This window comes from Pelobates fuscus, chromosome 5 (genome assembly GCF_036172605.1).
Source record: "Pelobates fuscus isolate aPelFus1 chromosome 5, aPelFus1.pri, whole genome shotgun sequence".
NCBI classification, from domain to species: Eukaryota; Metazoa; Chordata; class Amphibia; order Anura; family Pelobatidae; genus Pelobates; species Pelobates fuscus.
The window spans coordinates 42,066,266-42,210,444 of NC_086321.1; positions in this window are offsets into that span (position 1 = coordinate 42,066,266).

Sequence of the window (144,179 nt, forward strand, 5' to 3'; positions counted from 1 at the left end):
TTTGTATTTGTATATATTGGATCAGGGGGCCCAGGCATTAAGATTGTCTGGGGGTCCTTATGGAACTTCGGTTTCTCTATTTGTGGCCCTGGCGTTATCTGTATTTTTTTTTTTTCTCCAATAAAGGGCTTTATAATATTTTAATTGCATAGAGCTTAAATACAAATTGTTTCTATTTCTGGTTTGTTATTGTGCTTTGTCTGTGGAAACATTGCCCGCCTCTCTTTGGCTGGTCTCCTCTTTTTGGGTGTACTTTTTGTTTTAACTTTGAACCCTGAACCGTGAAATAAATACCACTGAAATCCGATGAAGCTTCTGAAGCCATGCCAAATGGTGAGCTTACCTTTTCTGGGCAAAACACTAGAAGAAAAATGTACCCTATCCTGCAACATTCACAGATTTATTCCAGAGAGTTAAGACATTTAACATTGTTGATACCAACAACTGATAGATGTTTGCAATTACAAAATTAATGATTGCTGCCAGGTGTTAAACTCGAATTAAAATTTTTAAAGCCAGTTTCAACATTTTAAATATCTAAGTGAAGATGTAACTCCTTAAACTATCTTCATTTCATCACATTTACAAAAAATGGTTCAACGTCCTGACTAATTTATTGAAATTGTATTTATTGTTGGTGGGGGGATCATGGTGTCTTGAAACACAATCATTTATTTTTTTCTTGATCTGTTAACAAAACGTACCTTACTAAAGGAACACTATAGTGCCATGTAAACAAAGTTGTTTCCTAGGCACTACAGCTCCCTGTAGTGCCCCTCTCCCCCCTGTGGTGCAGAAGTGTCACTTACCTTAGTCCAGCTCCGATGTCCCTCGGTGCTGGTTTGGAGTCTGCCTTTGCTCCTTTCCCGCCGACATAGTCCGGGGGAGACCTAATGAGCATGTGCGGCAATGGCCAAGTTCACATTAGAACAACCCCATAGAAAAGCATAATACTATGCTTTCCTATGGGGTTTTGGGTGATGCTGGATGTCCTCATGCATAATGCGAGGAAGTCCAGCACCAGATAGGCGACCAAAAGTCGCCTAACGACCCGGAAGTCCCTTAGGGGCTGTCTGGTAGACAGCCACTAGAGGTGGAGTTAACACATAAAGATAAATATTGTAGTTACTTAAAAACTGCAATAATTACATTTCAAGGGTTAAGGGACATAGGAATATACACCCAGACCACTTCAATGAACTGAAGTGGTCTGGGCGCCTATAGTGTCCCTTTAATTAAATTAATGTTACTATAGTCAATAAAAAAATATATAAAAATAAACGATGGGATCATGTGAGATCAACAGTGTTACTTGTATTGTGAATAAAAATCCAGACGTCAGCATTTAAACCCATATGAATAAAATCTTGAATATCTGACACTCTAAGAATGCATGGTAGTAACATTTTAATAAAGTACAGCAATAAATCTGATGAATGGGTTTATCTAGTGTAAAAACTGAATTCTGATGACCCTTCGTTCAAATGGAAATTGTGTCGACTGTAAACGATTTAATTAATGTGATTTATTACATTCTTAATACCTTCGATTTCTCTGACCAAGTGAAAACATCAGCCGTGTATTCTGGATTGTACCGAATGCCTAGCAATATGTAATTCTATATTGCGATGATACAAACTATTGGATTACACAGCTACATACCTTGATTTCATGTAAAGCAAGCAGCAAACCTACAAATAGTTTACCTCATGGGCTCAACCCATTACTGCAAACAGATTAAATCGGACTCTTTTATTTTGGATTATTTACACTTTCTTATGAGACAGTTTCTTCATTATTTTTGTGTTGTTTTTCCTTCTATTTTCTTTCTCTTTTAAGGATGTGTATTGCGTATTCATAATTTTTCCCATAGCTGATTACTAGACTTGAGCGCATTGAAAAAAATTGTTTTGACCACATCACTTCTGCTGAAAATTAAATTTTTTTGTTTGGGAGAAGGCTGAATTCTGGCCATATGGCAGTTCAGCTCAGCAGAATTTCATTAAGTAAAAAGATTTGGGAAAATGAATCAGATGAACCAAATGGTTAAAAAATGGGCCAATCAAAATAAATACTTTATATATATATTTATACATCATTTTCTTACCATTTGGCTCACAGATCACATGAGGAAAAGGAACCAATAGAGGGAGAAAGTGGAGGAGCCGTACAAACAATCTATATTTATATATTACATGTGTTTAAAATGTATAATTTATATATTTTTTTCTGCTCCTATCCAACTTTTTCCCATCAATCATCTATTTTTTTTGTGCACAGTTAGAATTCAGAATCAGGAATGAAAAAAAAAGTGCTTGTTCATTCATTGCGCGTTTTGTTTGTGATTCAACTGCATTTCAACCTGGGAATTCTACTGATCACCCAATCGGCCCAAATTTGGATGAATAGCAGTTTGTAACAGATGAATTTCCAGGTCTCCTAATTCCAGTAGATTTATTCTCAGAACAGCAAGTGAAAGAAAAGTAGACGTTGAATATATATGATGCCTGTGTCTAGCTAAGTTTAAAAAGTAGTGTTTAGAGGAACTATTCAAGGGAAGGAGAGGTATTGAAAAGGAATATTGAAACACTGGTTATATTTGTAGGAATTGGAGGGCTGTTCTAATGAGAGAATTTACTCAGAAAGATGATAAGCAATCCTAAGACTATATGGTTTAAAGGATTTCTTAAAGGACCGGAGGCGAGGGGAAAGTCTGATGGGAAGAAGCATAGGAATGGTATAGCCCTTGAGAAACCTGTACGTGAGAATTAGCTATGATGGGGACATGTATTTGCCCCTTTTATCCAGATACAGTTTTCCCACTACTATTGCCTCAACCTGTTTGTGGGGGCGAATCAGGTCCCATTACCGTGCACACTGTGGAATATTTATTTTTTGATATTTTGCAACTAAGTTTATCACTTTATTTTTATATAATCATGTATTATGTCAACTGCTTTGTTTTGGTTTCATTAGAAAAAGTTTGCACAGAGAAGAGATTGGGGGCACACCCGAGAGATACATTATGCAAGAAAGGTGCTGCCGCAGTGACCAAAATTCATACAGAAAAAAAATAGTTACGGCTCACTCAGACTTCTAAAAATACATAACTTAGAAGGCTAAGAATTTTCATTAGAAAATGTTGTCATAGAAGGGGAATAGTTTTTCATATTTTACATTAATATAATTTTTTTCCCTAAAATGAGAATTCGATGCAAAGACAATTTCCATTTTATTTAAAAAAGAATTTCCAGCTACAGTTCACTCTAATTATTAGACATTTTCATTCACATACCTGTTTATATTAGATCTAGAGGGGTCACAGACTGCACGGAAAAAACCTTACATGATGTATTTTAGGAAATTATTTCATGAGGTCTACTTCAGCGAAAATCTGAGTCAAAATATGGCTGTTTAAGAAGCAAGTGGTTCTGGGTATGGTTAAGTTATGCATACATTTCCTGTTATTTTAATGGACATAACATAGCAAATCTCTGTAATTCACAGGGACAACATCACCTGTACAGATTATTTCTGTCTTTGGTTTATAGTGTATATACAATTCTCAAAAAAATTTAACAAAATTGCTTACATTGCTACCTATAATCTACAGCCTAAAATATTTTCTCAGTAAAGGAAATCCAAAACTGAGCTCACATCAGTTCAATGCACGATGAGAATGTGAAGCAAAACATTATTGCACGAAAAGAAATATGCACAAATGTTTGGAAAGACTAGGGATTTGGAAGTAGATATAAGTTCTCTTTGAAACTCTGTTATATAAACCTTTCCTATGAGTGTAAATATGTTTGATTTGAAGAAATTAAATGGCGTAAGTTATGACTTTGGCATGGGTATTTAAAGCACTTGTATTCTTTGTTCTGCTTTGCTTCCAACTCTATAAATACTTAAGTATTTCATAGACTTTCCCTAGGATGTTTGCTTTCAAAACGACTCATTGTGATCTTTAGATCGGGGGTTATAATAGATTAAGTGCTTTTTTTCTTACAAGAGTCTCGTGTATTAAAAAAATGGGGAAAAAATAATTACAAATTATTTGTTTTGTTTTTTTTTGCATTTAACACTGCTAGTAGATTACTAATCAAATAAGAGTTTTTTTGTCAATTTTATAAATGCTTCAAAACAGTCACAAATTAGAACTTTTTTAGGACGATGGCTGTACAGACATTATAAAAAATACGGCAACCTGTTCTTTAAACGGGCTGTTTTGTGCATTTATATTTAATGTGCACATATTTATGCACTATTTATCAAACTAGTTTAATAATTTTCAGCATTTCAGTTTTGCACAGTTAAGGCACAAATAAAGAAAATGAGGTGTAATTGTCAGAAATGTTTCTTCTTTCTGTTATTTTAGCCTGTTTAGATTTATCTTAAAAAAAAAAAAAAACAAAGAAAGTTAAAACTTAAACTAACCGTTATACCAGCATGAAGACAGACTCTTCTATGACCCTCCGTTACTGAAGTCATCAGGATATCAAGATAGCTAACACTCTCCTTTAACTCAGTTTATTTAACAGTCAAGGAGCCTTCTTTCCAAATGTGACCTATTTACGGTGAATTAATTCATGAATTTACTAATATGTTGCGAAATGTAAAACATATAGAAGTGAAGATACAGAACAAGCTCATGGCCATTAACAAATTGACAAATTGAGGACTATTGTTATAGTGATCATATCAAATTGTCTATGGGTTCCAAATTCCTTTCCTGAAATGTGCAGCATGTTCTACAATGTTAGTTACATGCAAGAACTAACATTTCTGGTTTAATGAAATCTCATTCGCTCTCAGATTGTTGGGGCGTCTAGAATTAAGTTTTGCCTATAAATATTCTTTTGGGAGACATGACAAAGCAAATCTGCATGAAACAACCTTGTCAGGGTCATTCACCAAAGTAAGAATTCAAAGTGAATTTCAAATTTAAAGAAGGAGTAGCAGAATGGAAATCATAGGCGATTTCGCGAAATTTTCCAGTTTGCCATTTTAACCTTAAATTTTAAATTCACGTTGAATTCCCCTTGAATTTTCACTTTAGTGAATAACTTTGTGTATCTAATTCAATTGCCTGAAAATGAAATTAATATTTATTTATAAATCTATAGTGTGTTAGGAAGACAGTGTGACCCCATCACACCAGATCAAATCAGTCTCTGGGTTAGTACAACCTGTCTCTAGTCTGGGTTTATTAGACAATTCGCAGTTCAGTATGTAACCCTTACAGCCGATCTCCTAATGTCACCGATGGTATGGCCATAAATGGAATCATTGCAATGCAGAATAAGAATACCCAACCATTGAACATGCAACTGATTGGCAAGAATGGGTCAAAAAAGAGGGATACAGGTAGGCCATCAGTAAAGAAAACCTTAAATTCACAGAAAAGGCTAACACCTGGCAGTTATAAACATTAACAAAATTATGCAAAAATAAAAAAAAGTTTTGATAACAATGCCTGCATAACAGTTCTGTAATTTGTTTTATGGTTTTTAGTCAAGTATTGGGCGACCAAAACTGGCACAACAGTGATGGAAGATAACAGGGAGCGCAAATCAATCTATTAAGGTGTGTTCCCACGTCCCAAAATTAGCTAAACATTATGGGTTTTGTCTTGGTGTCGTTCTTTGAACTTTATTTTACTTTGCACTTTCTTTTGGGATGTATATGGTGACCACATATTTTACGTTGTACTTTTCAGTTTTTTGCAATATGTAGGCTTCTCGTCCTTTGGAAACATTGATACGGTTTTGCACTTTTTAACATTTTTGTGCCTTTTCAATACCATTTGAAGTTCTTGCGAGCCTCATTGTCCTCTATGAAACGATGCAGAGCTGCTCCAGCAGAGTGACTGATGTTCCTTCATTGTTTGGACAGCATGTATGACCAATGGAATCTTACCCTGGTTCACAGTTGGCACAGCTAACATAACATACTGCACCTTTGTTCTTTTAACTTGCCAAGGTCACAAAAGTCCTTAGTGCCCTTTCTACAATAATTCAAATATTTTCTGTGTTTAAATGTAACTTATTACTATTATTATTGAAGGTAGCACCCATAATAATGGCACACATTGTTTGTGACCAGGTTAAAGTGACTGGAACTAAATTTGACTTGTCCTGCTTTTGTTGTTTTTTCTAACTCTATTAACTGAACAAAAAACACACAAAAAAAAAGACACAAAAAAGTGCTTTCCCAGATAAATACTTTGGAACAGTCTTTATTGTTGAAGGAAGCAGGCATTACTAAATATTTACTATTGTTACTTAAAGGAGTCTGATCATTAATGTGAAACTTCAGGTGGCATGGCAACCGAATAGCAAGATGTAGCAGAGATTGAATAAATTGTAGTTCAGCAGAGATGAAGATTTATTTTAACTATTTTGTGACAAGATTTTGCAAGCTGGTTCTCCAGTCATCCCAACTTTGTTGTCAGAATATGTTCCTTGTAAATATGATACATGTTTAATTACCTATGGTTTATTTGCTTATTTAAGCAAAATTGAGCAAAATTTTGCAATTTGATTATATATTCATCACTATTCTCTATTTAAATTTGAGATAAAATAGAGTCAATGCTGGTAAAAATCACATGTGCTGGGTTTGATATTTGAGTTGAAATTGCTGTAGAAACACCAGCAAAGTTCTGCAAAATGCTGTTTTCGAGCTTGCTTAAAAAAAAAACAAAAAAAAAACATGATTCCCACAATTGTGAAATGTTCCACAGAAAGTCATAGGAACCAATGACCCTAGTTCACATTTACTCATAAGGCAATGGGATTTGCACGTGTAATATTGGTATACTGCTGGTGAACATTCAAAACCCCCTCAAACTGTGCATAAAATTCAGTAAATATATCGAAATCTTAGAATAATAGAACTTCTCCTGGAACCCTAAACTGTACCTTTCTATCAACTGCCACAGGGTCTGAGATTCTAAAATGCAAATTACCAAAGTGCTTGCAGTCTACCTTTGGAGGGCTCATCGTGCACTAATCTGAAGGATGCCATCTCTGTGTGCAGAGGCTTCGAGTTCGGCACTTTTTTTGAAGGTTGGCTAATGAGACATCGTACCCAGCTATACTAGTCCAATAATACTGTGTCCAATTACCATATTATATCAGCATGCTCTCTCTATCTCACTAGGTGATGATTGATATCGCTGCAGAATATGGTTACTGATCCCAGATTTATCCTCAGATTACAGTAGATATAATAGGGTCTATGGAAAAAGCAGAATAGTTATATACACATTTTTTAGACTACTAAAGATAGCTCAGGAATCTGTGTCATAATGGTGGAACCCTATATAATACACAGGGCTTTCTCTTTCATCATAGAAGGTTACTATAACATTCCTGTGGACACACGCTTTTTAATGAACACCATTCTAGTTGTTCCTCATCTCTACCCTGATGGATTATAAAAATGAAGTGTGAGAGGTCTGCAGAAATGTAAACAGGGTCATTCATGAGAACTTAATCTGGACTTGTCAAACATTAATGGATAACTCAATGCACTGACCATTTCAGTGACTTGAAGTGGTCAGGGTGTTTGGGGTCTGCAGTGGTTCACTGAAATGAAATGCTGCACATCCATAGATTGAGTCTTTTGCTGCAGTGGTGTAGTCCAACTCCAGCAGAGCCTCATTAGACATCTCGAAACAAGAGTTTCCAGACTGGCCAATATCAATTTTCTGCATGTTGGACAACTATCTTCAGCCCACATAGCACATTTCTTCCCAATAGTGCACCCAAGTCCTCCTCTCAGCCCGTACTCCCTAACATTAATCCTCCTCCAGTGAGGAAAAGAGATGTCACCAGAGGTAGACTAGGCAGTCAGGAGACTCAGGGCTGAAATGGAGGTACAGGACAGGAAGGTAGGAGATACAGGACAGGAAGGTTTAATCTGTTCCTGTGTGTCCAACTCGTCTGGTTAGAAACACTTTATTGTGGCCAGCCTAAGACACACCTTTGCAATAATCAGCATCTTGATATGCCACACCTGTGAGGTGGATGGATTATTTCAGCAAAGGAGAAGTGCTTGCTAACCCAGATTTAGACAGATTTGTGAACAATATTTGAGAGAAATAGGCCTTTTGTGTACGTAGAAAAAGTCTTAGATCTTTGAGTTCAGCTCATGAAAAGTAGGGGCAAAAACACAAGTGTTGCGTTTATAATTTTGTTCAGTGCAAAAAAGCACTGTTTTCTTTTCATAATCAACCTATAAAATATTATTTTTCCAGGAACACAAATAATGTAATATCTTGATATGTATAATGTAATGCAGAGATCTTAATATCGCTTACAAATACATGTAGTGTTTACAGTGATTATAACGCTTTCATTTTTTACAGCTATCTCAGATTACACGGCTGACACACTTAACAAATGGACATAAGTGCTGCCATATACAAGTGCTAAATCAATGAATGACATTTTACTAGACCTCACAGGCATTATAGAAAGATGATAGCTATGACCATTATGTATGTTGCCGTAAATGAGAATTTGAACTAAAACCTAAATTATATTGTAGCAAAAGCAAATACGAATAACTGGAAATTTGAATAACAAAGTCACTTCTAAGATTAGCAATGTTTACGGAAGCAAAACATAATCGAGAAAAAAATGTATTCCTTTTGGAGGTGTCACCGTATCTCTTCTTTTACTCTGTGATTCATTTGTACCAGCTATTGCTGCAATGGTTAATGTTGAGTTTCTTGCATGTGTAATTAATCTGGTAACTGAACATCAGTCAGATATGCGTTATATATCCACAGCTTAAAATTTAAAGTCCTACACTACTAGCCAGGCTATGAAAGTTACTTGCCACTGCAAACCAGGAGGGTCCATGGCACACGGGTGTGAATTTCTACACTGCAGGGTTAAAAGTCATGGCAGAGCCTAGAGTTCCGTCAGCTTTACCTTATATGAAAGGTGCCATGTATTCAATATCTGGACACCTTATGTCTATGTAAGGCCTTGTCTAATACTTCCAGTGGATGTAATGTATGGAGTGGATGTACTGACTGTTGTTTTGTAGGAACAATATGAATTAATGGCAGTAAGTTGCTGGTTCTTGCAATATAGATGATAGACAAGTCTTCTGGGGATGTCTATAAAGCATTGGCTTTTTAGAACGTTCTTCAGGGACCATTGACTACCTGGTTTTAGGGCGAGTCCAGTGGTCCAGGATTTTGAGATTGCCCAAGGTCCCGTAGGGACTATCAATAAAACTGGTGGTGTTTGAGTACTGGTTTGAGATTACTGTTAACCACTTAATTACTTGACCAACTGTTATCAGAGGTGAGGTTTTATCATTATTTTACCAGTATTTTAAAGTAACTGGGCAATCGTTAAACTATGGTCTGTTCATGGGCCCTTGATGAATGATCTGAGAATAGCAGATATATAAGAATAATAGGTTTAAATTTCATATGTTGCTTGGATATATGGCTTTTGTGATGACCAAGGACACCTTGAAAAGCAGAATACGATTTATCCCGATATTTCCCATACCAATGTCACTTCTGATTATTATTTGTCTATATGATCATACATTTTTATGATTAGATTGTTTTGTAGTAAGTCTCTTTTTATAATCTCTAGACCAGGGGTAGGAAACTTTGGGCACTCCAGATATTGTGGAATACATCGTCCCTGATGCTTTGCTAGCATTATGGCTGTAAGAGCATTATAGAAGATGATGTCAACAAGATCTGGAGTGCCAAAGGATGCCTACCCCTGCTCTAGACTCTGATAAAGACTAGATAGCAGAATTTGTTTCCACAGAATTGTCAAATTTCAATAAAAGAATGATTTCATGATAGAACAGAATGTTCTGATGTCATTGACCCTTCCCTTGTCTTAAGCACGGGTTGTATAAGTTACATAAGTAGACTGATTAATATACCAACTCAAGGGTTAGTTGTAAGCCAGCTCCTGGCTTTCTAAAAATAATGGAACTGTGGAATTTGGAAAAACGTACCGATGTTTTCTTAAATCATATCATCCTGTGGGTCCATACAACATCCATGTTATTGGAAATAAATAAATAAAAAGTGTTTGACTCCATGATGTAAAGCAGCTTTCTGTTAAATCATAGAGCGAAGGTTTGATTTGCATCGTTCATGGAAAGCCTCTTAGATACAGAATGGAATCCAGTTCCAAAGATAGAAACAAAGCAGCTGTTTGAAGTCATTTGGGCAAAAATTAACAGTTGCTGCTTAAGGGGTAATTGTTATGGTACATTGTACTTAAAGGAATCCTATAGTGCCAGGAATACAAAGCTGTATTCCTGGCAGTATAGCTCCCTCTGCTTCCCCCCACCTTTGCACCCCTTCCCCAGTTGCAGTGAATTAAGGGTTAAAACCCTTTATTTACTTACCGGATGCCAGCGTCAATGTCCCTCGGCCCTGGGTCACGGCTTTGCCTCCTCCAATGTCACTCAATGTGGGGGAACTAATTAGGCCACCCTAAAGAAAAGTATTGAATCAAAGCTTTCCTAGGGGGAAATAGCTGGGGCTGGATGTCCTCATGTAGAGCATGAGGACGTCTAGCGTCAGTTATCGGACCAAAAGTCTGGTAATATTCCAGAAGCGTCTATAGTGGCTGTCTGGTAGGCAGCCTCTAGAGGCTGTCTTAGTGCTAAAATGGCAATGTTTAACATTGCAGCACTAAGTGCAACAGGGACACCGCACCCAGACCACTTCATTAAACTGAAGTGGTCTTGGTGTCTATTGCGTCCCTTTAACTGAATCCAGCTTCTCTCCTCAAACTATCTCTACATTGTGCTTGCAAAATCACAAGCCAATATCTAAATAAAAACATAAATAAAATAAAACATAATTGGCATAGACTCTATGCCAACGTCAGTTTGAGAGAGACCATGCCAACCACGGCAACGTCCAAATAGGTGCTGAGCCAGAAAGGAGATTGCAGCCCATGAAGGTAGGGGTGATGGTGGTGCAGGAACTGTTGAGCAGGGGGTGAGTATCCACGTTGAAGGTGAGTAAAGAGTTTTTTTCAAGCAATACACAGGACAAAAAACATAATTTGACATTGTATAAAAATGAATGATAAATTGAATTGTGTCTGCAGCGATCTACTTATCTACCTACCTAAATGTCTGTCTCTGTTTCAAGGTTATGTGCCTGTTTTTCAGGGGTTCAAGATCATCAACTCTTTATGTGATACCTCAGAGGAGAAACAGGAATCACTCTATGAGATAGACAAGGAACATATTAGGGCCGTGTCAGCATCAAATAAACATTAGTTAAGCAAAAGAAAAGACAAGAGGTTCCTCAGACGAATTTCATCTATGCGATCTATACGATTCAGACAAAGCATAAAAGGGCATTAAAATTGTCCAATCAGTGTACTGCAGAACACATACATAATATAAATATATTTTGCTGTGCCCTTTCATTCACCGATCAATTGAGAAAAAGTAACAAATAGTTGGAATAAAAACAAGGAGCAGTAAAAAAAAAATATTTTTATATATCGTATTTATTAAATATATCATTTATTTTGCAGCTCCTCCTTATTTTATTGGTCAATTCTCACTTGATCAATCACCTTTGTTTCCATCAACCATATCCCATATCTTTCTCTGGTGCCATAGACAGAACTCCAAAACATCAATAAAATAAAACGGCGCATTCATTGTCCATTTTGTTTATTTCATGATTTTGTCATAGAAATTCTTATGACTATAGTTGAGCGGACACCTGCATGTTCGGGTGGGGCAGCGGGTGGGGACCCTACATAACAACGAGGGGGGGGGAAACCTACTGTCCTCCCCCCGGCCCCCACTTCTGCGCGGTGGGTGGGGGTCCTAAATAACAATGAGGGGGGACCTACTGTCCTCCCCCCTACCCCCACTTCTGCGCGGTGGGTGGGAGTCCTAAATAACAATGAGGGGGGACCTACTGTCCTCCCCCCCTGCCCCCACCCCTGAGTGGCGGGTGGGGGTCCTAAATTTAGAATAAGGGGGGGGACCTATTGTCCTCCCCCCTGGTCCCCACCCCTGAGCGGTGGGTGGGGGCCCTAAATAAAAATGTAACTGCCCCCCGTCACCCCCCTCCACCCAAAAAAATAACCCCTACCTACCCCCCTCATCCTAAAAATAATGAGGGGGGACCATAAGCTAGATACCTGTAAAAAATAAAAAATAAACTTACCATTTGATGTCTTCTTTCTTCTAAAATCTTATTTTTTCAGCCCCAAAAAAGGCCAAATAAAAATTCATAATAACCAACGCACTTTTTAAAAAAAAAATCCAAAGAACTTTCCCACGATGTGCAAAATGACACAGAGCACTCTGATTGGTAGGATTTCAAGCTAACCAATCAGAGTGCTCTGTGTCATTTTGTACAGTTTGGGAAAGTTCTTCGGAATTTTCCCATGCTGTGTAATTTGACTCATAACTCTCTGATTGGTTACTTTCAATCCACCAATCAGAGTGTTGTTATGAGTCAAATTACACAGCGTGGGAAAAACCCAAAGAACTTTCCCACGCTGTGCAAAATGACACAGAGCACTCTGATTGGTGGATTTCAAGCTAACCAATCAGAGTGCTGTGACAGGTAGATGTAGAGACTTACCTGTCAGTCTCTTCATTTACCTGTCAGAGTACTCTGATTGGATGGCTTAAACCCACCAATCAGAGTGCTCTGAGCCTAATTGCAGGGTGGGGAAAGGCTTTATAAGCCTTCCCCGCCCTTCAGAGGTCAGTCTGCGCAGAGCCCTCCAGGTGAACATGGATTTTTTTGCGTCGGTTATTATGGATTTTTATTTGCCCTTTTTTTGGGCTGAAAAAATAAGATTTTAGAAGAAAGAAGATATCAAATGGTAAGTTTAATTTTTTTATTTTTTTTACAGGTATCTAGCTTATGGTCCCCCCTCATTATTTTTAGGATGAGGGGGGTAAGTAGGGGTTATTTTTTTGTTTTGGTAGATAGCTCACATGATAGCTTACATGCTGCACTGGCCAATCACAGCCATGCCATTAGGCTGTGATGGCTTCTAAGGGTACACGAGTCAAACGCTTGTTGATTGGCTGCTCTGCAGCTTTTCAAAACGCTTCATTAAATCGCCAAACACCGAACCCGAGCACACAGTGAAATGTCCGTGTTCGGGTCCAGGGTCCAAAAACCGTAATGTTAGGTACGAACCCGAACTTTACAGTCCGGGTTCACTCAACTCTACTTATGATTTATGACAAATCACGATGCGTCTGAAACCAAATGCAAAAACCTAGTGATTACTTTAGAACTTTTAAATTTCATACTTTAAAGCAATTCAAATACATGGGAGCAAAAAACAAGTGTCAAGAGAGTGCTGAGAACGGACAACAGCTCAATTAGCCTGCCCTTCGGTGGATCCCCGCTCAGTTCTCAAGCTGGTTTTAGCTCATCTTGTGCCATTACAGGACATGCATATCAGACTGATTCCACCCAAAAGGGCAGAACAGATCCAAAATACAGGCTGTCTCTCTTTGCATGAGAGATACAGCAACCCCAGAGGATCGTTTCAACCTTGTTAGGCTTCATCAGTGAGGTATGGCCAATATCCCTCTAGGCACCTTGAACAAAGGGGCCACGTCTGGATTACCCTTTAAGCTTAAGGAGAGCAAAAAACTATTGTCAAGAGAGAATTTAAATAAATGGGCTGACGGGGGGCGGAGCCAGCAGCGCAACGGAGCGGACGCATCTCTGTGAGCTCCGACTCCAAATAACTTTCACTGACTCTAAACGGGGAAAATTACCGGTAAAATACCCGTAAACCCGACCACGGAAGCAAGGTGGAACATGGGCAGAAAGTCCAAAAAGACAAAGGCCGACAAAAGCCCTCCCGGACGGGATATTGGCGAAATGCTGCGGAACACACAACAGGCCGCATGGCCCAAGATGGCGCTGGAGGAGGATATTGCATCTTACTCATCGGGCGACTTTGACTCGGACCTCATGGAGGCAGCGTCCAAGCCGCAACACGGGGTCCAAAACACCCGGAGACCCGGTCACAGTGAGCCAACTTAAGGAGATGCTGGCTGAGCTGAGAAAGGACCTTTCTGCCGACATGGCCGGCTATAAAGCGGCCATAGAAGGGGCAAAGACGAAAATCACCCAGCTGGAGACTAATGCGAGCAACCAGGACTCCAGATTGACAAAGGTGGAAAAGCAGATGGCTGACCTGGTGACACAGCAACAGGTTACAGCAGACCGCTTGGATGTCATGGAGGACCAAAGGAGGCGACACAACCTAAAAGTAAGGGGAGTACCCGACTCAATCAGCCTCACTGAGCTACCCCACTACATCAGGCGACTCTTGGGCGTTCTGCTCCCGCCGAAACAGGCAAAGTCCCTGTGGCTTGACGGAATGTTCCGACTGCCGAAGCCGACCCGAGCTCCAGCAAACGCTACAGCAGACCTCATCCTGCGTTTTCAGGGTATGTCGGACAAAGCAGCACTCCTGTCTGCACTGAGGGGAAAGACTCCCTTCTCGTTTGAGGGCAACAACCTGTCTTTCTTCCAGGACATTACCAAAAACACGCTTATCTGGCGGAAAACAATGCAGCCGTTACTGCTCCACCTCCGCGCAAGAGAACTGCCCTACCGATGGGGGAACCCGAGAGCGATATTGTTTACCTACAATGGGATATCACACAAAGCACAGAGCTACCAAGAACTGGCTGCACTCCTAACTTCCACGGGTATAATCCAGGCCGCACCCGAACAAAGGTCAGGTCTGTCCAAAATCAACCCGGCTACCATAAAAGTGTTCACCCCGAGGGAAACTCCGAGACAAGCACCGGCCAGTCTACCGACCTGAGTTATTTGAGACTGTATCCTGACCCACTGACCCACCTTCAGTGAAAACCATACTATCCGTTGTTTCGGACTCCCACAATCATTTAGACTTGTTTTAGTTTTTGATGTTTGTGTTTACGGCTCGTTCCCGACACTACCCTGAGGCTGACCTTAATGATACCCTTCCCCGTTCCCCCTTTCCCTCCCCCCCCCCCCCCACCGATACTCAGATGAGCCCTTTCGGGCAAGCATAAGCTCCAGACAGCAACGCGGGGGTAGACCCCCTATGTGAGGACACACATTTTTAACCCTACCCTGACTACACACTCATATAGGATGCCACGGTCGGACACCTAGTCTGTTCACACTAACACATATTTTTATCCAAAACGTATGATACTTATATATGCCCGTTACTACCTTGATGTTTTTTCTTTACCTTTTTATTAACTAAGTTGAGTTATCGCTGCAGCAGATACAGCGCTGTCTGCAGCTATAGTCTCAGTGGACCCGACAAATAGAAAGAATGTACCTAACTGCCGCGCTAACTGAGATATGTTACTAACGTGTTCATAATGTTTGCTTTATACTACTTTACCTATAAAATAACAGTGCAGCATACTTCAATACTTTGTACAAACCATTACTGTATATTATCTGATGCTAATGTATTTTCACCATGCTATTACCAAATTATGTACCTACTCTGCTGCACTGCCAAAAATAAAGAATTTAAAAAAATAAAAATAAATGGGCTGACGACCCTTTTAGAAATCATTTGCATGAGAATGTGAGAATTTGCATGAAACATCCACTCATAAATAGCAATAAAACATTTCTTAGTCCAGATTTAAAAACTTTATCTTAACTCTGTCATAGTAATCCTGAATAACTCTCGTCGTTGTATCCTCTTCATGTGTTCTAGTTAGCACTTTATACTGACGCGTTTTATGGTAAGTAATGCTACCTAAACTGAATCATTTCAAGAGCTCTCAGCCCAAATAATTGTCTTAGCGATGCATAGTACCCAATACATTTCATGCTAACTCTGCAGCTTTTGTTTGTTTAGTAAAGACCAGTCAAGGCTTATAATATTTAACCCAGGTATATTCAGTACAACTCTGATGTGCATAGTATATAGATTGTAAGCTCATGAGCTATAACTAAGCACATTGTATAAAAGATCTTCAAAGGTTAGATCTCAGCTCACACGCAGGCCCCTCTTTTGTATATTGTACGTTCTCCCCTAATTGTACAGCGCTACGGAATATGTTGGTGCTTTATAAATGCCAGTAATAAATAAATACATTTAGAATTCCAATATCCATCCTACTTACTGTTACTACTGCTTGCCCCCCGATCTACCCTGTTACATTTACTCTGACCTCTATTTACCCTGATTGGCTCGTTTTAACTTTTTAAGTCTAAATTAGTTCCTTTAACTTTTTCACACAGAGGTATAAGTAAATCCAGCAGTTAGCAAAATGTGTGGCTTTCAGAGTTACAGGTATAACACAATATCCCTTTCTCCGTGTCTCGTTTCGCTGTTGGTCTCTCGCTATTTTTGTATAATTTCAGGAATTCACAGGGTTACACATACATTACATTCATAGAACAATACACACAAACAGATGTTTTCTTACTTACCTTTCCTTTTGTACTTTAATATTGGAAAAATGACTAAATCAGTCAGGATATGAAAACTTGCCAGCATTGCACAGCATTGAAGTGATGGAATGTATATTTATTGTATATTTATATTACGGTCTACTTTACGGTTATAGATTTGCTATAACTATTTTAATACAAAGCCACCGTAAGAAACATTACATGTGTTCTTTATGGGATGAAGTGTTTTATTGTACTGTACGTGCTAAGATTTCAAGTCTTGTGATTTTTAAATAATAATGCTGAAATTACGGAAATATTCAATATAACATGCATCGTTCGGCTCGAGTGTGCTGATAAATACCGTTTTATTATTATTATTATTATTATTATTATTATGTTATTATTTATATAGCGCCATCAAATTCTGCAGCGCTTTACAATGGGTGGACGAACAGACATGTAGTTGTAACCAGACAAGTTGGACACACAGGAGCAGAGGGATTGAGGGCCCTGCTCAATGAGCTCACATGCTAGAGGGAGTGGGGTAAAGTGACACAAAAAGGTAAGGATAGTATTAGACTAGGGACAGTTGCAAAATGATAACATAAAGAACTTAAATATCAGATTTATCATTTCACCTTTATATACTTCAGAGCCCGATTAACAATAAGGTTACCTTTGACAGAACCTTACCTTATAAAGAACGAAGGGGGTCCCCAAACTGATACCTTGCCTAGAGAAAGCTGGCACCAGCATAGGGCACCATGGGATCTTTATCCTTCTCTGATATACTCTGTCAGTTTTACATTGAACTATTCTATACGTGCAATACCTAATGTTATTGATAAAGAATAAATTCAGCTTTTTGCATCTTAGTATTTGATATGTAACATTTAGAGGTGTCATGGTTTTTATTTTGCTGATTCATAGTTTCTAGAGTGATGAATAGCATAAAACATTGTATTGCTACTGTTTGTCCTCGAGACATTGAATGGAACAATTAATAATACAAATCAAGAAGAATAATATACAAAAAGAATGAAAAATAACACTGGTCTGTCCCTATTGTTATCAAATCTATAAGCACAGCCATGGATACTGTATAGAATATAAAAAAGGAATTTAAGATCGCCCTACGTAACTCAACTCCCAGTTCCTACAAAGAATGTTTTTTAAAAAAATTAAAAAAGTTTCAGTATTTAGTCTTTCTAAGGATTCCCTTTGAGATCTCAGAAATCTCAAGAGAGGGTGGGAGTATGCCCACTTAAATGGGAGACTTTAGACCCCTAAAGCTTGCTGTAGTGCTTTATGTGTGGAGTGTTTTCATTTTACAAAATAGCAGATTTCAGTAGAAATTTGCACTTTTTTAAATTAACCTTGTTACACCCCCCCCCCCGGCTGTCAATCAAATAAACATCCTGGAAGATTTCCTCGATAGAGCTAAACTCAAGAGGCAGCAATTACCCAAAGCACCTGCCTTGCACAGACTTCACAGTGAGCTGCATTGGGATGTCTGTGATTGGATGGCCACAGAAAGTATGGGCGGGGTTAAAAGGGGAGGGCTTGCAAAGGCTTCAGACAAAAGAACTGTAGGAATTGCAAGGTGGTTTTAGATTTAATATCTATGAAAAAATGCATAATTGAATACATGCATGTTTTCATTGGGGATATATTTACTAAACAGGGATTTTTTTTATATCTTTCTGATTTATCACTTTTTACCTGCAGTATTGGGTTATTACACAGCAATGGTAGGCTGAAGGACACACGGAAATATTGATTGATATAGTTTTAGCAGTTACTATAACCAGACTCCCACTCAGATTGAATTGCCTATAAATGATTTAATTGGGTATAATATAATAGTAAGCATTGTCAGCCGTAGGAAACAGTATCACAGCAATACAAAAAAAAATGAGATTTCTGAGCACAATCCAATGTACAATGTCCACCCTTAGAAAAGAAATAATAATTTCAATCAATGGTATATCGACAATATTTATCATGTCTAAACAAATAAAATAAAATAGGAATAGGCACATATACACACTGAGTAAATAGGGGAATAGGAGGGGAAAGGGGACACCTGGGGGATAGAGGTACATAAAACAGTAGACCACACTCATTAGATACATGTAAAAAATATGTATATTTGAATCCAGGGATAAAATATAATATAAATGTGGAAAGAGGTTGTATGAGCCCAGGAAAGCAAAAAAAAAAAAAAAATCTAAATAAATGACTGACTGGATGCTGGTTTAAAATAAGTGTAAACGAAGCATAGACGTACAACTTACGTGGCTTTACTTGAAGTAGACTTTGACCCCGATGAAAATGGTCAAGGTCAAACTGGATTAAAGCATGATAACAGCTCACTAGGCCTAATTGTAAGCCAGAATCAAGTACATTTAGGTGCCTAGTTTATTTCAGTAGATGATTTATTTATTCTATGACAAACAAAGGAAAAAACAGTGTGTGTGAGTTATTAAAGGTCAGGTTTTACAAACATATTTGCTTTGGACAGCTTATTCCGAGGCAGCATGTAGTTCTTTGAATAATTCATTACCAGAAGCCCACCGCTTGCCTCATAAAGGGTAATAGTTATTTTCGTTACACAGAGACACACATTGCACTATTTGTGAATCGGAGAGGTCTGAAGAACCTTGTTCATGTGCACAGTGACCTTTTTGTTCCCGAAAGAAAATAATTTCCTAATACACAAAATTCTTGAAGATGTTTACAGTATCAACATTCCTCTGATTTCAATGTCGTAGGAACCAACATAGACCATACAAAGTGAAAGTGAAAAGAATGTGTAATCAGGCTTGCTACTACAGACTTTTTGTGGAATCATGGAATCATGGAAATTCAAGGCAGACTATTTTACAAACACAGAGAAAAAAAATGTTTCCGCAATAAAATACCACATCCTGACAAATGTAATATATGGGACAAACTATATAAAAAATTGAAACGCGTTAAATATTTTCAAAATGTTTCAATGGACAATGATCATCAATATTGATGTCCCGAACTGTTCGCCAGGAACCGTTCACTGGCGAACATAGCTTGTTCGTGGCGAATGCGGCGGGCGAACATATGCGATGGTCGGTCCGCCCCCTATTTGTCATCATTGACACATTCCAGCCAATCAGCAGCAGACCCTCCCTCCCGTACCTTCCCACCTCCATGACGAATAGGGGCGGACCGACCATCGCATATGTTCGCCCGCCGCGTTCGCCACGAACAAGCTATGTTCGCTGGCGAACGGTTCCTGGCGAACAGTTCGGGACATCACTAATCATCAATTAAACATGGACAATAAGAAAATAAAGACATGCTGTGTTTTGGGGGGCTCATCGTTAAAGTACAGCACTGGTTTCATCAGGACAAGAAGAATTAATTATTCTACAGAATTGATACTCTAATATTGTTGTAAGTATAGTCAGCCAAAATCCAGATCCATGTCACGTTAACACTTAGATATCAGAATGCTAAACATTAGGACAAGTATTTCGGATTGCTGCGTTTGTGATTCAGTTTATTTTATTAAATCATTTGAAAAACTATTATATATTAAATTATATGTTTATTAAATTGAGGTCTATATTTTACTTATTTATTTATCCATCCGTCTTTTGCATAATATTTTTGCCACCTGTTTTAAAGGAAGATATAGAACTAGAAAAAGCAAAGAGGTGGGCTACAAAATTAATAAAAGGAATGGAGCATTTTAGTTATGAAAGAAGATTAACAAGTTTAAATCTGTTAAGTTTAAAGGGATTCTATAGTGCCAGAAAAACAAACCCGTTTTACTGGTACTATAGGGTAAATAGGTCCCCCCCATCCCTCAGGGTCCCCCTTCTGCTGGGCTGAAGGTGTTAAAACCACTTCAGTCGGGGGGCGGGGCCTAACCATCATGGCCGCCGGACGTGTTTGCTGTGAGCTCCCTACAACTGCCGCGGATTACCGTACTACTAAACGGGATGCCAACCCCAAAACTCACCCAGCCGGGTGCCGAACCGACTCTAAGGACGGGGGAGAGCTCCGACCCGAGCATGGAGACAAACGCACCGGACCGCGGCCAGATGCAGCTCCAGCGGCCTACACACCTGCACACCAGGCGAGTCCAACGGAGGGTGGAAACGGCCGTTCCTCCAGCCGAGGACCGTGGGTAATGCACGAACCACCCGTTCTCCCCCCCCCGGACCGGCGGGGGTTATCCCGGTCCACACAGCATGCACGGCAATCTCACAAACATAATACCGCACAGACAGCCCGAGCAAGGCCCACGAGGCACACCTAAGATGGCCGCCAGCCAGGAAAAGCTACAGTCACAAGCAAGCCAGGGGACTCAGGAGTGGCTGATCTCTTTTAATGCCAGATTTGAGGCAATGTGCCAGGACTTTTGGGAGCGACTTGACCACAGACCTCAGGTGACACTGACCCCTACTATCTCAAGGCCCCAAAATGCCCCTACAGCGATTACTTTACCGCCTCATTCAGAGCTCACCCTAAAGCAGGGTACACCCCTATCCGCACCTCTTGCTACACGGGGGAAGGGAAATGCTGGACTCTATGCTGGCTCTTCTTCCAAGCCGGGGACCCAAGTGGTGGTAACCCCCCACAGCCATCCATACACCCCAGGGGAGGTCTGCAACACGACTGACCCGGGGGCCCACGATCCTGGTGAAGGGATCAATGGAATGCAGGCGTGGGTGCCCGCACCGGCCTTGGGCCGAAGACGCAAGAAGCGTGGACCACACAGACCCTCAAGCCGACGGCAGGACAGTGCACCTACCCCTCTCAGACAGGTCGCCTGGAGGGATGACGAGAGAACAGGGGTGCCATGGCATAAACTGAACGCGGACACGCAGGGACTACCACTCCAAGGAGTTGGCTGAAAGCCACGCTCACACGAAGGAAGGCTGCTCCAAATTGCTGACACGCAGCGGCGGCCACGACTGCAACCCACTTCTCACGCCTTGTTATGTTTATGGTTGCTGCTAGCTTAACTTATTTTCACTTGTTTTATAGTGGGGCAGACCGCAAACGATTCACCTGTATACTTAGCCTATAAGCATGACTACTAGAACAAGCTGGTTTCACATTTAGCATGTAACTTTGCCTGCGTTGGTACTATGATAAGCGGAGTTTAAGTAATATCTGTCTGTTCTAAAGATACAACTTAGCCTAACTCGTTGGAATAAGCATTATTCATTTACTTTATTTTATGCTACTTTATTTCGTTTATCTTAATTAAGCCTGGATCGCTATGTTCGACAATGCAGGTGGATATGTTCACCTATTATAAGCCTGTTTTATAAACCTGTTTTACAAGCTTGTTTTATACACCTGTTCTATAAGACTGTATTATAAGCCTGTACTATAAGCCTGTTTATGCTACCAGAATAGACCCAGCCACTAGCTACAGCGCGCTTTAGATTCGCTACAAGTTCACTTACCTAAAAAATTAGGCATTGTCACTCAGGAAATGTAATTCTCTGAAAATATCGATATACTAATCCTGTATTGTGCACTGTTTTTACATTTCCCTCCCTTTTTCTTTTTGTACCCCATCTTGTATGCTTCAATAAAAGAAAGATTGACAAAAAAAAAAACCACTTCAGTCACTTACCTTAATCCAGCACCGGGCTCCCTCGGTGCTGGTGACCTCTCCTCCCCCTGCCGACATCAGTTACATGCTGAATGCGCATGCGCGGCCAGAGGTGAGCGCGCATTCAAACCCGCCCATAGGAAAGCATTACTTAATGCTTTCCTATGGTGATTTGTTTTGATGCTGGACTCCGTCAAGACGTCCAGCTTCATTTCAGTGTGATTTTCTCATTGAAAATCGAGGAAGCGGCCTCTAGTGGCTGTCAGGGAGACAGCCATTAGAAGCTGGATTAACCCTGCAATGTAAACATAGCAGTTTCTCTGAAACTGCTATGTTTTCAGCTGCAGGGTTAAGATTTGGGGGACCTGGCACTCAGACCACTTCATTGAGCTGAAGTCGTCTGGGTGCCTGCAGTGGTCCTTTAAGTTTAGAAAAATGACACCTAAGAGGGGATATGATAGCATTATACAAACAAATTTGAGGCCAATGCAAACCATTGTTCGAAAATCTATTTATAATAAGGACTATTCGTGGCATACAAGGTCACATGTTTAGACTGGAAGAAAGGAGATTTAGTCTAGGGCAAAGGAAAGGGTTTTTTTTTTTACAATAAGAATGTGCCTGAGGAAGTGATTTATTAGAGTTTGTACAGATGTTTAACCGCTTAAGGACACATGACGTGTGTGACATGTCATAATTCCCTTTTATTCCTGAAGTTTGGTCCTTAAGGGGTTAAAAAGCAACTGGATAAATATCTGCAAAAACACATTATATAGGGAAATTATTATTTTTATTAATATTATTATTGGCATTTATATAGCGCCAACAAATTCAATAGCGCTTTACAATATTATAAGAGGCGGAGATTTAACAATAAATGAGACAATTACAAAAACTTACAGGAACAATAGGATGAAGAGCACCCTGCTCAAACAAGCCTACAGTCTATAGGAGGTGGGGTATAAAACACAATAGTACAGGAGATAGCAATCAAACAAGGTGGGAGTGAAGCAGAGCTGGAGGAGAGAGAAAAGTACTGCCCTTTAGGAGAGAGCAAGAGACAGGTATGTGAGGTAGAGGTTAGTCTGGGAGGCCATAAGCTTTGTTTTAAGGCACTTCTTAAACGATTGAAGACTAGGGGAGAGTCTGATGGTGGTAGGCAGGCTATTGCATAGTATGGGAGCCTGCCATGAGATGTTTAGAGGTGGAGACACGGCCGTCTTTAAAGCAGGGCAAACGGGGCAGCTGCCCCGGGCCCACTCACTCCTGGGGGGCCCAGAGCAGCTACCCCGTGGGCACCGCTGTCCGCCAATTTTTATTTTTTTATTTGCCCCCTGGGCCCGTTGGTGCTGCGGCTGCACCGGGAGCCCACACACTAAAAGGGCCCTTTAACAGCGCGACCGGGCCCCCTTGTTTTACCGCAGCAGGCTGGGAGGAAGTGACTGCTGTGGGTCACTTCCTTCTAGATAGAACGAAGATAGATGAAGCCGCGCGGGATGGAGGAGGAGGTGGCCGTCAGGAGGGAGCTGGAGTGCAGGAGCCTCACACTCCCAACAACCTCAGCCTTCCACTGGACCCCAGGGAACCCATAAGGTAGGCTGGAGGGTGGCTTTATAAATGTAAACGTTGCATGTGTGTGTGTGTCTTACTATGTGTGTATATGTGTGAGTATGTCTGTCAGGGTGTCTGTGTGTGTCACCATTTCTGTGTGTATCAGTATGTCTGTCAGTGTGTCAGTATGTCTGTCAGTATGTCTGTCAGTGTGTCAGGGTGTCTGTGTTTGTCAGCATGTCTGTGTGTCTTAGTATGTCAGTATGTCTCTGTGTGTGTCAGGATGTCTGTCAGTGTGTAAAAATTTAAACTGTGCATGTGTGTCAGTATGTCTGTGTTTGTGTGTGAGTATGTCTGTCAGGGTGTCTGTGTGTATCAGTATGTCTGTCAGTGTGTATCTCTGTTGTCAGTATGTATATCGGTGTATCTGTATTTAGTATATCTATGTTTCTCTATGTGATCTGTGTGTATCTGCATGTGTGTCAGGTTGTGTATCTGCGTGTCTATATGTGTGTCAGTGTGTGTATCTGTATGTTATCATTGTATGTATTTGTATGTTGTCAGTGTGTGTACCTGCGTGTGTATATCTGTGTGTGCATCTGTATATAGTCAGTGTTTTTATCTGTGTATGCATGTGTGTCAGTATATGCATCAGTGTGTCTGAGTATCCATATGTGTCAGTGTTTGTATATATGTCTATGTATGTGTGTCAGGTTGTGTGTCTGTGTGTCTGTATGTGTTAGTGTGTGTATCTGTGTCAGTCTGTATCTGCATGTGTGTTAGTGTGAGTGTCAGTGTTTATGTCTGTGTATCTGCATGTGTTTCAGTGCGTGGCAATCTCTTTGTACATGTGCATAAATCTCATCATTCAAATCGCCAACACTACACACAAGTGCACCCCTGCATTCAACCTTCAACACTACATACAAACACACTCCTGCATTGAAACGTCAACAATACATAAACACCAAAAATATATATAAACACACCCCAGCATTTAAAAAAACAAGCAAAAAAAAAACTACACATAGATGCATGCTTGCATTCAAACACCAACACCACATACAAACACACCCCTACATTTACACAAACATACTCCATACACAAACATGCATTCATTCAAACACACAAACACAACTCAGTGCTAAATACGACTCTGCAAGCATGGGAAAATGGTTCCGCTACTGCGTTGGGAAGTGGAGAGCGTGATTGCATGTCAGGGAGTGGGGTTCGGGGGGGCCCCATCAAATTCTTGCCCAGGGCCAAATCAATTTTAAAGACAGCCCTGGGTGGAGATACGCACTCAACATCACTGTAACAATCCCTGGTATGAACTGACATGGCACATAACTCTGCCTCTACCGTATTGCTGTTGGAATCTGAGCTGCAGGCTGCCGGTTAGAGAATCTCTACTAAATCGTAAGTAAACTGTTCAGCAGTGACACTAGACCCGGTCACTGAGGACTCAAAGCACCATAACCACTTCAAGCCATTTAAGTGACTATGGTGCCTAAAGTGTTCCTTTAACTGGTAGAAATAATAGCAATGTGACTCATGTGACATTCTATGTCATAAAATTATAATAAAAATTATAATAATATATAATAAAAACAGCTACCAATGGCAAATATTCTGCCTACTTTGGCCATTTACAATTTAGGTTATCTGTCCCTTACTAAAATGGTCTTATTTCTTTTTTTCATATATTATAAAAAAAAAAAAAAAAAGTACTTGACCAGGAAGATATGTTTATTTTTCTTTACAACCTTTTAAGCTTGAGTGATTCAAAGCATGCTCTGTCATGGGAAATATTTGTATAAAATTCAGGGGGAAAAAAAGAATTCTAGATGCAAAGTCTATTGCAATTAGCTGCAATGCGATGATTCTGCATGGTTTAACTCAACCTTCAAAGAAAATGTAGATAGATGAGAGTATACAGGGTTTGCCTATCTCATCCACCAGTTCTGCTTTAAACAAATCTTTGTAAAGCTTAATTCAAACACTCTGTACTCGGCCTGCGTCTGTGTTTTGGGGCAAAAATCAGTAATGTGTTTTAAATAAAGCAGCTCTGTTGTTCGCTGATTGTAAAGTGTAAAAAAATAAAATGTTATTGTACCACAAATCTACACATAAACTGTATCCTGCGTTTGTTTGAAATATCTTTGAACATATGAGCATCAAAAACATCGGCTGGGGGATTTTATTTTATTTTTCTCCAGCTAAACATTTGTTTTATATTTAACTCTTTTGGCACTGGCTGACAACAAAAATAGACGTTTCGTGAAAATATGACCTTTTTTTGTACATCATTTTCCTTCTAGACACTGTGTATAAATGCTCGGAATAAAAATGCAGATCTAATCATAAACATTTTTAAATCGATCTGTCACTTATGGGGTCTTTGTGTTTTGAATTCTGAAACGTGTGAATTTACAGAATAATTCGATATTTTTTTTATCTCAGAATCTTTTTGTGATTCCATCTTTGCTTCTCACAATCTTTCAGCTTAGATTGCTAGGATTTGCATCTCTGGGCTTGTCACAGCAGTCATCTTGTGCTTGTGCAAGAACAGAACACTGTAGTCCATGGACAAGGGCTCATAAGAGCAGGTCTTTCAAAATCTTCTTGCTCGTTCAAGCTCATAATATAAATCTAGTGCAGGCCCTGTAAATGTCAAAATCTGGTCACAATATTGCATAGGCATTTACAGTAGTTTAGGAGAGATGTCTATGGCCTCCTCCACCAGTCATTAGTTGACTTAAATTATTAAAGGAACACTACAGGGCCAGGAATACAAACGTGTATTCCTGACCCTATAGTGTTTAAAACACTATTTAGGTGGCCGTCCTCCCCTTGCAAACCTTAAATTGGGTAAAAACTTACCTTTATTCCAGCTCCACACGGGTCCACCGGGACTGGCCCAGCCCCCATCACGCCTCCCTTGTGGAGATCATCAGAATCAACGATCTTTTATTAATCCAATGCTTTCCATTAATAGGCTAAAACGCATGTGCAGCAAAACGCCACTCTGCTCCAATCAGTATCACCTCATAGAGATCCATTGAATCAATGCATTTCTATGGTGAAAGTTTAGGGCCTCCATGCACTGACCCCAGAAGCACCTCTAGTGGCCGTCTGAGTGACTGCCACTGGAAGTGTCCCTGGTCAGAAATGTAAACACTATATCATTAAGCTGTAATTGTTCTGGTGACTATAGTGTCTCTTTAATATTCTGTAAAAGGTTTGTTATATATTTTTTTTTTTTGTTATATTTTTTAAGGTACTATCTACTGACTTCCATGTAAATAATTTGTCTTTTAATAACATTTCAAGGGTAACTTTAGAGCAGGGGAAGGTTAAACTAAGATTAGGATTACAGGAGGCTAAGGAGTATGTGATATTGGGGAAGGTATGGCTAGGAGATTCATGGTTAGGGTTTGTGGATTTTCAGATTTATAGCCGTTTAGGGTTAGTGGGATTTGGGATAAGCAGATTTTGGATTACAGGATCCTATTAACACAGAAGCTGTGATCTGTAACTTTCCGGAAAAGCCATCTTTCATGGTCTGAAGAGCTCGTAAAGTGAATCATTTAGCAAAAAAAAAGTATATAAGCTGAGGAGTCATCTTTCATTCTATTTTCTAATTCTGGAGACACTTTCATTAATAGAAAACTAAAGAATGTCTTCAAACCAACAATACCGACAGCCAACTATTAAACATGATGGTGGACCCATAGTGTATGAGGTATTAGGAGCCATCTTGATGGAATTACTAGGCCTGGTGATCAATATGTATGGGTGTGTAACAGTCAAACAATGCAAGGTTATGTTATGTGACTGGGGACATAACGTGGTGCAGAGACTGTCCCGTCATTGATGATAACACATAGAAACATAGAAACATAGAATGTGATGGCAGATAAGAACCATCAGGCCCATCTAGTCTGCCCAACACCAAGATAATGCCATAAACTCCAAGATCATATCAGTGAAGTCACATACCTTCTATAGCTTATATAATTACTTGATCTAAATATCACTGGATCCATATGAAGATCTCTGGATTCAAAAATGAGAAGCAGGATTTCCACCTCTTGGACCCACTCATACATTAGAGACTTCTTTCTTGAAAATAATGGTGTGATACCCTATTACACACAATATCAACAAGAAGATACAATTGAAATCATGACTTACTATTCAATGGTAAATCTTATCCAAAGTGGTGGAGTAACCAAGTGTGTGGCTATGTTTACTCAAGTGTGTTACTAATCATTGGATCACACAGAATATATAGAAGTGTGACAGGGAATAAAACACCTATGCTTTAAATTAATGAGAACATAATTGATTTCAGATGTGCATTTAAGTAAAAAGAAAGCTATGGAACATTGTTAAAGAACTAAAAAAAAATATTATTTGTAGTAATTATTCATTAGTTATTATTTTTAAATCTGGAAAGATAATTTGCCTTGAAGAAAACATTGAGAATTGTTGTTCTAGGTTTGATAGAGAAAATAGCAGAATAATGATTTAGAGGAAAAGAAATCCAATTTGCAAACGTGCTCGACATTCCATCTCAAACAAAAAGATTTCTTAGTCATATGTATCTTTGGAGAATATTATTCTGATGTGTGAGGTCTCTTTTACTGAAATTAAATATCCCCCGAATAATATTTATTGAGTATTTATTTGATCATTAAAGGTGTGTAATCTGACCTACATTTGTCCTTTCACTCAGTGTGTTTAATACATATATGTTACATTTCATTTTTACGCAATACTAATTTAACGTTTCCACTTTTGGTTGCAAAATACAATTTTCAAGCAGTGGTAGAATTACATAAATAAACAGGAACAAGTAGCGCTTCATGCTAGTTGTGTCAATTTACTTTGATCTCTGCTTTAATATCTCTCAATACATTTATGAATGTTTACATGTTTTATCACTAAACTTTGCAGCTGATTTGCATATTTTCAAGCGAACAGGCAGATAATCTGAGCTGGTCTGGAGAATTCTTTTTTTAATGCAGCTATTTGAAAGTTACAGGCCATGTCCGCTTAGCTCCTGTTTCTATTTTTCGCTGCCTATTACAGAACCCTTACATTTATGCTTACATTGTTACATACTTTACAGAATCTCAGCAAGCAGGACCTTGATACATTCCCTATAGTCAAAAATCCCACACCCTAAAACCCTTCCAGAACCTTAAAACTCTCCATTTACTACTTGGTTACCCATTTTTCTTCATATATCCTACCCTTTGCCTCTCAGATCTAAATCCATAATTTCTTTGCCTTCTGTCATGTCCTGTTCAATTCTGCGCAGATGTCTGGCTTTGGCTTCTGGTATCCAGTACTCTTTTTACAATTCTTGTTTAGTTTTTCTTGTTTTTTCTGGTTTTCAGTTCTATGCTGGGTTTTCTGGGTTAATTCCTTTATTCTGTTCCTGGAATTCCCAGTCTCTTGGATTTTTTCAAATGTTTGTTTTTTGTTGCCACACCCATTCCTTTGCCATTAATCCTTTTTGTTTCGTCTGTTCCTGCAAGCAGTGGTCTCATTTCCTCGGCTCCTTTCTTTGCAGGTTTGTTTGTGTGTTTTATTGTTGTGTATTTAGTCATGCATATCTAGGCAGTTAGGACTCACCGTACTTGGAGTACTTTGACTCAGTGGTGGACTGCATACAGCTTGGCAATTTATGTATGTCTAAATCTCCAATGTTTATTACATATATAGTACTTAGTTATGTCTCCTCTTGTTTTGCCTTGTATCTCTTTTCTTGTTTTATTTTGTCTTGTATTCCCAGTTCATGTACAGTCCTGTTCTGTCCTGCCATGTCCGTGTCCTGTTCATGTTTCCTTCATGTATTGTGTACATGTTCTGGGTTTCTCCTTTCTGTCCTGCTCCGGCTCTGGGTTTTCCTAGTCTTGTCTTGTTATCTTGTTTGGTGCCTGTTCTAGTCTTGCCTTGTTTCTAGTACTGGATACATATCAGCATATCATCTAGCTCCTGGCTTCCGCTTAAGCTGCATCAGGGCTCTGGTATGTGGCCGCAAAAACCCTGGTGCTCAACACCAGGGGGTGTGTAGTTACCCTGCACCAAACCCTGGTTGTCTGTTTCCATGCCGAGACTCCAATCTTCATCAGGCACAAAGGGGTCCAGGTCTTAAACTCTCCCAAAAATTGTTGCTCTTCAAACTTTCCGCTTTCCTTATCACTCCCAATTTTCCTTGTAGACATCCAAATCTCTATCATGCACCACCCACAAGATCTAACCATGCCACTTAAATTCACACCAGCCTGTACAGCAGCCACTTAAACTGCTGTCATACAAGTTTGTGTCATCCAGAACTGGCAAAATTTCTTGATGCCTCACTAGTGAGGTCTCCAAACACAAGAGATCTCTGTGACAGCCATGCCCATCATCCACGGATAGGCTCCATTACATACAGTACATGCCACGATTACTGGCAGATTTGTAGCCTTTTTTAATAACAATTCCATAGCAATGTAAACAAAGTTTAAGTCCAACATAAATATATTTATTTTAAAATTTTGAGTGTTCCTTTAATCTCAATACCGCTCTGCTTGTCATCAGATCCCTCCCTCCTCAACCTCCTTGACTGTTACAACGTCAAAATAAAGTGTGTGTGTGGGAGATTTATTTTTCTCTCCTAGGTGAAAATTATTTTTAGAATGCAAATTGGCCTTTATGGCTTATGTTGTTGTGCATTTCTTTGCAACACTAAATAAAGCAAAGATATGTGTTAACAATAAATTAGACAATTATACAATGCTGATTAGGACCCTGCTCGAAAGTAGCTTACATATACATGGTGTTGGCAGGGAAGAGTTTTATTAATTCTGCCAAATAAAAAGATTTTTTTTTAAGTACACTCTTTTGGACTGGACTACTAAAACAGACTTGTAAGAGATTGTTCTGGAAAATTGTTTATATTACTGAATGTTTCTATTCTATTCTGGATTTCATCGAATGAGCTTTCAGATGACTATGCTGATGTCATAGGCACCATAAAGTCAATATGAACACAAGACATTGACAACATTTGATTTAAGAGATTGCAGCTAACTGTCAACCATACAATGTATTATGGTCAGTGAAGTTAATGCAGTGGCGGATCCAGGGGGGGGGCAACGGGGCAATTGCCCCCCCCCCCCCGAGATTCTCCCCTGCCGGCTAATGCAGGGCTGACATTGCCCAAGTGCCAGCCCTGCATTGTGCCTGCAGACCGGGGAGGGAGATCAGTGATCTCCCTCCCCGGTCCGCGGGCACATTACTGACAGCCGACCGGCAGGGGAGGGAGAGAGGACCCGGGAGCTGTTACCAGCAGCTCCTCCGGGTCCTCCTCTCGCGAGATTTGGAGCGTTGCCGCGGTTACCACGGCAACGCTCCAAATCTCGCGAGAGTGAACTCTAGCCCTGGAGCGCGGGCTAGAGTTCATTCCTACCACTGGGACCACCAGGGAATCCCCACTGGGACCACCAGGGACAGAAAGATGTCCCCCCTCCTCCCAGTAAAGGTAAGAAGGGAGGGGGGACATAAATTATATATTAATTTAAATTAAATGTAAAAAAAAACCACACACACACATTAAACAAAAAAAAAGCCCCCCCCCTCCCCCCTATCCTTCTTCTACACACACATTGCCCCTGCCCCCCATACACACACACACACACACACACACACATACACACACATTTCCCCTGCCCCCCATATACACACACACACACACACATACACACACATTTCCCCTGCCCCCCATATACACACACATTGCCCCTGCCCCCCATACACACACACACACATACACACACATTGCCCCTGCCCCCCATACACACACACACACATACACACACATTGCCCCTGCCCCCCATACACACACATACACACACATTTCCCCTGCCCCCCATATACACACACACACACACATACACACACATTGCCCCTGCCCCCCATACACACACATTGCCCCTGCCCCCCATACACACACACACACACACACACATACACACACATTTCCCCTGCCCCCCATATACACACACATTGCCCCTGCCCCCCATACACACACATTGCCCCTGCCCCCCCATACACACACACACACATACACACACATTGCCCCTGCCCCCCACACACACACACATTGCCCCTGCCCCCCATACACACACACACATTGCCCCTGCCCCCCATACACACACACACACATTTCCCCTGCCCCCCATACACACACACACACACACATTGCCCCTGCCCCCCATACACACACACACACATTGCCCCTGCCCCCCATACACACACACACACACACACACACACATTGCCCCTGCCCCCCATACACACACACACACATTGCCCCTGTCCCCCATACACACACACACACACATTGCCCCTGCCCCCCATACACACACACACATTGCCCCTGCCCCCCATACACACACACACATTGCCCCTGCCCCCATACACACACACACATTGCCCCTGCCCCCCATACACACACATTGCCCCTGCCCCCCATACACACACACACACACACACATTGCCCCTGCCCCCATACACACACACACATTGCCCCTGCCCCATACACACACACATTACCCCTGCCCCCCATACACACACACACATTGCCCCTGCCCCCCATACACACACACATTGCCCCTGCCCCCATACACACACACACATTGCCCCTGCCCCCCATACACACACACACACACATTGCCCCTGCCCCCATACACACACACACATTGCCCCTGCCCCATACACACACACATTACCCCTGCCCCCCATACACACACACACATTGCCCCTGCCCCCCATACACACACACATTGCCCCTGCCCCCATACACACACACACACACACATTGCCCCTGCCCCCCATACACACACACATTGCCCCTGCCCACCATAAACACATTGCCCCCACATACACACACTGCCCCACATACACACACTGCCCCCCATAAACACACTGCCCCCACACACATACATTGCCCCACACACACACTGTAACTGTCACACACCCATACTGACCCACACACACACTGCACCCCTGACATATACTGCCGCCCTCACGTACACACTGCAACCTTCACACACACACACTGCTAATACACTGTCCCCCTCACACACACACACACTGCACCCCTCACACATTGCACCACTCACACATACCACTGCTCCTCTGCCCATTTCCCAGAGGACCTCAGGTAAGTTGTCAAACAGTTCTTAAACAGTTTGACTACTTACTCTGGGAGGGGGTCTTGGCATTATTGGCACTATAACCACTACACTGAGCTGTAGTGGTTATTGTGTCTGGATTATTTATTTAAATAATCTACAAGTGCCCCTCCCGAGATCAGGCTCTGGATCCGCCACTGAGTTAATGTCTAAATTAAGTTTAGTGATCCCAAGCTGCATTCTAAACCAGTAGATCTGCTAATTTGTATTAATAAGTACAAATTGAAAAAAATAAAATATTGGACCAGTGAAGGCCCTTAGGAGAGAGTAACAATGAAAAAGAGAGGATGCCCTACCTTTAATACTTCTAAGGATGAAAGAATAGCGGGTAAAAAATTAGTGTAGCAGGACAATTACACTTACACAGCTTGTAAGGTATATGTACAAATGTACACAATGTGTCTAAAAATCCAAATAATGTCGGAACCCCTAGCTCCACACACTCCCAGCGTGTATACTAGCGGCAGGTATAGCTGAAGGTAAAAATCACAGGGAGGAAAATGGAGGAACTGAGCCTCAATAGTCATAAACCAAAAAAGGCTACTGAAATAAATCTATCCCTGTGTTACCTCGGCACCGTGGACTAACCAGTAATGACTACCTGAACCAGTCTCCCTGCCTAAAACTAAATACAAATAAACTAGTGCATACTAAATTAAAGTGCTACCATGTGAAGTGAGAGCAAAAAAAAGAGAGAGCTGGAAGTGCGTTTCGGCTTGTCAGCACACCGTCGTCAGGAGCCTTTTCCCTTATTATTTTACCTCTTATAATGTAAAGTATAGATACTGCAACTTACTGAGACCCCGATTGTATTATTTAATTTATCTGCTCTCTTTAAGTTATTTGTGTTTCTTTAAAGAGCAAACAACACATAAAGTGTGGATTCGGACATTAAAGAAATTAACTTTATAATGATATAATTATTATTTCACTCTGAATATTATAGTAGCCTAGAGGAAAATACCACCAAAGTGGTAAAGTACCCAGAATTCATGCCTTGCACACATGTGAGATGATTGGAGCCAGACCCCTTCTCAGTAAATGCGATGATTAGGGGATTCTAATCTAAACCAATTTCTCCAGTTACACACCAGTCTCTATGTTATGACCGAGAGGAGAAAGACTTGTGACATGGCAATTTACATATCAAAAAGTAACATGTCTGTATGTGAAACGTAACAAGCCAATATAGCTGTAACTTGCAATTTCACGGTTCATTGACTGAATTATTGTCTAGGCTCCATTTGCAGACATAATCATGGGTGGTGAGTGATTAGCATTTTTTTTGCCATGTGATACCATTTGACATTTCCAGTCCTCAGTGGCTCCCGTCCACAGCTAACCAAAAATCCTGGACCTGCAGCTCACATCTGATGACCAGATGACGTGATGTCCATCAACAATTACAGCCGGTGACCTCACTCACATCTTCAAACACTGCTACCTGGTCACAAAACGTAGCAAGCGTGCAACATCTGTGTACATCTGTATTCAGGATACCGCTTGATATAAACATTGACTTGTGGCGTTAAGAATGGCAATATCTTAACTATCAGCAGGAGAAAATCAAAAGCAGATCCACAAGGAAGAGTCAAACTGTTAGTGGGAGCTCGGTACAAATCAAAGATGGCATTTTTTTCTGCCAGTGGACTCCTATGCTCATTTATCAAACTCTAGGAAGCCCTATAAAGTATAAAATAACTACAGTTGTCTAATTCTCTGTTACCAGACAAAGCATCATTTCATCAAGAATGAGAAATAGCACTGCAAGAAAGGAATACATCCCCATTTCATGCAGTTCTCTGCCTGAGTCGTTGATATATGAGAAGTGTAACTGGCAAATTACTATTATTATTATTGCCATTTAAATAGTGCCAACATATTCTGTAGCGCTTTACAATATTTTGAGAGGGGGTATTTAACTATAAATAGGACAATTACAAGAAAACTTACAGGAACGATAGGTTTAAGAGAACGCTGCTCAAACGAGCTTACAGTCTATAGGACTGTGTAAACTGCTCACCAAGACCTAAGGAGATCCAAGGGCATCCTATGGACAATGAGTTTTAAAAAAGAAAAGGGACTGCACTCAATCATAAAAGTCACAGGGTGGTAACTGAGCATGGGTCAGCATATCCCATAAGAGCAAGTAAAAAAGAAAAAATCTCAGGCACTCACTGATAAATCAGGCGATGTATTGGACACCGCAATGTTTCGATCTGTACCCAGGTCTTTATCAAGCTTGATAAAGACCTGAGAGCGGGTCGAAACATTGAAACATGTGTCCAATACATCGACCTGAGTGCCTGAGGTTTATTTCATTTATCATATTGACAATAGTCTGAGAATAGGTATGTTCTAAGATAAACAAACAAGCATGCAAGAATACAGACAGGTCAACAAACAGTCCGACAATCTTTCAAGGTGAATGCTTTTACTAAACCAAACACAACAAGAGGAAGCATCTGATCAGAGCAGTGAAGGAAGTGCTAGATTACTTATGTTAATAGTAGACAGGCAGACAGACAAATAAACAGCTGAGAGTTAGACACACAGGTCAGTGACATTTAACAAATAAACACACGCATTAACAGGTATGTGAACCATATTACCATCATATCTCAACCACTAGATGAGCAATGTTTTGGTGATTACCCAATGGCCACAGATGTTAAAACCCAGATCAAACTTTACAGTGTATCAAACAATACAGTGTTGGAAATATGGATATATGTAGGTGTAACCCCCTGCAGGGGTTAAAAAGGTGAGATTTACATACCTTACTGTGGCATCCTGGTCTCCATGCTGCCAAAACACTAATGCATGGTTACATAGACAGACCATTTCACTGAAATTAGGTTGTCTGGGTGCATGAAGAGCCCCTTTGACACGTTTTCCCTAATTTCTAAAAGATTAGAATATCCCAGAACCCACAATAATAAAACTCAAAATAATGTTTTTACAACAGTAAATGTGTTTCGGAATTAGCTTGACTATTCTTCCTAAATTACATAGGCTGTGAAGACCTTTGAGAATAAAAGTCACAGGCTCTAACATTGAAGGCAAATATTCACAGCTTTCGTTGAATGAATTAGAACATGAAATAAATGTAGCCATCTTGATAAACTATGGGTGGTAAGAAAGATACTCAAATGGACAAGTAAATTAAAACTTCACAGAGGATCTCCTATCATATTCAACATTCCTGTCATCGTTCTCCTCAACCGGGTTTCTCTGAGTCAGTGCAATACGGTGAGGACAATATGCAGGTGAGAGCATAAGACCTAATGGCAATCGGAATAAAATAACTTTGAACATTGCAGAAAACATGATGTATGCATCTAAAATAATCATGAATGTTGTAAATGGTGAGTTTTCCACGCCAGCTGTCATTATCTGATAATTTGCTGTGTTCATAAGAATTGCATTCATTTTTAAAGGGTTTGTCCAATCACCATCATTGTTATTATTACTATGTTATTATTTATAGTGACTTGAAGTGGTCATGGTGCCTGTAGTCTGTATGTGCAGCGTTTCACTGCATTTCTTGGGTAAAATATAATGATTTCTAACTAACATACGCTACTTAAAATATTTAGAGTTGTTTCAATTCCAATTACCCTGTACCTGACTACCACTGGTGTACACGGAGGAGACAGAAAAATGTATGGTGTTTTTCTTTTTTCTTCTTTGGAACATTTACTCAGTTATTTAATGCTCAAAAAGCACGGGTTATTTACTAAACTGAAAATTGTCAAAAATTCGAAGTGACTTTTAAATTCAAGGCCAAAGTAGCTGTATAGTAAAAATTCCCCCAGGTAGCTCTGCTTCCAGGTTGGCTACTTTGGCCTTAAATGTGAATTCTCCTTTAAATTCCAGACAATTCTCACATTAGTGAATAACACTGCAAATGTATTTTTTCTTTCGTATAACTGTCCGTGACAAATTTGTTGGTCAAGTGCGTCTTTAACTGACACCAAAGCTAATTCCCATATCTAGATCCTATCTGATCACTGTAACCTCTTTTTTGGGGATATAAAAAAATAATAATAATTGAAAAAAAAATCCTTTAAAGAACCTGTGGACCATCTGTAGCTAACATTTTAGTTCACTTGATTTGATGTTTCTAACCCTGCCTAGAAATCTTGGCAAAGTTATGAATTGCCAAGCCCATCATAAATAATTGAAAAGGAAGGCAGTTTTTTGAGTTTATTTATTATGGGCTTGGTAATTCACAGCCCTGCCAAGATTAGTAGCTAAGGTTACAAAAATTAAACCAAATCAATTCTGCTACTGCTATAAATTACATCCACATGGATCAAAGAATATTCCATCGGCTTTTCTGAGTCTAGAATATTTGTAGTCTAGTCAAGTCTATAAACATTTTATATCCAGTCATACACCTATACACTGATATGGATCTCTCATACAGTTTTTTAATTTCTTATTTTGTAAATATGTATAGTAAGTACATACTTACATAGGCTGAAAAGAGATGTGTCCATCAAGTTCAGCCTTCCTCACATCTGTTCTTGCTGTTGATCCAAATTAAGACAAAAAAAACCCCTATGAAGCGCTTCCAATTTTGCAACAAACTTGGAAGAAAATCCTTCTTGACCCCAGAATGGAAGTCAGATATCTCCTCGGATCAAGAAGCTATTACCCCACTAATTAAAAATCATATCCCTGTATATTTTGTTTTTGCAGGTATTCATCCAGTTGCTGTTTAAATCTCTGTACCGACTCAGATAAAACTACCTCTTCAGGAAGAGAATTTTACATCCTTATTGTTCTTACTGTAAAAACATTTTTCTTTGCCTTAGACTAAATCTCCTTTCTTCCAGTCTAAATGCATGACCTTGTGTCCTTTGTATAGTCCTGTTCGTGAATAGATTTCCAGAGGACGCTTTGCATTGGCCCTGAATATCTTTGTATAATGTGAAGGTACTAGCCTTTGTTTTGGATGGTTTGTCCAAATCTAATGCCTCTAAATCCACACATTTATGCATTTTTCATGTTACTTTATGGTGCACATGTGTGTGCAGGAGTGTGTTCCCACCCCAAGTCTAGTAAGAGTTAGTATTTATTTAAAAAAAAAACATATTGTTTAGGTGCACTCCCAGATCATAGATTTTTTTAATCGGGATGCTGTTGAAGTCTGACTAAGCAAGGTTTATACATGATACACAAGTATGTCTCAGGGCCCAAACACAGAACCTTTTTAAATTCATTTTTCAAATAATGACCAGGCTTTAGGCGAACACGTCACCTCTCCACATGTAGGTGTTCTATAATAGGTGTCCTAAAAAAGTTAAAATTTTAGGAGATGCTTGGAGCCTGTGCACGTTTAATTTTGTGGACACGATTTACTAAATCATGCCCACGATATAAGTATATAATATCCACCTACCTCACTCTGTGCTGCCTCGACCTGCTTTCTGGCAGGACTCCAATGTGATGGTGAAACTGGCCAGCCTCTTCACTGACACCATTAAATGTTCTGGCCGATTATGCCGCCATGTTGGAGTCCAACCAGGGACTGGACAGGTTGAGACAGTCGGGAAGGAGGTAGGTGCTTATTGAAGCACCAACCATGCTGCCCACTGCATAGTTGTATCATGCACATGCTGGACTCTTGTGGGCACGATTTAGTATATTGCGCCCACGAAATAATCAAAACACCTGCGTCTACTAAATTGTGCGCACAAGATAGTACAGACAGCCCATGATTACATTTTTTTTAAAAATTTTATCTCCTGGGCCCCAGATGAAGAAGGTAAGCAGTAAAAAGCTCTGCTAGTTTACACTAAAATTTGAAATTCCAGGTTTAGTGAATAATTATAATAATACGGTAATTACAATAATAATAATGAGATTTTAAACGGAATATGTTAAATATTTTTTATTATATTATATTGTGCTTTTTTACATATTTATTTTAAACATTACACAGGAAACTATTTAGATTGGATCACAATAAATTATTCTTATATTTATGAATCTTAATGTACGTAGTTTAAAAAAAAAGAAAAAAAAAAGATAATGTTAGACAAATTGTTGGCATTAATAATTCCGGAAGGCAAATCCAAATTTCACATGGATGTCAGGAACCTGCCAGCAGAAAATTCCTTAAATACTCAACGCATCAGATCCTCCAAAAAGATATTTCACAGAATAAAGTAAAAATAATATTTTCCTATGGCCGCTCTACTCATTCTTGCGAATAGCAGACGAAAATGATTTTGTTAGTTACTCCCAGAACAGAGATCTCCATGAATCTACGTTTATTTATTTAACCCAATGATTTCATCCTAAATGTCTGACAGCAGATAGCTAGCTGGTGGTGTAAATGCTATTTGCAAAAATCTGAGTAACTTCAACAATTATTTTTTTTAGGGATGGTTTACGCTCTGCGCTGCAAATATTAATCACTGTTTTGATTAGGAACTCACCGTCATGGTGTTTGAAAAGTGAATGCAGCGTGACCGGGTCTTGTTGATAAACTGGTTTTACTGATGATAAATGCTTCATCTGACCTTATTCTCAGTGGATAACCGATTTACACAGAACCAAAACACGTTCCTATAACTGTTTCAGTTGAAAAGTATATATATGTGATTTTTGTAAGTGATATAACTTTACAGTGGAAGATCTTTAAACACTTCTATATTTATCAATGAGATTTATTTAAAAAATAAAGTATCCATTTTCAGAAAACCCTAAAGGGAATGTTTTATATGACGTTTGTTTGATGTTTTAAGAAGGAAAAGATAATCTATTTTTGGAAATGCTATTTGATAATAATTAGCAGGATTACCTAAAATATAGGGATTTATGAAATATTCTTAAATTAATACTCCAAGCACCATAACCACTACAGCCCACTAGTAAGGGTTTTGGGGCCAGGTGTGCTCTGCTGCCATCCTACATTAAAGGGGCACTACAGGGTCAGGAACACAAACATGTATTCCTGACCCTATAGGGTTAAAACCACAATCTAGTCACCCTGGTCCCCTCATGCCTTCCTACATTTTGTATTCAAGTCTGGCTTTGTCACTGTTTCCTTTAGACCTGCCCACTGCTTGCTTACATCAGCAGATTTGGTAGCCTGATCTCAGGATTGGCTGAGACTGACAAAGAGGCAGATCAGGGGCAGAGCCAGCATGATTCAAACACAGCCCTGGTCAATCAGCATCTCCTCATAGCGATGTATTGAATCAATGAATATCTATGAGGAAAGTTCAGTGTCTGCATGCAGAGGGAGGAGATACTGAATGTTTGGATGCATTTTAGGCAGCCATGACCCAGGAAGGATCTCTAACAGCCATCTGAGGAGTGGCCAGTGAAGTTATCACTAGGCTGTAATGTAAACACTGCATTTTCTCTGAAAAGGCCGTGTTTACAGCAAACAGCCTGAAGGTAATGATTCTACTCACCAGAACAAATTTAATAAGCTGTAGTTGTTCTGGTGACTATAGTGTCTGTTACGGCACCCCTGGGTAGCGAAGGGGTTAAAACCATTTAGGAGGTTCCCTTTCCGAAGGTGAAGGCAGGTACTGAGTGCTCCAAACAGCCAAACGGGAGAAAACCATACGAATAAATCCCCCCAAATACAAGACGAGGCTCTGTATTGAGGGTCAAGCAGGAATCTGTTTAATCTGGGCTACCTGCCCGGTATTTATGCAGGTCTTCCACCAGGTGGACACTCCCCTAGGGGACCTGGTGGAAAACTGTGACAAATATAATACAGTAGCCAATGGAAACAGTTTGGCTATAAACACTCCCCTTTTGGCAATGTAACCCTCCTCTCTATCCTGGAGATAATTGGGAAGTAACTCAATTATCTCAGAGGATAGAGGCTAAACTCCATTTTATATACAGTGACACAAATACATAAAAATGCATAACTTTATAATGTACCAACCAAATGCCCACATTTAACGTATCCCCAGATAGCTGGAAACTGAGCGCACACTTGTACCGAATAGCACTCAGGTCCTATGTACACCGTTCAATTGCCATGGAGCCCAAGTCTTTCGTCTAGTCCTTTCGTTATACGAATGGGCTCCATGGGATAGCTATCTGAGGGGAACTCTGTCCGTGTGAAAAGTTTTCCGAATGTCTCATTGTTCGTATGAAATAGAAGCAGGGAGGTCGGCGGTTTTCAGCGGTGTTAGTATGAAAATAGTAACCGGCTTTAGATCCATAGAATCGTCGAAGAACACCGCTCAGCGTTCGTATGTCCAAGATGGCCACCACCTCGTGTTCAGTCATACGAATGACAACCACCCAGCTGACCGTTAACAAGGGGAAGTGTCTGCGGTTAACCTCAATGTTCTAATGGGGCCAAGAGGTTAACAAGCAGCACACTTCCCTGCAGAGTGACTGGCCGTTCGGCAAGTCTTTCGGCAAAAAGAAAGTCTTTCGTTAAAAACGGAGAATATAACACAGGGCCCGTACGGACAAGGAATTGCACGAACAAACAGACGAAGGGGAATAAATTAAAAGTAATTGCCCGACAGCGGGATCTGTCACAGTGTCCCTTTAAGTAGTCAAACTGTTTTAGTATTGCTTGACAACTTACCTGGTTCTTGCCGGACACCCACAGCCCCTGCTTTGGTCTTCTCCATTAGAAGAATCCAGTTAGCTTATAGAGCGAAGTAGAGAAAGAACCATGCTCATTGGCTGAGTGTGTCAGCAGAATTTCTCAGCCAATGAGCATGGCCCTGCATTGTATAGATTTTACTCAGTAGTGACATCCTGCTTCTCCTACAGGAGAAGACCAGATGCATTGCGGGTGCTCTAGGGACCGAGGTAAGTTGTCACACTGTACTCAGACCATTTGACTACTTGACCCTATAGCGCTTGTCGACACTGCCTCCTCTGTCCTTCCTCTTGGCTGAAGTATTACTGTTACTCGCAATGGGAGGCCGGTGCTAGGCTAAAAATAACAGCACCCGACAGGCACCCGAGAAAATAACCCCAGGATCAGTGGAATAGCTGCGAGGAAGGACAGAGGAGGTAGAGTGGACAGAAGCTTGAGGGACAAAAAGGTAAGAAGGGCCCAGGGACTCTAACCTCATATTAACTTAATTGAGTTGAATTTATTAAAGGAACACTGTAGGCACAATAACAACTTAATCTTACTGCAATTGTTGTAGTGCCTTCAGTCCTATTTCCCCCTGTACTACACCCAAAAAAGTCATATTTTAATAATTAGAAGGTTTGGAAGTGCGGCTTCAAGCTACTCCTCCAAGCCATCTGGGTATGAGAGCTGGGACTCTCTCTTCCTGGTTCTCATGCCCTAAGATACAGAGACGTCATGATGTCAAGTGCGCAAGAGCAGTGTAGTCGCGGTCTGCCATAGAGAATCACTGTATTCAATGATTCTTTATTGCAGAATCATAGGCACATCACACCCTCTATGAGGAGCATTGGGTTGGCTCACCATCCTAAAGGCATGCTTCAAGGATGGCGTCAACCAAGGAGGAGGCTGTGACAGCATCATAGAAACATAGAAACACAGAATGTGACAGCATATATGAACCATTCGGCCCATTTAGTCTGCCCAATTTTCTAAATACTTTCATTAGTCCCTGGCCTTATCTTATAGTTAGGATAGCCTAATGCCTATCTCACGCATGCTTAAACTCCTTTACTGTGTTAACCTCTACCACTTCAGCTGGAAGCCTATTCCATGCATCCACTACCCTCTCAGTAAAGCAATACTTCCTGATATTTTTTTTAAACCTTTGTCCCTCTAATTTAAGACTATGTCCTCTTGTGGTAGTTTTTCTTCTTCTAAATATAGCCTCCTCCTTTACTGTGTGGATTCCCTTTATGTATTTAAATGTTTCTATCATATCCCCCCTGTCTCGTCTTTCCTCCAAGCTATACATGTTAAGATCCTTTAACCTTTCCTGGTAAGTTTTATCATGCAATCCATGAACCAGTTTAGTAGCCCTTCTCTGAGGAGACTCGGTGCTGGAGAGAAGGTGAGTAATTTATTTTATTTCTTTTCAATCAATTTTTGTTTGTTTTGTAAATAATAGGACTAGTGCTGCCATTTCTGTTCCTCTCTTGGCCGTTTTGGACTTTGTAATTTCAGGTGACTCACTGATCGCCCAAAATTTGGACCACTTGTAATTCATCTGATACCATATGCACTGATCTACTGACAGGGTCACTGTTAGAAATATTTTTCTCTCTACTGGGTGAAATACAATGTCGATATGGAAAGGTTTAAATGATTTAAGAAACATTTAATGAGGTATGAAATACAAAAAAAAAAAAGTACTAAAGTAATAGCCAGAAACTATTAAAGAATCAATGTTCAGAGAAGATAATAGTGACACATAATACAGTTTTATGAGTATTTTGCACTAACATTAGATTTACTCAGCCTACGTTACCTTTATCTCTTTGTTATGATAAATAGATTTTCATTAAATTCTTTTGTTTTCTTTCTTTTGGCTTTGTCTTCTCTAAAACTCTTTACTTCACTAAATAGTCATATGTATTCAATTTCCTCTGTAAATATAAGGAAACACATGTATTGATTTATTTCTATAAACCGGTTTAACAGACTACACAAATACATTAGCCAAGTCCTGAGCTCATTGAGATTTACATTTTCCAGGTCTCTTCCAAGTAAATCCCGTTCCCCAAATGAAGGTATTGTGATCTTCCCAATCCTTATACTGACTGCTCAAACACAATCTCAGCATTTTTAGAACATCTTCTAGTTTGATGATAGCACATTCATATGTGTATAAAAAAATAGTAGTTTATCTAATGTGAACTGTGTAGTACTAAACTTAAGCATCTTAGAAAAGATTTTCCATTTCACACCAAGACCCTAGGGACCCTTGTTATGTTATCTGTTATATTAATGACGGCAATACAATTACAAGTGAATTGTCTGTAGGCTGGTAAACAAAGTCAGGGTTATTATAAAGCCCCCTTCTACTCTCCAAATTAATATACCTCCCAACTGGTAGGTATGACATCGGAACTTGAGTAGATGGACCAGTAGAGTCAGGCAGTGATTTGTATCCTCCATAATGTCACACTTGGCTGATGGTCCAGTCCTACACAGAGCTTTCCATAGCCAGTGCTCCTCTGAAGAGCCAAGTAATTGGTCTCAACTACCTGAGAGCACTCTGTGAAATGTGAGCATATCGAATAGTGTATCCATGTTTTCTTTGCTAAGGACATTTTTGTTGTATCTCCAGATTGGGACACCATATTCATATTGTAAATTATACAGAGTTTCTTCTAGACTGTAGGCTCATCTCATTAGCATTGTCCTCATCACCTATTGCTCATGCCAAAATTTGTAATAGTTTGTATTAAAAATATTGTAAAGCACTGCGGGATCTGTTGGCGCTATATAAAAGCGAAAAACAATGATAATAATGACTACAAAGTGGCCAATAAAAACTAAACTACTATGAAGCCAAAACTTTAAATCTCCAGAAAAGTAAATGATGCGTCTGCTTTGAGATTAAAAGAGTAAAAGTTTATTTGAAAAATTTATCAAATTAATGACATTTACACCAAATCCAAAAGCATGCAAAAATAGACTGAAAGGCTTCAATCTGAAAACTTGGTTCGTACATGATTAAAAACCTGGCTTATTTTCTTTTCAAACCTAAATAATAACAGTCAAATAATTGAATGAACATACAACCCCAATGAATCCCTAACTGAAAAAGTATAATGAAGAAACCTGGATAGTCCTGCTAGATCCAGGACAGTTGGGGGCGGTGTGAATTTACCATTAGTGAGTAAGATGTGCTTCCACACAACACCATTGTACTACTTACCGCTCACGGTAGTAAAACGGACATTGGGTGAGTTTACATGCTTGTTATCACGATCATTTTCCGGCATGTTAGTAATCAATAAAATGTTTTAGGATATAGGATATACATATATATAGTTTTAGGATATAGATTAAGAGGACACACTAAACTAAAGTAACATCTGGTTTCAATGCAACACAGTAAAAATTACCGCCTGTTGTAAAAAATACACTTTCTCACATCATCTATGTATCCAGAGGCAAAGACAAGTTTACCACTGCAAACTCTCAGGGTTTATGCACAAAACTCTGAATGATAGCAAATTCAAATACCTGAGAAGTTTGGTAAGATGGGTCCATGTAAAACACTTAAGGTAACTTGCTCAGATAATCGCTGGCGAGTGGACTTTTTATAGTGTCCTGGTGGAGTTGCTATAAATCCTCTTCTGCAACTGTCACTAGTCTAATACTATCCTTACCTTTTGTGTCATTTTACCCCACTCCCTCTAGCATGTAAGCTCATTGATTGAGCAGGGCCCTCATCCTATCTGTTCCTGTGTGTCCAACGTGTCTGGTTACAATTACATGTCTGTTCGTTCACCCATTGTAAAGTGCTGCGGAATTTGACGGCGCTCTATAAATAATATAATATAATATATATATATATATATATATATATATATATATATATATATATATATATAAATTGGAAAACATGACTATTTTGATATTCGCAGAATTTTCAAAATGGTAACTTCTAATTAGTGGTCAGTATCAGTAGAGGCAGACATCAATAACATGCAGATCTAAAATATATGTGTCCATCATGGAAACCCGTCAGTACAATGAATCACAGATGCTTTTTAACAACAAGCAAGGAAACAAGCTTATTGCTGGAACAAATGCCACACCACGCAACATATTGTCCACCATGTTTTCTGAACACCTATCAGTTCTTCATTATGAATGATAGCACTTGAATAGCGCTGCCCTGTAGTATGTGCCTTCCATATCCTGCAGGGTGAAGTTAGATAATTGAGGCACACATGTGCTTTGAGAGCCTTCTTTAATTAATATATCTGCTTTCTGCAAAATATGAATGCTACATAGTCTGCAGCAGAATACTTCATTTGCAGGCCATTAGCCCATATTGAAATTTAGCAGCATTGTAGCAGCATGTAGAAGTCAGGGCAAATCTCACAGGCAAAATGGCTGCATAGCAAGAGAGAGGAAGAGAAGAAAGACAAGACAACATACGTCCTCTCAGGAATCATAGAGCACAACATGTGCAGATATTGACTATGTCAAGTAAAGAATGGTGGCTTTGCAAAGCTGAACACAGGAGCTTTGTAATGCACTGTGACGGTAGTCACCATCACCTGGACCTTCAGACAGACTATTTATGTAGGTAAAAAAGGGAAAAGGAAGATGGAACAGCGCTAAATAACAACTATTTTTGTAGGCTGCTGGACTTTTCTTATGTTTTAGTCCCCCTGTACCCATTATAGGTGCAGTGTGTGCATAATGTAATTGTTTATATTGTGTGTGTATACTGTTAAATGTTTTGCCTGCTCTCCTGTACTGCTGAGGATTGCTACTAACTAGGTGGATTTGGCTATGCAGGCTGTGTAGTGTTCTCTGGTGGTAACAACAGCAATATGCACTACCTGAATAGCAAGGCTGGTTAATTTGCATATTTGGGTAGATTTGCATATGGCTAATTCTGCAGGCACGATAGATATTTTCTGTTAATTTTTGTATTCCCCACCCCTTTATAAATATGTAATTGTGTAATAAATACACAATTTATGTCATTGTATAATAAATTGCTGTATGTTGTCTGCTATGATTTGACTATTTGTATTTTTATTGAGTTGTCACAGCAATCTTTATGTAATAGTCATATGGGCTAGTCCCGAGAAAAATTAAGTTTTGGATATCAATTATATTTGGAACTTGTGTTCTGTGTGGATTTGTAGAGATCCCAGTGACAGAGTCTTCGAACATGTTTGCTGGTTGCAGGATCCCTCTAGCCATGGGATAAAGTAAGAGAGCTAGGCCTGAGATCCATATCATTGAAGGCAGATGTGGATACCTGCCTGGAAGAAGGGCTGCAGTGGAATAGGCAGAGGGAACAATACCTGCTTGGAAGAAGGACTGCGGTGGAATAAACAGAGGGGACGATACCTGCCTGGAAGGAGAGCTGCAGCCTGGTCAGGTGGAAAAGCTCCAGGAGGATCCGAGTCAAGCTTCGGCAACTGGGGCTGAAGCATTCCAGGGTCCCTGCAGGCGGCTAGGAAGCGGACTGGGCGGAGGCACTCAGTAGGAGTATAGGAGCCCCGTCACATGCATGATCTAAGTTCACGTTATCAGTAAACAGGTATGTGATACTACTATATGCGTTAAACTTTTAAAAGATGCTGAATATGATTGCAATTACAAATAATGTTTTACTTTAAAAAAAAAAAAATGAACACGTCTCCAATTTATGAAAAGAGCAAAGGACACATGACGCCAGTAATTCAACTTTGCGAATTTAAGAGATTGCATGCAAACACCAACTAACTGAACAACAGGAGGGGTAGTGCATGTTAATATATTTCCACAGTTTGAGCTTCTATACATGCTGCTGCAATTGTGCCAAAACCACCCTGTGATGCTTGACATGTTTCCTGAAGGTGCTGATTTCCTCCAGGTGTATTGACACTCCAAAAGCTCTTGTTGCGGTAATTAAATATTACCACAGGCCAGGGGTCAGTGACTTTGGCTAGGGATCAGCTCCCCCATCTAAGCTGTGGGGACGACTGATTTAGAACAATAATAACTTTACTTTTTATCTCCTCTATTCAGATATTACTGTAGCAAAATATAAAACGTTTAAATACATAATGCACAAAACATACGTGGGGAAAAACCTGCTTAATTTATCACTCCAGCAAAATTAATAGGGTTATTCACTGGAAACTACAGAGAATTGACAAAGGAACTGCAAATTTAAAGGGATACTCCAAACAAGTAAAGCACCGCCGAATTACTTTATTGTGAAGTATGTGTCATCTTTTTTTTTTCATTTTATAAAAGTGCAGATTTCAATATAAATTGACCTTTTTACAAATTAACCTTGTTACATCCCTGTCTGTTAATCAGACAACAGCTCCTGTTACTTCCTGGTTTGTTTGGCTCAGTTAAGCTAAACTCAAGAGACAGACAATTACCCAGAGCATTTGTCTGGTAAAGACTTGTCATTGAGCTGAATTGGGAGGTCTATGATTGGACAGCCACAGAAAGTCTCAAGTTTCAAGGGAAGGGCTTGCAAAGGCTGCAGATATTAGATCTGCACCTAGTTCACTCCAAGACGTAGTCGTAGAATATCTGTCATACCTTTACATACATACAAAACACACTGGGATACACTCACTAAACACCAATTTGTACAGGGTGTGCTATGTAGGACAATGAGAGATAATAAACAAAAATCAGCAATAATATAAAGAGTCTCTTAAAGTACAGCGAAGACCTGGAGTGTATATTATTCAGTCCTTGCTTTGAATCCTCAGTGGTAAATATGAAATACAAAAGCAGAAATAGAGACCAATGGTGCAAAACCGTTTTAGGAAAGCTGGATCACGAACAACATAGAAGTAGAGAAGTGACAACTCACAATTTAAAGAGCTATGCCCAGCTCTAGGTAAAACAGCATACAGTGGTATTTAATACTCCCCGCATGTAGGATATAACTGGACACTTGGAGGTGTATATCCTCAAGACTTCTTACAGCATTCCAGATAAGCGTCAGCATATAAAATACATAAAAGGGGGAAAACCCAATGGTGCAATAACGTAGGTTAACTGCAACTGCAGACAACACTGAGGTCCTAAGAGTGCCAACTTACAATTGGGAGAGCTATAACCAGCTCTGAGTAAAACAGCATACAGTGGTATTTAAACTCCCCACATGTCTTATGAAAATAAAATCACAAGAGAGGGCCCATAGTGTTTACTGGATCTTTAAAATTATAATAAAATCAGCCAGGATAAAACAGCAACAAATAAAAGTAAGTGTGCAAATGACTTTTATTGGATTCTTATAAGAATTTGCACACTTACTTTTATTTGTTGCTTATAAGAATCCAATAAAAGTAATTTGCACACTTACTTTTATTTAGCGCACCCTGTATTTGTTGTATCTTGTTCTCTCCATTCTTTGAAGGGTTTGAGGGTTACCCTTCCACTCAGGTGTGCAACTCTATTCTCCCCTGAGATCAGTACTGTAGCACTGTTCCTCTCCTATTTTTTGTTTCTGTTACAAACACCAATTTGTAGCCAAATTTAGGTCAAAATGTAGCAAAAATGAAAAATTTTTCTTTTACAATTTGGTTTTCAATACAATAATATTTGGTGTTTACTGAATAGACCCCGTAGAGTTTTACAAAGAAGGAGCGACAGGACAGAGGAATAACGATTTGGGTACAAAATGATATTTTATTATTGATATTGGTATTAATACTATGTTATTGGTCCAGGAATAAAAAATAGGTGAGTTTATATTCTGGCCTAACTTTTATTTATTTTTTATCTGGGTCCCAAATCTCTGTTTATTATAGTAAAGATAACACAACATAACATGATACAAACATTTTTGGTTTATCAGTTCATTGAATCCAAGCCTTCCTACAAATGGGGAAATTACCTGAACAAGTACAGGATTGCAGAGTAATCAAATGAACCTCCTTGAGATTCTTGAACACACCAGTGCAAACATCAGATAATTATCCTCATTGTAATTCCTCCTTATCTGTTCATCAGAACTTAAGGGCGTCCCTCTTCGAACCTTGTACTTTAAAGACGTGCGAAGGACAAGGACACCGTCTGGGTCTGAAGTGAATTTCTTTACCTAAGGTTAGACTCAAACTGTCCCCAAAGGATTAGAGGCTAGGTTGAAGACAGTAGAATATTAACACAATATGTGCCAGGGATTAGATTGCACAAATCACATACAAACACATAAATAAATATTACCTAGACACAGATCACAAAACACAGGCCAAACATTAAATGTGCATTAATTCGGCAATTAGACATAATTACCGGGAAGCCCTGGAATGTGGATGAGTGAAAATAAGCATTCCTTTGTTTTTTTGATTTTTTTTTTGCTTTGTAAAAAAAGGTGCATACAATTATTATATTTGCTGTTTATATGGCGCCATCATATGCTACAGCACCTAACAATTTTAACATGGAACGTGCTATGAAATTAATAATACTTCCCTAAAAATGTCACACAATGCCTAAACATTTAATAATTGCACAAGATGATGCTTTTCTATTTGACAGTAATATCTTAGTGATATCTCTACTAACACTCGTTAAATAAAATACGCAAAAACTGGAGAAAAATGTAAAATAATTTGAGATTTACTTGTAATATGTTAGGAAGACTTTGCTTACATTTTCTACAATCTTATTCTATTTACGATATGTCATTATTGTGCTTTATTCCATATTCTATAGAGCAAACATAATCTGCTAGTTTGCAAAGAGAATTCTGCTTCCCCCAATTTAGCCTATCAGCATGCAAAGAAAATACTGCTGCCCCACTTTAGCCTATCACCGTTCAGAGAAAATCCCACTTTATCCTATCACCGTTCAGAGAAAATCCCACTTTCCCACTTTAGCCTATCACCATTCAGAGAAAATCCTGCTTTCCTACTTTATCCTATCACCATTCAGAGACAATCCCGCTTTCCCACTTCAGCCTATCACCGTTCAGAGAAAATCCTGCTTTCCCACTTCAGCCTATCACCGTTCAGAGAAAATCCTTCTTTCACAGTTTAGCAGATATCACCATTCAGATAAAATCTTGCTTTCCCACTTCAGCCTATCACCGTTCAGAGAAAATCCTTCTTTCACAGTTTAGCCTATCACCGTTCAGAGAAAATCCCACTTTCCCACTTTATCCTATCACCGTTCAGAGAAAATCCCACTTTCCCACTTTAGCCTATCACCATTCAGAGAAAATCCCACTTTCCCACTTTAGCCTATCACCGTTCAGAGAAAATCCCACTTTCCCACTTTATCCTATCACCGTTCAGAGAAAATCCCACTTTCCCACTTTAGCCTATCACCATTCAGAGAAAATCCCACTTTCCCACTTTAGCCTATCACCATTCAGAGAAAATCCTGCTTTCCTACTTTATCCTATCACCGTTCAGAGAAAATCCTTCTTTCACAGTTTAGCCTATCACCATTCAGAGATAATCCCGCTTTCCCACTTTAGCCTATCACCATTCAGAGAAAATCAGGCTTTCCCACTTTATCCTATCACCATTCAGAGAAAATCAGGCTTTCCCACTTTAGCCTATCACCATTCAGAGAAAATCAGGCTTTCCCACTTTATCCTATCACCGTTCAGAGAAAATCTCGCTTTCCCACTTTAGCCTATCACCATTCAGAGAAAATCCCGCTTTCCCACTTTATCCTATCACCATTCAGAGAAAATCAGGCTTTCCCACTTTAGCCTATCGCCATTCAGAGAAAATCAGGCTTTCCCACTTTAGCCTATCACCATTCAGAGAAAATCAGGCTTTCCCACTTTATCCTATCACCGTTCAGAGAAAATCTCGCTTTCCCACTTTAGCCTATCACCATTCAGAGAAAATCCCGCTTTCCCACTTTAGCCTATCACCATTCAGAGAAAATCAGGCTTTCCCACTTTATCCTATCACCATTCAGAGAAAATCCCGCTGCCCCACTATATCAGCATGCAGAGGAAATCATGCTGTCTCATGCATAATATGCACTAAATAAAAAACTCTTCCACCTGAATTGAGTGTAACTTGTTTGAATACTGATAAGGATGGGTGAAGGTTTTCTTTGTTGCTTTTTCTAGAAAGGGAGAAATGCGCAGGGATGTCGGTGGAGGTAATCACAACAGGGATTATTATAGGAGGAAAGAGAGATTTAATGATCTACATTAACAATTAGCAACAGACAGATTAACCCCCGTGTCACCAAGTTATTTGCAAAAAAAAAAAAAACTATTACCATTGTTTGTGTTATAAAAACCAAAGAAAAACAAGTTACCTGCGCTCCTTAATCCCTATGTATTTTTAAACAAATGGAGGTTTTTTAGTTACCTCCAATGGCCCTGAGAGGATGAGCCCACCTGCCAACATCAAGGCAGAGCCCCGTAGGTGGGTCCTAACTCTAACCATTCACCTTGCTTCCTTGAGCCTCTGGCAAAAATCTCTACTGAGACAGAAAGGGGTATTTTTTTTTTATACACCCCTATACATTATTAACCCTTAATAGGGAACACATGGGATGGGCGGCTGTATTGTAACAAGGCTGAGTAATACAAAAAATGGATAAAAATGCAGAAAGATAAGTCCTGCGCTCACTCCCATCACTGGGCGGCTGCAAATGACTACAGTACACATCAGCCCCAACATATAGTAAAAACCAAAGAAAAACAAGTTACCTGCGCTCTCTCCTTAATCCCTATGTATTTTTAAACAAATGGAGGTTTCTTAGTTACCTCCAATGGCCATGAGAGGATGAGCCCACCTGCCAACGTCAAGGCAGACCCCCCTAGGTGGGTCCTAACTCTAACCATTCACCTTGCTTCCTTGAGCCTCTGGCAAAAATCTCTACTGAGACAGAAAGGGGTATTTTTTTTTCTTTTAGACACCCCTATACATTGTTTATGTTATGTTCATTCATTTTCTATCATTCATAAATAGCTCAGTATTTAAAGGACCACTATAGGCACCTAGACCACTTCAGCTCAATTAAGTGGTCTGGGTGCCAGGTCCACCTAGGATTAACCCATTTTTTTTTAGAGAAACTGCTATGTTTACAAATGGGTTAATCCAGCCTCTAGTGGCTGTCTCACTGACAGCCGCTAGAGGGCTTCCGTGCTTCTCACTGTGATTTTCACAGTGAGAAGACGCCAGTGTCCATAGGAAAGCATTGAGAATGCTTTCCTATGGACTGACTCATGCCGCGCATGCGCGTTCAGCCGATGACGGGGAAAGGAGGAGGAGAGTCTCCAGCACCGAGGGAGCCCGGTGCTGGAGAAAGGTAAGTGTTTAACCCCTTCCTCTCCACCCAGCCCGTCGGGAGTGGGACCCTACGGGTGGGGACACCCTCAGGGCACTATAGTGCCAGGAAAACAAGTATGTTTTCCTGGCACTATAGTGGTCCTTTGATGACACATCACAATATCTTTGTTGATCTTTTAAAATACAGATTAGTTACAGAAAAGTGTAGTTCTAGATCAGAATGCAATATGCAGTTTTGATTTAAAGCAACACTGAAGTGTTTTATGTGTTTGGAGTCCGTAATAGTTTGGCAGTTAATAAAGGTGCTGATTTCACTAGCTATTGTCACTTTTTTAAATCCACGCCTAGACGTTTCTCTGGCTGTCACACAGTTCTCTGATCAGTGTAATCCCTGGTAAAGACAGAAAGTCTGGACTGTGGAGAGAGGGAGCATTCTACAGCCTTTGCAAGTTGCTTTTTTTTTTTATATGCCCCAAAGAAAACATGTAGAAAAAAACACATGCATGTTTTCTTTGTGTATTTATCAACTAAATCATTGACTAGCAACCTACGACCCGCTGGACTTCCAGGTCCAACACGTGCACTATACCAAACTGTCGCGTTAATTTCTCAAATAATGGGCATCAACCTGCTGTCATCCTCTTCTCTTCACCACTCCAGAGTGTCGAGCTGCACGGAGGTCTACAGACAGCCCTGCGTGGCTTTCACTGTAGTAATGCGTGATGTCACTAAATAGAGCTGTGCATAGAATTCTAAGCAACACATGCACAATGCAAGTCATGGCTCAGTCCAACAACGTTACACAAGTCTGCATGGCTAAGGATCTCTAGCGCGCATGTATACTCTAATGTATAGGGAATAAAGAGAATTACCTGCATGATATTGAGAGACATATTCTACAGACACAACAATCATTCTTCAGGTTATTGTTTATTGGCATAACCAGACCTTTCTCATGCTGACAGTTATTACTGTTCTTATAGCCAATTTAATGTTCTTTAATATGAAACCTGTGAGCAAAATCCACTGTTTATCCCATTAATATCTTTAGTGCCAAGGTCATCCATCAATTCTATGTTAACGATTGAAAGCAGAACTAGTTAAACAGAGCACGCAGTGGTACACCCCAGTCTGTATCCCCACATTGATGCTGAAAAGGGACACAGAGAGGGACCACTTATCTCTTGTGAGCACTAATTCTATTATGAACTTTAATTCCCAACACTTTTACTCCGTGTGATTAGCTGCTCATTTTAATACGAAATTTGAGGGTTCAGAGGGTGTTGAAATGTGACAAAATTGAAGGTTCCCCCACCATTTCTCCTGTGATATCCACCACCATGTATTGCGTGGGAAATAGGGAGGCATGCACGTTGCTGCAGTAAAGGACAAAACGTTTAACTTGATGACAGGAGCCAAGATGGGGACACACAGCAGTGTGGATTTTACATATCATTTTATTTTTCTGACCTCCGCAGTACATACTGTTTAAATATCGGGTATTAGAAAACATAGTATCAAAAATCCAGGGAAGCTGCAATTCCCTTTTATGTTTATAAAAATGTGTTCATAATGTTTTATAATTATATTTTTTTTCTTTTTTGTTTGATGTCTATGTAATATATGACTAGATTTACATAAATGTCCACTTCACATGTTTTTCAGTGCTTTAGAATGTGTACTTTTAAGCATGAATTAGCCAGCACATTGGGTCAGTATCACCACACTATACCAGCGTACTTTTATTCTGTACCCTGTCTTGACATGATCCAAAAATTGGACAAAACTGGACGATATGAGAACATGATTTTACATCCAACTTACTTTTAGTGATGAGTTGACCTTAAATATTTATCCCCAAGAAGGCTGTATATGGGTAAATATGAACTTACGAATTTCTTCATGCAGTCAGTCAATGGTCCCATTGGCTCAAAAAAGTTTTGAAAAAGTATGTATCAATGATTTTCCTTTAGGTTGTTTTTTATTTTTTTTTAATTACCTTTATTTCCAGTCTTTAGTCTCTTGAATTAAAAAAAAAAGGGAAGAAAATGAGTTTTCTATTTAAAATCTGACAGTCAGCCATCAGAAACATGCTGGTCATTTGTTACAAATAAATATAATTTGTTTTCATGGGAAATAAACAGGAAATGCCGTAAGAAAAAAAGGAAAACAGCGGTATTGTTTTAGCATTATATTTAGAAAGGTGCTCTTGGACAAGCAGACATTATGGTGTGTTTACTTTGTGTGTTTATTAAATTCAATTCTACTAAAATAAGAACAAATGTTGAAATCTCACAAAAACATTACACATGTTGTGCTTTTTTAAAGTTGTTACGAATATGTTAATTCCTCCGCCCCCCTTTTTATACTAATATCCCTCTTTTCGTGGAGTTTTACATTGTTAGTGTGTCTGAGTGTATAACAGAGCTCCCCAGCAATAATACTCGCATTAATGTGTCTTTAAACTACAATAAATGTGTTTAGAAATCAGTCTGTGTAAAGATACATTGTTTCTGCTCCAAATTACATTTTAGTTGCTTACATTTTTACTAGTAAGTCACTTACAATTACTCAGAATAACCTGCCCCTAGCCACACCCACACTCACACCCCTAAAATTAAAGTGTCCCTCTTTGTTCATTTGATATTTTGGGAGGAATCAAATAGACAAGCATTTGACACAAACAAAATACAAACCCAATAATATACAGAACAATTACAAAAATATACCCAAGTATACTCAATATAGTTTTGGTGTTGCTATTTATATATTTTGTCGAAGCACCATTACACTCGTTATTGTATAAAAAGCAAAAAAACAAACAAAAAAACATGGAACTGGGTTCAGGGAGTTGTGGTCCTTGCCTAATGTCAGAGCGGGTGTTCTAAATTTTGCAAATGAGCATTCAGTCCAGGGGTTAGAAATCTAGTCGTCAATATAACAGGGGAAACGGTCTGCGTTTGTAAAAGGTTCAATGTTTACTGGTACAGGACACTGAACTTCAAGCATTGCGGGATTGTCAAAGCAACATAAAAGTCTTATATATCACCTGGTATCATTATATGAAGGGGAATTGAGCTTGTGTCTTACCAATGAATGCAAAGAATGTTGCACAATTGGTAGTAGAGTTGTAACATTGTGCTCTGCATCAAAATGGCAGCCAAGTGGCTTAGCAAATAGTTTTCAGTCTATATTTGAATCAAACCAATTGTATAAACCTGCAATCATAATATATACCAATATATTCTTCACGGAAAAGTCCCATGCATGAATATTAATCCTTTATAAGCTGAAGGGAGAAGGAGCAGGAGCGATGTGCCTCTCTTCAATGGACCTACTTGTAGTTTCAGCCTTGGTATATAATGTAGTAATATGTGAATGAGCATGAAAAGATTGAGCAACCAAGGAAATACCTCTGCTGCTGGGTGACTATATTCTTGGCCATCGTCCTTACTGTGTGCCAATGTTAGGAGATCCTGTGTTCTGAATTATAGGGTTTCTGCCTTTCTCTTTCTCTCAAGAACTGCAGGACAACGAGGACATCATCCTAAAACCAACAAACAAGGGTGGGAACATAGTGGTACCCAATAAGTCACATTACATCCAGGTTGGCGAGAACATACTAAGGGACAACAAAACGTATTATGTTTTAACAAGAGATCCACCATCCCAATGCCTAAGGGAATTTAAGGCATTTCTAGACAAGGTCTTTGATGATAAGGTCATCACGAAAGACGAGTATGCCTTTATGAACATTAGGTGTCTGACAGTATCCACTTTCCCTGGCTTTCTAAAATTAAGAACTACCCAACCTCTACAGGAATACCAATTGTGTTTGGTTCAAATATACATATAAGGCTAGTGTATACATGGATAATTGAGGGGGTTTGTGGTCTCTTGAAGTACCCGAGGATTCAATCCTCTGCAGCCTGAATGTTGAAGCCTCTATTCCTCATGAGCTGGATGTGAAGGATGTGTCAACCTTTCTAGATTCTAGAGTCTCTGCCTAGCAGAAGCATACTGACTTTGTCATTGCACTTCTTAAGTTCATACATACCCACAATTCTTTCTGTTTAGAAATATTATCTACCATCAGGTGCAGGGGGCTGCTGTGGGGACATCTTGTGCACAGTCATATACTAATCTGTACCTTAGTTGGTGGGAAAGATATGAGGTATTTTTCAATACTGCTTCAATTTCTTTTGGAAGCGATATATTGATGATGTCCTTGTTGTCTGAAATGATACAAGGGGCATTTTCCTTTAGTTCATTCAATACTTTAACAACAACGACCTGACTCTATGGTTTACTAGGGAAGTGGGTAACCTCTCTCAATTTTTTGGACTATGCGTTATCCATAAACGACTGAGTACAAATACAACCCTTTTTCGTAAACCAACAGCAACTAACATCATGCTTAAGTGGGAGAGTCACCATCAACTCCCACTAAAAAGGGGAATCTCAGTGGGACAATATCTCAGGATCAAGAGAAATTGCAGAAGATTTTCATATCAAGGTGGCAAAACTGAGACAGAGATTTAGAGAGAGGGGTTACTCAAACTGCTGCTTAAAAAGAGCGTACAAAAGGGTATTTGAATGTGACAGAGGAGTACTCCTTGAGAACTCTAAGAGGGAGCATGCTCCAATCACTACAAGATGTATAACCAACTTTGCTTCAGGCTGGGATGAGTCAAAGAAAATACTAGGTGGATTCTTGACTCTCTTGACTCTTAAGGAAGCTATTTCTCCATGGGTGTCACTGATAGTTAGAAAGGGTAAAAATCTAAAATACCTGTTCATTCCAAGCCACCTTTCCAATCAAAGCAAGCACTTGGCTCTTACAGGCACATATCCGTTTGAACACTGTGTTGCCTGCAAGTTCTCAAAGGACTCCAAAATAATTTGGGACAGTAGTGGCCTCTTCAGTTTCAATGTCAAACAGTTTTTTAACTGTAGAACAGTAGGGGTGGTCTACCTTATAACTTGCTCATGTGGGATCAAATACACAGGCAAGATGTTCCCCCCTTTTAAAAACCGTATAATGGAGCATGTTCACTCTGTTTCCTCACACAGGGACATCCCTGTTGCTCGTCATCTTAAAGTCTACCATCAAAATTCATTAGGAGGCCTTAGGTTTGTTGAGATTAAGAGAGTTTCCCTGGGTCAAAGGAGAGGAGATTTGGATCTGCTCCCTTAACATGTAAGAGTGTACTGGATATATAAACGTAACACCTTAGCGCAAATGAGTCTGATAGAAGGATTCACTTTTACTCCCTTTACTCGCAATTGTATCTGAATTTCACTTAAATACTAAAAAAATATTTTTATTTTTTGTAAAGATTTTTGGGACATTACTAGAAGTTTCCTAATTATTTTTGTTTTTTTGCCTTTTGTTTTAATCAGATACATGGAGGTTAAAAAACACTGAACATGATGGACTTGTATCACCCTATAGTAGTCTATAACCATAATAACGTCTGTAACATTATAATGTAGGTATCGTTGCAAAGAGGAGCTGCGAGTATATTTAATGCTCAGTCAGATCTCATACTGCAGTACATATACAGCTAAAAAGCTTCTTCACATGCAAGAAGGTATTTAATAGACTTAAATATTTGTTTCTTTACAAAACTGCAATTTGTCCAAATCTTGGCCGATCGTTTGGTAATTCGAATTTCCAAACTCTGAGCCAAAATGTTGCCGAATCACAAATAATACGCAACACACAATGGCTGAGCATTTTCGATTTAATAAAATAGTCTGAATTCTGCTTTTTGCACACAAACAAAAAAAGAGTTGATTGATAGCTAGGGGCAGTTACTATCAGTGTACCGCAAAATATATACACATATTTATATTATGTATATATTTAGCAGTACATTGATCAGCTCTAATCTTTGTTAACGAAATTCGGCCGAGCCATACCTCCACATAAGCGAAATTCGTACATTCTGAAATTTGTTTTTTTTTTGGGCAGAAGTAATTTTATGCTGTGCACAAGTCTAGAGCTTCAAGTAAATGTTCAGTCTGAAATTTTCAAATAAGTAATATCGTTAAGTAACCATACATTATTAAAGATCACCTGACATGCCACTCAAGAGGGGTGGTATATATGTTAAAATGCCTGTGTAACCTGCTGTATGTAGGCAGAACTATTAGACAGTTTAACAAATGCACAATCAGAACCCTGAAGGTCTACTTTTTTTTAGACATGTGCAATTTGTTTCGTTCCGAATGCAAATTTGGACGAATTTTGGACATTTGGACATTTGGATGCTTCTGAAGTGCCGAATTGCGGAAGTTCCGAAGTGCTTCAGATTTCTGAAAAGTGGCAAAACAGGAGAGGGTTGGGGCTTGGGGTTAGGGTAGGGTTTGGGGTAGCGTTAGTGGTTGGGATAGGGTTGGGGTAGGGTTAGGGTTAGTGGTTGGAATAGGGTTAGGGGTAGGGTTAGAGTAGGGTAACCCTATTCCTAACCCTACCCATAACCCTACCCATAACCCTATGCTAATCCTACCATAGCCCTACTCCTATCCTTAACCCTGCTCCTAACTCAACCCTACCCCTAACCCTACCACTAGCCCTAACCCTACCATAACCCTTTACCCTACCCTAACCCTAACCTAACCCTACCCCTAACTTAACCTTACCCTAACCCTAACCCTACACTTACCACAAGTGCCGAAGTCGCGAAGTTCCAAATTTCGGAATGCCGAACCGAATTTTTTCCATGCACATCCCTACTTTTTTGTGCTATCAAAGAGGGGAAAAAAGATTGTAGAGGAGGAAACTATGTGAAAAAATTTGGCACAGTGGTGATTACATTTATATTTAATTTTAAAACTTTGATTTCTTATGGTTTAAATTCCGATTTTGAGGTTTGCCACTTTATAAAATAGTAAAAGTACTTTAAAGTGAAGACAATACTGCTCCCAAAAGTTCAACCAACAACTTCTTACTTATATACAAAGCACAATATATCTCCATTACATTTCTATATACAATAAAGTATGGATACCATGTTAGTTTATATATCCTCACCCATGTGCCCCCTATACATTATTAATGTAAATATGTACTAGTATATATTTTATTAATTACTTTTTTAAAATAGATCATTTTCTCTTCCTCTTTTTATATTGTGTATTGCTCTCTTAATGTAGTTGTTCTGGTGTCTATAGTATGTCCCTTCAGGGTTTTCAATGTAAACACTGTATTTACATTAAAAAGCCTGCAGGGACATGCTATAGACATGCTATAGCGGACCTTTTCCATGTCCTAATTAGTGATGGGAAAGAGGAGGAGCTGGTGAAGAGGAGAAGGGATGGAGGGGAGAGAGAGGTGGTTGAGTGGCGTCGGTGTCGCTATTGGAATCTGTTGTGGTTGTGATTTTAGTTTCATTTTTAAATGAGAAAAACAAGGCACAGTAAATACCAGTGATACATTAATATATAGAACAAAACGAGCATTAAATAGTGTTAAGCTTGGAGTAACCCTTTTATAAAGGCACCAAAAACATCAACAACTGCCTTATTAATATTTATTACGTATTACTATTTATTCAGGATCAATTATCCAACAAAGCCTTTAATTGTAATATAAATTACTGCCGCTTGTAAACCTGGTATTTAAAGCATACCGAATTGTTTTAGCTAATGTTTTTTTTTTTTTTAAATACTTCTATGCAATTCAGCTGCATTTAAATGATTTATATACCAATGTTTAATCCAATTAGGAAAAGCTACATTTATATATTTCGCTGTAGCATTCTAAGCAATGAATCTTTTCATGGTCCAAGGATTTATGAATTTGAACTAAAGTTAGATGTTATTTTATTTCATTTGTGCTTGTGGGTGTGCGCATGTGTGTGTGTTTAATACATTGTGTATCATTTAACATATAGTTAAAATGATGTATTTATAATTAATATTACAATTTAGTTCATGTTTAGTGACTGCCTCACCTTTACTGACTTTTCTGTAGTACATGGTTCTTCTATATATTTCATGTAAATCATTTTGTTTGCTGTACTGTAAGTATACTGTAGACACAAGCATATTTGGCAACATATTTGATTTTCAACAGTCCTGTGCCTTTTTAAATGTGTGATGAGTGCTAGCTACGAATAGTTAAGACTTTAAACACAATCTACTGCATAAATTAAATAAACATAATACATATCAAAATGTTTACATTGTTTCGTTACCCGTATGTATTAAATATCATGTAGCCAACATCAGTTGTAAATATTTCTGAAATGCACAGTAAGCTCAAGCTCAGCATATATTCCCGAAATAATCATTTTTTCCTAACTATACACGATAAATGATATAGCGATGTAACTAATAAAACATGATATATGTAATATGTTTTGAAATATATGTTAAATCTCACTGAACCGGTCTGTTCTCTTTACCCTGCAATGTAAAACATTAGGTTTTGAGGAACGGTAATGTTCACCTTAAGGGATAAGACTGACTCTAGTTGCAGTCTACCAGACAGCCACTAGAGGTGCATCCTGGCATTGCATTGAGTTTAACTCCATGAAACGATCCTGGATATCCTCACGCTTTGCATGAGGTTGGCCAGCATGTTGAGAATCTGCATAGGAAAGCATGGAGGTAATGCTTTCCTATTGGGAAGGTCTAATGCTTGCTCGCCCCGCATGCGCATTAGGTTTCCCCGAACGACTGATGTCGGTGAAGGTGCACGACCCAGCATCGTGAGGCATCGTTGCCAGAATTGGGTAAATATGAAAATCATTTTTAACCTTTATTTGCCACCAGGGGCCACGAGGTAGTGGGGACCAGAGCGGAGGACACTTTAGTGTTAGGAACACAGTTTTGGATTCCTGACACTATAGTTTTCATTTAACTAATAAATCTGGATGTAAATGACTCTTTTGTTTAGTATAGTGTGTCGTATGTTGTTGTACGTTGTTTAACTTCTGTACTGGATTCGATTTCTGTTTTTATTTCACTGTAATGAACATACTTTATCCCTGAACTGTCAAGAGCAAATGCTAACCACGTTAAGGGTAAAGACTCGAACATGAAAGGACTATTTATCTTTTGATTTTGTGTTGATGGTCTGTTGGAAGTTGATGTAACCCTCAAGAAATTTTTTTCTTCTTTTTCTTTTTTTAAAATATTAACATTTATGAAACTGTATACTGAACACAACTTAGGATTCCGCAACCTCTGTGTTTCACAAACAAGATTGCAAAAGTTAAACAGATGCCATTGTCGGTGATGTTCTACTGCTTTGGTTTTACAATGAAAGTGAAAAAATATGTTCTGCTTAACAGTGGTGGCAGATTGTCAAGCTTAGACGATCGAGTTATATCAAAGTCTTCTACATGTTTTCTTTCTAAAGACCAGAGTGCAAAATCTCAATGGTCAGACGAAGGTTCAGTCCATACCAAATAAAATCCTATAATAAGACACCACCCCATGGAAAATAAATTAAGTTGTTTACCTTGAGACTTTTACAAATGTATTAAATTGTTTACTAGAATTCTCAAAAAAATATATATTACTGTTTTTCACCATTGGCTCTATTTTCTGCTCTTTTGAAAGCTCCATCACACTATCCAATTTCTATTACCACTATAGTAGCAGAACTGCATGAAGACTACATGGTGGGGTCATAAAACATCTGGTTTAATTAAAGCATGAATTAATTGCCTGATTTTTTTTAACTTGGCTATTTTTGGTCTGTTTGTTGCATCTTCTATGCTAGAAATCTTTGCTAATTTTAGAATATGACATAGAGACAAAATATTGGTGATGATCATCTAAAACATGATACAAACGAACTATCCGATGAGACATACAGAACCATAAACAACTCATTAGTTTATCTTCGGAGAAAAGACATTGACTAAAGAAAAGGAACTTTTTATTTGGGTGGTAGAACTGGATTTGCCTCTGTCATGAGTATCAAGTGTTGAATAGTGAAACCTTTGTGAAAAACCATTTAAAATTGGGTAGTTTGTGTTGTATTATTTTTTTTTATCAGTAAAACTATATCTCATCTGTTTAATAACTTTTTGTTGATACACTGTATATACATATCAGAAGTCAATAGATTAACAGAGAATACTAACTACATATTAAAAACCTTGAAAACTGGACACACAAGCATACTTCATCTTGTATCCAACTATAAAGAATAGAGGTAAATAATAATAATTTCTAATATTATATTGCATGAAAATGCTTCCCCACAATCATATTTTATGATGAAGCAGATAATATTGCCCATCAGTTGCAGTATTCCTTACAGTCAAGAATATCAGTACCAGCTTCCGTCTTGATACTCTGACAACGCTGATGTTTTTGTATCAAGATGAATTTCCTACATTTAAGAGGTTGTGAGCAGTATAGGGTGAATAAAAAATATTTATATAAAAAAATCCATGGTTGCACACCATAATGATATGAGCCACGCGCCTTAGTGTGTACTTCAATAAAAATATACTTCAGGTACGTGCAAAATACCCTCATCAAAGAGGAACTTAATCTGATAGTAGCCACCAAGGGTGAGGCACACAATAGTTATGGATTAGCACATTCAGTGACAAGCGATGTCACAATATACCTCCCAAAAGCGAGAAACGAGCCCAAACATTGTGACTCGTACCATTGTAACTCGCTGCTTCGAGTGGACTCAAATATGTCACTCAAATACTTCCAACAAGGATAAACACAATAGTCAAATTAAGAAACCCTGACCGCACACAATTTTTCTTTTCCAAGGGAGTTCAGTGTGCCTAATTTGAGATGTCTCTAAGAACCTTCCCATATCGTGTTGATTCCATTCAAACCAATAGAGATTTTGGTGACAATTTTAGGAAAATCATCTATTGGGTTCTGAAAAGGCAAGTGCTCTGAAAACCCTAATGGATTCTCATTCAGTAGTTGCAACACAATGCTAATACTAAATATACAATTTAGTGTTAATGTTTGAAATTTTTGCTCGACTAAGGGTTAATTCTAATCATCAGACAGGGTAAAACTTAGCTAAATATTTTTTTCTAAATCAATAATCCGTAGGTATCATGGTGTGGTGCAATAAAGGTGAGGTTTACTTGGATCAAAAGAACATAATCACATACAACGTTTTGGCTTGAGGCCAGAACATTGTATGCAATTTTGCTCTTTTGGTGCATATAAACCTCTGCTTTATTCAGGGTTGCCTTAGTAAATTTTGGGGTCCCTTACACAGCTCAAGGTCTGGGCAGCTGGAGCCCACCCCTAGTCCACACCCTGAGTGTGCCTACAAGGATGCAATGTGTATAGTGAAGGCAGTGTGTTTGTATAGTGAATGCAGAGCGTGTAAAGTTGATGCTGTGTGTGTAGTGGATGCAGTGTGTGTAAGAGATGTGGTGTGTATAATGAATGCAGAGTGTGTGTGTACAGTGGATGCAGTATGTGTAGTGGAGCAGTGTGTATAGTGGATGTAGTGTGCCTGTAGTAGATGCAGTGTTGGTGTTTTTGAAATGAATGTAGTATGTGTAGTGGATGCAATGTGTGTTTAGTGAATGCAGTGTGTTTGGTGAATGCAGTATGTGTAGTGGATGCAGTGTGTGTTTAGTGGATGCAGTGTGTTTAGTGAATGCAGTATGTGTAGTGGATGCAATGTGTGTCTAGTGAATGCAGCGTGTGTTTAGTGAATGCAGTATGTGTAGTGAATGCAGCGTGTGTTTAGTGAATGCAGTATGTGTAGTGGATGCAGTGTGTGTTTAGTGAATGCAGTATGTGTAGTGGATGCAGTGTGTGTTTAGTGAATGCAGCGTGTGTTTAGTGAATGCAGCATGTGTTTAGTGAATGCAGTATGTATAGTGGATGCAATATGTGTTTAGTGAATGCAGCGTGTGTTTAGTGAATGCAATGTGTGTTTAGTGAATGCAGTATGTGTAGTGGATGCAATGTGTGTTTAGTGAATGCAGTATGTGTAGTGGATGCAATGTGTGTTTAGTGAATGCAGTATGTGTAGTGGATGCAATGTGTGTTTAGTGAATGCAGTATGTGTAGTGGATGCAGTGTGTGTATATATATATGGGATACAATAGGGGCTGCATTCTGTGGGCAAAAAGTTTAGTTTTGTTTGTTTTCTTAATTTTTTGTATTACTTAATAACGTTATTCCATCCTCTCTGCCTCTTACCTGGTGCTTGTGAGAGTTGGAGAGAGGAGCTGCCAAAATTTTAAGATCACATTTGCTGGGCCCCCTCTTCACTATACAGGCAGCTGGGGCCTGCAGGGCACACACACACATAGGGGGCCCAGCAAATGTGATCTTAAAATGTTGGCAGCTCCTCTCTCCAACTCTCACAAGCACCAGGTAAGAGGCAGAGAGGATGGAATAACGTTATTAAGTAATAAACATATATATATTTATATATATATATATATATATATATATATATATATATATATATATATAGCTAAAATCACTATATGTATTTGCACATTTGGAATGTTGGGCCCTGACACCATATTGTCGTGTCGGCTGTACCCCCCTGTTGGTAGCCGTGACTTTATTTGACCACACCATGTTGCTTTCGGATGACTGATTTTGACTATGTTTTGAGTGACTGTGGGTGCCTTCCACAAAAAAGGGGCAGTGCGGACAACTGAAATGGGCATCACAGTAAGTTTTCTCAAACATGACATGAACCCTTTGCACATCTATGCTGATTCCATAATTGTTTGGTAGTATATCATGAAGAGCATCCTATCATGGAATTTTGCTAAAGCCAAAGATGTAGGATAATCTTTCTACAGAGCACAAAGGGTCATTAGACCATCTTACTAAAGATGTGTAAATTCGCTGGTAAATCAGATATATTAAAGGGTTACTATAACCCTTTTAAGACAGGGGGGACCTTTCCCATGTAAAATGCCCTATTTGGCACTGTGAAGAAATCCTGGGATTTTATCATTGCTCTGGCTCAGAACACATGCACGTGCTCTAGAAAGGGGAGGAAGCAGGGTGGGGGTGATGAAAGGATGCAGGCGTGAGCATGCACAGGAAGTGAGAGTGGGGGTGGAGAGCTATCTTCCCCCTGCAGGTAGATTTTAACGTCCTGTGCTTTGTCCGCTGACAACAGACGTGAATTATGCACAGAACTGACATTAGGCAGCCTGGAACTGCTGGGCTGCCAATGTCAGGTGCAACTAGCCCCCAGCACACAATTACAAATATCTCTGAAGTGGTCATGGTGGTTGGAGTAACCATTTAGGTATTAAGAGAGTATGCTCAAGATAAAAAAAAGTTACCTGTGCACTATCCCAAATCACTAGACACATTTAAATAACTGGACATTTTTACGATCACTACAAAGGCCATTAAAGTGCAAGCTCTCCTGCCTAGTCAAGGCAGTTCTCTTAAGTGAGTCCTAACTAAAAATTCACCTTGCTGCTTTCAATTAAAAAGCAAAATCTGTAATGAGATAGAAAGGGGTATTTTTATGAACCCCTACATATAAATAACCATTAAAAGGGCACACATGTAACATGGATGTGTAATACAAAAGCAAATAAAAACATACAAAATGAAGCCCTGCATTTTAACTCCCACTACTCCTGGGTGGCAGCAATGACTACAATATTCAAAAGCCAAAATATATAGAACAAAAGACAAAAGTTACCTGTGCACATGTAAATAACAGGGGGTTTTAGTACCATTCTAATGGCCATTAAAATACAAGTTCACCTGCCAAATCAAGGCAAACATCTTAGGGGGGAATCCTACACTAATAATTTGACTTGCAACTTTTAGCTAAAAGGCAAAATCTCTAATGAGATGAGAGGATGTAAAGATGACTTCACGTTAATTTAGCTATTTATTTATTTGCATATAACAGACATATGATATTTAGTAGATTTTTTTAAAGTAATAATGGTAGATTATAACACTTTTCCTTTACAGGTGGGCAGTGGACATTAGCTGGTGTCATTGATTCTGAGTAAGGCCAAACAAGCTGAGTGTAGCTAATCGGGATTAACGAGCAAAGATTAGAAGGTATTACATGCAATGTAACGAAGTCTGTCCAAACCAGAACTCTAAATAGTGAGCTGGAAGAAACAAGGATGTAAAAAAAACATTATATGCTATATAAATCGCTACATTTATAATAAAGAGTTGTACATATTTGTGTGATTAGGATATGCATTCTAAAGGACGCAATGTTGATAATGAGTCACCAAGAGTGTTATGAATCATGTAGTGCCTAAGGTCACCACATATTTAATTCAGTCCGAGAACAGGATAATACTTAAAGGGAAACTATAGTGCCAGGAAAACAATGTTGTTTTCCTGTCTCTATAGCTGCCTATAGTTCCCCCCTCCCTTGTGCCCCCTCAATGAGGTGCCAGGTCCCCCTAGTTTTAACCCTGCAGCTAAAAACATAGCAGTTTCAGAGAAATCAAGCCTCTAGTGAGTGTCTCCCTGACAGCCACTAGAGGCTGCTTCCGCCATTTACTTGATGTTGGACGTCCTCATGGAGTCCAGTGTAAAAAAAGATGCCCATAGGAAAGCATTGAGTAATAGACATGTGCAATTCGTTTCGGTCCGAATATGAATTCGGACGAATTTCGGGCAATTCGGACATTTGGGTACTTCCGAATGTCCGAATTGCTGAAGTGCTGAAGTGCCGAAGTGCCGAGGTCCCGAAGTTCCGAAATTACCGAATTTCCAAAGTGTCGAAGTGCCGAAGTGCTGAAGTGCCGAAGTTCCGAAGTGCCGAAGTTCTGAAGCACAGTATTGCCTAAGTACTAATATACTTACCCAGTGAAAGAAGAAAAATGTTACATTGTATACAATTTTAAATAAAAAGTATACAAACATAGCCAGGATTCAGCTGTAAGCATTTGCAACACTTACAACAATCAAGTAACATACATTCATATAAAATTTAAGTTACTTAGCCAGTCAGTGTAATGACAGGAATGAATAAGTAGATAACTCCCTAATTCTCACGGTATTAGGGAGCTATCTACTAAAAGGCTGAAAGACCTAAATTGGTCTTTCAGACAAATTTACTAATACTAAGTAAAGATTACTTAGTATTAGTAAATTATGCCCCAGCCTATAAATTATGCCCCAGCCTATGGCTGCTCACTGTTACTAGACATGCCCCTACTCGCGGTATAGCGACTAGGGGCAAAATTTACTAATACTAAGTCATTTTTACTTAGTATTAGTAAATTTGTCTGAAAGACCAATTTAGGTCTTTCAGCCTTTTGGTAGATAACTCCCTAATACCGTGGGAATTAGGGAGTTATCTACTAAGCGGCTGCAATAGAAGTGCCGAAGTCCCGAAATTCCGAAGTTCCGAAATGCCGAAGTTCCGAAGTGTCGAAGTGCTGACATTGCCGAAGTTCCGAAGTGCCGAAGTTCCGAAGTGCTGAAGTGCCGAAGTTCCTGAAGTCCCGAATTGCGAAAATTCCGAATTTCGGAATGCTGAACCGAACTGAAAATTTTCCCCATGCACATGCCTATTGAGTAATGCTTTCCTATGGGCGTGTCTGAAAGCTCACGCTCCACTCAGGAGCTGACGTTGATGGAGGAGGAGAGGTCACCAGTGCTGAGGGAACCCGCGCTAAATTAAGGCAAGCAAATAAATAGTTAATTAGACATTTATTGTAACTAGTGACTAGGGCTCTATAGCGTTAGGAATACATATTTGTATTCCTAATGCTATAGTGTCCCTTTAATTGTCTGTACATTACAGCTAACAAATTGTTATTTGAGTTTGGTTGGGGACAGTTTGGCATAGAAGCTGTCTTGTGACCAGAGGAATTCTTCAAGCTTTCAGGAAGCAGGGCTAGTCAGTTCCAGATTACAGCTTCAGCCATATTATGAACATAGTGAAAAAACGGATGTCATAGCTGTCTATTAACAGGCTTGCAAGGTAGGTATCGGTAGGTGCATGCCTATAGGCATTTTTAACACAAATGTCTAATGTAATACAGTGTCTTCTTCATACCAGCTTAGATAAAGAAAAAGATTTATAAGGATTTCCCAAAAATATCCATATTTCCTATTGATACTCTCATTTCCTTTTCAATATCAAAACCCTCTCTAGATGTAACCAGCCGCCCCATTGGGCACTGTGGAGAAGCACGTCCCCGTCCCCGTCCCCCCATCTGCAAAAGGATTATTTGCAAAGCAATGTCTGCAGCAGCTTTGCCTACATTATGCACAATACACTATAAATATTTGTCTTCTGTAAAATTATATCCATACTTGTACATCCAGAGCCTATTTGGGAGAAGGCACAATACTTTGACAGTGTAACTCTTTTAGTTTTTCAAAAATATGTCGTATTGAATTTTACAGAGAAGTCTAATGACCGTGGAATGCAGATTGCGTATTACATCCATTCAATGCCCTTTTTTTTTTTACTAGATATTTCAGCTCACATATGGATTGTGTATGGACTGTCTTGAGTTATATAGTCTATGTATATTGTTTTTAAACAAATTATTGTAGCGTACTGGTTTTATTTGACAGATGGGGGGCATACGAGCCCCCCACTGTTTTGCGGTGTGAGTTGTAAAATTGTGGTTTATCCACAGCACATGCTCTGGACATTAAACATTTTTAGTTCCACACATTGTATGCATCTAATATCCTTCCTTCAACAACACAAATACAATAGCTTTTTTGTCTTTTTATTGAGTAATGATATATGTTATTTCTATATAACACCCATGCAGAGAGGGAGAATATGAACTAACCTTTCCTGAGCTCCCACTGAACTTAAGTTGACTCAAACATTTCTCTAAAGACTAAATCCTGACTTGTACAAACTCACACGGACTGAGCTTTCTTAAAACAATACAAAAATCATTATTATTTTTATCCTGATCTAGGACAAGAGGCCGCACAGATCTATCAGCTTAAAGACCGTGATGTAACATATTTTACTTTCCGCGTGTTTTGTTTGTTTTTTTTGGACCTAAGCAATTTTTAATTTGCCATACACTTCCCTTTCAATCGTCACTCTTTATTATATAATTGCAGTTTCAAAGTGGTTATCAAATTGAAATCACGTTTGCCTGCTGCAGACTTCAAAAGCCAGGGGAGGCCCGACGAAGCAGGTGATGTAATAATTTGCCTGTGATATTTCAAATAAACACTTAACATAAAAAACGCTAACCAAATTTGAAAGTCTGCATGTATACATAGATCTGCAGGTTGATTGGCAGAACAAACTTGTAAGGCAGCTATAAAATCCTATAACTGATTTCATACACCGCCATGATGCCCATGCAGTGTAAATTATAATATAATGGGGTGTATGCGACGGCAAGCTATGTTTATATAATCCATTTCTTCACATAAGTTCCCATTGATATCCTCCCCCCCTTTTCTGTATGTGGTGGTTCTCTGATCTTGCTGACCTCAACCATGTGTTTTCACTTTTCCGTCTGATCTCAGTTCCATGACCAGCGGGAATAAAACACAAATTGAATGGTAACTATTCACAGGCAATTCTTTTCAAATGGTTGTTAAGCTCTCTTTGTCTTGTCTGATGGCCGAGAGATAAATGTGTTGTACTTTGTGAGTTACTCTTTTGAAAAGCCACCTAGCTCCCAATTACTCTATTACTTTTTGACATCTACAAAAGGAATCTCTGGGTATTTAAATCCAAAGAAGATACGTCAATCTAAACACACAATAAATACATATACACACAAACAGATCTATTCTTTCCATGTAATCATTTTTAAATATTTTTCTAGCTACACTTTACCATATTTTTTTGACAGATAAAAAAAAAATTCTAATTGTTTTTTTTTTTTGTATGATAACTTGCAATCTTTATAATTTTTTCTTTTGTTTTCTCATTTATTATTTTTTGACGAGATACCATTGTTTATTTTGTAAAGATCACTAGTAATTATTTTTCATAAATGATACTATTTTTATATCCTATATTCTTTAATCATATCTCTCTTTATTGTGCTTTATTATTTATTTTCTGTCATTGTAATCCTGTCAAAAATCTCAATGAATATTTGCAAAAAAAAAAACATTTTTTGAAAAAAAAAATACAAAAATATGTATCTGGAATATTAGAATATTAGAATGTATCTGGAATTTATAAGAATTCTGTTTGACGTTTATGCGTGTGTGTATGAATTGATAGACAGAGTGCTTTTTAGCGTTTACTTTACAATTATAAATAAACAGCAGATTAATAGAAGTGTTATTAACTTTTTTATCAACTTCAGAGGGATTGAAAGGATGGTGCTGCTGAGGATTCTGCGGCAGGTAAGTACAAGATAGTTTCTGTTTAAAAAAAATAAATACATAAAATAAGAGTGACGTTTTATTTTATTTTAAATGCAATCTTATTTGTTTCTAGCATCTAAATAATGTACTTGTAACAGTACTTTTTGGATGTATTTGTGTATCCTTTTTAGAAATGTTAGGAGTTGTAAATATGTTTAAATTACATATGAACCCTTCTTATGTAGATCCTACTTGGGTTACTCTGTATTAGAATCAGCTTTTGACCAGATTGTCAGTGGCCACTGTTGGCAAGAGTGCGGTCAGCAGATCTTTTAGTGTGAATGCAGTGAAATCCACCTTTGGTTACAACCAGTAAAAAGACCATTGAATATCAAAAAACAAAGGCGCTCATTACAAGTTGCACTGAGTAACTGTCAGCACCTGGGATAATGCATAGCCTCATTCATCATTGGAAAAGCTCTATAACCCTTTAATGCCTGGAACCTCAAAAGTAATTGTTTACAAAACTCTAAATTGTAAAAAATTAAAGGGACTCTCCAAAACACCTAAAGCAATTTAACTTGCGAAATGGCTTTATGTGTGAAAAGTGTGTCCTGTTTTTTTTTATTTTAAAAAAAGTGCAGATTTCAATAGAAATGTACACTTTTAAAAAATAAAGTTTTTACACCCACTTGCTATAAAATTAGAATTTTACTTCCTGTTTTTGTTAGCTCAGTAGAGCTAAACTCAAGAGACAGCAATTGCCCAGAGCTCCTGCCTTACAAAGACTTCACATTGAGCTGCATTGGGAAGTCTGTGATTGGACAGACACAGAAGTCTGGGCGGGGTTAGATGGGGTGGGTTTGAAAATGCAGCAGACAAGAGAACTGTAGGCTTTGTAAGCTGTCTGCAGATATACCCCCCAATGAAAAAATGCATAATTCATGTTAAATACCGATTTAAAAAATGGATTGTCCCTGTAAAAACTGTATGTCAGGATTGAGGCTAAAATAGCCAAGTTGTCATCATACCTAAGTTGTAGAATTTTTCCAAAGCAGCTATTTTAGCTTCCATTTTGCCATTTGGATTTTAGTTTGTTGCAATTCAGAGTTTACGGAGAAAAATCCAAAGTGAGACAACTTTTGGAAGTTAAAAGCTGCATAACGACTTGTGAATTTGTGAAGTGCGTGAACGCGCAATGTTCTCTGGTTGCCAGTACAGAACCTGGCATACACACTGATATTCCCTGAGGAACAAATGCATTTTCGTCTTTTATACTTCCAATAAAACTTTAACTTAACGCATGCCATCATAATGTTCGGATTTAGCGTCAATAAACCGAGCTTGGTCTTTCTGTTTTGTTTTGTTGTTTTTTTTTTTTGTTTTTTTTTTTTGTTCAATTGTTTTATTTTATTTGATTGTAATGTATTTCTGGTTCTTCAGAGAGCAGCTCGCTAAAAAGTGTAAGCATTTCTTAAAGCAGATTCCAGACCCCATCTCTCTGTTTAACTCATCCGTCCTATTTGCATGTCACAAGAGGCCAATGCTGTTTATTCAGCTTCTCTGGAAAATGAAAAGCAATTTTGAGAAGTTAAAACAATCTTTTATTATTTTTAGGATTGTTTATTTAAGACTCTACTTTCTTTCCCAGTTGTCCCCGAGAATAAAAGAAAGAAGAAGAAAAAAAAAATGATGTTTTGGAAACCACATATATAGAAAATACGTCACCAGAATTATATTTTCATTTTGAAAAATATAAAAATTATTCTTACTCTAGAATAAACAAAACAATGGAAACAAAATAAATTATACTGTAATAATTATTTGTGTCTTTATTTTCAGTAATACTTTTGTACATTAAAACAGCTTTTAGGTTGTTTTTGTGTTTCTAAAAATTTGTTTTCATTAAATGAATTTACAGTATTTTATTAATCAAGACAATCTATATATAATTATCAATTAGATATAAATTATCTATGTCATAATAATTTGTTTTATAATTTTACACAAACATAAGTCAGATTCTTCATAATTTCTAGGACAAAAGTCGTAAATCAAGTTCCCTTTTAAAAGGAATTAGGATTTTTCTTCGTTTTTTTTATTCTTTGTGTAAATAAACTCCTTTTCCAAAATGCAATGTAACATTCATCAATTACATTGAGATTTTTTTTTTCTGGCTAAATGTTATTTATTAAGGAAGTTAAAAATAAAAATTGTTTAATGTGTCGTTGGGGACTATGTACCTGTTAGACTTACACCCCCCACTGACCACCCCCAGTCACATGCTTCACATTAGCTGTCTGTACCATCTGAGTCCAACTCTCTCTTCCTCCATAAGGAATCTCATAAACTCTCCATAGTTTGTACAGCCTGGTTTTCATTGCTTCAGTTTTGCATGGTTTGTCTTTGTTTAGTTTATTAACCCACAGGGTTACTTAAACTAAATATTTGGGCGGAATACTTTGGGATTGGATTTCAACGTTTTCTAACAGAATTATTGAGTTTTTTGAAGACACACAGAGCGCCCTGTGTCTGGGTTATTAGATAATTTTACAGGCTGTAAGGGATCTAAAATTAAGAAACATACATGAGGTCTCCATGTGGATTTAGAGTTGGTTAATGTAGCATTTCAGATACAATTAAGATTGGAACAGAACGGACACCCTCGTAATCAATGTTTATATACTTCTTTTCCAATGTATGTTGAACTTTGTTACGTAACGCAAAACAAAAAGCATACCAAAATTTACCAAAAGTCTAATGAACGTATCTTCTATATACCGAATTTTACCAAAAGGCTAATGAACGTATAATTCTACATATAAAATTTTACCAAATGGCTAATGAACATATATTCTGCAAAGTCAGAGTTGAAAACATATTTTTTGAATTCTTCATATTTAAAAATGAATAATTGATAGCATCATTGTACAGCAGTGTTATGAAGCTTAATATCTTTCCCTCAATTTAATTTCAACAGGCGTCTCAAATATGTTTCATTTTTTCCATTACAAAGGAAAACTATTCAACTTGCATACCAGACTGACCCCAGGCATCCAGGCAGTCTAGAACCAAACTTCCAACAGGTTCCCACTGCACCAGAGATACAGTAACACAGTAGACAATCAGTTGTGCCTTGGCACAAAAAGCAAGGGGATCACATCTCCATTGCCCTTTAGACTTATGAAGACACTATGGATATATGCAATCTGTCCAGAACAAAAATATCAGACAAGTCCAATCTGCATAAGAGAAGGAGTAACCCCAAATGTTTGTTTCCGCCTCTTATGGGCTTTGTTTTGTGGCTTACCCCAAAATTCTTAGGGTCTCCTTAAATTTTAATGTAATCCAGCCATGGAACATATGCTCAATGTGCAACCTCCTGGCAGGGACCTGCTTGGACTTTTTCTTCTAGATTGCCCCTGTGAATGTGACCTGTCTGACAGTCCATTGCCAAAGAACCTCTTTGTGAAGGCACAGATTTGTCAATAATTAAAATCTGCTTGAAAACTAGCCACAGTGCAAGCTCTTAAGGTTTTGTCCTTTCTTAGAGTAGGCTTACCCTCTGTATTTTCTTGATAGAGAGCAATAGTTCATACGGTACCTTGAAACACATCAAAGAAAAAATACAAGAGAAAAGGAACATAAATGCAATTTTAAAAGTAGTTACTTTTTAGTGGGTGAAAAGGGCAAAAAAATACATAGCATAAATCATTTGCAACATATTGTTAAAAAAAAGTAAGGATGAGTATGAAAGGGCTATATATATATATACATACATATTTTATTTTTTAATTTTATTTGTGCGTATGAGACACATAACTATATTTTGTAAAGGGTTCTGGGCTTCCTAACTCTGTTCTGGGCTACCCAATGTCAACTGTGAATAAAATATGAGCATGCAAGGAAGAAGCTCTTGTCTCTCCTTACTCCCTCCCTCTTACACTGAAGGAAGCACTCATGTCCTGGTTGCACCGTTAATAGTTTGCGACGCCCGACCAAATCACTGTTCGGCTCAGGAATACCCATGAACTTAGGGTCACACGATGGGCACCCTGAGAGTTTGGGCCCCAATGAAGCTCCACCGGTTGCACCAGTTGTAGTTCTGTCCTCAGACAGAGATCAAATTGGGTTCAGGTGGTGACAATAGTTTAGTTGCTTGGACTTTTTAGTGACAAAGAAGACCCACCATTGAGCTAATTCCATTGTCTGGCTAATTACATTTTCCTATATTTAATTTGAGGTTATTTCCATGTCTCATTTTTTAAGTGAATCCCTTTTAACTCTAAATTTGTAACCAGCAAAGCACATATTGTGAAATTAATTATATGAGAATAACATGGCTAAGCTAGGATTTAACATTTACGATTTTATTCCAATAAGTAAAGGCAGTATCATTTTCTCACTACACACCTTAGTATAAGAAATGCTTACATCCCACAAAAACACATATCCCCAAAACCCGCACAATAAGCGTGGCTTGTATCACTATCTCTAGAAAGACAGAACAGGCCGTCTGTTCAAATTTGAATGAGTAATTTTCATTGCTCTGTGAGTCTCCAAGAAAATGTGCATTATTGTGGAACAAGTGACATGAAAAACACTAGCATTGAAGTATGATGTTAAAGCACATTTTAGGGCTATTTATTAACGTGTCTCTGAATTGCTTAATTTTTTAATTATCTTAACTTGTAATGTTTATTTTGGCATTAACTAAACATTATTAAGGGTAAAATAAAAAAAAATTAACCAGAGTAATGTAATCTGTTTTGGACTAATTTAGTGTATGCCAAAAAATATTACCACTATTTTGGCTTAATTAATTTGCTGGTTGCTTGTGCAGCCATTAGCTATCCTGGTTCAAGCTGTATCTCTAGAATTGTCTAGTTCTGCTGGAGTTCCCCAGGATTCTATTATTGCTCCTTCTATACTTACTCTCTACTAATTGATCTTTGGTTTTTATGTATGTATGTCACCGTCACACCCAGCTACTACTGGGTCCTGACCTGTTGTCCTCTCACCATCTCGTATTAGTCTGTGTCCATCTCAAATCTGTTCCTGGGTGGTATCCCATTAATTAAAGATTAATATCTTTAGAACCGAATTGTTATTGATTTCTCCTTCACCAGTAATACTAACACCTGACATATCCCTAGTAGTAGAAGTAGTAATTCTCAACAGCGTACAAAGCCGATACTTTAGTGTCACATTCTATTCTGCCCCCCTTCAATCACTGGCTAAATCATGCAACGTTCATTTAAAAAACATCTCTAAGATACGTCAATTCCACAATAATTACAGAAGAGAAAACAAGAAGACACTATGAGGCGTGCAGAAATGTATAAATGCATACATTAATATACATAACCGATACAGGTTATTAAGACATATAGAAGTGAGGCCAAAGTTATCCATGATCAGCTCGCAGGCTTTCCTTTCGATATAGCATAGTATTGAAGGAAGAGTAAGAGAATAATAGAAAAAAGATAGAAGAGTGAAGGTCTAGGGCAGCCGTGGATATTGCTGTCATATACCACTATCAAGAATTATGCAGGTCATCCCTGGGGTAGGGGGAGATGGGGCCACACTGGCCGGCCCAGCACTCATGCAGGAGACGTTTAGACGTGGCTCCAAATCCTATCCACTATCAATTTAGTCTACCAGTTTAAAAGTAACCCAGGACTCCCAGATCTTCTTAAACCTCTTCAATGAACCCCTAACCTGAGCCATCAATATATCCATTAAAACAGTTGTCTTTTATTTTTAGCTATGACTACAGGAATAGAGGGAGTGTCCGGTTTTAGCCATGATTGAGTCAAAGCCTGCCTCCCTACCAGAGAGAGCTTATGTAAACGTTTTTTTTTTCCAATTTGGTCCACCCCTCCTGGTCTATTTAGCAAATGCACCCATGGATTCAAGTCCAGTCTACGATGAAAGATCCATTCCAAAATATTTGTATTTGGGAGCACTCCCACCACGTGTGGAGTTATCGGCCTTTAAGACAACTTTGATAACTGGAATTTTGCTCTGCCTCACCTTCAGCACTCAGGACTATCCTCTCTATTATCTGTCATATATCTAATATCCACTAGAATTCCTTGTCCTTGCTTCAATTTGTCAGACTCTTCACCATATGTCACAGCTTTAAATAATCTCTAAAATCTCACATATTCAGAGGAGCATACCACCTCTCCCCTTTTTGAGGTCCTATAGCATATATTGTGAGTAATATATATACCATAACAGCATGTTTCTCATCTAATCCTGCCTTAGCCATCACTTACTACATTGTATTGCCCGTAATCTAGAGACTACATTTTCTATTCAATCCCCTTATCTACTGTTTCACTCCCACTTCATATTAGGAAATTAAGTCTCCAGGGCCATCTATCATTCTGTTAAAATATGTAACTATCTGTATATTATGGCAATTTGTGTAGTATCTGATAAACAATTACTTGTGTATAACCCTGTTATACCGCTCAACGTCACAAAATATGATTGTGCTATATACAATTTATACAAATCCATATATTACATCTGTATTACATGGTTTCCAATTGTCCTATGACTTGGATTCCTATTACTCATCACATTCCTGAATCCTTGAGCGCTGTTCTTGCAATGAAGAATAAATATTTTGCTGGTGAAGGCATGTATCATAACTTGGTCACATCATCATTATCGTCATGTGGTTACTGGGGTTCCGAAAATAACTTCACTTTTTAAAAACAGAAATTATAGCAATAAAACGGAAATAGACTTTTTCTATAGTTGCCTTAATATGTTCCTTAATCTTACAAACAGAATCCAAAAATTCTCCAACAGTTAGACGGTGATTGTTTTTTTGCAGTTCTTTAAAATCTGAAACACAAATGGAGTAGAGTCCCATCAGATCAAGACCTCACTGTTCATTTAATGATGGTAATTTGATGAAAACATTTTACGATCGAGTCTAATACAGTATTTCCTACACATTTGTTTTCTCACTTCTTCAACCACCTTCCCCTAAAGAGGATTTTTAATCCTGGCAAATAAAAAGAGCATCGTAGGGAATTGATTAGATAACATAGAATGGTTTGGGTTTTTTTACTAAACATTCCCAGGAAGTAGTGAAATATTTGCTACGTTCAAAGTACCTGTAGTCTTTACAACTGACTGAATTTCTAACTTACTCTTATGTACATTGTGTTGCAACATTGTCTTTTTGCTGAGTCCTTCTATTCCACTTAAAATGGGTCAGTGGACTTCTGACCTACATGTCATGTCAATCCATATGACTTCCCCAGTAATCATTCTACCTTCATCATAATGCAATAGCTTAAAAAAAACTCTCTCACTCCAAATATAGAACTGCTCCATGTCCCCTCTACTATGTCCCCTCTATTAGTCAGTGCTGTGTGAGCTGTGGACCAGTCGGTATGACCTGCAGATCCCAGTATTATCTAAAAATGTATTAAAAATTTAAATAATTAATAAGTAACCATAGCCCCAGAGGTTGGTTAAATATAAATTCAATTAAGTGATCCTGTCGGACAAAACTTACTAAAAAAAAAATTTTTTTTTAATTATTTGGGTGATTTACGAATCATGAGCATTACTAAAATGTTTAAAAAATAAAGGGCTTAAATGAAATATATATTGTTCTTCAAAATGAAACAAACTCTTGAAGAAAGAGCGAGCAAAACATTTTTTTTCATGGAAAATATGATAGTTCAGTATGAAAATGGGAACATGTTTTAAGTTATATGCATGTGGATCCAATTAGTTTAACTTAGTTTAAGTCCACGCAAGTGATGTGGACGGTTATAAAGGACTCAATATGTTATCAAGGCTAAGAGTTGCAAATGCAACATAAATAGCATGTAAGTCACTGTGCATTGTGAGTGTGGGTGGTCTGCCTCTATCTTTAAGTCTTGATCTACTCGTTTTTTGTTAACTGCCCTCAAAAGAACAAACAAAAGGTGGAAAGTAATGAGGCAAGTTTATGAAGTGGTCCAAACGATTTAGTTGAGCTGAAGAAGATTCCTGGGCAACAAGAATTTTGTGCGTTCGACCACACAGAGTCAGCGCTATAATTACACTTTATTCACACATCTTCTGTCACATTCAGCAAAGCAACCTGAATTACAGATTCATAGTCTATCTTAAGGGACTTGTTCTCCTGTTTTTCTTTTTTTTTTTTTCTTTTTTTTAAGAAGTAATTTAATGATTTCTAGAATGACAACTGAGTGCTGCTTTCCTCTCCTGGAATAATTCTAGATAGCTCTGTTGTGTTGGATGTTTAGATTATCGGTGCTATTTTCTAGGCTCTAGAAGTGGTGGGTATATATATATTTTTATCAATTACATTTAGTATCTTAACTTTGCTCCTTAAGAGTAAGGAGGGTATGCATTGCATTGTAATGTTACTTCTGGCATACAAAGGGTTACTGCCTTATAAAGTTGTGAAAGTTTACAAATGGCTGGTTTAATGACTCCGGATCAATTTGTCAAATTCCAATGATACAAATTGTATTTAGACACAGTTAGCCGTTCCTCTGAATTGTCTAAAAGCTGGCTTCCCCAAACTCCGGCCCTCCAGATGTTGCTGAAATACACCTCCCACGATTCTATGAATGAAATAGATAGGCTGAGAATCATGGGAGTTGTAGTTCAGCAACATCTGGGGGGCCGGAGTTTGGGGAAGCCTGGTCTAAAGGAGCGGGCTTGCTGCTCATCTTTTATAATCCACTTTCCTTTCTTAAGCAATGCATTTTTATTGTTATTAATATTTAGTACAATCAGAGAGGGACTTAGCTTAGGTTTAGAATGGGATGTATCTGTAGTGATTGGGGGTTTAGGACAAGGACTAGAGAATTAAGGCCAGGGTTAGAGATTGACTTGGGGTGAAATGGTAGTATATGGTTAGGAGGGCCAACTGTATTTACAATTGAGAGACTATAAGGCCTGCCACTTTGCAGCAGACCACTACATTAACCTGTACTGGTTCAGGTACTTAGTGTCCCTTTAAATACAAAATGTCATCAATGGTATGTGATACATTGATCTCTGCATTAAAAAAACTAAATGAATACTAATAATAACAATAGTAAAAATAATATAAAAGATTCAGCGTTTCTTTAGTTTGAATATCTGGAAGGTAAAATAAATACATAGACTGGGAGAAAAGTAAAGTGATGGCAGATGTTTTGTGCAAGTTTTGAAGTTAAATGTATAAGGTGTCTGCCATTTCTAGTTTCCTATTAAACCAGCTTTAAAGACACTTCGGGAGGTTCTATCTGTGCAGCACATACACCTGTACGTGAATTCTTTTGCAGGCAATAAATACCACTTCCAAGGTCATTGCTGAAGAAAGCTTGCGACAGGTTAATTATTACAAATCACAAGGTCTTACTGTGTCTTTCTTCTTCGCTTCCTTCAATATCTACATTATTAGAATTGTGCTCGAAAGTAAAAATGCACCAATCCCTTCTTCCATGCCATGAGGTCAATTTGTGACTTAGAACCTCATATATATACAGGCTGCTTTGGGCATCGTGTGATACTAGGTGCAGGAATTAGAAGATTTATGTTATTATGATCACAGAGGAGGTTTTGTATAAAGATAAATCCTGGTGCAAAGTTATAAAAGTGGATCAATCTCAATGGAAACCAATACAATATCCCTCCTGACGGTTCTACTTTTTATAATTTTCCCCAGAATTCTTCATAGGTATCCTCTGTAGTACTTTACTGTATTTAATTCCATAGGGGGAAATGTAGCATGTTTTTAAATAAGCTAATATATTACTGGCAAGAGCAGAATTTGATCTCATACCAATCTGATCTTACCCCAAAATAGCTGACCTTAACCGTAGACACTGCTTAACCCCTTAAAGACACATAACATGGGTGACATGTCATGATTCCCTATTATTCCAGAAGTTTGGTCCTTAAAGGGGTTAAACTAATGAAGTAGAGGAGTTCGGGTCATTGATCCACTGATGAACCCAGATAATTAAAAAGAGTCAGAATTATTTCATGAGAAACTGACAATATTGATTGATGACAGTGAAATAAATATCATTATTTACACAGCGCCAACATGTTCCGAAACAACAGAAGGAATATAGACAAATAATGAGTAGGTACTGATACCAAAGGAACAGAATGATGATGTGTCCGCGATTATATGTTCTTGGGGTGGAAAGGTTAAAGAAATCATAGAAGTCATAATTGTATTATTAATTTTAACATTGAGCACAATGTAACTTTGTGGACAAGAGTTTTACATCAAAATACATGTCAAATTGCATAAAGGTATAAATTGGTTTTGCTTAAAGGGACACTATAGTCACCAGAGCAACTTACAGCTTAATGTAGTTGTTCTGGTCAGTATAATTATTGCCTTCAGGCATTTTCTTGCAAACACTGCCTTTTTAGAGAAATGGCAGTGTTTACATTGCCCCTAGGTACACCTCCAAGTGGTCACTCCTTAGATGGACACTGTAGGTGCTTTCTGGGTCAGGGCTGCACAGTAAGCAGCCCTGCCGTTCAGCGTCCCCACGCTCTGCATGTAGACGCTGAATTTTCCTCATAGAGATGCATTGATTCGATGCTTTTCTATGAGGAGGTGCTGATTGGCCAAAATGGCATTTGGGTCCACTCCCGTGCCTATTTTAGCCAATCCAATACATTCACTATGGGAAAGCATTGGATTGGCTAAAAATTTGCCATTTTGATGATGTCACAAAGGGGGCGGGGCCAGCGCCAGCAGACCCGCGCTACGCTGGAAATAAGGTGAGTTTAACATTTTTTTAGGGGCTCTAAGGGGGGCAAGCCACCTAAATGGTGGGTTTAGCACTATAGGGTCAGGAATACATGTTTGTGTTCCTGACCCTATAGTGATCTTTTAATTTTTTTCTTTGTGTCCGAGTTCTATATCATATCCACTTTGTCCAAAAAATATATTTTGATGATATTTTGTGTAAATTGTCTGTCTGTGCATCTGTCCCTCTTTCCATCTATACATTTACTGTATCTCGGGATTCATTTTTCTAGCTTAAATTTTGTGGAATAAATTTACCATAGGAAACTGGCCATCATTTTCTTTTCTCTACCCACTGCCCAAGAGAAAACACCTAGACCTGTTTAAGTGGTTTATCGCAGAACATACATTTGTGGCTTCCAAGGGAGAGGCAATACATACTCCGAATAAGGGCCCTGCTTGGACAGAATTTATACAATTTCTTGGTTACACCATCTAACACATAATACTAAGCAAAATATATGATTGCATATAGCCACACTTTCATTTAACCAACCGTTGTTTAAAATAAACATTTTTACAATTAGCTTCAATCTGATAAACCACACTCCTCTTAATACTTATATGAATACTATTAATATGCTATAAGGCTCACTGCACTTGCACCATGCACATATCTTGTATATACGTTCAAACAGATACCCATGCACATAGTTAGAAAACAGAAACAGTATTTTCTGGTATAAAAAGGTTAATGTGTATATTCTGCAGCTCCTGTGTGCCCAAATCAAATCGGCAAATATCAGCAACATCTCGCCAGCCACATTGTACCTGAAGGCGGCATAATACTCAGGGCACCATCCGGACTCGATCGATGCCTTTCTTTCTGGCCCCGGGCAACCGAGGCTCTAAGGCCTACCGCGCAGACGGCCGGCCGCAAGTGTCCGCGGGAGAATACTGGGGAGACCTGGACTTCACAAACCTGCTGCCACCCTACCTCCCGGGCAGTGAAATGGGGAGAAAGTCCCAAAGGACACCCGCAAATGCCGCGAAAACGCAGCGCGAATTGGACCAGATGTGGACGTCTCAGCCACCAGCAAGAGACTCCAGAGAATCCTCTCGAGAGAGAGACTCGACATCCCAGCAACCGGAGAGCGGGAATTCACCCCAAAGCCCACTCCAGACCACCCAAGTGACTGCCAGCACATCGGGGCCACTGGCTCCTGCCACTAAGCAGGACATACAGGAGATGCTCACAGGCCTCCAATCCAACCTCAAAGCGATGTGGAAAGCAGACCTGGCGACACTAACCACAGAGGTACAAACGGTTGCAGCACGCTCCCAAGCCACAGCAGCAGACGTACTGGCCCTGCAACAGGACTTCCAGGCACTAAGAGACAAGGTACTCCAAATACAAACAGCCCAGACTGACACAAATAGACAAGTAAACACTCTAGACGATAGAGGCAGGAGGAAAAATATAAAGATTAGGGGAGTCCCAGAAAACATACCCCTGGAAGAACTGCCGCACTTTGTGAGACGGCTGGCGAAACAAGCTAAGTACTTTACGTTTGATGGGGTGTATAGGATAGCTAAGTCCCCTAAAGCCCCAGCCACAGCACCAAGAGACATCATCCTCAGGTGCCAAAATGTTGCCGACAAACTAGGTCTAACTGCAGCGCTTAAGGGGAAATCCCCATATGACTTTGAAAACAGCCATATCTCCTTCTTTCAGGACTTGAGCAGGGCTACCTTAATATGGCGCAAGAGCATGCAACCCCTCACAAGGGCATTACAAGGGGAAAACCTGACATACAGGTGGGCAACACCAAACACCCTATGGGTCACTAAGGACGGACAATCCTTCAAAGCTACGGCCCCGACAGACGCACCAGCCCTGCTGACAGCGCTGGGATTACCCGCTACTGGAACTCCAGTACCGGGAACATCTCACCCTCATCCTGGACCGGATGCCAAGTCATCTACGCTAGCGCCGAGAAGGAAGCAGGGACCCACTACCTGAAGAGGCGTTGACAATCGCAGAGCCCCAAGATCATCACGCACTGTTTATTGTTGCAAGCCAAGGCTGCTGGGACTTATAAGTTGAACTCATTTTATTATACCAATGTTCATTTGACCGTTTAATTTTCCTCAGTTCTTTTATGTTTACGCCTGCTGACACGCTCCACTTATACAACCGCAGTAGGGCGTCAGAGCCTCCACTGACCCGGAACCCAGACACATGGGTTAGGTAAACCTGACGGGATGCACTTTAATGCACCCTCCCCTCCCCCCCCGTTCCCTAGGTTACAGGGATAGAAATCACCGGGGCACACACGGGACACCACTTACACGCTGACCTTTGAGGCAAGGGTCACACCTCCAATGGAGACCAATAACCCCACACAACCATAGCCTAAGTCGTTCGACTCAGTACTTGCTCCCCACATAGGAGACCACTGCAGTAGACACGTAGAGCGTCAGGAAGGAGCAACATCTCCATGACACACCACAAACAAATGTAGCGGGCATACCCACAGACAAGCTTCACTCGGAACTCCCAACGGAGACAAACTTACTATGGGGATACACTACAAACACATAGGTCACCTCGTTATAACCACACAGTCCAACCAAAACAAAATGTGCAAAGTATTGAATGCCATGTTAATTGTATAACTTTGACTATTTGACCACATGGAAGTGGCAACCACAAATGATCTGTATTATGCAACACGCACCAAAAATAAAGAATTAAAAAAAAAAAAAAAGGTTAATGTGTTTTTCACATTTTCTATATTTTTCTATTTTATTTTACGCTTTTAGAATTATATTTTTTTACATATACTGTATTCTTGATTTACTTATAATACTTAACCTAAAATGCATATTTAACACTTACCTAAGCATTTTTATCAGTACCCACTTCAGAGTCAGTTGACTATAATAAGGACCAAAATGGCTCAAAATGAGACTTTAAGTCAATCTCTTCCATTTTCTTGCCATTATGTTTACAATAAATTACATTTATCAATATGCATTTTGCTAGGCATTATAAAACTATAGCCTTAATTTAATATTGTGGCATAAGGTTTTCAAATTATTTTTTTTATTTTTGGATACATTTTTAAAATGATTTCTGCCAAATATTAAAATATCAAAAATAGGCACAATATAAATCAAAATGAATATATTAAAATATTACTACATTAAAATAAGTTTTGGAATATTAAACTTTTGAAAAATTTTGAACAGCTTATCCATAAATATTAAAGCAAGGCCTATATCACTTCCCCCCCCCCCCCCCCCCCCCCATATAATTAAGGTTGAACAATGACAAAATAATATTGATAACGGACAATCATGAGTACTTTTGGTGTTTCATTTTTAAACAGCATAAAAAGCTTTACTAATAAAGTATCCTCTCAATATAAGTTTAAAGTGGCACTATAGTCACCAGAACAACAACAGCTTATTGTATTTGTTCTGGTGAGTTTAATCATTCCTGTCAGGCTTTTTGCAGTAAACACTGTCTTTTCAGAGAAAATGCATGACATGCGCACAGTCGTTATTCGGCTTGTGGCATTTTCTTCCCCATAACCCACCAATAAACACAGACACCAATTTTCTGTTGGAAAATAAAAGTCCACAGCTTTATTTAAATTTTTCCATAAACAAGATAACAAATTGGGGTCATTGCCAAATAAATTAATTTACCCCCACCCCCATCCGTACAGCATTAACCCAGACAATGACCCCATACCATAAACAATATATAACAATATAAATAACACATAAATATATAACACACGGCCTACCAAAGAGGCCCCATAATTGTAACTTTATTAACTGTAGGGGTGTACCGAGACACCCCTACACCACCAGGTTCGGAGCCACCGATGAGCTCGAACCAACAGACCACTTCCAACTCTGGCCTAATTCAACTTAAGCTTAGCCTAGCCACTTGCTAATCCACTTCCATCCCAATTACCCTAGCCCTATCCCGCCGCTGTGACAAAACGGGACCTGCTAAAAACCTAGGGAGGGTGGGAGGGACAATTAACAGGTAAGTGCGGATTCTGAATTAAAATGGCCGTTTGCTAAAATGGCCGCTTAATATACTCGCACTTTTCCACACCCTTTTGCATGCTCCACCCTAAACCCCACCCCCGAATCTATAGCTCCACCTGCCTACTCCTTGGCTCTGTCAAGGCCCATTCCCCTGACTGCGCTGATCCATGGGCTTCATGACATGCGCACAGTCGTTATTCGGCTTGTGGCATTTTCTTCCCCATAACCCACCAATAAACACAGACACCAATTTTCTGTTGGAAAATAAAAGTCCACAGCTTTATTTAAATTTTTCCATAAACAAGATAACAAATTGGGGTCATTGCCAAATAAATTAATTTACCCCCACCCCCATCCGTACAGCATTAACCCAGACAATGACCCCATACCATAAACAATATATAACAATATAAATAACACATAAATATATAACACACGGCCTACCAAAGAGGCCCCATAATTGTAACTTTATTAACTGTAGGGGTGTACCGAGACACCCCTACACCACCAGGTTCGGAGCCACCGATGAGCTCGAACCAACAGACCACTTCCAACTCTGGCCTAATTCAACTTAAGCTTAGCCTAGCCACTTGCTAATCCACTTCCATCCCAATTACCCTAGCCCTATCCCGCCACAGCCCGAGACTTGATCCCTTAATGTCTCGAGCGCCCCCCACCACACAGAAATAGGGCCCGGGAGATCCCTTCCTGAAAACCGAGGTTTAGCAAGTCACAACCTACCTCCGAAAGGTGCACCCCATCCTTACGATAATACCCCGGTAACATACCCTCTAGCTCCCAATGCCTTACCGGGACCCCGCCTGACCTCCTAACGAAAACTGACATGGCCTTATTAACCTTCCCCCGGCATCTCGACACCGCCGCTGTGTCCCTGGCGTGTCTCCAATTAAATCTAGGCACCATCTCAGACCACACTATAACCACCCCCGGCACCCGCTCCCGGATGCGATCCAAATCCCGTTTCATTCTCCTAATTAGCTCCCTCTGAGGGATAAGCCCCAAATCGTTACCCCCACCATGTATTAGTATTACGTCCGGAGAATTGCCTTCCAACAATTTACCAAAAATCACTCCACTAATGCTCTGCCAGCTGAAACCACGAAAACCAAACCATTGTAACTGCACAGTGTCCTGAAGAAAGCCCAGTTGTGCTCCATTCCTCCGAACTGCGGCCCTCTTCTGCGCCCAATAAACGTAGGAGTGACCCACCAACCATACAACCCGACCTGTAAAGAAACACAAGTTAAAAACTAGCAGAGCATCGACACCACAACTCAAACCCAACCAGACACCCTTTTCAAACCAACTTATCTGTTCGCACATAAGTCCTAAAGCGCGCGGACTCCCACCGACCTATCTGTTTAATCCGGTCATCCCCGAGTCCGAGCCGTGCTGCTTCCGTTGCAGCCCCTATGCGAAATGAATGAGTCCCAAATTGCATGGGATGCAAACCCAGTTGTTGCAGCCCCATGCGGAATACCCTGACAAATTGGAAGCGCGACAGCGCAAGACCATCCTCGTGAACGAGGAAGCACCCAGAGCTTTGAGGGCGCACGCCCAAGTATTTGTGCCCACACGCTACTGGGCAGACTGCCGACCCTGGCAACGCAAACAAACTTATCGTCTTACCTCGCCCAAAGACGTCCGTCTTGGAGTGCCTCAGGCGTATCTCGACCTTGTCCTGTCCCAGCCACACATCCTCGAACCTGATCCCAGTCACCCCGGACTTATTAGAACTGACCAGTTCGCCGATGCGGAACGCCCCAAAAAACGCCCAAACAAAAGCCACGGTAAACAAGAGCGCTTCAAACGCAGATGTGCAAACGTCATGCAGCCTGTCAACCAGGCCTTGTAGAATGTTAAACGACACAGGCCGTCTCGAGTCTACAGACCTACGTCCTTTACGAAAGCCTTTCAACACCTGCTTCACCAAAAAAGTTTTTGTAATATCCTCCTTACCCGTGAATTTAAACCAAAATGCCAGTGCTGACATGTAACGGTCCACCTTCGCGGGAGAAGCCCCTCCCGCGAATAACCGACACAACAACCACAAAAGCGTGTCCAACCTACCTGCCGGCGAATTCGCCACTCCAGACTGCCCCATCATCTCCTCCCATTCATACCATACCTTGGTGTACGCAGTCCACGTTCCGGGCGCCAGGGAACTTCTTATAAAGCCCCCAAGCAAGACGTCCCGAGCCGCCACATCTCCGCCGGGCATGACTGACCTGTCTCCTGAGCACCCGGCGCCGCTGCCCGAAAACGTTCCCACTGCGAACGAGATAAGGCGTCAGCGATAACATTCAACAATCCCGGGACGTGTTTCGCCCTAAACACAATATTCCAAGACATGCACAGCAGCACCAAACGCCTCAACAACCGTACCACAGGCAGCGAAGAAGCCGAGATATTATTAATTGCCTGCACCACCGCCATGTTATCAGAATGAAAGATCACCTTCCTGTTCGCGAGCTCTTCGCCCCATAAAGATACCGCCACTACCACGGGAAAGAGTTCAAGGAAGGCCAGGTTCCTGATCAAGGCGTTTTCCTTCCACGCCTCTGGCCACTCTTCCGCGCACCATCTCCCAGCCAAGTAGGCCCCGAAACCTACGCTCCCGGAAGCGTCCGTATATAAGCCTATCGCTTCTGAAGACGTCGCCTCTTCCCTAAAATATACCCGACCATTGAACTCCTGTAAGAAACACAACCAAACATCCAGATCCGCCTTCATTGCCGCGGAGACTCTGATATAATGACCTGGCAATCGCGCCCCGCAGGTTGCTCGAGCCATCTGCCTGCAAAAAACCCTCCCCATAGGGATCACTTTACAAGCAAAGTTCAAGCTCCCCAGCAGGGACTGCAACTGCCTCAAGGTCACCTTCTTCGAACCCCTGACTACCCCCACCCGCTGGCGGAGCGCTGTCAGTTTATCCAAAGGCAACCTACATTCACCCTTCACCGAATCTATTTCCAGCCCTAGGAAGCTCAAGCATACCGTCGGGCCTACCGTCTTCTCCGCCGCCAACGGGATCCCAAAGACCCGTGCCACCCATTGCAACACCCCTAGTATTTGCCCACAACGATCGGACCCTGCCGGACCTACACACAAAAAGTCGTCCAGATAGTGCACTACTGCACCCCCAGCCGACTCCAGACGCACCACCCATTCAAAGAAAGAGCTGAACTTTTCAAAGTACGAGCAAGAAATAGAGCAGCCCATGGGCAAACACAGATCCACGAAAAAACCCTCATCAAAGAAACAACCCAGTAAGTGGTGACATGTCGGGTGAATAGGAAGCAACCTGAAAGCCGCCTCCACGTCCACCTTCGCCATCAATGCTCCCGGCCCCGCTCTCCGTACCAACTCCACCGCATGATCGAATGACGCGTATGACACAGAGCACAGGGCCGCGTCAATGTCGTCGTTAACGGACGCCCCTTTTGGGTAAGACAAATGGTGTATCAACCGAAATTTGCCTGGTTCCTTCTTGGGGACCACCCCCAACGGAGACACCCTCAAATTCGGCAAAGGTGGGACCGCATAGGGTCCCGCCATCCTGCCAAGCCGTACCTCCGCCATCAATTTGTCCCGCACCACCCCTGGGTGATCCCGGACGGAACGTAAATTCAAACATAAAGTCCCTGACCCTGTCCCTTTAAACGGTATCTTAAACCCCTCCGTGAATCCTTCCCTCAGAAATTCCGCGTCAGCCCGATTAGCGTAGCGCTTTAGCCATGGCAGCATCTCGCCTACCCTCACCGGAGTTGCCCCCAGTGGCAGCGGCAGGAGCCGTGGCGCCACTGGGACCTCCCCCGCTAGTCGATTTGCCTCTCTTGAAGCACCTATTGACTCCATGTGTACCGCCGCAACCGGAACACTCGTGTTTGAATCTGCACGACGAGCCCCATTTACATTGGCCCTCGTTGAAAAGCCAGCAGAAACCCTTCTTTTGTCCGGCCGGCGCCGCTCCTCCAGGTGCTGCACCGGCCGCCCCGTGAAAGGGCGCAGCCTTCTGCGCCATCATGAGCCGCATCCACAGGGGGAGATCCATCTGATCCCATCTCATGTTCGGGTTCGCTGCTAAACGTTGGCGGAACTGCTCATCGTATTTCCACCAAGCAATCCCACCATACGTCCGGTAAGCGTCCCCTATCCCGTCCAAATAGCAAAAAAGTTGTGAACAGCGATCGGGAAACTTTTCCCCGATGACGCTGGCCAGTATGCAAAAAGCCCGCAACCAGTTCGCAAACGTCTTTGGTATCTTCCGATACCTACGCTTCTTCTCTTCCTCCTCCTTCTTCGCATCCTTTTTATCCTCATCCTTTAGATCGAGGAACTCCTCCAGAGGAAGGAGAGAAAAAACCTCTACGAACTCACCCTTCCAAATCCTGTCCTTCACCTCAGACTTCAGGTGACATCCCAAGGGGCCCGCGAAAGAGACATGTACATTCTGCCGCGCCGCGTCAGAAACCTCCCCTCCTCCCACCGAACTTAAGCCTGTCTTGTCGCCTGGTTCGGGCGTGCTCCGTCCGGAGACACCACTCACCGCCCCCTTCGCCTGCCCCGGCGTCCCGGAACCTACTTCCGGAACCCATACCTTCGAAAATTGCGGTGAAGCCCCCTCCCCACCGCCCCATGAGTCTAATAATGATTTTAGGCAAGTTAACATGGAATCAGAATGTGATATGACAGGCAACTCACCGCCAGATCCTCCGGCCGCGGAAGGCCGCGGGGTCGTTTTCCTTCCCTCCGCCGCGTGCGGCTCCGGGGTGTCCCTTTGACGCCGACTCCTTTCCGCCAGATCCCTCCGCGGGACCGCAGGTGTACCGCTCCGCGACCTGTAGGGAGAAGAACACCTGGGTAGTCTGTTCGAGTGCCCCTCTACCCGCCCTTCCTCCATACGTTCCCTATCGTCACCCCTGCGCCTCTCTCGCCTAGTAGCCAGGCCCTCTGGGCCGTACGAACTGTCCGGCCGTCCTTGAGCGCTCCCGTCGGAGGACCCAGACTCGCAGCGCCGTTCCCCTCTCCTCCTGGCCCTGTAGACTGATCCTTGCCTACTGCACCCGTCAGTAGACGGGCTCCTTTCCCTGACACACCCTGCCCGGACTTGCCTGGCGCTAGTCCTGCGCCGTCTCTTGTATTCCATAGGCCTAGGGTTGTCTCTGTAATCATGCCGTCCCCGGGAGCAACATTTATGGCCCTCCCGTACACTCCTAGCCCCGCTATCAGAGTGTGTGTCGTACCCCTGGGACATTCCCTCACTGTCCGCTCCTCCGTCCACTGGGGAAGCGCTGCGCTGGCCCTGACAAACAGAAGCCCCTTCCGTTGTCGCCCTGAGTCGGTCCTGCGGCCCTAGCTGGGTGACCTGTCCTGCTGTCCCCCCGCTGCCTTGCCTGGGCCTTGTCTCGCCCGCCTGATCAGGTCTCCCTCCGCTGGGATCCCTTGCTGTCCTCTGAGGTGGTGTCAGCCCGTCCTTCCCAATCCCCAGCGCCTTTCCTTGCCGCCCGGTATTTAAACCAGCGGCAGACTCACCGGGATGTGTCTGGGCTCTATCCACACCTCCGATATCCTCTGCGGTCCCGGTCTCCTCGGAGGCCGTCGCTACTTTCGCCGCCTTGCCGCCCGCCGTCCTGCGAGCAGCGCTCCTCGTGGTAGGCCGCGACACCGTGCCAGGCCTACTCTCCGCCCTTGCCTTACCGGCACCGCGTCGCACAGACGGGGCCGGCGGCGTTTGCGTTGGCTCCGACTGGCCAGCCTCCTTAACTGATGATCCGCTCGCCTCTCTGGAAGGACTCCGTCTCCGACGCGCTGCGGGCATCACGCCCGGGCTCAGCCGCTGGGGCGGTCTCGCCCTCCGCACCGATCGCCTTTCCACAGCCGCTGGGGGGTTACCGCTGGTCCCAGGAGCCGCCAGTTGCTGCTGTAGCCAAGCCATCCCCCTGTCTCTCACTGCTGCTCTCACACCGTCCAAGATCTCTTCAAGCGAAGCCATCTGAAAGACAGAAGAAAAGAAACCCCACAACCTGCCAAAAACAATTAACAGGTAAGTGCGGATTCTGAATTAAAATGGCCGTTTGCTAAAATGGCCGCTTAATATACTCGCACTTTTCCACACCCTTTTGCATGCTCCACCCTAAACCCCACCCCCGAATCTATAGCTCCACCTGCCTACTCCTTGGCTCTGTCAAGGCCCATTCCCCTGACTGCGCTGATCCATGGGCTTCAGTATTTACATTACTGGCCACTCCTCAGATGGCTACTAGAGGTGCTTCCTGGGGCAGTGCTGCACAGTGTGAAGTACTGCCATTCAGCTTCTCCGCCCTCTGCAAGGAGACACTGAACTTTCCTCATAGGAATTCATTGATTCAAATCATCTCTATGAGGAGATGCCGATTGGCCAGGGCTGTGTTTAACTTGTGCTGGCTCTGCCCCTGAGCTGCCTCCTCGACAGTTTCAGCCATTCCTATCAGAGAGCATTGTGATTGGCTCACAGAATCACTTCTGATTATGTCAGGCAAGCAGGCAAATCAGGGGCAGATGCAGCAGCAGCAGACTTGAATGTAAGTAAGACTGTACTATATTTAGGGAGGCAAGGGGAGCCATGATAGTGGTTTTAACACTATAGGGTCAGGAATACATGTTTGTGTTCCTGACCCTATAGTCTTCCTTTAAGTGGTAAAGAAGGGTAAAGAAGAGAATGGGAAAGAAGAGCTAGAGAAGAAGAAAAGACCAGTCTTGCGCATTGTTTTAGTCTGAATTGCAATTTGTCCAAATTTAGGCTGATTAGCAGGTTGTTTGACTTCTGTAACTCCAAAGCACCATATGGGCATTAAACCGAACAAGCGGTTTGCACGAAATTAGCCGATTAATGTTCTATAACATAAATTGATATTCATATTACGTATATATTTGTAGTACACTGTTTGTTCTATTTTCACTTGATTTCTTTAGCCTGAGTCAATGTCCTGAAGATTTTAGTATGGATGATATATGGACAAGCCAAAATGCCACATGGACGACTATTGTACTACCAAACTTAATTAAGTTTTTGGATGAAGCAATTCGGCCAAAACAACTTTTTCTGTCATTCTGTCAAGTCTAGAAAAGACATCTAGAGGACATGCAATTCTGGGAAGAGTACTTGTATTCATTGTCTCTAGTAACATTATTCAGTATTTACATGTTTTATGTCATTGCTATACAACTGGCAGCAAAGCTTGTTCATTCAGGTTGCTTGTCTGATGATTTATAATGCCATCTTTTTAATGTAAAGTTAGCTTCTGCCTGTTAATGGGTTACTATAGCGTTAGGAATATAAATGTGTAATCCTAATTATATCTAATGTCTTGGTGGCATTTGCGCTACCAGCCCCCACCTGTAAGGAGAAAAAAAAGGTATTTTACTTACCTTTTCTCCCTTGCAGCGTCAGTCTCTGTCCTGCCATCCGCCTCCTTGTCTGCAGTCATTGAGATCGATGATCTTAGCCAATCCAATGCCTTCCCATATGAAAGCATTGGGAGGCTAGTGCGCATGCACAACAAAACACCACACTGTCAGATGGTCGTTCTGAGATAATCTAAATGAAATAGCCAAGTTTTCATTTGCTGTTTTGCTAGAAGTGCCTCTAGTGCCTGTACTAGTGACTGTCACTAGAGGCATTTAACCCCTTAAGGACCAAACTTCTGGAATAAAAGGGAATCATGACATGTCACACACGTCATGTGTCCTTAAGGGGTTAAGCTCCGCAATGTAAACATTGCCGTTCCTGCAGGGTTAAAATGGGGGACACATCTCTAGACTGTAAGCTCGTTTGGACAGGGTCCTCAGCTACCTGTCGTTCCTGCTACATTTTTTTATTGTCTCATTTGGTAAATTCCCCTTTTATTGTAAAGCGCTGCAGAATAAGCTGGTGCTATATAAATACCAATGATAATAATAATAATAATAATGGAACCCAGACCTCTTCATTGAGTGCCTATAGTGTCCCTTTAACAACCTGTTAGGCACAAAATGTGCCAATGTTACCTTTTCGGTGTCTAGAATACTGTATTCTCCTGCTGTTTCCCTCTGATTTCCTTCTGAAATACATGAACATTAATTTATTATTTCTAAGTTAAATCTTACATTACTGTACATTATAAAAAATATAAAATACATCCCACCTTTTCCATAATTGGGTATTTTATTGTGAATTTTTAAATTAATATCCTTTAACATTAATTTAAAGGATATGAAAAAAATATTTTAGTTTTGAGTCATGCACGGTCTTCATTTTAACTATTTCATGGCATGTGGAACTATCATTGTATCCAACGTGATTCATTTATAAATGTATGCACATCACCTTAAGGTGGTCTTCATACTTAGCTACTCGAGTGCTCCCAAGCACAACATTCGTTCATACTGTACTATAATGGCTCTGAAAGCAACCTTAATTGAAACCAGGAGCAGTCCTGTGAAACTGAATGCATAAAATATTTTCAGATTATTTTATTATAAGTAAGAATAAAAATTGGGTGAAAGGAGGTAAAGACTATAACTGGATGGGAGATAATCCTAATCAGCACTGGCCTAGTATTTGATAACAATTATTTATTTTTTTACCAATTTTTTTTTTTTAATTATGGAGCTAATGAGCTAATTCTTTTCCAGTAAAATATAGTTATCGGGTATTTTTTTTAATACACAACCTATTACAGTGTGTGTTTATGGTTAATGTAGTTATATTCTGTAGTGTGAATCAACTCATTTTTCAGGATGCCGGTGACCTTATGTCCATGTTCTTTTAATGGTTAATAAGGATAACAAGAACTAGCGAAACACGGTTGGTGAACAGTCCTGAATCAGGCGAAGATCATCGCTGGCAAAGTGGGAATTTGCACAAAAGTAAGGAATTTTGAAGTTGAGCATCTTTTATATATTTTTATTATTTTGGATTGGTTGTTTTGTATATTTTTTTGTACATTATCTGTGTATTGCATGCAAAGAATGTGTCAATTCTACCCTGGGGTGCCTTTTAAATGGTGTTTGATGCCCAGAAATATGGCAGTGTCTCCTCCGTCTATACAGTACTGGGTATTAATCTTTTTTGTGAGTAACCTAAATTATGTACATGGCATTGGCTTGGCATTTTGATGCAATAAAGAGACATAATTAGCTGCAACTGATCCCACACTGTAACATCTTATTATAGGCGATGCATTATCAATATGAAAACAGCAGAATAATAATTAATACAAAAATATACATTTAGATTTAGAGTTCTTAAATGTGTACATCATTTGGTCATCTCTACATAACCAAACCTTCCATTGAAAAGTGCTAGTAGATGTATTAGCTGGTTAAACAATGGTAAGGTAAGCTGACATTTCTTTTTTATTTGACAATTTTTTATTGAGTTACAGAATCATCATCATGAACATACATCGTTGTTACAAGACTGTGCATGTAAAGATCAGTGAATACCGTGTGACCACATTTTGTCCTGCAGTGTTTAACACCCTATTGCAGGCATAGGCAACCTTCGGCACTCCAAATGTTTTGGACTATACCTCCCATGATGCTTTGTCAGCATTATTGGTGTAAGAGCATTATGGGGGATGTAGTCCAAAACCTCTGGAGTGCCGAAGGTTGCCTATCCCTGCACCTATTGCTTTCATGTGGTACCCAGTGTACGCTGTGTGCTAGCATGGAGTAGGGAGGATGGGGGTGTCCCTCAATCCAGGTGCATGATGCCCACTCCCATGTGTGATGACATGACTGAATATTTTGTTTTGGGGAGGGGAAAAATATAGTGCCTATTTAAAGATGGTAAGGTGCCATTTTGATACTTTGCCGAGAAGTTTTGCTTTTTGGAGGTAAAGGAATTTGCTGTTTTGGGCCGGAGCACTTGGATGGGAAGGACTCTTATTTGCTGTAAATACTTGTGTGGAAAAATAAAGACATTTGAAACTCACGTGGGGTCTGGTACTTCCAATTTTGCCCCAGAGGACACTGGTTTAAAAGGTTTATAGCACTATATATATATATACATGTCACATAATGACCACTACGACACATCAATGGATATTTTTTTCTCTTTTTTTATATGAATAACTAAATTTTCACCTTGAAAACAAATTATCCCTATGAGTAATCTTTTCATGTGATCACATGCATTGAGATTGTTTCATTACACAATGTTTGCACACCGCTCGCTTAAAGAAAGACTAACTTGTTTTATTGAAAGCGCTAAAAAAAAAACCCCATATATTATATGATCCACATGCAATATCCCTGAACGTATTCCACGTTCTAAAAATAAATACACGTTCATGTGTTTATATAATATTACACTGCTGGTTTTAAACGTTTCCCTGTATTTAAAAATTCACAAAGGAACACTTGCTAACCCTGGTGATGTAAAGCTGACATCTTAAAAGAAAGTTCGCCAGAATAATAAAAGAACATTCTTTAACATAAAAATGGGTCCTTGGGATTTACTTAAGATCTGTATGTCATACATGTCATGTTATGTTCAATATTTACAGCACTTTAATACATTGCAGGTTTTTACCTACTGTATTAGAACACGATTTATAGGAGAGGTACCACCGGGGTCAATTATTTTCATGCTGTTCTGTAGTATTTCTGGCAGCCTACTGCTTGTTTTATGCTGGACTTGTTCATTTTATTATCATACTACGGTATGCTGCAAAGTTCATGAATTTCGCTTTGCACTCTCTAAACTTGTTAAAAGTAGAACGGCTAATGAATAAGCATTAGCAGAGAGGCACAGACCTACCCTCCCTTGCGAACGGGAAGCAGAATTAGAAAAATTATCTTATGGCTTACGTTTGTGGTTTCTCCGATAAAAACGTGTGCTCGGTTTAAACGGCAGACCACAGAGTAACAGGACAGGGTTGGGTCTTGCTGCTGTTATTTCCTATATTTATTTTTAAAATAATCCAATAGGCAGGCATTATATTTTTTCTCCTTGTTCGATTAAGTGATGCATTCTTTTTTTTTTTTGGCTCAACCTTTAACATAGAAACATGGAAAAATATAATGTGACGGCAGATAAGAACCATTCGGCCCATCTAGTCTGCCAAATTTGCTAAATACATTCATTATTCCCTGGCCTTATCTTGTAGTTAGGATAGCCTTATGCCTATCCCATGCATGCTTAAACTCCCTTACTGTGTTAACCGCTACCACTTCAGGCTATTCCATGCATCCACTACCCTCTCAGTAAAGTAATACTTCATGACAGGGCCGTCTTTAATATGGATTGGACCCTGGGCAAACATTTGCTTGGGCCCCCTGAACCCTGTCGTCCCCTCCCTGGCATGCAATCATGCCCCCCACCCCAACGCAGAGGCGGACGTAAAGTAGAGAGGGCTCTGGTGCATGAATTATTTTGGGCAAGAGGGGGCGAAAGGTAGATCCCCATCTGTCATGCAACTCCAACAATGCTTTGACAGCTGGGGCGCTACCATTTTCCCATGCATGCAGGGTTGTATTTAGCACTGAGCAGTATTTGTGTGTTTGAGTGTAAGCATGTTTTTGTATGGAGTATGTTTGTTTGAATGTAGGGGTATGTTTGTATGTGGAGATGGCATTTAAATGCAAGTATGCATTTATGTGTAGTGTTGGTTTATGAATACACTGGTGTGTTTATATATAATTTTGTTGTTTAAAAAAAGAGGTGTGTTTATATGTAGTGTTGAAGTTTGAATGCAGGTGTGTATTTGCGTGTAGTGTTGAATGCTGAGATGTATGTACAAATACACATGCACTGTCACAAACACACACACACACACACACTGTGATACACATACACACACAGAAACACTTGCAGATACACAGCTATACCAGGGGTCAAGTCCTGGGGAAAAAAGTGTGGGAACTCTCCCCCACCAAAAAAAAACCCACTCGTATGCATATATAAACGCGTGCACACACATACACTCACAGACACACACATGCACTCAGACACTCACAGACGCACACACATACTCAGACACTCACACAGTGGTGTATTTTAATTTTGTGCTGCCCTAGGCATGACTATACCGGAGCACCCCCTAATCTAAATTTACCACCCCTTCCTGTCAAGGGCGCACCGCTTCCTGATTAAGAACCCACCCCTTCCTCTTAAGACTCCACCTTTTCCTGCTCCTTTTAAAGAAATACTATAGTGCCAGGAAAACAAAGCTGTTTTCCTGGCACTATAATTCCCTGTAGTGCCCCCCTCCCTCATTCGACACTGATGGGGTTAAAATCATATGGGTATTTAGCAGATGCTGGATGTCCTCATGCACAGGGGTGAGGACGTCCAGCATCAGTTAGGCGACTTTTGGTCACCTAACCACCCGAAAGTCCCTCTAGTGTCTGATAGACAGCCACTAGAGGTGGAGTTACCCCTCAAGGTAATTATTGCAGTTTCTGAGAAACCGCAATAATTACACTTGCAGGTTTAAGGGGACTGGGACACTGCACCCAGACCACTTCAATGAGCTGAAATTGTCTAGGTGCCTATAGTGTCCCTCTAAGCACACTCTCTGACAGACACCCACACTGGCAGATACACACTGACAGTAACACACACACTACGTGACAAACACACAGACGTCACTGATTTGACACACACACACATTCACTGACACACACTCATTCATTGACAGAGAGACACACACAAACACACTGACAGACACACACTAATAGTCACACACACTAAATGACAAACAGACTCTCACTGATTTGACAGACACTTACAAACATACACTAACAGAAGCACATACAGGCAAATATGTGCATACACTAACAGAAGCATACACTAACAGAAGCACATACACGCAAACATGCATACACTAACAGAAGCACACACACATGCGTACACTAACAGAAGCACATACACGCAAACATGCATACACTAACAGAAGCACATACACTCACACACACGTACATATGATAACAGACGTAAATACACGCATACACACACACACTGACACAAACACACACATACATACACCAACAGACATGAACTAACATACACACACATAGACTAACAGACATACACACACACAAACAGACATACACACACACGCACACACTAACAGACATACACACATACACTAACAGACATACACACACACTAACAGACCTACACACACACACTAACAGACATACACACACACACATACATACATACATACACACACACATACATACACATACACTAACAGACATACACTAACAGAAATACACACATACATAGACTAACAGACATACACTAACAGACACACACATACACTAACAGACATACACATACACTAACAGACATACACACACATTCATAGACTAACACACATACACATACACTAACAGACATACACATACACACACACATACATACACATACACTAACAGACATACATACACATACACTAACAGACATACACACAGACATACATACATACACATACACTAACAAACATACACACAGACATACATACACAAACATACATACACATACACTAACAGACATACACACAGACATACACACACATACACTAACAGACATACACACAGATACATACACATACACTAACAGACATACACACAGACATACATACACATACACTAACAGACATACACACAGACATACATACACATACACTAACAGACATACACACAGGCATACATACACATACACTAACAGACATACACACAGACATACATACACATACACTAACAGACATGCACACACACAGACATACATACACTAACAGACATACACACACATACACTAACAGACATACATACACATACACTAACAGACATACATATATTCAAATTATTCAAATAAACATTGCCCACCCACCCAGCCTCCCTACCTATCAGGAAAGCTGGCATGGATGGGTCCCTGGGGTCCAGTGGGGCTGCAGTGAGGCTGGCATGGGGGGGGCCACCTGATTGCCCCCCCCTCCTAACCCCCGGCGGGCGGCTCTCTCCCTGTCACACGCGGCGAGGGAGCTGTGTCCTCTCTGCTCCCTCTCGCCGCTAGCCGTTTTCTGATGCAGGGAGCCGGAATATGACGTCATATTCCGGCTCCCTGCATCAGCAGACAACCCACGCGGCGAGAGGGAGCAGAGAGGACACAGCTCCCTCGCCGCGTGTGACAGGGAGAGAGCCGCCCGCCGGGGGTGAGGAGGGGGGGCAATCAGGTGGCCCCCCCATGACAGGGGGAACAGAGGGCATTTGGGGGCGGCATTTTTTGCCGCCCCCTGAGTGCATGCAGGGGGAACGGCGTTCCTGCTGTGAAAAAAGTGCAGGAACGCCGTTCCCACGCGTTCCTGCAGGACTCGAGCCCTGAGCTATACACAATCATACAGATGCAGCTATACAGACACATTTACACACACTGACACACACACATACAGACACACAACCTGGCACACATGCAGACACACAGATGCACACACACACAGATACACTGACAACATACAGATACACAGACACACACAATGACAACATACAGACACACAGATACATAAACTGACAAATGCAGATACAGCCGTTAAGCAAGGGCCCGGTCGTGCTGTTAAAGGGCCACAGTGCCGACCGGACCCCTGCTGGAACATGCTCACTGGGTGGCCCGAAGGGTATGGGCCACCCGGTGAGCCCCCTTAGTGTGCGGGCCCCGGTGCAGCCGCATTGCTAGCACCGCTGGCCCATTAGGTAGGGAAATATTAAAAAATAAATAAAAAAAAATTTATTGCAGGCGGCGGGGCCCACGGGGCAGCTGCTTTGGGCCCCCCATGAGTAACTGGGCCCAGGGCAGCTGCCCCGTTTGCCCCTCCTTAAAGACGGCCCTGCTTCATGATATTATTTTTAAACCATTGTCCCTCTAATTTAAGACTATGTCCTCTTGTTGTGGTAGTTCTTCTTCTTTTAAATATAGTCTCCTCCTTTACTGTGTTGATTCCTCTTATGTATTTAAATGTTTCTATCATATCCCCCCTGTGTCGTCTTTCCTCCAAGCTATACATGTTAGAAGGACCGTACTGGAAAAAAAATTTGGCCCCGGCATTTTTTTTTAATCACAGAGGCCCGCTGACAAGCACTCCCCCTCTGAAAGTGAGTATGTTAGTTCAATGCTCTTCCAGGGCAGACCATGCACATAGCTCTGCTGAAGAGCTCTAGCATGAGAAAAAGGGCCTGTGTTTGTTCTGCACAGCGCAAGCAAATTTAATAACATGTTTGTGCTGTGTTTCTTTGCAACTTGTCTCTGGTGTCTCTATAAATGGGATACCAGGAGACAAAAGGGCCAGGAAAGAGTATTGTTCATCTGTTTGGAGTGTTTGATTGTGGTGTGGTATTGTGTAATGAGGTCGGTTTTAGTCATGTTGTGTAGTGATTTCCCGAACGATTCGCTGGCGAATAGTTCCTGGCGAACATCGCGTGTTCGTGTTCGCCACAGACGGCGAACATATGCGATGTTCGGTCCGCACCCTATTACTGTTTAAAAAAAAAGGTTCCCCCCTCCCTGAGCGGTTGGGGGCCCTAAAGTAAAAAAAGTGGGGAGGACCTATTTTCCTCCCCCGTGGCCCCTACCCCTGAGTGGTGGGTGGGGGCCCTAAACACAAATTGGGGGGGGGGACCCAATGTCCTCACCCCTGGCCCCCACCCCTGAGCAGTGGGTGGGGGCCCTAAATACAAATTGGGGGGTGGGACCTATTGTCCTCCCCCCGGCCCTCACCCCTGAGCGGCGGGTGGGGGCCCTAAATACCAATAGGGGGGGACCTATTGTCCTCCCCCTGGCCCCCACCCCTGAGAGGCGGGTGGGGGCTCTAAATACCAATAGGGGGGACCTATTGTCCTCCCCCCGGCCCCCACCCCTGAGCGGTGGATGGGGGCCCTAAATACCAATAGGGGGGGACCTATTGTCCTCCCCCCGGCCCCCACCCCTGAGTGGCAGGTGGGGGCCCTAAAACAAATGTCCTCCCCCAGGTGACTAGGGGTCCCCAAACCCCTAGTCTCCCCCTCCCCCCCAAAAAAATGATCCCCCTACCTACCCCCCTCACCCTAAAAATAATGAGGGGGGGGACATTTAACTAAGAACCGATGCAATAAAAAAAAAAAACGAGCGCAAAAAAAATTAATCCATCTTCACCCGGCGAGGGCTCTGCACAGACTAAGCTTTGCAGGGCGGAGGAAGGCTTATGAAGCCTTGCTCCGCCCTGCAATTAGGCTCAGAGCACTCTGATTGGTGGGTTTAAGCCATCCAATCAGAATGCTCTGACAGGTAAATGAAGAGACTGACAGGTAAGTCTCTACATTTACATGTCACAACACTCTGATTGGTTGGTTTGAAATCCACCAATCAGAGTGCTCTGTGTCATTTTACATAGCGTGGGAAAGTTCTGTGGAATTTTCCCACGCTGTGTAATTTGACTCATAACACTCTGATTGGTGGATTAAGTACACTAAGAATATTCACTAAGTACCAAACATTGTTATACAGGGGAATATTCACTAAATGCCAAACATTGTTACATAGGGGAATATTCACTAAATGCCAAACATTGTTATACAGGGAAATATTCACTAAATACCAAACATTGTTATACAGGGGAATATTCACTAAATGCCAAACATTGTTATACAGGGGAATATTCACTAAATGCCAAACATTGTTATACAGGGGAATATTCACTAAATGCCAAACATTGTTATACAGGGGAATATATAGGGGAATATTCACTAAATGACAAACATTGTTATACAGGGGAATATTCACTAAATGCCAAACATTGTTATACAGGGGAATATTCACTAAGTGCCAAACATTGTTATATAGGGGAATATTCACTAAATACCAAACATTGTTATACAGGGGAATATTCACTAAATGCCAAACATTGTTATACAGGGGAATATTCACTAAATACCAAACATTGTTATGCAGGGGAATATTCACTAAATGCCAAACATTGTTATACAGGGGAATATTCACTAAATGCCAAACATTGTTATATAGGGGAATATTCACTAAATACCAAACATTGTTATACAGGGGAATATTCACTAAATGCCAAACATTGTTATACAGGGGAATAACCACTAAACACCAAACATTGTTATACAGGGGAATATTCACTAAATGCCAAACATTGTTATACAGGGAGGGGGGATATTCACTAAATACCAAACATTGTTATATAGGGGAATATTCACTAAATGCCAAACATGGTTACATAGGGGAATATTCACTAAATACCAAACATTGTTATACAGGGGAATATTCACTAAATACCAAACATTGTTATATGGTGGTATATTCACTAAATACCAAACATTGTTATAAATGGGAATATTCACTAAATGCCAAACATTGTTATGCAGGGGAATATTCACTAAATACCAAACATTGTTATACAGGGGAATATTCACTAAATGCCAAACATTGTTATATAGTGGAATATTCACTAAATGCCAAACATTGTTATACAGGGGAATATTCACTAAATACCAAACATTGTTATACAGGGGAATATTCACTAAATACCAAACATTGTTATATAGGGGAATATTCACTAAATGCCAAACATGGTTACATAGGGGAATATTCACTAAATACCAAACATTGTTATACAGGGGAATATTCACTAAATACCAAACATTGTTATATAGGGGAATATTCACTAAATACCAAACATTGTTATACTGGGGAATATTCACTAAATGCCAAACATTGTTATACAGGGGAATATTCACTAAATACCAAACATTGTTATATAGGGGAATATTCACTAAATACCAAACATTGTTATACAGGGGAATATTCACTAAATACCAAACATTGTTATACAGGGGAATATTCACTAAATACCAAACATTGTTATACAGGGTAATATTCACTAAATACCAAACATTGTTATACAGGGGAATATTCACTAAATGCCAAACATTGTTATATAGGGGAATATTCACTAAATGCCAAACATTGTTATCCAGGGGAATATTCACTAAATGCCAAACATTGTTATACAGGGGAATATTCACTAAATGCCAAACATTGTTATACAGGGGAATATTCACTAAATGCCAAACATTGTTATACAGGGGAATATATAGGGGAATATTCACTAAATGCCAAACATTGTTATACAGGGGAATATTCACTAAATGCCAAACATTGTTATACAGGGGAATATTCACTAAGTGCCAAACATTGTTATATAGGGGAATATTCACTAAATACCAAACATTGTTATACAGGGGAATATTCACTAAATGCCAAACATTGTTATACAGGGGAATATTCACTAAATACCAAACATTGTTATACAGGGGAATATTCACTAAATGCCAAACATTGTTATACAGGGGAATATTCACTAAATACCAAACATTGTTATACAGGGGAATATTCACTAAATGCCAAACATTGTTATACAGGGGAATATTCACTAAATACCAAACATTGTTATACAGGGGAATATTCACCAAATGCCAAACATTGTTATACAGGGGAATAACCACTAAACACCAAACATTGTTATACAGGGGAATATTCACTAAATGCCAAACATTGTTATACGGGGGGGGGGGGGGGGAATATTCACTAAATGCCAAACATGGTTACATAGGGGAATATTCACTAAATACCAAACATTGTTATACAGGGGAATATTCACTAAATACCAAACATTGTTATATAGGGGAATATTCACTAAATACCAAACATTGTTATACAGGGGAATATTCACTAAATGCCAAACATTGTTATGAAGGGGAATATTCACTAAATACCAAACATTGTTATACAGGGGAATATTCACTAAATGCCAAACATTGTTATATAGGGGGATATTCACTAAATGCCAAACATTGTTATACAGGGGACTATTCACTAAATACCAAACATTGTTATACAGGGGAATATTCACTAAATACCAAACATTGTTATATAGGGGAATATTCACTAAATGCCAAACATGGTTACATAGGGGAATATTCACTAAATATCAAACATTGTTATACAGGGGAATATTCACTAAATACCAAACATTGTTATATAGGGGAATATTCACTAAATACCAAACATTGTTATACTGGGGAATATTCACTAAATGCCAAACATTGTTATATAGGGGAATATTCACTAAATACCAAACATTGTTATGAAGGGCAATATTCACTAAATACCAAACATTGTTATATAGGGGAATATTCACTAAATGCCAAACATTGTTATACAGGGGAATATTCACTAAATACCAAACATTGTTATACAGGGGAATATTCACTAAATACCAAACATTGTTATACAGGGGAATATTCACTAAATGCCAAACATTGTTATACAGGGGAATATTCACTAAATGCCAAACATTGTTATACAGGGGAATAACCACTAAACACCAAACATTGTTATACAGGGGAATATTCACTAAATGCCAAACATTGTTATACAGGGGAATATTCACTAAATACCAAACATTGTTATACAGGGGAATATTCACTAAATGCCAAACATTGTTATATAGGGGAATATTCACTAAATGCCAAACATTGTTATACAGGGGAATATTCACTAAATGCCAAACATTGTTATACAGGGGAATATTCACTAAATACCAAACATTGTTATATAGGGGAATATTCACTAAATGCCAAACATTGTTATATAGGGGAATATTCACTAAATGCCAAACATTGTTATATAGGGGAATATTCACTAAATGCCAAACATTGTTATATAGGGGAATATTCACTAATTGCCAAACATTGTTATACAGGGGAATATTCACTAAATGCCAAACATTGTTATATAGGGGAATATTCACTAAATGCCAAACATTGTTATACAGGGGAATATTCACTAAATGCCAAACATTGTTATATAGGGGAATATTCACTAATTGCCAAACATTGTTATACAGGGGAATATTCACTAAATGCCAAACATTGTTATATAGGGGAATATTCACTAATTGCCAAACATTGTTATACAGGGGAATATTCACTAAATGCCAAACATTGTTATATAGGGGAATATTCACTAAATACCAAACATTGTTATACAGGGGAATATTCACTAAATACCAAACAGTTATATAGGGAAATATTCACTAAATGCCAAACATTGTTATACAGGGGAATATTCACTAAATACCAAACATTGTTATACAGGGGAATATTCACTAAATACCAAACATTGTTATATAGGGGAATATTCACTAAATGCCAAACATTGTTATATAGGGGAATATTCACTAAATGCCAAACATTGTTATATAGGGGAATATTCACTAAATGCCAAACATTGTTATACAGGGGAATATTCACTAAATGCCAAACATTGTTATATAGGGGAATATTCACTAAATGCCAAACATTGTTATACAGGGGAATATTCACTAAATACCAAACATTGTTATATAGGGGAATATTCACTAAATGCCAAACATTGTTATACAGGGGAATATTCACTAAATACCAAACATTGTTATACAGGGGAATATTCACTAAATACCAAACAGTTATATAGGGGAATATTCACTAAATGCCAAACATTGTTATACAGGGGAATATTCACTAAATACCAAACATTGTTATACAGGGGAATATTCACTAAATGCCAAACATTGTTATATAGGGGAATATTCACTAAATGCCAAACATTGTTATATAGGGGAATATTCACTAAATACCAAACATTGTTATGCAGGGGAATATTCACTAAATACCAAACATTGTTATACAGGGGAATATTCACTAAATACCAAACATTGTTATATAGGGGAATATTCACTAAATGCCAAACATTGTTATATAGGGGAATATTCACTAAATACCAAACATTGTTATACAGGGTAATATTCACTAAATACCAAACATTGTTATACAGGGGAATATTCACTAAATACCAAACATTGTTATACTGGGGAATATTCACTAAATGCCAAACATTGTTATACAGGGGAATATTCACTAAATGCCAAACATTGTTATACTGGGGAATATTCACTAAATGCCAAACATTGTTATACAGGGGAATATTCACTAAATACCAAACATTGTTATATAGGGGAATATTCACTAAATACCAAACATTGTTATATAGGGGAATATTCACTAAATACCAAACATTGTTATACAGGGGAATATTCACTAAATACCAAACATTGTTATACAGGGGAATATTCACTAAATACCAAACATTGTTATACAGGGGAATATTCACTAAATGCCAAACATTGTTATACAGGGGAATATTCACTAAATAACAAACATTGTTATATAGGGGAATATTCACTAAATACCAAACATTGTTATACAGGGGAATATTCACTAAGTACCAAACATTGTTATACAGGGGAATATTCACTAAATACCAAACATTGTTATACAGGGGAATATTCACTAAATACCAAACATTGTTATACAGGGGAATATTCACTAAATGCCAAACATTGTTATACAGGGGAATATTCACTAAATGCCAAACATTGTTATACAGGGGAATAACCACTAAACACCAAACATTGTTATATAGGGGAATATTCACTAAATACCAAACATTGTTATATAGGGGAATATTCACTAAATGCCAAACATGGTTATACAGGGGAATATTCACTAAATACCAAACATTGATATATAGGGGAATATTCACTAAATACCAAACATTGTTATACAGGGGAATATTCACTAAATGCCAAACATTGTTATGCAGGGGAATATTCACTAAATACCAAACATTGTTATACAGGGGAATATTCACTAAATGCCAAACATTGTTATACAGGGGAATATTTACTAAATGCCAAACATTGTTATACAGGGGAATATTCACTAAATACCAAACATTGTTATACAGGGGAATATTCACTAAATATCAAACATTGTTATACAGGGGAATATTCACTAAATACCAAACATTGTTATAAAGGGGAATATTCACTAAATGCCAAACATTGTTATATAGGGGAATATTCACTAAATACCAAACATTGTTATACAGGGGAATATTCACTAAATACCAAACATTGTTATATAGGGGAATATTCACTAAATACCAAACATTGTTATACTGGGGAATATTCACTAAATACCAAACATTGTTATACAGGGGAATATTCACTAAATACCAAACATTGTTATATAGGGGAATATTCACTAAATACCAAACATTGTTATACAGGGGAATATTCACTAAATACCAAACATTGTTATACAGGGTAATATTCACTAAATGCCAAACATTGTTATACAGGGGAATATTCACTAAATGCCAAACATTGTTATACAGGGGAATATTCACTAAATGCCAAACATTGTTATACAGGGGAATATTCACTAAATGCCAAACATTGTTATATAGGGGGATATTCACTAAATGCCAAACATTGTTATACAGGGGAATATTCACTAAATGCCAAACATTGTTATACAGGGGAATATTCACTAAATGCCAAACATTGTTATACAGGGGAATATTCACTAAATGCCAAACATTGTTATACAGGGGAATATTCACTAAATGCCAAACATTGTTATACAGGGGAATAACCACTAAACACCAAACATTGTTATACAGGGGAATATTCACTAAATGCCAAACATTGTTATACAGGGGGGGGGGGGGGGGGATATTCACTAAATACCAAACATTGTTATACAGGGGAATATTCACTAAATGCCAAACATTGTTATACAGGGGAATATTCACTAAATACCAAACATTGTTATATAGGGGAATATTCACTAAATACCAAACATTGTTATACAGGGGAATATTCACTAAATGCCAAACATTGTTATACAGGGGAATATTCACTAAATACCAAACATTGTTATACAGGGGAATATTCACTAAATGCCAAACATTGTTATACAGGGGAATATTCACTAAATACCAAACATTGTTATATAGGGGAATATTCACTAAATGCCAAACATGGTTACATAGGGGAATATTCACTAAATACCAAACATTGTTATACAGGGGAATATTCACTAAATACCAAACATTGTTATATAGGGGAATATTCACTAAATGCCAAACATTGTTATACAGGGGAATATTCACTAAATGCCAAACATTGTTATACAGGGGAATATTCACTAAATGCCAAACATTGTTATATAGGGGGATATTCACTAAATGCCAAACATTGTTATACAGGGGAATATTCACTAAATGCCAAACATTGTTATACAGGGGAATATTCACTAAATGCCAAACATTGTTATACAGGGGAATATTCACTAAATGCCAAACATTGTTATACAGGGGAATATTCACTAAATGCCAAACATTGTTATACAGGGGAATAACCACTAAACACCAAACATTGTTATACAGGGGAATATTCACTAAATGCCAAACATTGTTATACAGGGGGGGGGGGGGGGAATATTCACTAAATACCAAACATTGTTATACAGGGGAATATTCACTAAATGCCAAACATTGTTATACAGGGGAATATTCACTAAATACCAAACATTGTTATATAGGGGAATATTCACTAAATACCAAACATTGTTATACAGGGGAATATTCACTAAATGCCAAACATTGTTATACAGGGGAATATTCACTAAATACCAAACATTGTTATACAGGGGAATATTCACTAAATGCCAAACATTGTTATACAGGGGAATATTCACTAAATACCAAACATTGTTATATAGGGGAATATTCACTAAATGCCAAACATGGTTACATAGGGGAATATTCACTAAATACCAAACATTGTTATACAGGGGAATATTCACTAAATACCAAACATTGTTATATAGGGGAATATTCACTAAATGCCAAACATTGTTATACAGGGGAATATTCACTAAATGCCAAACATTGTTATATAGGGGAATATTCACTAAATACCAAACATTGTTATACAGGGGAATATTCACTAAATACCAAACATTGTTATACAGGGGAATATTCACTAAATGCCAAACATTGTTATACAGGGGAATATTTACTAAATACCAAACATTGTTATATAGGGGAATATTCACTAAATGCCAAACATTGTTATACAGGGGAATATTCACTAAATACCAAACATTGTTATACAGGGGAATATTCACTAAATGCCAAACATTGTTATACAGGGGAATATTCACTAAATACCAAACATTGTTATATAGGGGAATATTCACTAAATGCCAAACATTGTTATACAGGGGAATATTCACTAAACACCAAACATTGTTATATAGGGGAATATTCACTAAATGCCAAACATTGTTATACAGGGGAATATTCACTAAATACCAAACGTTGTTATATAGGGGAATATTCACTAAATGCCAAACATTATTATACAGGGGAATATTCACTAAATGCCAAACATGGTTACATAGGGGAATATTCACTAAATACCAAACATTGTTATATAGGGGAATATTCACTAAATGCCAAACATTGTTATATAGGGGAATAATCACTAAATGCCAAACATTGTTACATAGGGGAATATTCCCTAAATTCCAAACATTGTTATATAGGGGAATATTCACTAAATACCAAACATTGTTATACAATTGTTATACAATGGCTGGTTTAAGCCAATCAGAGTGTTCAAATTCCATATAACTTTCCCACGCTGTGTAAAATGACACAAAGCGGGGCGTGGCCAGCGGCTGAACTGAGCGGACGTCTCTCCACGGAGCTCCGCTCTTCACAATATACACTAAAGCCATAAACACTGGGAAAATTAAGAAAAATCCACCCGAGACAAACAAAACCCCCAAGCAGAGACTATGGGGAAGAAAAACCGAAAAAATCTGAGCTCGGTATGGGTCCGGCAGCCCGACATCAGACTCTCCTTTGACCCTCCACGAAGGCCCAAGATGGCGCCTGAGGCCTGTTACTCACCAGAAGCCTCTGCAGAAGAAGTAGACTCCCTGTCCTCGTCCCGTTCAGAGGCCAGAGACAGCTCGCCGGAGCATGAGGCAGACGAAACCCCTGCCACGAAAGGGGATATCAAGAGGCTCCTGCTCGACCTAAGGCAGATCTGGAAAAAAGACCTCCAGAAGGTCCAGACGGAAGTGGAGGACGTACGCCGCAAAGTCCACGACCTGGAGACAAGGGAGATAACCAGAGACAAAAAAATCTCTGCCACCGAGCATAACCTACAGGAGCTCAACCTACAGGTACGAGACCTGAGACGCTCAATGTCAATTATGGAGGCAAGGCACAGACGAAAAAACCTGCGCCTTAGAGGAGTCCCAGAACACAAAGACGACGCACAGCTCCTGCCCTATATACATAACCTCATGATAGCCATGAGCATTAGAGACCCCACGGACAAGACACAAATCACCTCAGCTTTCAGGGTGCGAAAATCTGCAGCAGCCCCCACAGAAGCGCCCAGAGACATCATCATTGTCACCAGGGACATCTCCATATGGGCCGCAATTATGACCCGATCAAGGGAACTAGGTACAGTGACCCACGAAGGCCATAAAGTGGCAGTATACCCTGATACGCCGTTTTCAGCGCTCACAGAAAAGAGGAAACTGGCACCTGTGGCTAAGAAACTGAGAGACGCTAACCTGAGGTACCGCTGGGGCATGGATGGATCCCTCACCACTGTCGTCGCAGGTGAAAGCTGTACACTCACCTCAGCAGATGACATAGACAGCTTCCTCAAACACACAGGACTGGCCCCAAGGCAACAACAAGAGACCCCTTTGCCAGAAGCCACAGTAGAAAAACCGGAGCAATGTCTCCACCATGAGCGCAAGCAACACAAAGCACCGAGCACCATGGCAATAAAGAGGCTGACACCTGCAGTCATGAGAGAGCCAGAACGCAGATTTGCTAAGTGACTCAAGAATAGCACTGGAAATGGGTCTGTTACCCAGGACTGCTGCTACATAACGAGAGATCAACCCCCTACCTAACCACCTATATAATACGTATATGTACACTAAGAGTTCTACGTTAATATTATAAGCCTACATACTAACCATATGCATAATTGATGTTTTATATTACTTGTCACAAATGAAACTTTGTAACGCATTATGATGTTTAAATATATATAACTTCAATAAAATTATAAATTGAAAAAAAAAAAATGACACAAAGCACTCTGATTGGGTGGCTTGAAATACATCCAATCACAGAGCTCTGTGTAATTTTACACAGCGTGGGAAAATTCCACAGAACTTTCCCACGCTGTGTAAAATTACACAGAGCACTGTGATTGGATGGATTTCAAGCCCACCAATCAGAGTGCTCTTTGTCATTTTACACAGCGTGGGAAAATTCCAAAGAACTTTCCCACGCTGTGTAAAATGACACAGAGCACTGTGATTGGATGGTTTTCAAGCCATCCAATCACAGTGCTCTGTGTCATTTTACACAGCGTGGGAAAATTCCAAAGAACTTTCCCACGCTGTGTAAAATGACAAAGAGCACTCTGATTGGCTTAAACCCACCAATCAGAGTGTTCTTAGCCTAATTGCAGGGCGGGGCAAGGCTTTATAAGTCTTCCCCCGCCCTAAGAAAGCTTAGTCTGCGCGGAGCCCTCCATGGGTGAAGATGGATTCTTTTTTTGCGCTCGGGTTTTTTCTTTTTCGTCTGGTTTTTTTTTGCGCTCGGCTTTTTTATTTTATTTTAAGTTCAAGGACAGTAGGTCCCCCCCTCTCTTTATTTAGGGCCCCCACCCACCGCTCAGGGGTGGGGGCCGGGGGGGACAGTAGGTCCCCCTTCTTGTTTTCTAAGGGCCCCCACCCACCGCTCAGGGGTAGGGGCCGGGGGGGAGGACGGTAGGTCCCCCCCACCATTATTATCTAGGGCCCCCACACACTGCTCAGGGGTGGGGGCCGGGGGGAGGACAGTAGGTCTCCCCCCCTGTCTTTATTTAGGCCCCCCACCCACCGCTCAGGGGTGGGGGCCTTTAGGGCTGTTTTTCTTACCTTTTAAATGCAGGAGGGTGACTGCCCTATGGGCCAAGGATGGCTCAGCCTGATGGGAGTCAGAGTTCCCACTCTGACTTCCTCCTCTCTTCCTCCCTCACGGCTCCCGGTGGTTGCTGGGAGGAAATGACAGGGGCAGTCACTTCCTCCCAGCCTCTGATGTCATCTCAGGGGACCAGGTCACGATGTTAAAGCGCCACAGCGCTGACCAGGCCCCCTGGATATTCATTGCCTTTGGGCCCATGGGTCCATAACGTGCGACCCCGGTGGATCTACCGCGCCGCAGGGGCCGCAAGACATGGCGTGACGGGCCCAGTTACAGCTGCGACCCCTGCAACCACAGTAGTTCCACCATTGTCTACAACCCCTACACATACTACATCACCTATACACACCCACACACACACTACAGCCCATATGCACACACTCGCTACATCCCCTATACACACAAACTAGACACACGTACATTACATTACACCACAAACATAACACTACAGAAACCAACCTATTAACACAATACCACACCACAATCAGCTCACTCTACACACACGCAATCCCACAAGCAGGCTCCAAACACATGCACAATACTCTTTCCTGGCATTTTTTGTCTCTTGCACTTATCCATTGTACAGCGCTACAGAATTTTGCTGGTGCTATATATATAATAAAATAGTAATAATAATCCACATTAAATGTCAGTTGCCACAGGTCTGACCATTTTTCTAGTTTACCTAAATAATGTGCCATTTTGAATCCCTCCTGGAACATCAACCCTGTTTCGGATAGTTACTACTAGGGATGGCCAAAAGGTAGATCCCCAGCTATTTTAGACTGACGGCGCGTCAGTATTTGTGGTATTTGTGGCTCTATAGGAACTGCAGCTTTAGCTTTTTCTATTAGTGACTTACAATAATAGTACAAAACGACCGTCAGTAACTACAGTAAATAGTCTACAAAGCACTCCATGAATGTGATTCCACTAGCAAAATCATTAACAGTGTAACATCTAAGATGTGTTTATGTCTTCCTTGTGCTTCTCTAATGCAGAGTGTGTGAGGAAATCGCTCCGAAACGAAAAAATATGAAAATATATATACACTGAGCAAAATTATAAACGCAACACTTTAGTTTTTGCTCCCATTTTTCATTAGCTGAACTCAAAGATCGAAGACCTTTTATTTTGGGCATCCTAAGGCACACCTGTGCAGTAATCATGCTGTCTAATCAGCATCTTGATATGCCACACCTGTGAGGTGGATGGATTATCTCGGCAAAGGAGAAGTGCTCACCAACACAGATTTAGACAGATTTGTGAACAATATTTGAGAGAAATAGGCCTTTTGTATATGTAGAAAAAGTCTTAGATCTTTGAGTTCAACTCATGAAAAATGGGGGCAAAATCAAAAGTGTTGTGTTTTATAATGTTGTTCAGTATACATATATATATATGTGTGTGTGTGTGTGTGTGTGTGTGTATATATATATATATATTGGTTTTTTAAATCATAGGGAAAATCCTCAAAAACACATTTGATGTGATTGCCTTAAAGGCACTCTCTACTCATATGATGCAGTAACAGAATAATTTACATTAACAAAACTGTGTATAAATATCTTCTTTCCTACAAAGCTGCATTACTTCAGCTCATCCAGACAATACCGGGCTTAGAACACTAGAATCGCATTTAACTATCCTTGGGGTGAAATGTTTGGCCCCCTCAGCAGCTATATTATGCTTGAATGTAATATAAAATGAAGCTGCTTCATTCAATCCATAGCTGAGCTGCAGACAGAGACAGAACAATCATGTAGGGATATATGTACTATGTGTCAGCCTGGGAGTCTTCTTCAGCATTCAGCTCAGATAGTCCTGTCTCCGTGACTGGGGTGTGTATGTGCAATAAAGCCTTTTTTAGAATGGGCAAACAAGCCAAAGAAGGCTTGTGGTACAGAATTTTGCAATATGTTTTTCTTAAATACAAACACTTAGACATGCAAAAAATACAGCATATTAAATAAGCAAAGGCCAAATCAGATGCCTTAAAGTTGTTTAGAACTTAAAGTGTCCCTTTAAAGATTTATTAACTTAAAAGAAAACAGCTTGATTATATATAAAATAAAATATTGTATTTCCACTGTAACCTGATATAGCAAAATGCATATTGCACAAAATCTGCCCACAGTTTCAAGTCTAAAGTTAAAAAAAAATGCTAACTGATACAACTTAATAAAGCTTTGAATGGTTAGTGGTCAACCCTCCATGTTCAAGGCTAAGTAATCCAGTTGTGTTTTTCTCCGGAGATTCCACTGCTCAATAAATCCATACATGCAGGAGAGGAGAGCTGTTAAACCTTCGGTTCACATGTGATAGCTTCAGATAATGTATTTGTTTTACAGAGGTGAATATGTACTATTTGTGGTTGGATTTGAAGCTGTTACATCCATTAATTAAGTGTGAGACATTAATGAAAGTAACATGGTTCGTAGTGTTCCACGTTTTGTGGACTGCAGAATGTCAAGGCTTAGAAACTACTGCTAGACAACCTCCTACCCAGGTGGTCTATTTGTTTGAAAAAGAAGCGGCCATTTTGAGATCAACATATTATTGTGACAAACACTGCATGTGCAGCTCTAGGTCCTGAAAGGTTAACTAGAAAAAATACAGAAAAGATAGATAAATACGGTCCTCATAACTGCCGTGATGAAAACACATAGCAGCATAAGATTTCATGTAGATTATTAGTGAATCCTTAGGATCCAAAGAAAATCAGGACATACATTCTAATAATGATAAAAGAAAGACTCCAAGCACCATAACTACTAAATCCCTCTGCAGTGGTTGTGATAAAAAGAGTGCCCAAATCCCCTCTGTTGGAAATAGCCAAACTGTTTTAGAAAGGTTTGGTTTTTTTACTTGAGGTCCACCGGGCACCGTTCCCCACCTCCACTAGTTCCATCAGGAAGCTCCTATTGTAAAGATTCCATTCGCTGTCATGGGCTAAGCCCTGCAGTGCAGTCCAGGCTTAGCTCAGTCCAAGAGCTCTACATTTATATATCTAATGCTCCTCATCTTTTTCCTTATATTGGTTGCTTCTTCTCACATGATCTGTGAACCAAATGGCATAAATATGCACCTATCAGTGTAAGTGTACTGCAAAATGTATACATAATATTTGAATATTGTAGTTCACCGATTGGCCCATTTTTGTGCCTTTTTAATTCATCAAAACGTTGCTGTGCACAAGTCTGTCTGTTTGTGTGTCTGTCTGTCTAGCTAGCTGGTCTGTGTTTTTCATAGATTTATATGAGAGCAGAGAAAGTCCTGAGCGTGACATTTCACACTCTGATCTATTAACATTAAAGAGGCTGTGAAGAGCAGACACATAGAAAATCATCGTATCTTCCTGTCTTTAAAAAAAGAGAATAGCATTTGCCTATTTTATTTTATTTTTTATTTTTTATTTTTTTCTAAACGTCCTGTAGTAGTCATTATTATTGAAAATAGTTTCTATATACAATAATTATTCATTTGCTCTGTTTTCAATGTATAAAAAAAATATAAAAAATATATCAAATACATTTACTTCCTCGCACTTATCATTTCCCTTTCAAGATTTCTGATATATATTCTTCAATTAATATTCGTTATTAAGTCATTAAGAGTGATAATTCCAAAAGTATTATTTTATCTTCTTATAAAAGTGGAACTAACAAAAAAAAATAAACATTGGACATGTTGTGACATATATTAGAATATATTTCTATGCAAAGTTGTAATAACAAAACCATATAAAACATATTCAGCGTTCTGGTTCTCCCTCCAATGTAAGTTGTAGCATTTCCTGAATATTTTACATGCAGCAGTTGGCCCCGGTGTTCACTTTGAAAGTGCGTAAAGCATTGAGATGAACATCCTCACCGTTCATAAATAAATATAATAATTATCTAAAACAACAGAAACATATAAAAAAAAAATACAATCTAATTTAACCCCTTAAGGACTGAGCCAAATGTACACATTTTAATCAAAATAAAACGTAAACAAAACTTGGAATTTGACTATATGTCTGTTCAACCTCTTTCATATTAAGTGCACCCACACTTATTATATATCATTTTATTCAGGAGAAATAGGGCATTCATGTCACATCAAATATTTAGCTATGAAACATTATTTAATATGAATAAAATCTAAAAACAAATTGAGAAATTAAGAAATTATTATTTTTTTTTAGTTCTGCATTACTTTTAACTGTGAATGTCATAATACTGTTAGCTTTTACTGCAATAAAATACACATATATGTATTCAGCAATGTCTCACGTATAAAACAGTGCTGCCTATGTACAGGTTTTATGGTGTTTTGGGACGTTACAGGGTCAAATATAGCATGCTGTCTTTTTCAGTTTTTTCACACTGAAATTCGCCAGTTTGGTTACGTTGCCTTTGAGACCGCGTGGTAGCCCAAGAATGAGAATTACCCCCATGATGGCATACCATTTGCAATAGTAGACAACCCAAGGTATTGCAAATGGGGTATGTCCAGACTTTTTTAGTAGCCAATTAGTCAAAAACACTGGCCAAAGTTAGTGTTAATATTTGTTTGTGTGTGAAAAATGCGATCCCATGGCCCAGGAGGGCCGGATAAGGACTGCCTGGGATGCTGCCCTCGGCGTTTAGACCCCAAGGAAAGCATACCAAGCCTGCCGTTCTTAAGGGGCTAAGGGATTCCTATGACAGAAAAATAAATCTTAAAAATTGCAATTTGTTTGACAAAAATAAAAAAACGGGCATGAGGAACAAAATATATAATTTATAATGGAAGAAATTGTACAGATCAAATGGACTATAGGTTTGTTAATATCTGAATCATTTATTGACTAGTAGATAACCGCTAAAATGGCCGTTACTGATATTGGTGGTTACCGGCTGTTTGCAGGCTACAAAACTTAATCGGTAATTAGTATTTAAGAAAGCTTTCACATGTGCCATAGAGATTAATAGGAGACACTAAACAGCTGTTTTCCATGCTAAATTACATATTACCACTAGCCTTTATCTGATTAAAAAGTACACCTGCTTCATTTAGATGTAAAACGTGTATTCCTGACCCTATAGTGTTAAACCCCCGTCTAGCCCCCCAGGCCCCCTCTTGTTCTCCTAAATCAAGCAAAATCTTAATTTTATTCCAGTCTGCTGCTGCTGGCTCTGCCTCTGATCTGCCAGCTTGGCTGATATCATCAGAAGTAATTCTCTCAGCCAATCACAATGTTTAACATAGGAAAGCATTGGATTGGCTGAGATTGTCAAGGAGGCAGATTAGGGGTATAGCCAGCACAAGCCAAACACAGCCCTGGCCAATCAGTATCTCCTCATAGAAATGCAGAGGGTGGAGACACAACTGCGAGACTGCTGGATCCTCCATAGACAGAGCCAATTCCCTGTAGCCATCCCTGGTGACGGCTTGGGGGATTGACCATTGTAGACAGTGGTAGCTCCGTCCAGAGTCTGGATTAGCAAAAATCCTGAGTTTCATGGGTGCGTTTTAGAGGCAAAACATAGATTATTCTGTATTTTTACTTTTTCTGCTGTTGAAATTAACATTTAATGTACACTCTATGCAGCCTTTTTGTTAAACAGTAAAAAAACAAAGAAAAAAGTTACCTGCGCACTTCCCAAATCCTTGTGCATATTTAGACAAAATGAGGTTTTGTACATGCTTATTAACCCTTAATAGGGAACACATGGGGTGGGCAGTAGCATTGTAACCTAGCTGTGTGATACAGAAGTGAATACAAATATACAAAATTAAGTCCTGCGCTCAAACGCCAACTTTTTGTTAAATAGAGCTATAGAAACTTACTTGAAAACGAGAGAAATCTCAATGTATCCTTCCTGGTAAAATATTTTATAAATAAATCAATATATAATGTCAGATTATTGAATAAAGAAGAGTACAATTAATCTTGCATAGTTACAAATTTATTTCATACATCAATTGTCTCATACATAAATACATTTCACTATTATAAGTTTAACTAATGTAATGGATTGAATAAATTGTATGAAAGGAACACTATAGTCACTAAACAACTTTAGCTTAATGAAGCAGTTTTAGTGTATAGATCATGCTTCTCAGGTTTCACTGCTCAATTCTCTGCCATTTAGGAGTTAAATCACTTTGTTTCTGTTTATGCAGCCCTAGCCACACCTCCCCTGGCAATGATTGACAGAGCCTGCATGAAAAAAAAACTGGTTTCACTTTCAATCAGATGTAATTTATTTTAAAAATGTTATCTCTTTCTCTGTAAATTGAACTTTAATCACATACAGGAGGCTCTTGTAGGGTCTAGCAAGCTATTAACATAACAGTAGATAAGAAAATCTAAATTAAACAGAACTTGCAATAAAGAAAGGATAAACATTAAATGACTCTTTACAGGAAGTGTTTAGGAAGACTGTGCAAGTCACATGCAGGGAGGTGTGACTAGGGTTCATAAACAAAGGGATTTAACTCCTAAATGGCTGAGAATTGAGCAGTGAGACTGCAGGGGCATGATCTATACACCAAAACTGCTTCATTGAGCTAAAGTTGTTTTGGGGACTATAGGGTCCCTCTAAGGTTATTGAGCAAATCCGAAATTTTAGCAAATTAACATCCAAATGACAAAACTGAGGCTAAAATAGTCGAGCTGTGACTGTGGCTGAGTTGGAGAATTTTTTCACAGCAGTTGTTTAAACTTCACTTTTGCCATTCAGATATTATTTTCTACACTTCGGAGTTTAATTCTAATGACAGCAAAAGGAATATGTTCCTAAAGGAATTTCATAGTAATTTGCATCACAAAATCAGTATTGTGACATATTAACTAGACTTTAACTCCGATTTGGCTGAATTTGGGTTGATCGACTTTTTCACTCGGGTTTCGTTTAGCTGAAGAGCCATAGCGATGTATACCTGAGCAAATGACTAGCGCCATGACCGAACATTCGAAATTCAGAGTTTGGTCCATAATGCCCAAAATATTGATTTATGGGGGAAAATATGAATGATAGCTAGGGGACAGCCACTAAATGATGATTTAACACAGATCAAGTGAGAATTGACCACTAGATCAGTGCTATCTTTTTTATGTATCTATATTATTCATAACTCACATTGTCTCAAGCATGGAGATGAAGCTAAAACCATTAATATATATTATGAGAATATTTGCTGAAAGAGGTCAGCCAAAATATTTCAAGACAAGTGTGTCAGGGAGATCGATGTAGTGTTTGTACAATTATATTTTGAAGTGTACATGTCATGCTTTGTATGCATCTGTCACACTCGCACTAATGTGATAAAACACTACGCCTTGTATATTTATACATTTTCCAGTATGATAATCCTCTTCTAAAAAAATATTCATGTAGATTTATGCGGATGATGAGAGGTCTTTTGTTAATATAAACCATGTTTGCCAAAGCCTTGGAGAATTGAGGCAACCATGAGAAGTTCATGGTGTAGCCCCTACAAAGCAAAGCCTATATTTTCCTAGAAGTTAAAATGGAATTGTCACACACAGACTATAGATTCATTAAATGTATTTTGAGAAACTACATGTTGCTTGTACTTTGTTTTCAATCAATAATGTTAAATATAGAGATATTCAAATACCAGATCTCTCAGACAGTGCTGCTATATGTGTCTTGTGCCGGGGGTATTTAACAACATGAAATCATGAAATCCTGCCCCCTCCAGCCCTGTACATGCATCCAAACTCACAGAAGACATGTAGGGTTTATTTTAATTTATAATTCCTCTAATATTTCTGCTATCAATGAACAAATACGTATATAGAAATTATTCTAATCTTGCATAGCTCATATGGATCCAAGTCTTTTTTAGCATTACCAAACACTAGGAAAAAGTGACGAGTAGGTGTCAAACCGAGCAACGTATCAACTAAAAGATGGATTTAGAATAGAAAGGCAATGCTTAGAAAAATAAAATATTCTATTACAGGACTGTAAAGTGTCTTTTTTTTTTTTTTTCCCTACTATTCACAGTCTGTTTACTTGTTTTAAACTGTTTAGGTTATATTTGTCTATATCTGCCAGCTTGTAGGTCTACTATCCTACAAATGAGTCAGATTAAGTTGACCATTATTTGTACTAACGGTGTAAGAGTATAGCAATTATTTTCTTTATAAATGAGGGACATTTGATGTTGGTGGACGAAGATTATTGGCTAAAGTCTACTGTTAATTGACAGGATGCACATTTTACATGTAGCCACTCGTCATTATTACTGCATCCACAACGGTTCACCTAAGGTTTTTCATGAATGACCAGATCACTCCACACCACGCTCCCACAGCATGCCGCGCACACTAGGAATGAGCTCCAGCATACTATAGGCCCTTATGGCATACATACTAGACACGGCCCCAGGATACGCATCCTGACATACCAAATACACTTCCGCCCTCACGATCTTCTGCCCTACACTTTCAGACGTTATATTTGCTTTAAGGGCGATATGTAGGGTATTGGACAAGTGTGCCTTCTCCACAGGTTAACAGCACTATATATTAGACCTCATGTCCGTTTGTTTAAAAGTAACCATAAAAACGCTGGAGCGCTTAATAGTGTAATGACCTAAATAGTTTCATAGAGCTTAGGCGTAACTAATATCTAAATACTTGCTTACATTAATCCATATGCCTCTGCGCAGGAAACCACAGGTTATACAGACAATACCGCAATATGTATGTCTCATGCTGCTCATAACCACAAAACGCGCGCCTCTGTGTAGGCGACTAACTGCATTAATAGTTACTACTTGACACCCGCGTATATATAGTGAATCAAAAAAATATTTACAACAAACAGCTATCACAAAGCAACTACACAACCAGCTAACACAAAACACTTGTACAAACCAGCACACTCACAGCAATTACACAAACTAATTAACACAACACAACAACACATACCGGCTCACATAAAGCAACCACATGAACCAGCCAACACAAGATGACTACACAAGCATAACCTCGACTCACACCAGATAACATGGACACAAGACGAGAAGCTAGCATAGCAAGGGTTGCAAGGCACACATGACTGAAGATGAACCTACTTGCTGTCAAACCAATGATCTCATTAATGTGCCTCTGCGCAGGCGACAGCCCGCGTACCCGCACATGTATTGGTAATTACGCCTCTGCGCAGGCACTTACCTGCTTAACCCCTTAAGGACACATGACATGTCTGACATGTCATGATTCCATTTTATTCCAGAAGTTTGGTCCTTAAGGGGTTAAATATGAATACGTTTGCATCGACATTTATGTTGTGAAACCAATAAACATATTTAAAACAAAAGTTAAAAAAAAAAAAAATATTCATCATGCAAAAATATTGTTTGGTTGTTTTTTTGTTTGTATTTTTTAACGCTTAAAGGGAAACTCCAGTGCCAGAAAAACGATCCGTTTTTCTGGCACTGGAGGGTCCCTCTCCCTCCCACCCACCAATCCCCGGTTACTGAAGGGGTGAAAACCCCTTCAGTCACTTACCAGGGGCAGCGACAGGTCCCACGTCGCTGCTTCCTCCTCCCCCGCCGCTCCTCCTTCTGGTTACGTCGGCCGGTGGGCGAGACTGATCTCGCCCGCCGGCCGAGGAGACCTAATGCGCATGCGCGGCAATGCCGCGCATGCGCATTAGCGCACCCCATAGGAAAGCATTGAAAATGAATTTCAATGCTTCCCTATGGGGAATAGAGCGACGCTGGAGGTCCTCACACAGCGTGAGGACGTCCAGCGACGCTCTAGCACAGAAAACCTGTGCTATGAAGCAGGAAGTGTCCTCTAGTGGCTGTCTAATAGACAGCCACTAGGGGAGGACTTAACCCTGCAAGGTAAATATTGCAGTTTTAAAAAAACTGCAATAATTACACTTGCAGGGTTAAGGGTAGTGGGAGTTGGCACCCAGACCACTCCAATGAGCTGAAGTGGTCTGGGTGCCTGGAGTGTCCCTTTAAGTGAATTGTCGTTTCTTGTATCTGACAAATATTGTTACTCCCCCATAACAACTTCCTTGAGATGCTACTGGGTTTGACAAGGATTTATAGAAATCAGACCTTTCTGTGTTTTGCGTTACTTACACAGAGATACATGTAAGACCACCTGCTTTTTATTACAGAGAACCTATTATCTGACCTCTTAATTGTTTAAACCAGTACCAGGTTTTTCTAACTTTAAATCTTTGTCTCATAAAATTGTGCAGTAAATGTCTTTAACTGCTGGAGAGATTGACACACATTAGCTGCATAATAATGATATTGTGTACTTTAAAGGTTACTTTTAGATATACCGATGCTATGTGTAATGAATACAAATCTACTAAGGGGTTTTAGTCAGATACTATTACTGTACGTTCTATGCAATTTATATAAATTTATAGATATTGTGTGTTTGTGTGTGTGTGTATATATATATATATATATATATATATATATATATAATTTACATTTATACCATCCTTGTTATAATAGTTTATTCTTGTAAATTCATGTATTCATGTAAACCAAGAATTGCAATGAAATTTTTAGAACAAATTGTAGCACTGCTTTTCAACCTGCATGTAAACATTTTCTATATTGGAGTTCCAACCTTAGTATCCCAGTCTCACACACTGTACAGCAACATTGATAGGTCAAACTTCAAAGTTGTATAAAAACATTACGAATTCACTCGCAAAACCCTGCAGAACGGTGCTACCTACCACACTGAAGGCATGGAGCGACGCACCAAGAAATACAAAGCTGAACGACCCCCCCGACAATGGCTGATATCGGCGAACTCCTGAGATGGCCGCAAGCCACGGGACGGCCAGAAATGGCGCCAATGTCCGATGGAATATCCTCCAGTGACGAAAACTCGGCAGATGGGGTGGACTACTATACTAAGGTACCTATCAGACCTGTACCCCCCAAGCCCTCACCGGCTGCGAAGCCTCCTGTCACGGAGGACATGTTGCGGAGCCTATTAGATGAGCTACGCCGAAACATTGCAACCGATATCGGGCAGTTCAGGGAGGAAATCAATGGAGTTTCAGCATGTTTGCAACACACTGAACTGAACTCCGTGGATCACGAGAACCGCATACAAACACTGGAGAGACAAGTGGCGGCCCTACAACGAGACCAGACACAAGCCAAAGAAACTCTGGAAGTACTGGAAGACAAAAGGCGATGGAAGAATATTAAAATCAGGGGCCTGTCTGACACACTAGAGCCGGCGGAATTCCCGCACCTATTTCGCAGGAGGCTCAATGCTTTATTCCCCGCCAAACAAGCCAAGGCGTTGCCTCTAGACGGATGGTACAGAATCCCCAAACCAGCCACAGGAACCCAGAGCACCAGCAGGGACACTATCGTCCAATTCCAGCAGAGCCAAGACCGATTGGCTTTCATGGCGCCCATCCGCAACAGGTCACCCTTACAATTTGAGGAACACTCATTAACATTTTTTCCTGACTTATCCAGAGCTACCCTGGATTGGAGATGCACACTGCGCCCACTAACGAAGGAACTCGCTGCCCATAAAATACCGTATCGCTGGGGAGCGCCCAGAAGCCTAATCATCCTACAGGAAAATGGCGACCTGAAAATTACCGATGCCGCTGAAATACCTGGTATAGTGCAGACGCTTGGACTACCTGGGCAATCAGTCGCAGCACCCTCTCAGCCGACACCTTCCACTACCACTCACTGGGACCCAGCAAAGGTGCGCCCATTCGTACCCGCAGCCCTCCGAGGAAACCCATCGTCACCCTCAGGGTCATGAACTGCACGCAGAATTCCACAATACTCTATAGAACATTCTGCAATTTAAGTACTTTTGTTTATCTTTCTTTGTCTAGTTATTCCTATTTGCGTTAAAAGTTTATCACATGTTAACATAAATGCATAACCCCCCGAGAGGAGCTCCTAGGAGCACAGTATACGGCTTGTAATATATATACTCATTTTAGCTGCCTTCCAATGCAATAGTCCACCCAGCTTCTACACAACTAACCTAAGTCTGGGGAGTTTATATTGTACGACTATTTCGAATTATCTAGACCACAGACGTGCTTGATTAACATGCATAATCATTACCTATTTACAACTATTCTTAGACATAATTACTCAACAAGCGTATCTTAACAAAAATTGTGCCATTCCAGCAAACCACGACACTGGTTCTTATTGTTTTTATTCTACTACTTTAGCCCGTACCAGCTGTTGTGGCGATACAAGCTTGTTTGTATTACCTGCGCACTGCAAAAATAATGCAAAAAAAACCACACAAAAAAACATTAATGTCTATGACTAATCACATCTCACTGTTTGTTTTTAATTTTAGTGTTTCTTGGTTTTAAGGATGTTTTATCAATGGCATTGCTGCGAGTGGGTTTAATGGGCTGATGCCAAAGATGTTGGAATATATACCTGGATTATTAAATATTTTAAACTTGACCCAAGATCCATTTAGGGGACATAATATACTTTGGACATCATAGATAATGATATTTTGAACTTGACCCAAGATCCATTTAGGGGACATAATATACTTTGGACATCATAGATAATGATCCATCACGCAGCTCTCCTATAGAATATAGAGTGATCGCATAGACGTTTCACAGACAGTGAGCAATTATAGTCAAGATAAGTCAAGCCTACTTGGTATATACCTGAGTCTCTTGCTTCTTTTGCATGTGGTCTGCAGAGGTGGTTTCGGTAAAAGGGGAGATGGGTAGGCATTAACAAACTACAGGGAGAGGTGATGTCATTTCACCTTCTCCTAAAGTTAACTCCCCCAACCCATTAACTCCTTAAGGACACATGACGGAAATATTCCGTCATGATTCCCTTTCATTTCAGAAGCGGTGTTCTTAAGGGGTAAAGTTATGCCTGTCTTTTACAGATGTATACACATGGACATATATACTGTATATATATATTTGTACCTACCTATCTGGATGGATAGATGGATGGATAGATGGATGGATGGATGGATGGATGGATGGATAGATGGATAGATGGATAGATGGATGGATGGATAGATGGATAGATGGATAGATGGATGGATGGATAGATGGATGGATAGATGGATAGATGGATGGATGGATGGATGGATAGATGGATGGATAGATGGATAGATGGATAGATGGATAGATGGATAGATGGATAGATGGATATTTGTATGTATGGTAAAATTACTGTTGTGCATCAGCTGCATATCTCCAGTTGAACTTTGAGAAGTCTTCTTTGGTCACAGAAACTTAGAGAAATCATGTTTCCACAACAATCCCAGAGTTCCCCAGCTTCTATTATTGTATTTATGTTTTCTTACAAATCGAATATAGAACAGTATCCCCTATCTGAGTTTTGGGCTCCCAGAAATAGTATGAAAGAATTTCATGCTGTGTATCTTCAAAGTCCACAATCAAACCAAGAATTTTACTTTCAAAAGTGAGTTAGCTCCTTAGAATGGATGGCTATTATTGATACAATATTGGAGGTTATCTAAGTATGTGCAGATAATGATAGCTGTTTATGTGGGATGTCTCCTTGGTATCTCTTTGTTCCTTTTAGGAACACAGAGGAAATAACCACAAGCTAAAGTCCCGTAATTACGGATGAAGCTGGTCGGAGAGATTAATACAATTGTTGCCCTTACACAGCTCAAGGAATGGTCTGCTCATAAAGATAAGCAAAGTCGATGTACTGTGTGTTTATATTGGGTGCAGTGTGTGTTTGTGTGGTGAATGCAGTGTGTGTAGTGGATGCAGTGTGTGTTTGGGTGGTGGATGCAGTGTGTGTAGTGTATACAGTTTCTGTGTTTCTGTAGTGGATGCAATGTGTGTGTTTGTGGCATTGGATAAGGCTGTGGGATGTAAGCAGTTTTTTTATTGATAATAAAGTTTATTCCCCGCTCTCTACCTCTTACTGGTGGCCAGGGAGGGGAAACACTAGATTCCCTGGTGGTCCGATAGCAGTCTTTAACGCTGAGCAAACGGGGCAGCTGTCCTCACTTATCTCTCCTTATCCTCCATGGTTTTGCCAGTGCAGTTGGGCACTAAGGAGGCCCATCAAGTGGCCCATACACTTAGGGCCAAACGGGGGCTTGTATCAGCAGGGGATCAGATGCTGTGGCTTTTTAACAGCTCGACAGGGCTCCTTTGCTTTTCGGTAGCGCTGGGAGGAAGAGAAAGCCGCAAATCACTTCCTTCCAGAGAAAACACAGAGCTGCACGGGAGGGATGATGAGACAGCGAGAAGGGGGCTGGACAGCCAGACCCTTACTCCCAACAACCTCAGGCACCACACTGGACCACAGGGAAGCCACCCTCCAGCAAAAGGTAGGAAACTGGAGGGTAGGTTTACAAAATGTAAATGTGTCTTTCTGTGTGTGTGTGTGTGTGTGTGTATGTATGTCTGTCAGTATATTTGTCTGTCAGTGTATGTGTCTTCATGTGTGTCTGTGTCAGTATGTCTGTCAGTGTATGTGTCTGTGCGTAGTCATTGTATATATATATAATATATAAATACACTTCTGCGTTCAAAAAACAATACTACACATACATGCATGCTTGCAATCAAACACCAACAGAATTCAAACGCCAACGCCACATACATACATATCCCTGCATTCACACAAACATACTCCATACTCCATACAAAAGCACACTTACATTTAAATAAACAAACACTGCTCAGTGCTATTACAACCCTGCAAGTATGGAAAATGGTAGAGCCCCAGGTGTCAAAGCATTATTGGAGTTGCATGACAGATAGGGGTCTACCTTTTGGCCACCCTTGCAATGGGGGGCCCAAAACAATTATTGCACAATGTTGGGGTGGGGGGCGTAGTTGCATGCCAGGGAGTGGCGGGTGTCAGAGTCCAGGAGGGCCAAAGCAAATGCTTGCCCAGGGTCCATTTAAGATTAAAGACAGCCCTGTCCAATAGCACAGAATGCTTGTACAGTGAAGAAGGGGCCCAGGAGTCTCATCTTCTTCCTCTAGCAGCCAGTCCTTCCCTCACGAGTCCTTGCGGCTTGCGGGAGGAAATTGCCGGAGGTGAAACTTGGAATCTCCTGGTCCAAGAGAAGGCAGCAGAGGCTGCAAGTGCACACATATATATGTAAATATATATATATATATATATATATATATGGGCACTTGATATACATACATGCAGATTAGGGGTATAGGGCTGGGCAACCTGGTTCTCATACAGCTGTACTGGCTGTACCCACCCCTCCACCCCGATGGCTGTCCTGCTTACAAAGGCTAAAGATACGGCACAGACCTCTAAGGAGGTTAAGAAATACTGTCACTGTAAGGAAAACCAAAGTCAAGAACTCAAAAAAATACAGAAATATGGTTTAACAACCTAAGTCAGGGAGAGCAGAAATGAGCAATATTGATAAACTAGCAAGATTGCAACCAATAAATAACGAGGTTCACAATCACACAACAATCAGGCCATGGAAGCCCATCTATCCTAGCAGTAAGTGCCTCTATAATGCCATTAGCTAGTTGGTGACCCACGACATACAGGGTAATAACTTTCAGCATTAGAATCGTTTATTTAAAACGTACTCCGTACGGGAAGAACAATAAGGTGAGTGAATACAAGTAATACTTTCTATGCTATACTTACCAGGTGGCCCCCATATCATGGCTGGTGCGATTTAAGTTTTTCAGATTCATTATACCTAACTACTGCATAGGCCCAGTTTAAACATTGTAACTCTTTACATCTAAAAAAGGTGGTATTGTATGTCGGGATTTCTTGCGGCTGCCACACGACTATGTTATCAATATTATATAACACTGTGACGATAATATTTTATCACTAACCTCAGTCAAAATGTAAATAAAAAAAAAATAAAAAAATTCAAATATAAGAAATGATAATCGAGGAAAAATGATCGATTCTGGAGGACAGGTGTGTGAATAATTTTAGAGTAGATAGATACAGGGTGTAAACTGAGCCAGGCATATTGGTCTGAAATGCTTCTAGCAATAAGGTCACACTTGAAACATAGAGGGGATTTGTTTCGATCACTTCAAAGGGTGATCTTGTAATGCATATAATATGTATCTTAACATCTGGTGTTGCTAACCCAAAAACTCTGTGGAATGTCGGCAGAGAGAGGCAGACAAGATGTAGGTGAAGTAGTCAGGTTAAACCTTTTTAAAATAAATCCCCAATAGACCAAGTGAAATTATTTGCACTAAATTATTTTCTTGTACTGTTTGTAATATGTGCTTTTACCACCTAGGGTTGTGACGGCGAACCTTTTTGAGCCCGAGTACAGAAACTGCAACACGAAACCAGCCAACCAAGCCAGCAATTTAACCTGAAAACTGAGTGTGTTTATTTTAAAAACAAAACACTTCATACAACTGTTTGAAGTAATTAACTGCTGTAATCAATTAGAAGGAGTAAATATCTCCAATGTGTGAATACATTCTAGCCAGGTTATAGTCTTGGAGTGGAAGCTGACGCTCTCAGCCTACCACTGGGCCACCAGTTGAGACAAATAGTATATTTTATGCATGTATATTAAGGCAGGCTCGTTATAGTTATGTTATGTTAAATATAATATTCTGCTACAATCCACTGATCCAGAGCTTCAGTAAATGGGAGAGATTCTTCATTGTGTTCTAAACATGTCTTCTTTTTGGTTTTTAATCAGTTTGTATTTATTAGAGTCTTCTCTAAATGGTCTTAAAACTGTTGAATTTTCTCTAAAATAAGCCAATTTTTGCACAGAATGATCAATTTCAAAATAGAGTGCCAAATTTAAAGTAAGTAAAAGAGAGGTGAAACAGAAAGCATTTCTGGTGGAAAAAATGACGGCAACATTGATAAATCTGTTGCACCACTTTTAAAAAAATGCATGCGTTCAAAAATTATATTTAGGGTGCGAAAGATAAAAACTCTGACAGATTTTATAAATTTCTCAGAAAAAAAACAACACACCAAAAAGTCACCAAAAAAACAAGTTTAACCTTCCAAGCAACACGTATTGCTTAAATGAATGTAGATATATGAAATTCCTTTAACGTATGAAACATAACTGGAACCAGAGCATCATTGGCCTGATCAGTCATACCCTGCAAGGTATACGTATCACAGGTTGCGAATTGCTTACGAAGCAGAACGCTACTTTGGTTCTTCTCCATTGTATCTTTAACCATAGATTCCTCTGGCTTGAGCAGGGCTGCTGAATGTGTTTGGGGAGGTGGAATGAAAACAATTGCTGATTCAGGGATGCTTCAATTTAACATCTTCTAGTACTTCTAAACGATGTTACCAAGTAAAAAGATCTACCGTCAGCCTATATAATCTGTTAGAGGAGGCCATTGAAAGGCCGGACTGTGAGATTAATTCTGCCATCGCAATGAGTTTGAATCAGCTCTTAACTCGCATTGAGATGAAAGGCACAAAGCCTCACACCAGGACTGGTCAAAAAAACCTACTGAGATCAACCGACTGGGAAGGATTATGGCATGTTCATCTGCTGGCTCTCCAGCAAGACAGGCAGGCTCAAAAGAAAAACAATAATTAGTGATAATTGCTTGTGTCCAAACACAGGCATTAAAGCCTTTACCCCCTTTGGTACTTTGTGAGCTAGAATGAAAAAGACACCCCCTGTTTTGACAGCTGGAGAGGCGAACAGAATTGGTGGCAGATGAAGTGAGATGTCCTTAAATATTAGCAGAAGAACACCAGAGCTGCTGGAAGGAGGGCGAGGAGGAGTGAGATGGCGAAAAAAAGAGATACAGGAAAGGGGAGGTGAAGGAATCAGAGGTGAGGATAGAGAATGTAGGAGACACTGTGAGAAAGCCAAGGAAGATGAACACACAGCAAACGAGGGAGAGTGAATCTGATACAGAAGAAAAGACAATAATCACTTGCAGACCTTTTTGCATGTTTGTTAAGCAAAGGAATCTCCTCTTCACATGCTGTCTCCAAAATTCACCCTTAACCCCTTCATGGCCAGGGTTAGGTAAACCCCCCATTTTCATGACAGTCGGTCGTGAAGGGGTTAAACCAACATGTCTGTTCAACTTATTGATAGCCATGCATGGTAGAGATAGACAATAAAGAAAAAAAGTAATAACAAATGGCAAGGCGTCATGAATAGTGTGCTAAGAATGACAAATCATATAATCTTCACGTGTTTTCCCCAGGTTTTAATTTTATTTTATTTTTTTATTTTTTTTTTTTTTTTTTTATAAACTGAGACTTCCCTTCTTTTAAATCAACATTAGTAACATGGATTTACCAAAGGTGTAATAAATAAGTCATTTCGTTAGCACACAATACAAGAGTTACGGTGCTACCAGTATACGTTTTACAAAAATTATAAGAAGAAACATAGAATTTTACCTTACAAATGATTTTATTTATATATATAAAACTGGTTGTGTGTGTGTGTGTGTGTGTGTGTGTGTGTATATATATATATATGAGAGGTTTTAGGGAGTAAACAGAGTTAGCTATGCAATAATTTGCAATGATGGGAAGTTGCGGGTAGATGGGCAAATGGTGATGGTATCCAGACTGGTATAACGTAAATTCATGCTAACAATGAGAAGACCATTGAACAGAGGTGAGCTGTTATGGTGGAATTGGGTTATTGGTTCTGGGAGAATTCCCATTGGAGATTATTCTTCAAAGTCCAAATTGGTGGCCAATGATGGCCCCACTCTCCTTTATGAATAGACGTCTTTACAGTAAGAGTCCATTCATGTTGTCTGGTTCCCAAGCAGAGAAAGACATAGATAATACCATCATATTGTGGTATTCCTGTATGCTGTACTACATTTATATCGACATTATCATGGTTAATGGTAGAACTACAATGCTAACAATCCCCTGTCATCATAATTCTGGCTGAGCGTGCTGAAAAATGAATTCTACAACATATGAGATCCAAACAGTATATACGGTTAATAACAGTTTAATCCTTCTACATTTGTCAGACAAACCTAGCACGCACACTTCAACATGCATCACGCATAAACTCTGTCATATACAACCATTCACACTCTCCAGATTATACATACACACAGATACCACCCCACATGCGCAAACACGGAATACTCTCCAGGCAGTCCTACAGCAGAAAGTGAGTGTTTTCTGAGGACCATTGATTTAAGTGGGGTCAAGTGTTCATCATTCTCTCTGTATCTCTTTTCTCTGTTGTTCTCCTATCTAGTTATAATTTCAGGAGTCTCCTACCATCAACAGTAGACCCAGCACACACATTCATTCATTAAGAAAATGCACATGTTTACTCCACCTAGAGGACACTATGCAGAATGCAGTAACATAATATTTCTTTAGCTTCATATCAGTTGTATTCTCGGTACTGATGTAGAAATAGTGGCTATTATTTGTAAAGCATGCAATTTTTCATTAAAACTTCATTATCTTATATTATGGGGTGACTTTTATTTTTTTGTTTTTGTTTTTGTTTTTTTGTTGGCCCACAAGATATTTTTACAGATAGTAACAAGCAAAATAAAGCTCCGAGTCTATTCTATAACTAGTTGTGGCAAGTTGGAAAGTGACTTGTTGGCTAGTGCTCACTCAATTGTTAGCCAGTTACTAATCAGATTTTTTGACGTGCTAATAAAATGCAGTTTTCGTATTTGCTGCAACACATTCAACTGAAAAGAATTGGACACATTAATTAATTTAACTTTAGGGGTAAATTATTTATATTTGCATGTAGATACATTGAAGGAGAATGAAACTATGCTAAACCTCCTTTTGAATTGGTCCAAAAATAGTTCTTGCACAGGGATTAATTACCAAACTAGCCCCTTGAAAATACAAATATAATTAAAATCATAAGAACCTGAGAAGTAGACACCAGCCACATGAAGCCTCGATTTGGTCCTTCCTTCATCCCATGTGTTAGGGCTGGGAAGCCTCATGGGGCCTAAGTTGAGCACCTCCTAATTAACCCAATAATATGTGACAGTTTAATGAGGTTCTTGGGAACCTTATGGAATCTAGGCTGGGCCCCACTCTTCTTTCTTCCACGTGTGGAAGTCAAGTGTCCTGCCCATTGAATTAAGCATTTTTTTAAATGTTTTATCGGTCAAACCCCACACAATATTATCAAATAATGCAGCACAAAAAGCACACGCTTTAATTATTGCCAGCTCACTTCCATATTTATTAAATATTCCCCGTCTCAAAGCATGGAGTGGGCAAAGGAGGGGCTAGCTAGTGCCACCCCTCTCATATTATTGACCTCCACATCCCTGCACATGGGGTGTGTGAATAGGATAGTCATACTGCCACCTCCTCCCCAATTAATGATATACCTCTTCAACGCCAGCATATCACATGTATTTTAAATCCTAACCATCTGGGGGATTCGGGAAGGTGACAAAGTCAGTATTGGTTTCCTTATTATTTTTGTTGGATCATAGTAAATCCTGATCACTTTTTACCCCTCTGACAGATTATGTAACCAACCACTTAACTGAATTGCACAAACCTTATTCACAAATGGACAAAATTCAAGCAGCAAACTAATTTACAAACCATTCATCAACAGCAAAATCACTACAATTGGTCTTATCATTTTTCAACAATCCTGAATTTTCCTGGATCAAAAATATACAACTGGGGGAAAAACAGTCACCTTGTACCTGACTTGCCTATTCGGTTTCTCCATTTCAATTGTTTTAATTTCATTTTGTAACTTGTGTATAAATTAGAACTAAACAAATAAACTCCTTTGTTTAAACTCCGCTATATTTCACTAATGACATGTTTTGTCCTTAAATTATATGAGATGTCACATAGACGAGATTAAAGGGATGAGATTAAAAAAAAATACTTTGTTCTGCCAGCGGGTTGCTTGTTTGCACTTTTATTTTATTCCATGTTTCAAAGAAAACAATAGACTGTTTAGAAATACAGAGGTCTGCACATTGCCTAAGCTAGTCAGTACAAATGAAATGCTAAGGCCTCGGCTTGCAAAACAAAACAAGGAATCTGGTAAAAACCAATCAAACGTTGAATAGGACAACATAGAAGAGTTTAATTACGATGGGTTCCCTGTAAAAAGGAGGATAAGAGAGACACTCAGAGGATATAAGGGGAAAGGGAATTACCAGCAAATAATGACAGATATAAGTGAGAAAAAAGGTGCCATTTTATGTCGCGTGAACAATTTTCTACATCTTTGTTGTCGGCCTAGAGCCTGTGAATTAATTTAGGGCCTACATTTTATTTTTCCATATGACTTTGCAATGGCACATTATGGTGCCTGACTGAAAATAAAAGGTAACATTTATAAACCGTCGTTCCTGGGCCTAAATTGTAAACTTGGAGAAGAAACATTCAGTTGTTAAATAACTCTGGTTTCATCATTTCACTAATCTCTCACACTCTTAATACATACCTCCCAAGTGTCCCTAATGTGCCTAAAGGGACAGTCTCAATAATGGGCCGAAATCCCATTGCCCCTCTTTTCTAGGAACTCCATATTGTTATTGTGTCTGACTGTATAACAGAGCTCCACAGCAATAATACAGTGATGGGTCTTTAAACTACAATAAATGGGTTTATAAATTAGTCCGCTTAAATAAGATTGCTCATGTTGTAAGTTACATTTTAAACGCATAAATTGTCATTAGTATATAACCTACAATTTCTCAGAGAAACCCCACACCTGGCCAAATCCCACTCACACCCCTAAATTTAAAGAGTACATCTGTGTCTGTTTGTAATGTTTAGAGGTATGCACTCACATCTAGATTTTTCCAAACTCTTTACAACACTCGTTCTTTTACAGCAGACTAATCTTTATGCTAATAACTTCATTTAAACAAATTTAGTACCACTTTCACTAGCTCCTATTAAACACCATGGGCCTTATTCACAAAGGACTAAATTATAGTTCATTCAAATATATATATATTGCATCATTTGGACTATAATAATTGATTTGGAAAAGTTCTGCATCACAGGTGTACTCACAGATTGGCTGTTTTAGCCTACATTTTTTAATCTGTATTGGATAAATGTGGTTTGGATCAATAGAAAAATTGTCTCTTTACCTTTCGATTGACAGAAAAGCATTACATTGAGAATTCAGGCTTTTGTCCTCCCATCATACATTGCATCATGATACGTAACCACATACCTGCAAGCTCACCACACTGTGGCCTTATGGGGGGGGAATTGTTGCTTCGGTTATCTCTGTTGATATGATTAAATACTTCCCCCTTTGCTGCCCTGAATCTTTAATATGTCCTATTACTCTACCTTTGCTATATATTAATTAGCCCTATACAATCCGAAAGCCAAACTAAATCGGCAACTTTTAAATCCTACACTAACAGGGTTATTCAATAATGTGACAATTCAAAGTGAATTCAAAACTAATTTCAAATTTAAGGCCAAAGTAGCCAAACTGGAACTTAGCTGACTTTTGTTTTAGCAGCTATTTTGACCTGAATTTGAAATTCGATTTGAATTCACTTTGAATTCTTACTTTATTGAATAACCCCGAACTAATTTAGCGTCGCAAATGACAGAAATGTTATTAATGAATTTACTCATTTTCTTGGAACTGTATCCATTCCATTACCATCATTACCAATTAGATTGTGAGCTCTTGGGGGACCTCCTACTCCGATGTATACATATGTATTGTACCCATATTATAATGCCTCCTCTGTCGTCATACATACATTCAGCACACGCTGGTCTTTTTTTGGACACCACACTATAATTTGTGAGCACACAGGATTCTCACCCGTCTTTTTTTGAACTCATTATGGGATATGAAAGAGAAAGTATAGCTGGCTCTTCGAAGGGGGTACACACAATTACTGTAACAGACAATAGGTGACATGCTGATTTGCATGACACAGCCAACTGTAACAATACCAATCTATTTAGCATCGAAGATAATGCTAAAGAAAATGTATCCTCTGGAGAGAACTGTATTCTTTTCTCAGACAAGCTCCATATTGTAATAGCAGCAAATGTCCCGCACAGCCGGCTATTACGTTTTTATTGAGATCTATTAGAGAAAACCGCCATACCCCACACATCACATCACTGCTTGACAAATGGAAGTGGAACTATCTTAAGCATTTGTTTACTTTGTCTGCTCGTCCACCTGTCTGTGGACATCTGTTTTGCGGCTGCATACAGTGTATGCCGATAAACACTCCTATTATTGTTTTTATATTAGTCTATAATAAAGCATATGTACATAACAAAATTCACTTTAAGTAATCAGTAGGCGAAATGTATCACATTGAGCAATATTTACTAAAATGTGAATTGTCAGGAATGTAAATAAAATTCAAAGAATAAACCCCATAATAGGATAAATGTAATATTGCATTGCACATTTTAAGACAAACGAGAAGAATTAGGGGGGAGGGGGGGGAAACAATGCAGATACTTTTCATGTTTGGACAAAATTCTTCAATTCCGGTTTTAAATAATCACAGATCAATGTTTAGTAAATAACTACTCTTACCCCATTCAGGCGTTTATTTAAAACCACAGATTTTTTATTGGAAATGAACAGATGAAGGTAACTTGTTAACTATGATTTTTTGTAAATACTGTGAAAACATGCACACTCATGTTTAATGTTTGTGTGTTACTGTTAAAGGGACAATCTAAGCACCAAAATCACTTAATCTTAACGGAACACTTTACAGATGTGTATCCCTGACACAATAAGTCTAAATACTCATTTTCTCTGAAAAGGCAGTATTTACATTAAAATGCCTGCAGGAGCAGGATATAGACGCCAGAAAAGCTATATTAAGCTGTAGTTGTTCTGGTGACTATAGTGTCCCTTTAAAGAAGTTATTTTAGGGAAAATATGCGGCTCCTGCTCTTTTACATTTAAACACATATCAATTTTTGAAAATCAGCACGATTTTCATTTCACAAATTCCATGCCTCTAGTGACTGTCAAACCGATGACCACTAAGAGTCCAAAATGGATTCAGTAATTGAATCCATTTTATAAACGGTGTTGGCATGCAAAGTCTACCTTCCCTGAATGCTCGGTGTACATTCAATGCTTCTCTTTAAGACAAAATGGGTTTCTAGGGGTGGGGCTTTGGGGGCTGTAGCCCCAAATGCGGGACTGTTTAGGACCTCTTCAGTTGGTGGGGGGGGGGTGGAGGATATTAGTGTTTATTTTTTAGGTTTCTAATTTTTCGTCAGGCAACTGTTTCTCAAAGAAGCCATCAATTAAAAAAAGTAAACTTTAGAATTATTCTACATTTCTGTATGCCCCTCTATTATTTTAGTAATGTGGGAGGGGTCACGTTAATATGTGGCTGTGTACATTGTGCATCTTTCCAGCTGTGCGATCCTGAATGGTATCAGTAGCACACTGTAATTGGGTAGAGAGGAGCAGGGCCGGATTAAGAGCCATTTGGGCCTGGTGCTGACAATTGAAGATTATACTAGCTTTAGTGTACTAATAATCTTAATTTTAGTAATGACAGGAGGCGAATATTTGCATATCTTTCTTTACTGAAAACTCCAGCAGCATAGAAACAGTAACAACCAATCAGAGAAAAGATATGCTCCCCATAAAAGGGTCTGTCTATGACATCATTTCCTCTTTCTTTGAGGCGAAAAAAGGTAACAGTCAATACATAAAATATCAATACGGATAACAATTCAACAATATATAACGATAAAGAACTTTGGTAGATCCATGAAGTGACGGAGTGGAAGACGATTCTTCGTCCCATAAATTGGATATTCACGCTGAAAGAAAAAGAAAAAGGTGAAAGGTTTCTGACGTGGCAACGTGTCCGCATATCATAACCAAATGTATAATTGAGCCATAATGTAAATTAAGATGTGAAAACTTAAACCTAAGACACCAAAGTATTATACTTAAACCTAGGTCATCAAACGGAACGTGAGAAGCATAACCATTAAATCAAAGGAAAAACTGATAATATATATAATCCATGCATAGCAATGAACAAAGCAAACAAAACATATGCTAACATATACGGTAATAACCTGCATGCTTACCTGAACACTAGGACTTAAACCTGAAGAAAAACAAAGTAATCTGGGGGGGGGAAAGAAAAAACCCTAGGGCGGGAAATATTCGCCTCCTGTCATTACTAAAATTAAGATTATTAGTACACTAAAGCTAGTATAATCTTCAATTTTACCACATGACAGGAGGCTTCATATTTGCATTTTTAAAGCTTAGAATTGACCCGTGTGAAGGAAGTATGAGATGTTTGCTGAAACAGAGCGTTCTAAACGTATCCTCTCGCGCTCAAACTGCGCATCGTGTAGTGTCGGTTAGGGAAGCGTCGGCCGAAAAAAGGACTTGTGGGGCCACCGCTCCCTTGACCGAGTGGGCTCCGAAAAAAGGTTCGACGCCCGCCAGGTGCAATAGCCAGCGGCTCCATCTGGCCAGTGTAGCGGTAGGCACCTCTCCATGAGGTTCCACGTAAGAAGTCAGGAGTAGACCCGTTGCATGAATACGAAGGGGGAATGATTTCGGTATACTCCATTAGCGTTCCGACCACACCTAGTTTGGTGTCTGACACAAAGTATGGGTATGACACCGAAGATGAACTGGACTTAGTTCGTCTCGATATGGTAAAGGTAATCCCCTCAGGTGCCATAGAGAAAAACCATTCATATCGAAAGCCCTAACGTCCGTCACCCGTCTAAATAAGACGAGGCATAACAAGAGAGCTAGTTTGGCTGAAAGTTGTTTCCGTGACAAGTAAGGATTGTCCTGTTATTCCCTCAAGGAATCACAGCACCACGTCCACCTGCCAGAGGTGTGAATACTTGGGTGCCGGGTCTCGATAATTCGGCACCCCGTAGTAGTCGACAACCCCGTGGATCTTGACCTACTGGTCCGCCCTGTACCGGAACGTGCGCCACCGATATGGCGGATCCGATCACGTTGAGGGATCATATGACTGCCCCACGAGACCAGGAGTGACAGATAGTAAGGATCAGCGTGACAGGTGCGGTAAAGGGGTCGGAATCCCTTTCCACCCATCAATCACTCCAGGCCGACCAGGCAGAAATATAGCATTTCCTGGAGTCGGGAGCCTACGAGCCCCATAGGATTCAGTTGATGCAATAGGTCGTGGACTGACCAGGAGCCCCTGAAACCGTCCAGGCCACTAGTGCTAGTTGTCCTTCCCTGACAAGGGAGTGAGCTTCCCCTCGCGGTCCCGTCGGAAGAAGAGGAAAGTCAGGGAGTAGTAGATGGTCTTCGCGAGACATCCCCAGGCGATCCGGGAACCGCGGTTGATCTGCCCGAGGGGTGTCATGAGCAGGAGCGATGTCTTGTGGGTACGTGTGTATCGAAGCATCCTTGCTATTGTGGAGAACGGCTGGGACACGTTTGTAGGGTACATCCACCGCTTCGCATCCGGAGGAAGAGTCAAGGACCGTTCAGCCAATTCAAGTTTGTATGTGAAATAATCACCATCGAAATTCCATCCTCATTTCTGCTGACAGTGAGATCCAGTGATCGTAAGAGTGGCCGGTGCGTACGTATCTTGCCATCAGCCGTTGCATGGCCTGTAGTGTAGTGGGCCAGGGAATATCGCTTGTATGAAGGAGGAGAGGAATCCCTCAATCCGGCGAGTATCCCGAGAGGAATCGTATCCAACCTTAGAGTGAGTCTGACCTCTATCATTATAGAGGCGATCTTTGCCCTAGACCGACGCGGAACGTGGTTCTCCAAGCCGATGTCGAAACCGAGGAATTTGCCCAACTCAGATGGAGAAGCGATCTTTGTTTGTGTACTACCCAATGTGTAAACCAGTAGTTATCGCTTAGGAGGTCTTGTAGAAGATGAATATCCCCCATCTTGAAGTGTTTGTATACCACGCAGGAGTTCCATTGATGTAGCCTCCTGGCTTCTGCTTGACCAGGAAAACATTAGCTGAGGAAGCCTTCCCCTCCGGTGCATATTGGAGTGCGTCCTTCTTGAAAAAAGGTCATGGATTTCTAGGTCCACGAGGCGTTCCAGTTCCGCCAGCATGTGTAATGGGGGCGAAAGGGCGACCTGAACGGCTGTGATAAACAAATTCTTTGACATAGCCTTGTAGTGTCTGGAGAACCCCGGTGACTTTGGTAATCGTCTCCCAATTCCGTAAAATAGAGAGAGGCTGTCGGTCGTAAAATTGGAAACAGTTAGCTACGTAGGTCGACTCACTAGAGAGAAGCGAGTAAGAAAATATATGAGGACTGTGTATACGATCTGGAACCTGTCGCCCAGAAGCGGCTGGCGGTTCGGTTCCGCTACCGACCAGTCCTCCCAAAAACCTATTTCCCCGTAGGGAAGACTTGAATAGATTTATGTGCTCCTTGAGTTCTGCCATGAACAATACGCCAAATAGTAGGCCTTGTGCTTTTGGGCCGAATTCTTGTCGTTCCTAAGTCCCATACTGCGTTGTTGACGCGCACCAGAACAGAATTGTGTCTGTCGCCGCATAGTACGTCATCTATTGAGCTCGGGCGCAACTACCACTTTGTCTGGTAGCAGTGGTCTGGGGTATTTGGCCTTGAAGCGTGCGCATACCTCCATCCCCAGAAGGTTGCGCAGCCAATAGTGTTCATCCAGGAACGGTCCGTCTTTGGCCACTCTGGTGTAGTGCCACTATAGCTATCTCTGCCTCGGCCGCTGTCACAGAGTCAGATTTCCTTAACGTACTTCGAGGAAGTGTCCTCCATCAAGCGATGTGGGGCAGAGCCCATAACAGAACCTTCTCCACTGAGGCCGCTACAGCGGCGTTTGTCATTGTCTAGAAATCTTGGGAAGGTCGAGTGTCCACCATGGCTCATTCCCGTCCTGTTTGGAGACAGTGGTAGTCAGTGGGAGTAGTGTTTGAGGATCCGCACGTAGGGGTGCTAGACTCCTGGTAGAACTGGGCATCACCCGGGTAAAATGGTTTGAGAGTATGAATACCTGTGCCACGGGTAGAGGGTTTACCTCTATTAGTTTAATCTGGCTCCTGAGAGCCGCGGGGCAGGCGCTACTGACTGGTAGTGGTGTTTGGGTTAGCCGGGTCCACCACAAATGTACGCCAGAGCTGTATGTACGGTATTAAAGTATACAGGCTGATTATAGAGGCGCGTGGGGCCCGTTTCCATAAGGTCTGCAACCGCAGGACCCACGTCTGTTCGGTTGGGTTCATCCCAGGTGGTGTGCCATGGTAACCCAGAGGACACCCACATCAAGGTAATGGTCTGTCAGTGACCTCGCATGCATATCTGGGGGGTCACCCCAGGTGGTGTGCCATGAAAAAGTACCCAGAGGACACCCACATCATAATTATTGGTACCTTGCAAGTATTGCATGCATATCTGGGGGTCACCCCAGGTGGTGTGCCATGTAAAAAATAACCCAGAGGACACCCACGTTCAATATGTACACTAGGCACCGTAAATATACATATATGTCTCCCTGTGAAGGGTGCTACGCAGTACATTCAGTTTCCTTAGTGATCCTGCCGTCAAACCGCATCCAGCATGGTACTGTTGCTTTAAAGTAAACTGAGAGGCAGTGAGAGGGCTGTATATGCACGTAGTCAGTGAAATCAGGGCTGTATGTGTTTATCTCTTGAAAAATACAGGCCCTTGTGCACAACAACGGGGTTCACCCCGGGTGGTGTGCCGTGGCAATCAGAGGACAACCACATCAATTGAAATGGGCCGTCAGCGCCCTTGCATGCATATCTGGGGGGTCACCCCAGGTGGTGTGCCATGAAAAAGTACCCAGAGGACACCCACATAAAGATTGCACCCTTGGGTACAGTAATGTAATATAACCCTGTGCCGGGTAATCAGTATAATATTCCCTTTGAAGGGTATAGCAGGATGTGATCCCCTGAGGGGAAATAACGTTGCATCTGTCCCTGCAGGGACCAGCGAGGCAGTATGTCAGTTAAGGTATGTATATATATATAGTACAGCCTTCATACCAAAGAAACTCAATTGTGCCTGCCCCAAACTTAAATATGTACCTTATAAACTGGAATATAGGTAAAATAGGACACCTTATTAAACTAATTGATTACATTTTAACATACATAATGAATGTTATATACAAATATTTGATAAAAAGGTCCTTATATATGTATCCTGCTATATTGCCTGTAAAAGACCTTGATGGTTATGGGAAACAGGTGATGCATCTAAAAAATAGTTTCACTTAATCCCATTTAAGCCTTCTAATTAAAACCATTGAGTATTTCATGTGTGCCCCTAATGGGGTTCGAAGTTGCATATAGCTAAAATAGCTCTGTTTGCTTGCAGGCAAACAGCATGTCACCTAAACCATCCCTGCTGCGACTAAGAAGAGGGGGGGTCCCTGAGGGGGGGGTCCCCCAATTACGTTGCGGCGATCGGGTGATTCCCGAACCGCCGAGTGTAAGGAGAGGCGGCCGTCGCGGGTCTCGCGAGCCGCGAGAACCAAGATGGCCGCCGGCCGCGTGAGTGAAAGTTACCCGCTCGCGGCTGCGAGCGGGGAGGGAAAAAAGGCGGCAAACAAAATTCTAACCCCGGCTACCCTCCACCCGTCCCCACCCAGCCCCCTGTGTCGATAAGGGCAGGTCCGCGCGGCGAACGCGGCACGAACAGCCGTGACGCCCGCGGACTGTCAGCCCGAAAAAGCAAAGTAACAGGGCGACTGAGTAAGAGAAAAACAGGAGGGGGACAGGTATAGGTAGATAGGGGTGAATAAGAAAAAACCAGAAATAATACAATAATAACAATAAGCAAAAAGACAGTAATACTACAATAACAAAATAAGAAAAAACAGCAATAATACAATAAAAGACAATATAATATAGACAATAATATAGACAATGTATAATAAAAAAGCCAATATATAATAAAATAGACAATAATATACATAAACCAGAGAGGTAAAATTACTCTGACCTGTTGATGGCTGGAGCAGCAAAGAAAGAGGAAATGATGTCATAGACAGACCCTTTTATGGGGAGCATATCTTTTCTCTGATTGGTTGTTACTGTTTCTATGCTGCTGGAGTTTTCAGTAAAGAAAGATATGCAAATATTCGCCTCCTGTCATGTGGTAAAATTACAATTGTCCTAATTACAGAATATTATCGACAGAAAATGCTAAAACAGTCATGTGCCAAGTGTTGTCTATCTGATGGAAGGAAACTCACAGGATGCAGCTATAGGAAAATAATTACCCTATGCCAGGGTTCCATCTCTAATGCACATCTATACCATCTAATGGCAGCTAGCTGTCAGCTAACCAAAGGTGTACCATGCAGACATTGCCCTGAGCCTGGCATTAATGCTAATTATTCGGTCATTCTACACTTTCTAGGGACTGTCCCCCACTCACTTGTCCACTCCTCTCCTTCCTTCTTACTAGCAGGCAGACGCTCCTGGTATTCATGGGACAGAGCAAAGGTAGTGAGTGTAGAATAAAAGGGGACATGGCATGGTGTTAGAGAGACCGAAGCAGCAAGAGCATTTGCACAATGTGCAAAGTCAGCTTTAGCTTAACTGATTTAATGGTCAGCCAGTCCACGCAAGTTTTGTTAATCTATATAACTCTTAAGTTTCCATTCTTAATTCCCTGTGCACACAGCAAAGTTCTAAAAGTTGAGCAGTCACCATGGAAACCAATAGAATGTTCCTGTTGATTGTTTCATTTTTCAGCATTTTCACATACTTGTGTTCTATAAATCCCCCCACCCCCAGTGTGTGTGGTGTGTGTGTGTGCGTGTGTGTGTGTGTTGTGTATGTGTGTGTTGTGTGTGTGTTTTGTGTGTGTGTGTGTGTGTGTGTGTGTGTGTATGTGTGTGTTGTGTGTGTTGTGTACACTGGGCATGTTTTACAAGAGTCATTAAAGGTCTGTGAAAGCATTTTATGGACATAAGCCCCAGATCTTGAATGAGCTTAACCGACCCCTGCTGCAAAGTAAAGAAAGTATCATTTTGTAGCAATGAGTCCATTGTAATGAGAAGAGATACACACAATGCTGCAAGCCTTCATTACAAGGTATAATAAGGGAGTGAGTGACAACCAGCCCCACACTTTCCAGACTACAAATATATGAACCCAGAGTTCATTATCCCAGACAGCTAAATTCAGCACTCAGCTGGGGAATGGTCAGTGGAAACGTTGTGCAGCTTCCAAAAATGATTTACTGAAAGGTTTGTTTCAAGACACTACAATGGACTGTATTACAGTGCCTTGCATGGTAGTGAGTTACATTGAGGCGCCTTCCATGGAAGTGACATTATAGATAGAGCCATTCATTAGAGTGAGAGGCATCACAGCTCCTTCCATGAG